Raw genomic sequence first — 144,179 nt, forward strand, 5'->3', positions numbered from 1 at the left:
CTTTACGACTTGTTTTTTTCTACACAGTCGCACTGCACGACTAAGTGGACTACGCCTGTCAGTACCTACTAACCGTCTTGCATACACGCGTCCATATGTGCTTGGAGGAACTAACCAAACTAAAAACATACGACTTGTAATGGCAATAATTACTAATCTGCAATGATTCAAATATTGATGACTGTGGTTCAGTGCACAATCCTCAGTCACCAGTGGAAATATACTGTACTATACTTACACTACTTACAGCCTGCGTAATGGGAGAGAAAAAAGTTTCAGTTCGAAGGCCATACAGTTCAGAGTCGGCATGCCAATCAGGCAAAATCGCCGTGAGTACTGAGGAAATCATCCCACCGACGTTAAATGCCTTGTCCTGCTCCGCTAAGAAGTCCGTAACTATCTGCTGGACATCCTTGTCCGACAGGAATCGTTGGCCTTTCTTAACCGACCGAAGACTTGATAATCGCATGAGCAGAGAGCAAGACTGTGGGGCGTGTGTTCGAGGGTCTCCCACTATACTTGGCATAGCTTCTATGTTACGGAACAAATTACGTCATGGGGAAATATTGTTCTTTGAAACGTAATATGTTCGCTGTCGCTTCCTGACGACCTCGAGGATCTTTCATTATCAATTACATCTCTGAGAGGTGGCAAGTAGTAGGCGTTTGCGACTATGTTGCATACAATCAAGTCCACTGCTCCGTGTGAAATGGCAAAAATATATTTCTTCTCTTAGAGCTTCTCATTGTTAAGTTTTTACTGTTGAAAATCACTATACTATTTTCCTGAGGTAGGTGGTGTAACGTCGCGAGTCAGTAGCATTTATTGCACTACTTTGCAGTACGGCTCGTAGCTTTGGATCCATTGGCGGTGATAGAAACAGCCACATGTATCTTAGCGTGACTCATTCGCACCTGTCGCTAGCCTAGCCGTGCGAAACGGTACCTGTGTCAATTCGAGCGACGGAATATTCAAACCCCTAACAATCTAATTAATCTATATTAAATATTATTCAATTTAGTTAAAAGTCTATACACTGCCCTTTGCTATTAAAAAGAAGATTATGCAAAAATCTTAGCTTTCTAGCTGGCTGGCATACTTTCAGAATTAGAGAAAATTACGTAAAACACCCCAAACCGACACTTGTAAGATTAAAGTCAGTTAGGATTCATAACAGTTTGTCTTTTAGTATCATTCGGAATCATTACTGAAGTTCACAAAATGTTAGGTAAATTTGTTTGAATTTCAGAGCAGATCAGTACTTATTTAAAGTTTTCTTGTGTGAGTAAATGAGAATGAGTGAGAGTGTGTATGTGGGACACACGAAAAAATTCACTATTATCTCATGTTAAACGTTACATAACTATATCGTGGGAAAGTGTTAAGCAAGCAAGTTGCAATGAAAAATGTGATTTCCTGACCGCGCTGATGACGTATGTCCAACGGTACTTGCCAGAATAACCATTTGCAGAGTAATAGTTTTTTAAAGTTATTTCAAGATTAGTTTTCTTTTCGTTTGGTTTTGCTAAGCATTTGATTAATATTTGCATGTTGAAGTGACGTAAATGCATTTGTGAATGTTGATTGGCGTAAGACACTTTTACCGCGAGAAAGAACTCGAAGGATTGTTTTGATTGGCTGGTCATTTTGAACAACCAATCAGAGTTAAACATTTCCCGCTCATTGTCAAGTAATTACAGGTCCTGGAAGGAACGGCAGGGAGTCAGTCGCTGGATAGCTATCGGACGTGCAGGTCATGTTGGACGTGTCCGTCTACATTATGAGTAAAATGAAGAAGTTGCTGGTTTCTCGATTTGGGATTGTATTGCCATGAAAGAAGTTGCACTTACGGATAGATTATGAAAATCTTAGCTTTGTGAAGTGATCTGTTGGAATGATAAACGCATGTGAACTTTCGGCCTTTGTAGAATTCCGCGTGGCATGTTTCATACCCGTTTACGGAATAGTGGGCGAGCAATTTCTGTTAGTAGAAATCCACTGAAAAGGACAGAAAGTGAATCTCATATACTGTAGCAAAGTATTGACTCTATATCGCGTAACAATTAGGGTTGGACTTAAGTACATTTCTGGCTGCCTAGAGTGTGTATTGGGTTCCATGAACTGTGAGCTGAGGACAGTGTTGTTATTCGTTAATTAAATTCGGGCTGATGGCAAGTGCTTGATTTTGAACCTAAAGAAATAAAAGAACTCGCTGCATAATTTTGTCATTTTTCTAAAGAGATGAAGCAATCGCCCTCCACCCGAAAATTGTGTTATGAGATATTACAGGGTAGCTTGCCGCCAGAATTTACGCGGACTTTGCAGACGTAAGTATTGACGGTGTTTTTTCTTCAACGCAGCTTGTGACATCGTCTGAATCGTTCTACGTATGCAGGAAAACGGGCCGATGATCTCACGCCGTACTAAGGTAGGTGGAACTTTTGTAGCGAACAGTACGACGAGAGACAGCGAACAAACACAGAGGACGCATTCCTAACCCACACCGCCGCAGTAGTAGGCAGATGTCGAAAATCAGTTTAGTATAAGACCTGCTGTTTCGGTGAAATCTCGTCTCCCCAGTACCGGCGAAGTCAGTAAAAAGGCGTATTGTATCGCTGGCAAGCATCAGCGAACATTTTATCCCTAACAAAATGTGTGCTCCTCATGACAAATCGAGATATGCATAATTTGCTGCTGTAGTGCGTCGACGTTTGAGAGCGGTCACTTCTAAACCTTATCGGGCAGTGTCGGGTATCTTAATCAGTTATTTAGTTCATTAACCATGTGTGAAAGGTGGAGTCACCGAATGCAACTACAACGATCCCTATGGATGTCGCAGCATCCTCCCCTGTTTCTTAGATCTCATCATATTTGGGTAGTTCTATTGTGTAGTAACGTTCTTACCAACAATCAGATACGTACCAACTATAATCACGTCTGACTTTATTTAAGATTATTACTATAGACTATGTACAAAAAATAAACAAAGTAGCTCAATAATCAACACAACTGTTCTTGACACTGAAAAGCCTGATCCTTGTAATCGGAACCCCTATGGTATCCTTTGGCTGTAATAATAAGTTAAGCAAAAATGTTAATTAGGAAAGTAAACTAATAGCTTTCGGAATTTGTGTTGAAATGACTTTCTATATTAACTCAACAGCCGCACAAATTTACCCATCGACTATGAAAGACGGGCACATAACGAGTCTAATAAATAAACAAACATTACTGCCATCAAGGAACAGATAGATTCCAGTGTTTGAACGTTCCACTAATTGGCAGACTCAGCCTAGCTAGTGGCGGACTGCATTTGGACGTAGCATTATGACTCATAGATTATGAACTGAATACTCATACCCATGAAAGAGCATCGTCCAAAACGCTTCAAATCGATACAATGTGCACGTGAAGATTTAATAATTTAGTATGTGAAAACACCATATAGAAAAAATATAACGGTAAATGCACATTTACTATGCTTGTTGGGATGCTGATACTTTGTAGTCGCGAAAAACATAGGTAAATCAGACAAGAAGGTAACTGCGCAGAAGCACAAAGGAATATGCCAAGGCAAAATTGACAGCGTTAGAAAGCTGGAGTGAGCGGTTTCGTGCTGTACCAGAATAGATTTATTCAAATTAAAACAAACCACTCTTCTTAAACAATCAGAAAATTAGATAAGAACATCATATGCCTCCATAATTTAGCAACATAACTTTTACAAAGTGATACTGGTGGCAGAATTTAATGAAATTATCCCATGCTGCCCCACCAAATCTAACGTTGCACTTACTGAAAGCAATTGGTCTTAGAATGTAATAAACTGATCCAATAAATTAAACAGCACCGCCCATCAGATTCACTGTCACAGTTATTGAAATCAAGTGGTGGGAGGATTTCGTAAACTCATCCAATGAGTTAAACAGTAACTACACACCAGAGTTACTGTTGCGTTTATTGAAATCAGCTGGTGGCAGAATTTAATAAAATTATCCAATGAATTAAACAAGAACTGACCACCAGACAGACAGTTACAGCTTTCAGAATGCAACTGGTGACATAATTACTTAAACAGCAACTGCCCACCAGATTTACTGTTACAAATTACAGTATGCTCGCCCCGGTTACGGGATCCATACGCACACAAAACGAAAAGAGAGAATTACCAGAGACCACGTTTCCAAAACACAGGAAACATAGATGAACAATCTATTTTTGCACCATATACATACGTAGAACAAACCACCTTGAAAGTAAGGGACAGCTTAGCCACACACTGTAGAATAAGTCACAATAATCAAAGTTTAACTATCACGTCACAGAAGTGACTTAAATTGCATACAGCCTTGCCATTTTGACCCACACTTTACCCACCCCGACTTCACCTACGTGGTCCACTGGTACTGTAGGACTAATATGATGCTACTGGTAGGTAAAAATTTCGTAGCCGAGCAGACATAACTGGTTCACCGGCGTTATTGTGCTTCTGGCAAGTTTCCGGATAATTAGGACGGCGACCACAGGTACGGCCAAATCACATAAAAAACTTAACAATCATTAAGCGAAATGCTCACCGCCATTTCTGAGAATCTAAGAGGAAACCAACAGCAGCACCTAATAGGACCAACAGGTCGTAATCTACAGGCAGCCCTTACGATCAATGATCGGAAATGACTGACAGGTAGGAAGCACACTACCAAAGCTGACACCGGGTTGCTTGAGATATTCAACTCCAGAGGACTAGCAACTGTCCAACAATCACGTCGGGAACAAGTATCCCTCCGCAATATATTCACAGGCCAGACAACAACAAACGGCACCTCCTCGGAACCACAGAGTGGCGTTCTAAGCGCAGCTACTGCCCAAGCCTATCCCCACCCGCGAAGACAATGTCCTTGCAGCTCAATACCTACCCGGAAATATCTGAGACCACTGACATCAGCTGTCCTGAAATCGCATGTCACACCATGCGACCTTCCCTCTGCTGGCGAATCCACGGCTCGTTTCATTGCAACAACCAGCGGTGCTGCCAACCTGAGGCAATAATAGAGAGAATTAGAGAATGCGAACAGCAAAGATACTCCGCACGGTACAAAGATTTGTTCGACAGAAACACAATGCGTTCTTTAAACCTTGTGGCAGTAGACTGTGGAAGGAGAAAATTCCGTTCAGTCACTAAAAAGTTTAGAGTTAGCTGATGGGAGACGAATTCCCACGTTGGTGGCTCTTAATTACCATATTGCACGCCTAGTATGCGCATTTATACCAGTATTGATGCTATTGAAATGACTACGTCTATTCTGACTGCGGCTAAACGCTCGTTAATTAGACGTATCTGTAGCTTCCGTACCGCAGGACTAATTATTGGTACGAATTATTAGAACGTGCGTCTGACAGCCCGCTTCGCATTCACTACCCAGAGTACGCGAAATGTTCCATTGAAGTACTGTTTCAGTACCGTGGCATTCAAATTATCACTGTATTAAAAACGATTCGTGTTTCACAATTCGTGTAGTTCGGTATATCTAGGACAGTAGTCTCACTTGTATTTTGAGCACTTTAGTCACTTTCGCGGAAGCTTAGTTAAAAATAATTAGTGTCTCCACTCTCCTCTAAAAGCAAAAATCCAGCGTTACAAATACTTAATATATTTTAAGAAAAGTAATATTTAAAACAGAAACACACGTAGATGAAACTGTACATACAGATTTTATTATTTATATCAAAATCGTGGTGAATAAATAAATTTAAAAAAAAAATCAACAAAAGACGATCAAATGTCTTGTGAATTATTTGTCTAAAAATAAGAAAGAAAAGAAATTAGAGAGAGGTTTCAATCACCTTCGAATGATGCTCTAAATGTTGCACTGCAAATGTGCCGAATGAGAAGGCGTTTTCCTTTTCCCAATATTTGAAGGGGTCCATACTGAAGAAATTTTTGAGACTGACAAGTTGAAAAACTTTTTTACACCTTCAGGCATAGATAATTAAAATATGTCAATCCCACACAACCTCAGACTATATAATCCACCGGTTAAATACCCGCAAATTCTGAATTAAACGTTGAACTTTATATTCTCAACCAGCACCTCGTTTGCGGTACACAAATTCGAGCATGATTCCATAAACATGTTCAACGTTTCCGTAATCTGTTTTATTTCTTATTTTTAGAAAAATCATTTTTCAAAATGTTAGGCAGTTACTTTTCCCTCCTTCAAGTTTAGTTTAGTTTTAGATACTCCATTCGCTTTCCTAGCGCCTGCTGTCCCCGAAATGTTCTAAATCCAGTATTTAACACAAAGGAAGCCTTCTTGACATCAAAGCATCACAGTAATGGAATTTTTTATGCGTAAAATAGCTACGTCTTGAAAACACAAACTTTTTGACAGTTAATTTAATTGCTAGCAGCAACTCCTCAAGAAATATTTCAGTTTTCCCTCAAATCACTAAGTAAGTTTTTCATATCCATCCTGATAACTTCCAGGCAACAAGGTATATTTTAGCGAAACTAGGCATCATGTAGGTCAATTTGACACCCCATTCGTCCATTTTCCACCTTTAGTTTAGGTTTGAAAATTCGGACAAACAGTTTTCCTCAAATGACTAATTACAGTTTTCCTAATTGCCGCAGTTACATTAAAGCAAATAAACCGTTTCCTGTACAAGAGGACTTCATGACGGTCAATTCGGCATCATATTTGCACATTTAAGAGTAGTAAATGTGCAAATGTGATGACGAATTGACCGTCATGACTGTGAAAATTCGGACTCTATATTATGTAACTAATAGGAAGTCTTGTTTTCGCACAGCTCAAAATTTTTGCCAGTAAAAGTTCATGTGAAAATTCTGTTCTCTATTTATTTTATTTATTAAAACTATTTATTTTAGTAACAGAAAGAAATTCACTGAGCATTGAGTGAAATATTTGAGAAACATCTTATTGCTGTGATCTTGAGAGACATGTGTGTCGCAGCATTCCATGCATTCCAGTCTGTGGTGTTCAGGATTCTTCACCTGCTTACAACTACTGCAGCCTAAACCCAATTGAACCTGCTTGGCGTAGTCAAGTCTTCATCTCATTCTCCTATTCTTACGCACCAAATTTGCATCCATAAACAAATTGACAATTCCTTGATGCCTCAAGGTGTCTTCCATCAACCGATCCCTTCATTTACCGAACGTACGCCATAAACTTCTTTTCTCCCCAACCCAATTCAGTAACGCTTCAATCGTTATCCAATCCCTCGAATCTTCGGCATTCTTCTATAGCATCACCCTTCATAAGTCTCTGTTCATTTCGAAACCGCTTATCGTAGACTTCTCAGTCACACATAAATTAACGCATCAGACAAATAAAACTAAATTCCATTTTCCACCCTGGCCGTTATACAGGCAATGTCATTTACGTTACGATCAGTTGATTTCTGTGCTATTCTGTTTTAAATTTCTGCACCTATCGTAGTAATTATACTCTACCACCCTACGTGCGGGTATACAGTTATGCACCTATCTTTTTAATATGTAACCGCTGTCGTAGTAGACAGGAACAAGATCAACGCTCTATACTCCCCAACTACTTAAAATATCATTACTACCTTAGAAGAATACATATGCAAGCATAAAAGCTCATAATACAGGGCTATTCGAAAAGAAGGAACAGTTCTCAGACATTTACTGCAGCGAAACTACAAAAGATAGAAATATAATTCTAACGTTCCCGGAAAGACAAAAGTTCAAATTTTTATGCATTCAATGTAAGAAACATGTGTTACACGGAAATATTATAACGGTGGCTCATTGCCTGCCACACACGAAGCAGCTAGTCTCTCGTTATCGAATTCACAGCTTCAGCAATATGATGTCGTAGGCTTTTGGTGTCAGTCAGTAGACTTTTGGTGTCATTCAGGTAACGTCAGACGTGCTTAGAGAAATTTTCTAAGTACGTTCGACGTTACTCGAATGACACCATTCCAGGACGTTGTATTAAGAGAAGGAACAGAAGACCTGCGACAGGTCGACAAGCTGACCGTGTCCCCTACTTAAGCCTGTGCGGTGGCTGGTGTTCCCTATGTCTGCCGCGCCCACTTCGGCCAGACAGACAGACAGGCTTGACACACGTGCAGTCCAGACACGGCTGATGCAAGTAAGTAGAGCCTACTGTTCTTGCTTAGGTGAATCATAGTGTATTCGTTTTCTTCTCTTTTCGCCTCGTCTTCTTGGTTGTCACTTGGTTGTGTTATTCTTCTCCCTGGTGGCGGCCATACCAAGGCGTTCCCTACTATAGTTGAATTCTTTTATCTTGGCGACTCGCGCGTGCCCGCCCAGACGCGGGAGATTGCTGCGTTGCCAGTTGCAAACGACGCACACGCCAAGAGAAGCAGCGCCATAGTATAGTATAGTTCGCAAACTTACGTTTAGGGGGGGAGTGCGCAGTTTATGAAGTAAAGCCACCACGGCCGCATTAACCCTTTCGCTGCTTCAGAGACGTGCTCCCCGCATTCCGCGCTGTGCGCGATTTTGTCATCACTTCACTGCTCGTCTGTGCTGACACATGGTGTTCCGACTGCATTGACACACTTATTATTCGATTTCACAAAAACTATTTGACCCAAAAGTTTGATTTTTACACATCATATTGACTGATACCTTCCCCCCACAAATGACTTAATTTTGTTTCGATGTTCAACGCAGTTATTGAGCAGCATTAAATGTAGTAAACCATTGTACGAAATTTTGAAGAGTTTGCAGAGGTAAAAGTCCATAGCGTATACTTTCCGTATGGTCGATTTTAGTTGCCACAATGTTGAGAACGAAATGTGGACAGTATACCTAAATTTCATACAAAATTTACTGTATAACAATATCTCATTCAATTTAAGTACCAGATAGGTGTCGTATGTAATATTGAGAAACATTCCGTCTTTCACGACTGTAATAAAAGTTTCATTTGTACCAGAATCATTTCGCTTTTTTCTAAAAAGTTCTGATTAAAACAAAATTGGCGAGGTACACAAAACTGAATTGTGGACGTAATAAAACACAGAAACTAAAATATATTGTCAATGAGATGCAGTGCGCAAAAAATTTGTGTTTGTCACAACGGACAGCAAATACTTGCCAAAACATAGATCATTTGACGAAAACATTGGATATGATGATGTTGGCAAAGAAGGGAAGCAAAGAATTGCGTCAGACAGTCAAGTAGCTCGGCAACGTACGAGCTGAAATTCTGCTGTAACTAATACTTTTAATACATGTATACGAAGACAGTAATTTGTTCTCGAAAGAATGGGAATGTGAGTCTCACAGGAAGCGTGCAAGGGATAAGTCCCTGCAGTCGCGCTATTCATCTGTGTCGTCGGTGGCTCAGATGGATAGAGCGTCTGCCATGTAAGCAGGAGATCCCGGGTTCTGGTCCCAGTCGGGGCACACATTTTCAGCTCTCCACATCGAGGTATATCAACACTTGTCGGAAACTGAGGTTTTCAGTTAGTCATCACTTTTAATACGGTCACAAAGAATATACTTCAATATGAATAGTAAAACAGCGGCTGCAGAAGAGAAGATATTCAAACAAAACAGATAACATTAATATTGTATGTGCGCCTTTTCATTGTTTTTAGTTGCTGTGAAAAGAAATATTGGAGGACAAAATTAGAAAGACCGAAAACTTGTTATGATTATAATGAATAGATAAAGAACTAGAAATTTCAAAGAATTACATTCAAACGAATAAAATTCATGAAGTAAGACACTTCGATATTGTTTTTAAATAAAGAAAATGTTTTGCTCCGAACAAGGTTTGAAGTCGGAACATTTTGCTTAGCAGCCACACACCTTAACCATTATGCTAACGCAGCTCGTTATTTAAGTACACTCCTGGAGGACTCTAAAACATCACACAACATACCGACAAACACTGTTAGTTTAACTATGAAAATTATTCACGTTTTGTCGAAGTACAACAGGAAATAAACAATTACCGCTGCTCTTTATTGCGAAAAAGCGGTTCGTGAGAATGATACAAACACCTTTCCTTGCAATCGCCTGCATTAGGAGGCTTATTGCTTGTTTGGTTTAATTAATTAATAGAATATGAAGCAACTGGTGTAAAGAATGCTTTTCCAAACTTTCTATAAAGAAAATCTGCTGTCAAGACATTGCTATTGTTCAATTGCTTTATTTATGACTGAACGTTTCTAAAACTGAAGCCACTCGTCCGTGCTCTGCGCTGCAGTCGAGCTCTGGCAACGTCGTTCTCTGTTCATTGGCTGACTGTGTGTTGTGCGCAGAACCAACCTAAACTCGGCCGCCGTCGTAAGTGACGCGCACTATAGGTTCACATCCGCCAGGTGCCTTCCCAGCACTATCGGCATGTTAGAAACCTTTCTTATACTGATGGCGGCTGCTCCGGTTTTGTATCATGCCCCTGTCATTCTCTTGGCTTTGTGAGTTCGGTACGCCCTTACAAGGTGCGCTGTCTGCCGAATCAGGCTGCTGTAGGAACTGCATATTCTGTCCTTCCACGCCGCAGCAGTCTCTCGCCTCGGTGGCCGCCATCTGGAGTTCTGTACTGTGTCTGCTCCTAGGATGTGTGGTGCGTCAGGTTTTGGTTGGTTGATATTCCTTCCCTTGTCTGTGAGCGCTACAGTTATCTCCTGAGGCAGTAGTTGCCGCCTCGGGTACCATAAGAGATTCGATCCCGTTAATTGCGCACCATGTTGTATGAGGTTCATTACGTGGGAGGTAAGCAGCTGATGGTTAAAATGCATTTAATAAAATTCTTTACGGCCGTTGAAACTCACCTCACGGAAACATTACTTTTGAAACATATTTTAACATCGAAATACTTCATATTTTCAGGTCAATTTTATGAACAGACTGAGGGAGTGGCGATGGGTAGCCCAAATCAACACACACCGACTTATATCTGCATCTTGACAATTGCCAACATCCGACACAGAAGAACGGGAACTGAGGACACTTGTACACCGAGACAAGACAGTTTCCGAGTCAGACAGATATCGTTTATGGTCTAAAAATCAAATAATATATGTTCATTCTCTGATAGCCACGCTCGAACTACTTATATGGCAGTATTGTCAGTTAGTGTTACGGAAAAAAACCTAATGGTTTCTTTAGATAAGAAGATAAAAGTTTGTATAGAATTTATGGAATTAGTGCAACAAAAGCTGATTCTAAACTGAAAACCAAGAGGAAAACACGGGAAAAGTGTAATATAACGGCATGTTATGTCTACCACATGAAACGTTTATTGCATGTATAAAAGGAAACATGTATTTCAGGCCACTGATGATACTTCCCAAAATAAAAGAAGCGAAACGTGTATGGCAATAAACAAACTGCCTTCTTTTAGTTACATAGACAGTACATACCTCCACGAATTTAGAGCAACTAAGGGAAAGGCGGAAAACAGAAAGAAATGACGAGATTTTATTATTTTGAAAAATTCTGAATCACATTGCTGCGTTTCGAGATCTGAATAAGAGTTATTTTTTTATGAACAGAAATTAGATTGTATTACTAACTCGAGGGAAAGTGCTATTTACATCTACATCTACGTGATTACTCTGCTACTCACAATAAAGTGCCTGGCAGAGGGTTCAATGAAACACCTTCATGCTGTCTCTCTACCGTTTCACTCTTGAACGGCACGTGGGAAAAACGAGCACTTAAATTTTTCCGTGAGAGCCCTGATTTCTCTTATTTTATCGTGATGATCACTTCTCCCTATGTAGGTGGGTGCCAACAGAATGTTTTCGCAATCGGAGGAGAAAACTGGTGATTGAAATTTGATGAGAAGATCCCGTCGCAACAAAAAACGCCTTTGTTTTAATGATTGCCACTCCAATTCACGTATCATGTCTGTGACTCTATCTCCCCTACTTCGCGATAATACAAAACGAGCTGCCCTTCTTTGTACTTTTTCAATGTCTGCCGTCAGTTCCACCTGATGCGGATGTCACACCGCACAGCAGTACTCCAGAACAGGGCGGACAAGCGTAGTGTAAGCAGTCTCTATGTTAGACCTTCTAGAACCTTCTAAGTGTTCTGCCAATGAATCGCAGTCTTTGGTTTGCTCTACCCACAATATTATCTATGTGATCGTTCCAATTTAGGTTATCTGTAATTGTAATCCCTAAATATTTGGTTGAATTTACAGCCCTCAGATTTGTGTGACTTATCGCGTAATCGAAATTTAGATGATTTTAATACTCATGTGAGTAACTTCGCACTTTTCTTTATTCAGAGTGAGTTGCCACTTTTAGCACCATACAGATATCTCATCTAAATCATTTTGCAAGTCATTTTGATCATCTGATGACTTTACAGGACGGTAAATGACAGAATTATCTGCAAACAATCTAAGACGGCTACTCAGATTGTCTCCTATGTCGTTAATATAGATCAGGAACAATAGAGGGCCTATAACACTTCCTTGGGGAACGCCAGATATTATTTCTGTTTTACTGAATGACTTGCCGTCTATTACTACGAACTGTGACCTTTCTGACAGGAAATCACGAATCCAGTCGCACAACTGAGGCGATACTCCGTAGGCACGCAGTTTGATTAGAAGATGCTTGTGAGGAACGGTGTCGAAAGCCTTCTGGAAATCTTAAAATATTGAATCAATTTGACATCCCCTGTCGATGGCACTTATTACTTCATAAGTATAAAGAGCTAGTTGAGTTTCACAAGAACGGTGTTTTTTGAATCCGTGCTGACTATACGTCAATAAATCGTTTTCTTCAAGGTACTTCATAATATTCGAATACAAAAATGGTTCAAATGGCTCTGAGCACTATGGGACTTAACTTCTGAGGTCATCAGTCCCCTAGAACTTAGAACTACTTAAACCGAACTAACCTAAGGACATCACACACATCCATGCCCGAGGCAGGATTCGAACCTGCGACAGTAGCGGTCGCGCGGTTCCAGCGCCTAGAACCGCTCTGCCACCCAGGCCGGCTGTTCAAATACAGTATATGTTCTAAAACCCTACTGCAAATCGACGTTAGTGATATAGGCCTGTAATTCATTGGATTACTCCTACTTCCCTTTTTGGCTATTCGTGTTACTTGAGCAATTTTCCAGTCCTTAAGTACGTATCTTTCTGTGAGCGAGTGGTTGTATATAACTGCTAAATATTGAGCTATTTTATCAGCTTACTCTGAGAGGAACCTGACTGGTATACAATCTGGACCGGAGGCCTTGCCTTTATTAAGTGATTTAAGCTGCTTCGTTACACCGAGGATATCTACTTCTATGTTTCTCAGCTTGGCAGTTGATCTTGATTGGAATTCAGGAATATTTATTTCGTCTTCTTTGGTGAAGGAGTTTCGGAAACATTACCTTACATCGATTTACTTCATATTTTCGGGTCAATTTTATGAACAGACAGGAAGTGGCGATGGGTCGTCCCAAACCAACACACGCCGACTTATATCTACAGGCTGGCAATTGCCAACATCCGGCACAGAAGAACAGGAACTGAGAACATTTGTACACCGAGCCAAGACAGTGGCCGACTCAGACATATAGCATTTATAGACCAAAAATTAAATAATAAATGTTCAGTTTTCTGATAGCCACGCTCAAACTAGCTATGTGGCAGTATTGTCCATTCGTGTGACAACGGATTGTTTCTTTGGACAAGAAGATAAAAGTCTGTATAGAGTTTACGGAATTGGTGCTACAAAAGCTGATTGTAACCTAGAAAACAATAGAAAAACACGACAAAATGAGATATAACAGCATCTTATATCTACCACATGATACGTTTATTGCATGTATAAAAGGAAACATGTATTTCAGGCCACTGATGATACTTCCCAAAATAAAAGATGCGAAACGTGTATGGTAACTGCTTTCATTTAGATGTATAGACGGTTCTCACCACCACGAATTTAGAGCAGCTAAGAGAAAGGTGGAAAACAGAAAAAAATTATTAGATTTTATGATTTTGGAAAATTCTGAATCAGCTTTCTGAATTTCAGGATCTGAAGGTTTTTTTTTTTTTTCCAATCGCTCAAATGGCTCTGAGCACTATGGGACTTAACATCCGAGGTCATCAGTCCCCTAGACTTAGACCTACTTAAACCTAACTAACCTAAGGACATCACAAACATCCATGCTCGAGGCAGGATTCGAACCTGCGACCGTAGCGATCTTGCGGTTCCAGACTGCAGCGCCTTTAACCGCACGGCCACTTCGGCCGGCCAGGACGTAGCGTTCCGAGGCTTGTCTGCTCTGTAAAGTAGGATAGATGGTGATGTGAGGCACCTCTGCACAACGTTGGTGCACGCACAAGTGCTTAGGAGCAAACCGTTCATCTTACGTTGTTGAACAGGGAGCTCCACAGCAGACCGCCTCTACGTATTCTCGTGCAGTGGGCACGGGACCATCGGCATTCGACCGTGGATCACTGAAAACATGTCGGATCTTCGGGTGAATCGCATTTTTGCTACAATAGGTCGATGGTCGTCTCCATAAACGCCACATCGAGATGAACGGTGGCTCGAAACGTACTGTGCATCACGGACGCAGGTTGGTGGGAGCAGTATTATGCATGGGAGACATTCCCCTGCGCTTGCATAGGACCTGTGGTAATAACCTAAGACACGCTGACAGATGCGAACCACCTGCATCCCTTCATGCTTCATGTCTTCCCCAACGGTGATGCCATGTTTCTGCAGCATAACTGTTCGTGTCTCGGAGCCAGAACCGTGCTATAGTGGTTTGAGGAGCATCAGAGAGAACTCATGTTGATGTCTCGGTGACCAAATTCGCCTGACGCAAATTCTGTCTAACCCATCTGGGTTGTTACCCGCCGCCATCACCGCGTAAGCAGTCAGAGGCCCTTTATTGACGAGAATTACATGACCCGTACATAGGCCTCTAATGCCATGTACCTCCACAAACCTATCAACAAAATGCTGCATTCTTGACACGCAGAATGAGTGATGTAATTAGTTCCAGAGACGGACAAACAAACTATTAAGTAGGTGGTCATAATGTTTTGGCTCTTCAGCGTATGCATATGTGGTTAGGCACGATGTCTTGAAAGAAGGCAATGGAACTTGGTATTACAAAACGAGCTTCGTAGGACAAGCTGGGCCACGATATTACGTAAGCTACTATTCCACAGAATCCCTATAAAGAGATCGCGATGTGACCGTCCTGAGGCAACATCACGAGGGCGACTATGGACTCAGAGCAACTTGCAGCTGATGAAGATAATCGAGGCAGACGATGCACAGCACCGCCTAGTAGCAGTTACTAATCGACGCTCCTGTAACGACACTTTCCGCAATAGACAACAAATAGATGCCGTAAGTCAAACTAATAGCGGGAACGTTGATTAGTGTTCTTCATAATGTGCAAGTGAATGTGGTAACATTGTTTAATTTGCTATTTAGGTCAAATTCAATCAACAGATTATTCAAACCGTAACTACCAAGATTAACTGTTAAGTTATGATTTGTAGTTAATTATATGGTGGATGCTAAATTTAATACAGGATTTAGTGAACATAATAATTAAATGTGGAAACTGCGGCATCGACACCAGACTATTCCTTAAGACACCTTAAGAAGGTGTTTGGTGCTAACTAGGAGACACTAGACAACCGCTTGCAAGAAATGAAAAATTGTTCGTCTGCAACTAAAAATAAAATAGGTGAAGCTTTGCAAGGAGTAAGTAATTATCTAGACACAGGTTTCAAATAAGTGAATAATTACGTAGCTGATATAAAGGAGATACTGGAGAGCAGTTAGCAAGAAATGAATTATCGTTCAGCAGCAAGTAAAGATAAGGCGGAGACTGACCTTAAGAATATTACACAATTTAACCAATAATAGTAATGATATAGGCAATAAAAGGATAGCACCTAAATGTTTGTGTGAATCTTACTACCTAATGACAGGTGGAACGGGTGAAAATTTGTGGAAACAACTACGTTTTAAAGGTAACACTAATACAGAAACAGATATGGGAATATTTTAAAGCAGTCTGAGAATACATTTCTCAGTTCTTGGAATGATGAGAGAAAGACTGAATTTGTTATGTCATACTTAGGCAGAGGAGCTAGGAAATGAGGAATGTGTCTGAAGTAGAAGTTAACTAGCTGGAAAAAAAATTGCCGGCTGCTGTGGCCGAGCGGTTCTAGGCTCTTCAGTCTGGAACCGCGCGACCGCTACGGTCGCAGGTTCGAATCCTGCCTCGGTCATGGATGTGTGTGATGTCCCTAGGCTAGTTAGGTTTAAGTAGTTCTAAGTTCTAGGGAGCTGATGACCTCAGAAGTTAAGTCCCATAGTGCTCACAGCCATTTGAACCGCTTTAAAAAAAATTGTAGATTATTTAGAGAAACCTTTCGATCTGAGTGTGAACACAAGTAAGTTGACGTGCAGATGTGGTGGGGAGACAAATGTGATAGGGTGGACAGAATATGAAAGTTTCTTTGAGTGGTATGTAAACGGGACTAAATCGTTAGATGATCCGTAGATGATAAATACCTCATTAAAGTATTAAAAAGCCTACCGCCCGTCTATGCGTGAAAAAGTATGAAAGGAAAGAAGTTACAGAATTTTAATGATTGAATGTTTTCATGCTGAGAAATTCAAGCTCGCCTAAATAATTCTTTATTTACAAACAGCCGGTTTAAACAGACTTTGCTGAAGACCTGAAGATGACATCAAAATCTGTCAAAACCGGTTGTTTGTATATAAAGAAATATTTGTGCGATCTGTGCTTACAAAGATTTTAAAAACTCAATGATGTTGTAAGTCATTGAGCTAGTTCAAAAACAGGGAGACACGCAGTCTCCAAGAAAGCTAGTAAACTTTCGTAGTAGAAAAGGAGGTCTTAAGAGGAGTTCTGCGGTAGTAAATATTGTGAAGTTATGGTTCACTTGGGGAGAAGGGCTCGCAGCAACTCCTCTTGATGAATCTGAGTTTCTAGTGCAGCTCAGTACCAGCAAAAATAACAAAGGTAGTAATGGCACTCACCAGTCGGCAGGGTTATCCCTGCTGTAGATACAGAAGGCAGACGTGATATATTCAATTTTTTTGATTAGAGAAATCCAATACGTGACGCCGAGGTAATAGATAGGGTTATCTCGTCGTTTCCTAAGGACAACCGTATTAGTTATTACCAGGGAAGAAACAAATGGTTGTGTCACAAAGCATTGATTGATTGATTGATTTTAACAGGAGAGCTAAAACAGCTTAGGTCTAACCCGCTACTGCCCGCGCCGAAACTAGGTTTATTGTACGGTATCGCTCCCTGTATATCTGGTAAAGCCAACCGGTGCCCTTAAATAGTGCAACGAGTCCTTCTACCAGTTTTTTGTTAGACACAATTTCTTCAGGTCTAGTTGTCCCGAATATTCTGTATCTTTTACTCTCCAATGCCATGCATTCAAAGATTAGGTGTGATGCAGTTTCTTCACCCTCATCACAGATCCTACATTTAGGGTCCTCTTCCATTATACCCATTGTGTGTAGATGTTTTTTAAGTTCCCATGGCCGGTCATCGGTCCAGTCATGAGTTTGATCTCTAACCTGTTCAATCCCAGGATTACAGAGCTTCTTTTAAAATATGGCTTGGGCATCATTACCTGACCATGTTTGTATTTATGGACCTTGGTCCAATATCCTACGTGCTGTTTCCTAAGCCAGTTCCGTAGTTATAATTTGATCATAGCCTTGGTGCTTATCAAGATAGGTTCCGGTCCAATAAATGGAGTTGTTGTCTTCATCCTAGCCAATCTATCAGCTTGTTCATTGCCACAGATTCCTGAGTGGCCAGGGACCCACACTAGGTACACCCAATTGCGTCCTCCTAGCTCCACCAGAGCCCTGTGGCAATATGCAACAATCTTAGATCTTGTTGCAGGAGCTGCCAGTGATTTCAGGGCATTCTGGCTGTCTGAATAGACGTAGATGCTACGGTCATTGTAGTACCTACTCATATTCTCCTCCACACATGCCCTATCATAGATCAGCTTACCTGCAGTGCCTCCAAGACCCGATACACCCCGTTTGTATAAATAGGGTTCTTGCATTAGGGCCACATCCACTTCCTGTCTCCCCACGCAGTGGCTCAGGGCAGCAGAGGCCCCTTTACTGTGCTGCAGATTAATCTGCAGCACCTCCAGGCTCAGTCTTACTGTCTTACTGTCTTACTGCCATCTTTGAGGTCTTTGAGAACCCTGATGGTGAACTGTGAGAACCCTAAAAACAGTTTCAGGTCCTGCTCCCGCATCGCCTTCAGGGACTTCTCACCAACCTCCACCACCAGGGTTTGTTCTTCCGGAGCAACCTTCTGGTTAATCACTCTCCAGTCTTCTGTCGGGACTTTTGGTATCTGGTCCCCTATTTTCCCGAACAGAGTCTTGGGAGAGACATCCTTAACGATCTTGGGTACCCATAACGATAACTTTGCCGTCATAAGAAGCTCTGCTGCCGTCTTGACCAGCAGCTTCGCATCTTCCCACGGGGATATCATGGAGCCATTGTACTGGGTGCACCCCCTCACAGACAAAAATGAGTGCACCACAATGTAGATAGACCCTCCTGAAGTTGGGACATGGGCCAGCGTCCCCCCCCCCCCCCCCGCACCCAATCTTTTCAAAGAGGGCCATCTGTACTAGTTCCTCCTGCTGCGAGGTAATGGCTACCAATGGATAACCTTCCTGGATAACTGCCATCCTAAAAACCGCGACTGCAGTACTATAGGTCTGTTTCCTTATTTCTTGCCTCGGTTTTTTCTGGACTCGCTTATCCAGGGAGGAGGGAGTCTTTGATTCCTCCCTTATCCGCTTACTACCTGCCTTTGATGTCGTGGGGGTCTGCGTGTCCCCTTCAGCCTGAGACAGATTTTTCCTGGGGTCTTGGGTTCTAGTCCCTTTACTTTCCTCCACTTGTGTTTAGGAAGCCATTCTTTTCCTTCCTTTTCCCTCTGTTCCCTGAGTAGCTTCCTCCTTTGGGCCCCAGACAAACCTTTGATCTTAATCTGGTGTAGCTTCTCGGTTACAGTTCCCACTTCTGGATCAGGTCTAGACCCTGATTCAGTAGTGGAAGTGCCTTCCATCGGTTCAGTCCACGATGTTTGGGTATCTGAGGTCTCAATTTGCCCCTCAGTTTCTTTTTCTTTTCCTGTAGTCGTGTCCATGTTGGTCCCACGAGACTTGGGGATCTAGAAGCTCCACACCACGAATACCCCGCGCAGTGTGAGGCTAATTACTCAGGGAGGTCGCCCGGTATCCCTGAGGCTCCATTTGCGACACATCTTCCCATGTGCCACGCACCCCTCAGCACGGATCACATCACACCTTGGGTTGGGTCAGGAAATAAGGTAGGACTAGGAGTGGACAGGGAAGATGGGACGTTGTGGGACACTCTTAGTCTGATCCCTCGGCTGAGGCCTCTCCGGCAGCAGGTCCTCACCTTCGGCATAGCCCTCAGCTTCCCGCGGATACGCAAGCCTCTCCACCTGCACGGACAGTGCTTCGTCAAGGTGGTGTCCCCCAGAGAGGATCACAAAGCATAGAGGAAACGATTCATTCAATTGTTGGCGTTGGAGAGTAGTGTCAGTTGCTGTAAAGAGAAAGGACAGATACTTATGTTATAAAGTGCAAGAGGACCACTGACAGATTCGGTAATAATACTGTTATCTACAGGTGACAGTAGTAACGGGTGTAAGGAGGAAGAACTGGTATATGAGTCAGTAGAAATAGAGAACCCAGTAATTAGTAAGTTTGTGTTACCGTTATTGGGATAGGATGGTGTTGGTCTTTAAGAAGGGGGAGGACTAACAACTGTGCTAGAATAAATAGATAATATACTAAACGATACGGTTAAACTATCATCTCCCACGGACACCAGAATCGGGTACTCTCTAGGTACAAGTCAGAAAGAACCGCTAGACTTCGCAGAATGTAAAGCTGTTGGTGTGCATGTGTTGTGTAAATAACGATCCTCATCACATAATACTAAAGAGGTAGTTGCTTCATTTACCTTACGTCCGCCTACTGTTACAGCTACTAAAGAATATCATAGGGAAGATAATAAGCACGTCCATATCGTCTTCCTTTTCTTCTTGTACTTGCTGAAACATATCTCGTTAAATATAGACAAAAAAATAATGTTATTAAATCAGGCAGGCAGTTTGCTAGTTAATACAAAAACATCTCAGTCAACCTTTAAGCATGTAGTTGTTTATCAGAGGTTTCATGATAAAGAGCCACAAGGAGTGGCTGCGTTGTTTGAGGCGCTACGTCACGGATTGATCGGCCGCTCCCGCTGGGGGTTCGAGTCGTACCTCGGGCATGGGTGTGTGTGTTCTTCTTAACATAAGTTAGTTTAAGTAGTGTGTAAGTCTAGGGATCGATGACCTCAGCAGTTTGGTTCCTTAGGAATTCGCATACATTTGAAAATTTTGGCAGAGAGAGGGAAACGAATATAAGACAGTACCAAGTATTTCATACAACAGAAAAAAAACAGATGTTGCCAAAGGTCACGCAGCCCATGTCAGAATAAAGATTGGAAGTATCATAAAATATGAGACATCCTATTTTAGATATAAAAGAACAGTATTTACTTAAGTAGCAATTCCATTATGGTAAGAAGAGGAAAAAGAATATAGTAAGGTATCTTGGGTTTCAGAAACCTAAAAGAAAGAGATGCATGACATGGTATCAAGAATTTCAGATCAGAAGAAGAAGAGGGCAGTTAAAATGGTCCCAGGTTTTTAGAAAACATAAGGAAAAACTACCAGCGCCGGTTATGGAGGTAAAGGGAGTTGATGAATCAGGCAGTGTGTAGCACTTGTTGGCTAAGACCATCCTCACAAAGAAGGAATGTAAAGAAGTTGCCTCAACAAGGGTAAACAATAATTCAGAGGCCGGAAAGACTTTAGGGTTTCGCTTGGTGGTGAATACCCTCGTTAATGATGATGCGCATTATGAGTACGTACGATCTCCAACCTAGTCGTGGATTTGCAACAATATAGTTAAGTCAGAATATATGGTTATGTTTGGTTTATTTGTAAGTAACATCGACAGAAAGAAAAATCCTAAGGTACAGATATGCAGAAAAGTGATTTAAATCCTACCCTTTCAGTAAGAGTGTTTGAGATTTAGTGGCTAAATGGAGAAAACGTTTCTCATTCTATTCAGAATTTTCTTAAAGACAGTGTCTGAGTAGTGGTCAAATAAGTGGCCCTAGAGCAATTCTATGTGGTAAATTAATTTTACTATGAACCTGTGTCATAGGTAGATAAATCCGACGAGAGTCATGGGAAGATATATATGTTAGCGATTAAAATAGAAAAACGCAAGCATTAGTTGTCATTAAGGAGAATATATTGAGGTTTATTAACCAAACTGTTACTATAGTTATCCCGCCTAAAGGTAAATTAAGAATTGTCAATGTCACACTCCGTTAGTCCTGCAAAAAGCTAACAGAAATGAAACAACAGAAACACTTTATTTAACACCGATAAGATCATAGGTTTCTTGCAACGATTTTATAGAAACCAAATTGTTTGATTATATTTGTTATGAGGAAAAATCTAGTTTCAGAAGTAAGTAAACTGTATACAACTTACTTCTTTAATAAAGCATGACACATTCAGCAATATACGTTCCTTATTCGTCAAAAGCCTGGTATCCAGTTCGTTATAGAATTGCTTGATACTTTATTATTAGATAGTAATACATGTTTTTGTGAACGGTCGTAGGAAAGCGATTACAAAAGAAACATAAGCGCAGTGATCTGTGTAATTAAAGAAGATATCGTCAAATGTGACAAACCAAAGGCCAAGACGTGTTTGGCAAATTACAGGTTTCTCACGGTTAAAATCTGAGCGTGTAATGAATGTAGATCAGAACGCCAACATAATTATACAAAGGGATAACACTTACAAAATATAATGTAATTCCACTGTGACATAAACACATGTGCTTTAAAAATACCACAAACTAAGTAATTACTCTAATGTAAAGAAAGACAGGTAATAGCAATCTGCTTAACTTAGATACAGTGAAACAACATGGGATGAATTTACCTTTCATATAATTTAAGTTCGTCTCACTGTGTGTACGTAGATATATTTTATCGTTTTTGCTGCAGTTATTCAGAGGGCATGAGATTAAGAGTGTTCGCACTAAGTCCAATAAAAAGAAATAGTACAAAGCTATTGAAGTGCTAGCTGAAATGGTAAAGTTTACAACTTTAAAAAAATGACTAAAATTATAAATAAGAATCAATCGAAGATGAGTAATGTTGTACAGATATACACTCCTGGAAATGGAAAAAAGAACACATTGACACCGGTGTGTCAGACCCACCATACTTGCTCCGGACACTGCGAGAGGGCTGTACAAGCAATGATCACACGCACGGCACAGCGGACACACCAGGAACCGCGGTGTTGGCCGTCGAATGGCGCTAGCTGCGCAGCATTTGTGCACCGCCGCCCTCAGTGTCAGCCAGTTTGCCGTGGCATACGGAGCTCCATCGCAGTCTTTAACACTGGTAGCATGCCGCGACAGCGTGGACGTGAACCGTATGTGCAGTTGACGGACTTTGAGCGAGGGCGTATAGTGGGCATGCGGGAGGCCGGGTGGACGTACCGCCGAATTGCTCAACACGTGGGGCGTGAGGTCTCCACAGTACATCGATGTTGTCGCCAGTGGTCGGCGGAAGGTGCACGTGCCCGTCGACCTGGGACCGGACCGCAGCGACGCACGGATGCACGCCAAGACCGTAGGATCCTACGCAGTGCCGTAGGGGACCGCACCGCCACTTCCCAGCAAATTAGGGACACTGTTGCTCCTGGGGTATCGGCGAGGACCATTCGCAACCGTCTCCATGAAGCTGGGCTACGGTCCCGCACACCGTTAGGCCGTCTTCCGCTCACGCCCCAACATCGTGCAGCCCGCCTCCAGTGGTGTCGCGACAGGCGTGAATGGAGGGACGAATGGAGACGTGTCGTCTTCAGCGATGAGAGTCGCTTCTGCCTTGGTGCCAATGATGGTTGTATGCGTGTTTTGCGCCGTGCACGTGAGCGCCACAATCAGGACTGCATACGACCGAGGCACACAGGGCCAACACCCGGCATCATGGTGTGGGGAGCGATGTCCTACACTGGCCGTACACCACTGGTGATCGTCGAGGGGACACTGAATAGTCCACGGTACATCCAAACCGTCATCGAACCCATCGTTCTACCATTCCTAGACCGGCAAGGGAACTTGCTGTTCCAACAGGAAAATGCACGTCCGCATGTATCCCGTTTCACCCAACGTGCTCTAGAAGGTGTAAGTCAACTACCCTGGCCAGCAAGATTTCCGGATCTGTCCCCCATTGAGCATGTTTGGGACTGGATGAAGCGTCGTCTCACGCGGTCCGCACGTCCAGCACGAACGCTGGTCCAACTGAGGCGCCAGGTGGAAATGGCATGGCAAGCCGTTCCACAGGACTACATCCAGCATCTCTACGATCGTCTCCATGGGAGAATAGCAGCCTGCATTGCTGCGAAAGGTGGATATACACTGTACTAGTGCCGACATTGTGCATGCTCTGTTGCCTGTGTCTATGTGCCTGTGGTTCTGTCAGTGTGATCGTGTGATGTATCTGACCCCAGGAATGTGTCAATAAAGTTTCCCCTTCCTGGGACAATGAATTCACGGTGTTCTTATTTCAATTTCCAGGAGTGTAGTATAAGGTATTGTGTCCTAAACATAATTTAACACACATAAGTCTATGTCCAAGGGGAAATTAAAGCTATTTTCACAATAGTAATATTAGTGTTTAGTATGGATCTAAAATGTATACGGTCGTAAGTCGATGTGTTGAGGGTGGCCTGATGTGGTGTACATGTTGTTTACTGTATCTGTTATCGCAGTAACAACCTGTGCTATGTGTCGATCTCACTTTATTAATTGTAAATATTATGTAACAAAGACAGTGTTTATATTGATGATGTCAATTTTTTAAACTACACATTCGTGTGTGTGAATGCATGGTCTCGCAGCGATATGAATTAATAAAATGTTCTCCATATCAGGTGGTTTAAAATGTCACGAGCTTTCGACTGGGCCCTCCTCGGTCGTTGCCAGGGGGTACATGACTGCCGAGTCGCCGTGGCCTCGCCGTTATATAGCAGCGCTGCTGGCTGTGACGTCACTTGCGATCTCTTCCTTGCAAAATATTCTAATGTTTTCGTGCCGTGTCCGCCGCACCCGCCTCAACATCACGATGGCCGGGTCCCAAGCTGTGCTGAGCTTCAAACAGCCATCCGTGATGATGGTGTTTTCAGATATTTTCATTTCTACTTCTTCTTTTACGATGCTTTCCCAAAATGTCTTCCTCCTCATAATGACAAATGTTTCGTCAAACAGTATTCGGTGTCGATTTCCTAAAGCGCTCTCTCCCATAGCTGATTTTACAGGATCTGTAGACGTGAGCACCTCCCTGTTCCATCCGGCGTTGCTCCCCAGTGCTTACAGTTTTGCCGAAGTAGTAGCAGCCACATTGGCGTGGTATTTTGTACACTCCAGGCGTTCTAAGCCTTAGGTCGCCCTTCACAGGGCTGATTAGCTGTCGAATTTTTGCTGGGGGTCTGAACGTAGATGATATGATGTGTCCCTTCAGGGCCGGCCGCTGTGGCTGAGCGGTTCTAGGCGCTTCAGTGCGGAGCCGCGCTGCTGCAACGGTCGCTAGTCGATTCCTGCCTTGGCCATGGATGTGTGTGATGTCCTTAGGTTAGTTAGGTTTAAGTAGTTCTACGTTCTAGGGAACTGATGACCTCAGATGTTAAGTTCTATAGTGCTTCGAGCCATTTGAACCATTTGTCCCTTCAGGAGCTGGCTAATCTTTCCCGACACTGCTGCAGAAAGGCAAAAACGCACATTTTCTCTTCTCTCCTTCGGTGCTGTTTTTCCTGCATATCTCATCATATATAGCCTGTGACAACTAGACGTGACAATAGCCGTTTTCCCGGAAGACTTTTCGGAGGTGGCTTAGTTCTAGTGGCAGTTTTTCTGTGTCTGAGACGACTTTAGGGTGGTGGACTGGGTTGTCCAGTACGCCACGTTTTTGCGCCAGATGGTGCTGGCTAAGGGCGTGAAGATATCGATCCATTCGTGTAGGTTTCCTCTACACATTGTGGTTGAAGTGTCCGTTGGTTCCTGGCTAGCGAGGACGTTAAGGAAGGGCAATGCGCCATTTATCTCTACTCCCATCGTAAACCCAATGTGGTCGTGAAGGCCGTTCAGGTGTTCTAAGAGTCTCTCAGATTTACACGTCCGTGGGGCCAAGTGGTAAAAGCGTCGTCGCCGTAACGATAAAAGCAACTTGGCGTATATGAAGCCATGTCGAAAGTGACGTCTTCAATTTCTCCATAAAAAGATTGGCTGTGGGTGGAGCTAACACACTTCCCAACCCCACGCCGTCCAACCAGTCGAAATACTGGCCACCATAATTTTATACAACATTGTCGGAGAACAGCGATCTTATTGTGATAAAATTATTTAAAAGAAGTCTTGATCGCAGCCGATGTTAATATCAACTGCAATCAAGACTGCCCTTAAATAACTTTATAAATGAAATATGATGTCCACGTGTGCTTAAACACTCCCACAATTATACCACTGAATAACTAGTATAATTGTGGGTTTCTTTAAACACACGTTGACATCATTGTACTTCGCATATGGCAGCCAGTAGTTTGACCAGTTTGACGGCGTGGTGACGGGAAGTCCATTAGCTCCTCCACAGCCAACGCATTTACGGAGATGTTTGAAGACATCACTTTATACAAGACTCCAGATAAGCCAAGTTGCTTTTATCGTTACGTAGCCGACACTTTAATCACATAGCCCCACGGACGTAAACATCTGGGAGAATAGAGATCGGTATCTGCATGCTCTTAGCTACCACCATCCGGTGCAGAAACGTGGCGTACTAAATACCCTCTTCCACTGTGCTAAGGCCGCTCAGACACTTAAAATCTTTCGCTAGAAATAAACCACCTCCGTAAAGTCTTCTGGGAAAACAGCTACAACCACCACCAGGTATAAGAGGCTATTTCCAGTGAGACACACAGGTATAACACCACCGATGAATGGAAGAAGCAATTTGTGTTTTTGTCTTTCTGTAGCACAGTGTCAGGAAACATTATCCAGCTCCTGGAGAGACGCAACATTTCATCACTGTTTAGGTTGCCACTAAAAATACAGCATCACATCAACCCCGTGGAAGGCAATCTAGGGCTTAGAATGCCTGGTGTTCACAAGATACCATTTCATTATGGCTGCTACTACGTCAGCCAAACAGTACGCACTGTGGAGCAACGTCAGACGGAACACGAGAGGTGCTTGCACCTATGCTGTATTGAAGAATCGAGGCCTACTGCTATTCAGAGAAACATCTGTCATGAGGGCGAAGGGATTTTGGGACAGCGTGATAAAGGAAGCAGTAGAAATAAAAATATATGAAAACACCGTTAATAAGGACGGCGGTTTGCAGCTCAGCACAGCCTGGGACCCAGCCATCATGAGTTTGAAGCCGGAGCATGTGATGCGGGAGGAAAACATTACCACATTCGCCGAGGAGGAGAACACGAGTGGCGTCACAGCTAGCAGTGCAGCTATGGAACGGCGTGGTCACGGATACTCGCCAGTCATTTCCCGCTTCACAACAGCCGAGAAGAGCTCGGTCGAAGCCTCTTGGGATTTAACTACCTGATGCGGCAAAAAGCCTGAGAAGATTTTACAGATGTGTGTATTTGATTACTTTCTTATCTCTCATGGGGGACACAGCAGCTAAGCGTCAGCCGAAGGTATCTGCCAACTTGCCCAGAATGTTGGCGTCGTCGTTGGAGACTTCAGGGTGCCGACGGCTGCGTGCAAGAATATGATGTGGGAAGCTTCCCCCAGATGCCACGACCTATATTATTTAAACAATGCAAACGCGTTTCAAAACCCCAGATATGAAATATCGCTATCCCTTAAGTTCTCTGACAGCTACACTCCTGGAAATGGAAAAAAGAACACATTGACACCGGTGTGTCAGACCCACCATACTTGCTCCGGACACTGCGAGAGGGCTGTACAAGCAATGATCACACGCACGGCACAGCGGACACACCAGGAACCGCGGTGTTGGCCGTCGAATGGCGCTAGCTGCGCAGCATTTGTGCACCGCCGCCCTCAGTGTCAGCCAGTTTGCCGTGGCATACGGAGCTCCATCGCAGTCTTTAACACTGGTAGCATGCCGCGACAGCGTGGACGTGAACCGTATGTGCAGTTGACGGACTTTGAGCGAGGCCGTATAGTGGGCATGCGGGAGGCCGGGTGGACGTACCGCCGAATTGCTCAACACGTGGGGCGTGAGGTCTCCACAGTACATCGATGTTGTCGCCAGTGGTCGGCGGAAGGTGCACGTGCCCGTCGACCTGGGACCGGACCACAGCGACGCACGGATGCACGCCAAGACCGTAGGATCCTACGCAGTCCCGTAGGGGACCGCACCGCCGCTTCCCAGCAAATTAGGGACACTGTTGCTCCTGGGGTATCGGCGAGGACCATTCGCAACCGTCTCCATGAAGCTGGGCTACGGTCCCGCACACCGTTAGGCCGTCTTCCGCTCACGCCCCAACATCGTGCAGCCCGCCTCCAGTGGTGTCGCGACAGGCGTGAATGGAGGGACGAATGGAGACGTGTCGTCTTCAGCGATGAGAGTCGCTTCTGCCTTGGTGCCAATGATGGTCGTATGCGTGTTTGGCGCCGTGCAGGTGAGCGCCACAATCAGGACTGCATACGACCGAGGCACACAGGGCCAACACCCGGCATCATGGTGTGGGGAGCGATGTCCTACACTGGCCGTACACCACTGGTGATCGTCGAGGGGACACTGAATAGTCCACGGTACATCCAAACCGTCATCGAACCCATCGTTCTACCATTCCTAGACCGGCAAGGGAACTTGCTGTTCCAACAGGCCAATGCACGTCCGCATGTATCCCGTGCCACCCAACGTGCTCTAGAAGGTGTAAGTCAACTACCCTGGCCAGCAAGATCTCCGGATCTGTCCCCCATTGAGCATGTTTGGGACTGGATGAAGCGTCGTCTCACGCGGTCTGCACGTCCAGCACGAACGCTGGTCCAACTGAGGCGCCAGGTGGAAATGGCATGGCAAGCCGTTCCACAGGACTACATCCAGCATCTCTACGATCGTCTCCATGGGAGAATAGCAGCCTGCATTGCTGCGAAAGGTGGATATACACTGTACTAGTGCCGACATTGTGCATGCTCTGTTGCCTGTGTCTATGTGCCTGTGGTTCTGTCAGTGTGATCATGTGATGTATCTGACCCCAGGAATGTGTCAATAAAGTTTCCCCTTCCTGGGACAATGAATTCACGGTGTTCTTATTTCAATTTCCAGGAGTGTATATTCACTAACTCATGTACGTAAAATCATTTATGTGGCACTCGTCTGTATTCGTGCTACGAAATAAAACGGATGGTGTCTCTGGTAAAAAAGACAAAATTATTGTGGAAAATATTGAGCCCAGTTTATTAACACTAGGATTTGAAGATGTGAATAAGAATGATTTTTCCCTGAATGAAAATTTAAATGATAGTACGAAATCAAGGGAAAGTACTGTTTAATGTCTGACTTAACAAAATGGGGAAAACTTGTTGTAACAGTGAAGTCTTGAATATTTTCAAAGCTTCGGAAGCTGACAGACGTTATCAATGAAAAGTGTTCAGTTGCGTCGTTAAGGAAGTGACTAAAGTGATTACAAAGATCGCAAATAATAATTTACTAGGCTGGAAAAATTTCCAATACGCCAGCCGCAGGTAGCTACCTAGCTGATCTAGGTGATAACAGTAATAAATAATCGGCATGTATGCCGAAACAAACTAATGGGAATAATCTATAGTTTTGTTCACGTAATTACATTTGGAAGATAATTTTTTCAAGTTCAATACTGGCCATTAAAATTGCTACACCAAGAAGAAATGCAGACGATAACCGGGTATTCATTGAACAAATATATTATACTATAACTGACATGTGATTACATTTTCACGCATTTTGGGTCCATAGTACCCAGAACAACCACCTCTGGCCGTAATAACGGCCTTAATACGCCTGCGCATTGAGTCAAACAGAGCTTGGATGGCGTGTACAGGTACAGCTGCCCATGCAGCTTCAACACGATACCACAGTTCATCAAGAGTAGTGACTGGCGTATTGTGACGAGCCAGTTGCTCGGCCACCATTGACCAGACGTTTTCAATTGGTGAGAGATTTGGAGAATGTGCTGGCCAGGGCAGCAGTCGAATATTTTCTGTATTCAGAAAGGCCCGTACAGGACCTGGAACATGCGGTCGTGCATTATCCTGCTGAAATGTAGGGTTTCGCAGGGATCGAATGAAGGGTAGAGCCACAGGTCGTAACACATCTGAAATATAACGTCCACTGTTCAAAGTGCCGTCAATGCGAACAACAGGTGACCGAGACGTGTAACCAACGGCACCTCATACGATCACGCCGGGTGATACGCCAGTATGGCGATGACAAATACACGCTTCCAATGTGCGTTCACCGCGATGTCGCCAAACACGGATGCGACCATCATGATGCTGTAAACAGAACAACATGACGGTTTTCCATTTGTGCACCCCGGTTCGTCGTTGAGTACACCATCGCAGGCGCTCCTGTCTGTGATGCAGGGTCAAGGGTAACCGCAGCCATGGTCGCCGAGCTGATAGTCCATGCTGCTGAAACGTCATCGAACTGCTCATGCAGATGGTTGTCGTCTTTCAAACGTCCCCATCTCTTGACTCAGGGATCGAGACGTGGCTGCACGATCCGTTTACCCATGCGGATAAGATGCCTGTCATCTTGACTGCTAGTGATACGAGGCCGTTGGGATCCTGCAAGGCGTTCCGCATTACCCTCCTGAACCCATCGATTCCATATTCTGCTAACAGTCATTGTATCTCGACCAACGCGAGCAGCATTGTCGCAATACGATAAACCATAATCGCGATAAGCTACAATCCGACCATTATCAATGTCGGAAACGTGATGGTACGCATTTCTCTCCTTTCATGAGACATCACAACAACGTTTCACCAGGCAACGCCGATCAACTGCTGTTTGTGTATGAGAAATCGGTTGGAAACTTTCCTCATGTCAGCACGTTGTAGGTGTCGCCACCGCCGCCAACCTTGTGTGAATGTTGTGAAAAGTTAATCATTTGCATATCACAGCATCTTCTTCCTGTCGGTTAAATTTCGCGTCTGTAGCAAGTCATCTTCGCGGTGTAACAATTTTAATGACCAGTAGTGTATTAACATCATTCAGTGCCCTCAGTTCTACGACTAAAGCGGAATGAACATGTCTAAATAGTAATCTACATCTACATCTACATCTACATTTATACTCCGCAAGCCACCCAACGGTGTGTGGCGGAGGGCACTTTACGTGCCACTGTCATTACCTCCCTTTTCTGTTCGAGTCGCGTATGGTTCGCGGGAAGAACGACTGTCTGAAAGCCTCCGTGCGCGCTCGAATCTCTCTAATTTTACATTCGTGATCTCCTCGGGAGGTATAAGTAGGGGGAAGCAATATATTCGATACCTCATCCAGAAACGCACCCTCTCGAAACCTACACCGCGAAGCAGAGCGCCTCTCTTGCAGAGTCTGCCACTTGAGTTTGCTAAACATCTCCGTAACGCTATCACGGTTACCAAATAACCCTGTGACGAAACGCGCCGCTCTTCTTTGGATCTTCTCTATCTCCTCCGTCAACCCGATCTGGTACGGATCCCACACTGATGAGCAATACTCAAGTATAGGTCGAACGAGTGTTTTGTAAGCCACCTCCTTTGTTGATGGACTACATTTTCTAAGGACTCTCCGAATGAATCTCAACCTGGTACCCGCCTTACCAACAATTACTTTTATATGATCATTCCACTTCAAATCGTTCCGCACGCATACTCCCAGATATTTTACAGAAGTAACTGCTACCAGTGTTTGTTCCGCTATCATATAATCATACAATAAAGGATCCTTCTTTCTATGTATTCGCAGTACATTACATTTGTCTATGTTAAGGGTCAGTTGACACTCCCTGCACCAAGTGCCTATCCGCTGCAGATCTTCCTGCATTTCGCTACAATTTTCTAATGCTGCCACTTCTCTGTATACTACAGCATCATCCGCGAAAAGCCGCATGGAACTTCCGACACTATCTACTAGGTCATTTATATATATTGTGAAAAGCAATGGTCCGACAACACTCCCCTGTGGCACGCCAGAGGTTACTTTAACGTCTGTAGACGTCTCTCCATTGATAACAACATGCTGTGTTCTGTTTACTAAAAACTCTTCAATCCAGCCACACAGCTGGTCTGATATTCCGTATGCTCTTACTTTGTTTATCAGGCGACAGTGCGGAACTGTATCGAACGCCTTCCGAAAGTCAAGAAAAATAGCATCTACCTGGGAGCCTGTATCTAATATTTTCTGGGTCTCATGAACAAATAAGGCGAGTTGGGTCTCACACGATCGCTGTTTCCGGAATCCATGGTGATTCCTACATAGTAGATTCTGGGTTTCCAAAAACGACATGATACTCGAGCAAAAACATGTTCTAAAATTCTACAACAGATCGACGTCAGAGATATAGGTCTATAGTTTTGCGCATCTGCTCGACGACCCTTCTTGAAGACTGGGACTACCTGTGCTCTTTTCCAATCATTTGGAGCCTGCTGTTCCTCTAGAGACTTGCGGTACACGGCTGTTAGAAGGGGGGCAAGTTCTTTCGCGTACTCTGTGTAGAATCGAATTGGTATCCCGTCAGGTCCAGTGGACTTTCCTCTGTTGAGTGATTACTTATCTTCGGATATACGTGGGTAGTTAGGAGGGATCTCTTGGAAGAAGGTTGTGGAATTTTGTATTGAAAAACCGGCTGCGTAAGGCATACTCGACACGATGAGTACGTAAGCTGCTGTTGTGTAGGATCCCCATAAAAACGGTACCGACCGACCGCTGTGTCATCCTCAGCCCGCAGGCGTCACTGGATGCGGATATGGAGGGGCACGTGGTCAGCACACCGCTCTCCCGGCCGTATGTCAGATTACGAGACTGGAGTCGCTACTTCTCAATCAAGTAGCTCCTCAGTTTGCCTCACAAGAGCAGAGTGCACCCAGCTTGCCAAGAGTGGTCGGCAGACCGGATTGTCACCCATCCAAGTGTAGCTCAGCCCGACAGCGCTTAACTTCGGTGATATGACGGGAACCGGTGTTACCACTGTGGCAAGGCCGTTTGCAAATATCACACATGGTATTGTAAAATTAAATGCAACATACACCATATATCAAATGAAGCAAAATGTCATATGTTATTTTCATATGTCAATAACTAAGAGAAGTATAGATTTCAATGTAATGGTAGTCATATACTTATACGAAAAATCACTAAACCCGAGATTTAAAGCATGTATGAATCAGCAATTTCTTGTCAAGTCCATAAATGCTAGCTAAGGATTCGTAAAGCAGTCTGGTAGTATGATAATAACCGTTATATGGCGGGTAAATTGTCCACTATCTTTCAGTCTTTTGGAGAGTGCTACAGCCTAGTGGCATAGTGGCGAACATGTAAAACTATTAAAAGGAATTTATTGGTTTTGTCAGCAAGTTAAGTGGTGAGAGTTGTGCACACTCGCCAGCAGTGAAAAGTTTTTTGTTTTCTGTACGTCTGATAAAAGATAATGCGGCTCTCCGCAGTCAAGTTTAACTCTTAATTTATGAAAATTATCACAACTATATTATACCTATTTGCAGCTCCTAATACATGTGTCCTATCGCCATGGTGACAGCTCCGGATTAATGTAGAGTTCTGAAAGCAATTGTTCTGCTCTGTTCCCATTGGCTTAGAATGATAACCATTGAGCTGCGACTGTTAAAACGCGCTATCCTACGTTTTCCAGGATTTACCAGTCACAATATACCATTTCAGAATGACCAATTAAAGTAAAAATTAACAAAAAAAAAATCCACTTCCTTAACTAAATAAATTATCCCAGTATTTTTCCTGTTTCACCAGTATCGTAAAGTGTAGAGGTGGCTCATTCGTGAAAGAGTGGACCCAAAGGAATGATTCACAGAAATTAATTGGAAGGACAAGCGAAACAATTTCCAACGACCCTTCACTTAGGTCATTCCACATATAGTCAGAACCGTCGCAGCTGTTCGTCGTTCCCGAAATGGTAGCGGACAGTTACAATTCCCAGTATGGTAATGGACAGTTATCATTCCCAGAACAGTGACAGACAGTTATCTTTCCCCAAACAGTAGTGGGCAGTTACCGTTCCCCAAAACAGTAGCAGCCTGTTCTCATTTTCGAAACAGCTCGGTCTCTTATCATTCCCGAAACAGTAGCGGTCAATTATCGGTCCCAGAACGGTAGCGGCCAGAAACAGTGGTGGACAGTTATCGTTGCCGAAACAGTGACGGCCAGCTATCGTTCCAGAACCAGTTGCGGCCAGCTATCGTTCCCGAAACAGTGGCGGCCAGTTACCACTCCCGAAACAGTGGCGGACAGTTATCATTCCCGAAACAGTAGTAGCCTGTTATCATTCCCGAAACAGCTCGGCCTGTTATCCTCCCCGAAACAGTAGCAGTCAATTATCGGTCCCGAAACGCTAGCGGCCAGAAACAGTGGTGGACAGTTATGATTTGCCGAAACAGTGACGGACAGTTATCGTTCCCGAAACAGTTGCGGCCAGTTATCGTTCCCGAAACACTGGCGGCCAGCTATCGTTCCCGAAACTGTGGCGGCCAGCTAACGTTCCTGAAACAGTGGCAGCCAGTTATCATTGCCGAAACAATGGCGGCCAGTTATCGTTCCCGAAACAGTGGCGGCCAGTTATCGTTCCCGAAACAGTGGCGGCCAGTTACCGTTCCTGAAACAGTGGCAGACAGTTATCGTTCCCAGAACGGTAGCGGCCTGAAACAGTGACGGCCAGTTATCGTTGCTGAAACAGTGGTGGACAATTATCGTTCCCAAAACAGTGGCGGCCAGTTATCGTTCCCGAAACATTGGCGGCCAGTTATCGTTCCCGAAACAGTGGCAGACTGTTATCGTTCCCGAAACAGTAGCGGACAATTATCGTTCCAGGAATGGTAGCAGCCGGCAACAGTGGCGGCCAGTTATCATTGCCGAAACAGTGGTGGACAGTTATCGTTCCCGAAACATTTGCGTACAGTTATCGATCCCAAAGCAGTGGCGGCCAGTTATCGTTCCCGAAACAGTGGCGAACAGTTATCGTTCCCGAAACAGAGGCGCAGAGTTATCGTTCCCGAAACAGTAGCAGCATGTTATTATTCCTGAAACAGCTCGGACTGTTATCCTCCCCAAAACAGTAGCGGTCTATTATCGTTCCCAGAACGTTGGCGGCCTGAAACAGTAGCGGCCAGTTATCGTTGCCGAAACAGTGGTGGACAGTTATCATTCCCGAAACAGTGGCGGACAGTTAGTGATCCCAAAACAGTGGCTGCCACTTATCGTTCCCACAACATTGGCGGCCAATTATCGTTCCCAAAACAGTGGCAGACAGTTATCGTTCCCGAAACAGTAGCAGCATGTTATCAGTCCCGAAACAGCTAGGCCTGTTATCGTTCCCGAAACAGTAGCGGTCAATTACCGTTCCCGGAACGGTAGCGGCCAGAAACAGTGGTGGACAGTTATCGTTCCCGAAACAGTGATGGACAGTTATCGTTCCCAAAACACTGGCGGCCAGTTATCGTTCTCGAAACATTGGCGGCCAGTTTCGTTCCCGAAACAGTGGCACACAGTTATCGTTCCCGAAACAGTAGCTGCATGTTATCATTCATGAAACAGCTAGGTCTGTTATCGTTCCCGAAACAGTAGCAGTCAATAATCGTTCCCAGAACGGTAGCGGCCAGTAACAGTGGTGGACAGTTATCGTTCCCGAAACAGTAGCAGCATGTTATCATTCCTGAGACAGCTCAGACTGATATCCTCCCCGAAAGAGTAGCGGTCAAATATCGTTCCCAGAACGGTAGCAGCCTGAAACACTGGCGGCCAGTTATCGTTGCCGAAACAGTGGCAGACATTTATCGATCCCAAAACAGTGTCGGCCAGTAATCGTTCCCGAAACATTGGCGGCCTGTTATCGTTCCTGAAACAGTGGCAGACAGTTATCGTACCCGAAACAATAGCAGCATGTTATCAGTCCCGAAACAGCTAGGCCTGTTATCGTTCCCGAAACAGTAGCAGCATGTTATCATTCCTGAAACAGCTCGAACAGTTATCGTTCCCGAAACAGTAGCGGTCAATTATCGTTCCCAGAACGGTAGCGGCCAGAAACATTGGCGACCAGTTATCGTTGCCGTTCAGTGGCGGATAGTTATCGTTCCCGAAACAGTGGCGGATATTTATCGTTCCCGAAATAGTAGCAGCCAGTTATCATTCCTGAAACAGCTCGGATTGTTATCGTTCCCGAAACAGTAGCTGACAAGTATTTTTCCCAGAACGGCAGACAGTTATCGTTCCCGAAATAGTAGCAGCCTGTTATCATTCCCGAAACAGCCCAGCCTGTTACCCTCCCTGAAACAGGAGCGGTCAATTATCGTTTCCAGAACAGTAGCAGCCTGAAACAGCGGCGGCCAATTATCGTTGCCGAAACAGTGGTGGACAGTTTTCGTTCCCGAAACAGTGGCAGAAAGTTATCGATCCCAAAGCAGTGGTGGCCAGTTATCGTTCCCGAAACATTGGCAGACAGTTATCGTTCCTGAAACAGTAGCAGCATGTTATCAGTCCCAAAACAGTTAGGCCTGTTATTGTTCCTGAAACAGTAGCGGTCAATTATCATTCCCAGAATGGTAGCGGCCAGAAACAGTGGCGACCAGTTATCGTTGCCGTTCAGTGGCAGACAGTCTATCGTTAACAAAACAGTTGCGGCCAGTTATCGTTCCCTAAACAGTGGCGGCCAGTTATCGTTCCCGAAACAGTGGCGGCAACTTATCGTTCCCGAAACAGTGGCGGCCACTTATCGTTCCCGAAACAGTGGGGGTCACTTATCGTTCCCGAAACAGTGGTGGACAGTTATCGATCCCGAAACAGTGGCGGACAGTTATCGATCCCTAAATAGTAGCAGCCTGTTATCATTCCCGAAACAGCTCAGCCTGTTATCCTCCCCGAAACAGTAGCGGTCAATTATCATTCCCAGAATGGTAGCGGCCAGAAACAGTGGCGACCAGTTATCGTTGCCGTTCAGTGGCAGACAGTTATCGTTAACAAAACAGTGGCGGACAGTTATTGTTCACGAAGAAGTGGCGGCCAGTTATCGTTCCCGAAACAGTGTTGGCCAGTTATTGTTCCCGAAACAGTGGTAGACATTTATCGTTTCGGAAACAGTAGCAGCATGTTATCATTCTCAAAACAGCTAGGCCTGTTATCGTTCCCGAAACAGTAGTGGTTAATTATCGTTCCCAGAACGGTAGTGGCCAGAAACTGTGGTGGACAGTTATCGTTCCCGGAACAGTGGCGTAAAGTTACCGTTCCCAAAACAGTGGCGAACTGTTATCGTTCCCGAAACCGGGGCGCACAGCTACTGTTCCCGAAACAGTAGCATCCTGTTATCATTCGCAAAACAGCTCGGACTGTTTATCATTCACAAAACAGCTCGGACTGTTTATCGTTCCCGAAACAGTAGCGGCCAGTTACCATTTCCGAAACAGTGGCGGACAGTTATCGTTCCCGAAACAGTGGCGGCCATTATCGTTCCCGAAACTGTAGTGGCCAGTTACCATTCACGAAACAGTGGCGGACAGTTATCATTCTTGAAACAGTAGCAGCCAGTTATCATTCCCAAAACTCTAGCAGCCTGTGATCATTCCCGAAAGTAGCTCGGCCTGTTATCGTTCCCGAGACAGTAGCGGTCAATTATCGTTCCCAGAACGGTAGCGGCCAGAAAGAGTGGCGGACAGTTATCGTTAACGAAACAGTGGCGGACAGTTATCGTTCCCAAAAGAGTGGCGGACAGTTGTTGTTTCCAAATCACTGGCATACATTTATTGTCCCCAAAACAGTGGCGGCCAGTTATCGTTCCCGAATCAGTGGCGGTCAATTATCGTTCCTGAAAGAGTGGCGGCCATTTTTCATTTTTGAAACAGTGGCGGCCAGTTGTCCTTCCCGAAACAGTGGCGGCCAATTATCGTTCCCAAAACAGTGGCGGGCTGTTATCGTTCCCGAAACAGTGGCGCACAGTTATTAGTCCCGAAACAGTGGCGGACAGTTATCGTTCCCGAAACAGTGGCGGCCAGTTATCGCTCCCGAAATTGTGGTGGTCAGTTATCGATCCCAAAACAGTGGTGGAAAGTTATCGTTCCCAAAGCAGTGGCGGCCAGTTATCGTTCCCGAACCTGTATTGGACAGTTATCGTGGCCGAATTAGTGGCGGACAGTTATCGTTCCCGAAGGAGTGGCGGCCAGTTATCGTTCCCGAAACTGTGGTGGACAGTTATCGTTCCAGAAACAGTGGCGGTCAGTTCTCGTTCCAGAAACAGTGGCAGCCAGTTATCGTTCCCGGAACAGTGGTGGACAGATATTGTTTTTGAAACAGTGGCGGCCATTTATCGTTCATGAAACAGTGGTGGCCAGTTGTCATTCCTGAAACAGCGATGGCTAGTTATCATTGCCTAAACTGTGGCGGCCAGTTGTCATTCCTGAAACAGTGATGGCTAGTTATCATTGCCTAAACTGTGGCGGCCAGTTATCGTTTGTGGAAGAGTAGTGGCCAGTTAGCTTTCCCAGAATGGTAGTGTACAGTTAGCGTTCCCAGAATTTTCGTCCCCAGAACAGTTGGTCCTTGCTCCCAGAATGGTCAGACCGCATTCCTATATCTGTTATGTCCAGTCCTCATTCCAGGAACGGCCGCAGCCTGTCTTCTTCCCATCTACACCTCGTTATATTTCATGCAATCACAAATTCCATGTTCCTTTTCAACTTTTATATAACTGTATAAAAATTAATTTCTATGCGATTTATTCATTTTTTCACACAGCAGACAAAGAAGTCTATATTTCTTCGTTGTTTTAGTCAACTATAGAAAATATATTTATCAGAAGGCAGTTTTGTTTCTTTGTTATTTTTCGATTTTTTAGGTTTCTTGTTCTTGATTGATAAACTAGTTTTTAAGATAATTTCAAAATATTTCCTTATGATAATGTAAGGTAGTTTACTCAAAAGTTGCAATTTACACATTTCTTCCAAAATTAAAAGAATTGAGGAACAATTAGAATGACATAATGTCGTATTTACTTTTTATCTCAATAATAGTGTTTGGCAAAAAACTTTATTGCTTTCAACTTAATGCCTTAACTTTAATAACACAACTCGTAACTCCATGATTTACTAAGCATATGAAGCAAGTAGGACAATAAAATCAAATTTCCCTTTATACATACGGGGTTATTACAAATGATTGAAGCGATTTCACAGCTCTACAATAATTTTACTATTTGAGATATTTTCACAATGCTTTGCACACACATACAAAAACTCAAAAAGTTTTTTTAGGCATTCACAAATGTTCGATATGTGCCCCTTTAGTTATTCGGCAGACATCAAGCCGATAATCAAGTTCCTCCCACACTTGGCGCAGCATGTCCCCATCAATGAGATCGATAGCATCGTTGATGCGAGCTCGCAGTTCTGGCACGTTTCTTGGTAGAGGAGGTTTAAACACTGAATCTTTCACATAACCCCACAGAAAGAAATCGCATGGGGTTAAGTCGGGAGAGCGTGGAGACCGTGACATGAATTCCTGATCATGATCTCCACCACGACCGATCCATCGGTTTTCCAATCTCCTGTTTAAGAAATGTCGAACATCATGATGGAAGTGCGGTGGAGCACCATCCTGTTGAAAGATGAAGTCGGCGCTGTCGGTCTCCAGTTGTGGCATGAGCCAATTTTCCAGCATGTCCAGATACACGCGTGAAACTTGCCCGCACGCGTTCAACCGTTTCCTCGCTCACTGCTGGCCGACCCGTTGATTTCCCCTTACAGAGGCATCCAGAAGCTTAAAACTGCGCATACCATCGCCGAATGGAGTTAGCTGTTGGTGGATCTTTGTTGAACTTCGTCCTGAAGTGTCGTTGCACTGTTATGACTGGCTGATGTGAGTGCATTTCAAGCACGACATACGCTTTCTCGGCTCCTGTCGCCATTTTGTCTCACTGCGCTCTCGAGCACTCTGGAGACAGAAACCTGAAGTGCGGCTTCAGCCGAACAAAACTTTAGAGTTTTTCTACGTATCTGTAGTGTGTCGTGACCATATGTCAATGAATGGAGCTACAGTGAATTTATGAAATCGCTTCAAACATTTGTAATAGCCCTGTACTTATTATCCTTCAGTGAAGCGTTTTCTTTGTTTTTCGACCTGGAATCTTAAGGGGGTACTCAAACTGGAGAATATAGAGATTCTGTTGTTTGTCCTTCATTAAAAAAAACTGTCGGAAAATTTACAGCGTGTAGTTTAGTAACTAGGTGAAAGCTTTGACAAGCTCATTTATATGTCACTGTAAAGAATCTGTTTTGAGGAACATGTCAGTCAAATCAGATTGATTAAATATATTCTTACTTTCTTAGAAAAGAGAAGTTGAATCCCATTAGTCATAACTTTTGGGATTTTATTAGTTTCTACTTGAATCTTAATGTACCTTCATCTATGGGTTCCGCTTCACTATTCGGTGTAGTGGCTGCTTTAAATTTTGATTCCGAAGATTAAAGCGACAGAACAACGAACAGAAACCATAAATGAAATTTCAGTTTTTGTAAAGCCACACTTGAGTTATCACTATTGACATCCTGATATATACATATGAAGCTCTGAAACAATTCTGAAATCTAATTACGGAAATTTTGCTCCTCAAGCTTCACAGGATCATGCTTCGACATACATAGCGGTAAGGAAATTGCAAATAGAGCATAGTGGTCTGTTCTTGTGATCGTAATTCAGCTTTATCAAGGAACATAAAGTTTTCTAATACATAAATGATTTTTGCCACCCACCTTGCCTGATAGATTCCTTCCCAGTGCGGAAAGGTACTTCATGAGGTGGTTCTTCAAGAAGATAATTCTCAGTCAATTTAGAAGCTATGAATATAATCGTCTCCTATATCGTATGCCTACAAGATGAATACAAGAGATATTTTTCCAAAATGTTTCCAAACAAAACACATGACCCTTTAAAAGGCATCGTATTTTATGTCGTTGTGACAGACTAATGATTTAACAAAAGATTCATTCAGTGCGAGTTTAATGGACAACTTGTTCCTGCCCTTTGTATGGTGAGCTAAACGACCGTAATATGCATAAATTACAATCGTTAAATTAGCAGTGAATGCTTAGTTTCATTTATTTTCAAATACATTTGTATGCAAAACTTGTTTAAGTGCGTTAATACGTAATTGACTGATTTTTTGAGGTTCGTATCCGTTTCACCTCGTCTGTTAGTGGCTGCCTAAGCTCGCTCATATGTTTTCTTTTTCAAATGAGTGATGATTGATTCCATGCATAAACCTTAGGACACTTTTCTACTGCTGACTGATTAAAAAACTGGTTATGTTTTAGATTGTAAATATCTTTAAAACAATGACGTGTACTAATTCACCAAGGATTTCACAAAAATCTCCTGTTTTTTTTTTTTCACCTGTTAAGTTTCAACGATCTTCCAGCATATTTATGTATTTGCTACCTTCGTTGATACCAACCTTCTAATTTTAGTTCGCAGTTTCTCAGCTCCTATGTCGGAAGGCGTTAATTCTCCAAATAAGTCTTCATTTCCCACAGACTAAGACACTTTGATGCGTGGTTAATTTACACACTCGTAAATTGTAAACGAGAAGTATTAATTTTGGTTAGACAGACGATAGTTCACTTCATTACGTCATTTTAGAGTTATCCACACAAATATATATAATTTTCCTGTAAACGAACTGAGAACCAAGACATTGTTCTTGTTACGACTAAAAACTTCCCTCGGAGGGGGATGACGATTGGGATTGTCCGCAATGGGCCGTAAACAGGTTCCACATTTCGTACTTCCATTCTGAACTCTCTCCGACTGGCTTGTGTTCATTGGTCTGTCACATCATCCGACTAACGTATGCATTCTGAGAGCACATTCTACTAAAAATATCGAAGTAAACAACCTGACTACATCGTGTAATCAATTAATTTATTATTCAGAAGTAATACATGTGCATACCTGTTTCTTTCAGGACATTTATCGAAAATCTATATGGCTCATAATTATATAAAAAAGGAACGGCGAATAAACAGTTCCCAAAAAGGAATGATCACCACGGAACTAGTTCGCAAAGATGAATGAGTTTGCCCATCTCAAATAGATTGGCGAATTACGCTTTACAAAATTTCCCTTTAGCCTATGAATCACCCTCGCTGTCCAGATATAATTCTCACCGTACCAAACACACAGTCCATAGACATAAAAATTTTCCTCTGTCATATTACTTCTCAATCCTACCTGCGTTCACAGGAAAACCTAATAATATTGAATCAGCAGCAATTCACAAAAGACATAGTATTCGTAGAACATAATTTTTAGTTTTCTAAATACGTTGTTTTTGCTGCATGGGATTTCATATTCTGTACAATAGCGACATCGTTCTGGCATAGCTGTAACTACTTGGAACTAGCAAGTTTATTCGACAGTAAGAGCAGCTGTCATGCTAAGCACGGGTCCATGCAGAAGGACTACACCACGCGAAGGTCGTAGGAATGTTCGACTGGATCTGACGAATGGATGGATGTCAATAGATCTGGAGATTATAGAGTGTCACCATGAACCGTCGCGAACAGTTTACTGGAAGCTGGATTGAGATCTCGACTTTCCGTAGGTCGTTTACCACTGACTCCATGCTATAGGCAACAGGGACTTGCATGATGTAGAGTCATCAACTGGGGTACTGGTTAGCAACCTATGTCATTCAGCGATGAATACCACATTTGTTTGTGGCCGTTATATCGAAGACGGCCTGGTGAAAGCTCACAGTGAGCATTGATTCTCGAGACCCATACCTCTACAACTCGTGAAAATCATGCCGAGTCGAGCTATTGGATAAGTTGACAGCTTTGGTAAATCTTGCTGGGCAGTTGACTACTGGCCAGTTTACCCATCATTACCAAAGTACCAAATGGCATATTCCAGAAAAACAATTCAAGACCCCACATTGCAGTTCACACCACAGGCGCCTTGGAAAATGCCTGCTCGATCACTTGCGATCTCTTGATTTCTATTGATTTGTCACCCATATGGGATGCGGTGGGAAAACGTATACTTTTACACTAGACTCCAGCCAGTAACATACCTGCACCTCTACAGCGCATGTTTCAGGCAGAGTAAGATATCTCCGAAGGTAACATTCGGAGAAGCCACAAAAAATCAGAAAGTGTATTCGCACCCACAGGGGCGACAACTTGTACTGGTGATGATGGTGGATCTCCGTTTCGAATGAGATTAAAATTTAGTCATCTAATGCCCGTTGTGTGATGACCAACAAATTTAATAAATGTCAGACTGGTGTCCATGGTGTTACACTTTCCAATCCTGTTTCGTCGGGTATTTCAGAAGATATTTTAAGTGTAACTGTAGTAGTAGTAGTTTCATTAAAAAGAGTTTCGTGCAAAACATGTAACCATCCTTCAGAAGGTAAATTGATACGCATGAAACAGTTAATCTTTTGTATTTCTGCATTTTCACCGTGTGTGCAGGTATTGCCAAAGACTGAAACTCATTAATTTTTCACCTCAACAGTTCATCAATCGCATCAGTTCGCTGCTTTTGTAATGGTTTATACCATTCTCTCAGTTGATCAGCTATGCTAAGATCCCCATTACTGTGAAACTTAGAGTTCTAACCAACGTCAGGGACTACTACATACCGTTTAGCACCTATCCACCCTACGCACATCCTACGAGTCACCCTTTTAATCCCCTGTCTCACTCCCACACTCCACGGTAACTTTTTCTCGAGCGAGGCTGTGTTGTTCCAGCAAGAGCTTTTTTTTTTTGTATAGCAGACGCCGAAATGGAAGTCCTCACCAAAGTAACACCAATTGAGAAGCATTTCAAAACTTAAAAAGATGTGATAGAGAAATCATTTAACCATCTCGCTGCTCTTTGTCACGGCTGACCACTGTCTCTATGACACTTGACATCGGGATAGTTTGTAAGGTAAGTATAACTCGTGGAATACAACAGACGCGTGTCTTTCCATAGTTGTTATTGTTGTTGTTGTGAAACAAGTAACTTCTAAGCACTTTCATTTCCATTTCGGCAGAACTGTAGTTTCGAATGGAACTTGTGTCTTTCCTTTTCACATTCTTAGGAATGTTATTACTGCTTTTTCGCCGTTCAAAAGTCTGTATTTGCTCAGTGTAAAAACTAAACTTATTTGTACCACAAAATGTGTGACCTGTCACACCACGGGATCGTAACTTAACCAATCAGTATGTGTCTCGTACGCCCTACATGTCTATATTTTTGTTGATAACGAAACTAAAAATAAAATTAGCCACGATTTTTCCGAAGCGGTTGCGTAAATAGACCAGATAGTGAATTAATGACTTATAAATGGAAGCATTCTTATCAGTCACACTCCGGGGAATAATAAGGCGTTGCTACTGCGCGGGAATGATAGGATAGCCTTAGCTATGAATGTCAAGTGGTACAGAACGTTTCATTTCCTAGGACAATGAGGGACAGCACGATGTTTGAGAAGCAGGCTTCTAATAAAACGCTTAGGTAGCCTCTGTTATAATACCGTCCGAATTTATGAATGAATTAGCGGTAGTTTCGCTTGCTGATTGCTTCATTTAAATGAAAGCCACCTTCATCCCTCGTGTATTCCTAGTCAATGAGTTTGCACAGAGCTATGTCCCCCGCAGAGAACTGAGTCTTTAATGCTCCGTGCTTTCTCTGCTAATGCCAATAACACCGTTTTACAACCACTACAGTGCAGTTTATCGATGCAAAACATAATGCCTAGAAGAGGTTCTTCACATGAAATGGTACGCGAACGTTCTGACGAATCCGAATAGTCTTACAGAATACAAGACGATTTGCGGTAATTGGGTAGTGTCATAAAGTCTCTGAAAAATGAGTCGTAATGGGAAATACTTTGTTGTTGATTTATGAAGAGTGTATTGCGGATTTATTTGATTACAGAAGCTGTTTACAAGTTCTGCACAAGTTGAAGGTTCGAAGCACAACACACTGCTGGATGGCTTATGGCTCCGCAAGGAATTAGCTCTATGAAACACTACAAGTCAGTGAAACAATTGAAAGCCAGTCGTAGCACTATGAGAATACCAACCAGAGCCAAACACCATTCCGAAACCGATTTCACAGTGTAAGTTGTCAACAGGGTGAAAGCTGGCGTGTGTCTGTCCACCATACAGACGGAATACTAGACTAGACGGAATACTGTCGCTGCGTGGGCCACTTTATCCTTCTTCGGAAAAGGAAAAGCTATTCACAAGCCCAGGTTAATCAGAAACGACGTCAAAATAACGTATATGTGTCCAACACTACATTTCGAGTAAGATGAGCGTGGAACTGACATCAACTTTTCCCGTGGGTGACTGGCCTCTCGGAAATCACAGACACTGCTGCAGCTAAATGTTTGCGCTCGCAGCAGTTTAAACTGTCGTCATATGTTCCTGCGTAGCCACACCTCGAAAGCAGCAACAAATTCCGAAATAAAGAGCCAAATATTTGTGACATGCAAGGATTATAAATGCCACCGTCCTACTGCAACCTTGGATGTCGCTACGTATTCGAAGAAAAGGTCAAATATTTGTTGCAAGCAAACGTTCTTGTAAGTCGTTTCAGCTGCCGCTATTTCATCCTTCATTTTATAATCAAACAGAGATCAGGAAATCGAAGAAGCTTATTCTTGAGACTACTCTTTAGTGTCAAAAGTACTGGAAGCAAACGATAGTAACAAGGTACTTGTTTATTTCTTATGTCGCCAATTAAGGTGTCATTAAGGCCATTCTAGATGCTTATAGAGGGTTGCGTGTCACTTACTACTGATGATGAGAAGCGGTGAACAGAAAGGAGCAATCTACTGTCAAGAGCAATGCGTACAACACAATACCTCAATAGTGAAAATGTTATGCCTCTTGGGGGGCAGTCTCAAGGTTAATGCAGTAGTTCAGCACTAAAGTTCTATGTATTACGAATCACCTCTTGAATACTCAGTTAACACATCATACACTACGTAAATATGAGTTGTTTTATTACACCGTTTCACTCGCTAAAGAAGGTAAAACAAATTTATGGAAGACATAAGTTTTTTGGAACATTAAAACGGTTATGTTTATAGATTTTGTGAAACGATGGACGAATGTATGACGCGGTGTACCACCAGCGACCACAAAGCACGGAGTGGCAAACACAAAGGAGGAAGCGTCCTACATTCGTCCATTGCCTCTCCTGGAGTCACAGTATATGTGTAAGCGTCCTGGTGTTCATTACCTATTTCTTTACCCAGCCCGTCATCCATTGTATAGTCTGATGTTGCTTTGGCATTTACTTAGGTTTTACCGCACCTAGCCCGATCTCAGTTTTCTAAAATGTCGTATGGAGCTTCTTTTTTGTTTTCTCATACATACTACTGCGTATAAAAATTATTATTAGCTTAAGTTATTTATTTTTAGTATCACACCTGATGATGGGCATGTAAGAGCCTGAAGCCGCTCGCAGTTAAAGCACTGAAAAATAAAAGGAGCCTTACAACTGAAGCAATATTTTCAACCTCTGCGTAATATTTTAATTTAATGCCCCTAGGCAGGTCCGAAATACCCGTGTGGAGAGGAAAGGAGACAGACCACCAGTGAGTGAGATACTATTTTCTTGATGAACGAGTCCGATGTTACTATTATTAGCTTTCATTGCACCAGTTATTTTTTGAAGTTGTTCTTTCGACGTACACTTTCTCTTAAGTCAATTTGTATGTTGAACTTGACCACAAAATTCTACTTTACGATCGGAAAAGGCTGTTTAGGTACTTATCTCTGCACTTTGTCCTTAATAAGCATTAAATGGCAATGCGAAAACAATATATCTTCAAGAATGGATGAAGCTACATGAACGATCAAATACTCTTTCGTGCAAGGGATTCTGATTGAAGCGAATTAAAAGGGAACGGACCAGCTGCAGTCCACCCACCCCCCTTTTTCCCCTTCAAGAACCACCTCCCAACGCTGCTTGGTGTTTGTGATCATTAACTGGGATTTGGAATTTTTATTATTTGAAAAACTGAAACTTTCAGAATGTTTAAAGAGCTATCTAAATCTGTTATCTGCAGACGGATACAGATGTCAATAACTTTGTAATCGATAAGACATTTCCCAACTTTGCGTAATTGCTTAAGTAAACAATTCAACTCGGGACTCATTACGTGCAATGTACGTAAAGTCAGTATAAATTTGAAAACTAAATAAATCACGGAATAATGTAGATAGAGAGGTACAAATTGACACACATGCTTTTAATGACATAGGGTTTTATTAGAACCAAAATAAAAATACAAACGTTCAAAAAATGTCCGACAGATGGCGCTTCATCTGATCAGAATAGCAATAATTAGCATAACAAAGTAAGACAAAGCAAAGATGATGTTCTTTACAGGAAATGCTCAATATGTCCACCATCATTCCTCCACAATAGCTGTAGTCGAGGAATAATGTTGTGAACAGCACTGTAAAGCATGTCCGGAGCTATGGTGAGGCTTTGGCGTCGGATGTTGTCTTTCAGCATCCCTAGAGATGCCAGTCGATCACGATACACTTGCGACTTCAGATAGCCCCAAACCCAATGATCGCACGGACTGAGGTCTGGGGAACTGGGAGGCCAAGCATGACGAAAGTGGCGGCTGAGCACACGATCATCACCAAACGACGTGCGCAAGAGATCTTTCACCTGTCTAGCAATACTTTGTTCTTTTTTTGGTTCTAATAAAACCCCATGTCATTCCAAGCATGTGGTTCAATTTTTACCTTTCTATATACATTATTCCGTGGTTTATTACGTTTTCAAATTTATACTGACTTTTTGATCACCCGGTATATTTGCTACAGCAGAGCTACAGCAATCGTCAGTCGACGTTATGATAACAACAGACAGACTCTGAAGCCTGATTCTACACTTTCCACTTTCCCGGACGCATTCTGTTATCTCATAGTTGCATCGTTATCTGATGATGACAGACGCACGGAAAGTTTCTTTATTCTTTAGTCATCAGTCTTCTGACTGATTAGATTCGGTCTCTGCTACTAATTCCTCTTCTCTCTCCTGTGCCAACAACTTCATCTGAGAGTAGCGCTTGCAACCTACATCCTCAATTATTTGCTGTATGTATTCCAGTCTCTGCCATTCTCTACAGTTTTTACCCTCTATAGCTCTCTCTAGTACCATGGAAGTCTCAACACATGTGCTATCCTTTTGTCCCTTCTTTTTGCCATTGTTTTCCATATACCTCATTTCTTCTCCGATTCTGCGCAGAATCTCCTCAGTCCTTATCTTATCAATCCATCTAATTTCCAACGTTCGTCTGTAGCACCATATCCCAAATGCTTCGATTCCCTTCTGTCCACATTCCACTAACGTCCACTGATGTGATCCAAACGTATATTCTCAGAAATACATTCCTCAAATTAAGACCTATGTTTGATATTAGAAGACTTCTTTTGGTCAGGAATGCCCTTCTAGCCAGGCTAGTCTGCTTGTCATGCCCTCGTTGCTCCGTATGTCACTATTTTGCTGATTAGATAGTAGAATTCCTTAACTTCATCTACTTCGTGACCATCAATCCTGACGTTAACTTTCACGCCGTTCTCATTTCTGTTACTTCTCATTACTTTCAACTTTCTTCGATTAATTCTCTACCCTTATTCTGTACTCATTATTCTGTTCATTCCATTCAGCAGATCACGCAACTCCTCTGCACTTTCCCAGAGGATAGTAATGTCATCAGTGAATATTATCATTGATATCCTGTCACCTTGAATTTAATTCCACTCCTGAATCTTTCTCTCGTTTCCATCATTGCTTCTTCGATATATAGATCGAACAGTAGAGGCGAGAGCCTGTGAGCCGTGCCGGCTCGTTTTCCAAGCTTTTATACCGTTGCTTGCTGGCGTAATCCGTTTTCCAGTAATGCTACCTGGTGGCGCTTCGGTCTTCTTGTGGTTGGATATTTGGTCAGAGGAAGTAGGAGGCGGGTTGATGACGGACGGAGGGGTCGTGAGAGAGAGGTACGGGTGATGAACGCTGAGCGTGCAATTACGGGACCTGATCGGTGGTCGCTCATCCAAGTGGGTGGCTATTTGTACGGGGCCCTGTTGGTGTGGAGTGTTGGGCTCTACGGTGTTGCGCCCGATTGACTTCCAGGGTTTGCGAGTGAACCTCTGCTGCTGTGGACGTCGAGATCGTTGTGATTTTCCCTGGTAACTACCCGTCGTACCTTATTTTTGGGTAGGGTACTCCTGCTTTTGGATTTTGGGGCCGTTGTCCCGCTACTGGACTTGCTCCCGTTAGGCTGGCTTGCCCACAGTTCTCAGTCAGTCCCTACTCAAACCACTAAAGTCACCCTCCCCCTCTCTGCTGAACTCCCCTCATGCATGATGCATTTAAACTCTTTTTCCTTTTATTGCAATTTGCGAAGCATTTCGATGACCTTGCCATTATTTCTTGGATGTGAAATTAATTTGCTTGGCCGCGCGGAGTGACCGCGCAATTTGAGGCCCCAAGTCACAGATTGCGCGTCCCCTCCCGCCGGAGGTTCGAGTTCTCTCTCGGACATCGCTGTGTGTGTTGCTCTTCGCATAAGTTAGTTTAAGTAGTGTGTAAGCCTAGCGACCGAAGACCTCAGCAGTTTGGTCGCTAAAGGAATTCACACACCTTTGACCATTTTTTTTAATTTTCTTGCAGGATATTCTAGGGCATATATTAGTGACCACTTAGGTCGAATATCGAGCCTACCGTTAAGGTGGGAAGTTCTTGCTTGGTGGACTTGTTCATGATTTGTAACCTTGAGCAGAGTCGTGATAAGCAAATGCCAGCTGCCCCACAATTATCCGGTACATCTCTGTTTTAATTACCTACTCATTATAATACATAGATTTTTGTTAGTGTCTGTGACGGGGTTTGAATTTGGTATTCTTATGTTGGTCCTTGGAAATTTACTTACTTGGTGCTCAGTCGTTCATGAATTATATGACTGTTTCTTTTGCCCTTGGCTTCTTGAGTTGATCGAAGCATGGAAGCCGTTAGCCCGTGGCATGGTATCCAGTCCCTACCAATTCACCGGCCGTGTCTAGGCCACGTCGGCTGTGTATGCGTTTGCGGCGTGGTGTTCTGCCTCCTGTCTTGCGATAGCCACTGATGCGGCGGGGTTTCTCGCTTACGACGTAATCCCTCTATAAGTGAAGTTCTTAAACTTATGGAATTGAGAACTAAGTTTCAATCAAGGTGTTCAAAAATGGTTCAAATGGCTCTGAGCACTATGGGACTTGACATCTATGGTCATCAGTCCCTTAGAACTTAGAACTACTTAAACCCAACTAACCTAAGGACATCACACAACACCGAGTCACCACGAGGCAGAGAAAATCCCTGTCTCCGCCGTGAATCGAACCCGGGAACCCGGGCGTGGGAAGCGAGAACGCTACCGCACGACCACGACGGACTCAATCAAGGTGTCCACTACCTCCTGCCATCCTAGCCAAGTCTTGCCTCCTCCAGCCCAACTTCTTCTTGTATTGCTTCTTGATTTCAAGATCTTTCAACACTTTATTGTGGATTCCTGTAAATTTTAAATGATTGTTATCTTCTGTTCCAAAAATGTTAGTGCCCAAAGGGCGTTCCAGATCTTCGTTTTAATTCTGCATCTGTAAATTTTAAAATACTGTCAAATGCTGAGCTTGTAAAATATTGAACATTGTTACCTTCCTGCCTGAACAGTTACAAAAGCGCCTTCAAGTTATTTTAATTGTAATCCTGAACTTGTAATTTTTTTCCAAACAAGGGCCTCCTTGCTTGCTTAAAATTTACTATCTAATGAGTGGTTTTCAAATTGCTTTGGTAATGCTCTTCCTGTAATAGTAGTAAAGTCAGATTTGTCTATTTGCAATGTTATGGGCGCATAAAGGCTATGTTTTTACGAATGTTAAACTCGTTATTTTTAAAAGATATTACTTGTCCTGAAAAAGAAAAAAAAATTGTAAGTTTTGTCCTTTTGGTTTGCCGTCCTGAAATGAATGTGACATTTAGTTTTAATTTATATGTTATTGATGTTTTAAGAATAGTTGTTAAATGAAGGATTACCAACTATTGTGAAGCAGCAAAGGGCCTTCCGTAAACTCAGCCAGCATCTTCCTACCGCCCGATAAGTTGTCGAATCCTTGGGCATCCACTGAGAGCTCAGGCTACATCCCTGTCTTACACCTTTCGATGCCGACAATGAAAGAGGCTATATGCTTATAAATAATTTTATCATATTCATTGTTGATCTATTGACTTCGATAGCGGATGTGTTTGTGACTTCTTATTGTTCTTGAAACGTTTCTGCTTATGCAGGTCGTTCACAGAGCCTCTTCCAAGTTTCTCTTTTCTCCCACACTCTTTAATTCATCATCTCCTCCCATTGGAATCTTCTTCGTTTCCAATTATCCTTCACCTGATCTCTCCATCTCATTCGTAGCATTGCAATTGGTCTTTGCCCAGATTCTGTCCATTCCAGGTCTCTTCTTGCAAGTCTTTACGGTCCTATTCCTTTAATGTCGCCAAACCATTTAAATAGATTACTCTCCATAGTTTTGTTAAGTGCAGAGGGTAGAATGATTAGAGCGATTAGGTTGTACAGTAATGTAGTTAGTTAAAATGTGAAGGAATCTGGGAGCCAGATGTATGCGCATTACATTCTGTTGCGCAGCTCAGTGGTAGGGTACCGTGATGCAAGTTGGTCCGCCAAAGTGAAGTGACACGAAGGCGGACACTGTCACTGACATGCGGATGACATGACAAGAAGCAGCTCGCTCCATGCCAGGATGTCAACACTGAGGGCAGTAATCGGATTAGTTACACCAGCGGAGCAACACCAAAATATTTCACCGTCCTGCTGTGGAGGAAGAACCCCATACATTAGTGGCAGAAAGCCACGTTTAAAGACTAGCACACAGTTCTCTGGCAGGCTGGCAGCAGGCAGCTTCCAGTAATGGGACCCACCGCCTGGGGTGCTTTGTGGTAACGAACTGTCACCAAGGGACCCTTGACCGCCGACGCCAAACAGCTGCCAACAGGGATGGTCGCTGAGACTGACACTGAACTGTCCCACTATCGCCGCCGCAACACTCCCCCCCCCCCCACCCACCCTCCAGTCGCGATCACAGTCTTTTAACATTTTAGATGTGCATCACTGTTTTACCGTCGTTTACACTGATGGCTCCAAACAGGAGAATGTCCTTGGCTGTTCTGTAGTGTTCCCTGATCATGTTACCCGGATTCGCCTCTCTGATGAATATACCGTTTTCGCAGCGGAGCTCCACGCGATCCTGAAGGCACTGGAGCGGATGAATCGTGTTCGGGGCAATCGATTTCTCCTCTGTTCCGATCCTCTTAGTGCCTTACAATCATTGCAGAATCTGTACCCAACTGAGGAGATGGTCCAGCTGATATATGACCAACTGTACTCGCTCCAACGGCGGGGTAAGGAAGTGTCCTTCTGCTGGGTGCCTGGTCACGTAGGAATATTGGGCAATGAAAAGGCCGATCGGGCTGCCAAGGAGGCCTGCAGAGAGCAGGATGTGGTTCAGTGTTCTATTCCCTTGCAGTCTGTCATTTCTGCACTCCACAAGAAGTCCATGGAGTTGTGGGAGGAAGAATGGTTGGCGGTGACGGCCAATAAACTACGGTTGGTGAAGTCAACAACTCGGCCGTGGCGTTCCTCCAGCCGGTTGCTCAGGCGGGAAGAAGTTATCCTCACGCGTCTCCTGATTGGGCACTGTCCTCTCACACATAGCTTTCTATTATGGCGGGACGATCCCCCGTTTTGTGATGCTTGTGGTGTGCACATCTCTGTCTGCCACATTTTAATAGACTGCATTTTATACCGTGATACAAGAGCAGAAGCACAAGTTGATGGGGATCTGCCCTGTGTTTTATCTAACAATGAGACGTGTGTGTCTAGGGTTTTAAAGTTTTGTGGTGTGTCTAGACTCTGACCTAAACTTTTAGGCTGGAGGTTTCAGTTTATTGCAAAGTGTACGGCTCCTCCCTTTTTTTCCTTGCGGTCAGCCGGCCACTTCCATCTGCTATATTGTTTTAGCTCCCTCTACCACTTTCTTCCTGTGTTGTCCATGTTTTGCTGCTGATGGTATTCTTCGTCCCACTCATCGGTGTGGGTAGGCACATATTTTTCCAAGCTTGTTACCTCTGTTTTCCGTTCTGTTTCATGTTACTGTTCTGAGTATTTTCTTGACACCAGTCACAATCTGTTACTGAGCGGGCGCTGAAGACCTTGCCGTCGTGCGCCCATACAACCCCCTCCATCCATCCATCATCCATCCATCACAACAGAGGCCCACGGCACGTGTTTCCAGCCGCCGTGGTGCGACTCAGCAAGATTGTGGCGCTGCTACAGAGGCAGCAGCAAGTTCCAGTTATGCCACCATAGCTACAGTCACTGAGCAGGCGCACGTGTGAGCATCCGCGGGCCACCTTCGTCGCCGCCGAGAATGTTACAAACGGAAACAAACCTCATTCAGATGCCAACAACCAATGTATTGCAGTTGATCAATAAATGTTGTTACCCAGTCATCAGGAACCATCCGTGAGCACACCACCGCCATCCTTTACCTGCCGGCCGGGGTGGCCGAGCGGTTCTAGGTGCTATAGTCTGGAACCGCGCGACCGCTACGGTCGCAGGTTCGAATCCTGCCTCGGGCGTGGATGTGTGTGATGTCCTTAGGTTAGTTAGGTTTAAGTAGTTCTAAGTTCTAGGGCAGGGCCGGCCAAAAATTCTGCACGCGTGCGGTGCTCTTGCACATGTGCAACTTCCGGGTCACGGCGTGCACGCCGCAGCCGTCAGCGTTCATGTAGTGCATGTTTCTACGCACAGATGTCGCTCCTCTGTTACACACAGTGCGTTATCGACACCTCGTATGTATATCACAACCTGGGTTGTATCTGTAAGATCTGTTGCTTCATCGAGCGCAACAGAGGAAACAACAAAGTATTTAAGGCTTATTTATTAGCTGCCTGTGCACATCGCCGGCCATAGCACTGATTCGTCTTGTCACTGTTTGTTTGGATACACTGATATCTTGAAACCTGCAAACGTACGTGGGACACACAAGTTCCGCAATATCAATCAGACACCCTTTCACAAACTCCCCTTCGTAAAAGGGTTTCCCAGATTGTGCAATTCTTAATGCGATTTTAAAACTTGCTCGCAGTGGAGATTTAGTGTGGTTGTCATTCTGAAAAATTGAAAACAGTACACTGTACAGCGTACAGTAATACAGACATAAATGTAACACAAGAAACTAAGAGTTCAAGAAGTATCAGTTACTTTGATGTACAGTAAAATCAAGTTGATGTGTCTCATCCATTTTCTTAAGGACATTTAATTTTGCTTGCCGTTCTTCACTGTTGAGTATACTATACCCGTCTTTGTGATATGTATTGTAGTGTCTTTCAATTGAAAACTTACGCTGGCCGCCTATTATTCGGCGGCACAGCAAACACTGTGAGTTTTCACCAACGACTACAAAAAAGAATTGCAGTTCCCAGTCATTTTTAAACGACTGAGAACATAGATCTCCCGCCCTGCCATTTCTCAGTACTTCTCTGTTAAGATTACGGTCACCAGGGGTAAACGAGACTGGATATGTTGCGCTCTTGTTTGTACCACTGGGAAGTGGAGCCGCCGCCGTTCATTTAGGACACATGTCTAATAACAGATGTCGCTGTCGCTCGCTGTCGCACACGTGCGCACATGTGCAGCACTTCCGCACGTCTGCACACTGTGCAGCGTTTGGCCGGCCCTGTTCTAGGGGACTGATGACCTCAGAAGTCCCATAGTGCTCAGAGCCATTTGAACCATCCTCTTCCTCGTGCCCATCAGACAACCCACTTTCGAATCCAGCGACGGGTAGTGGAGTCCCATACCCAGGGGCTTAATCTGGATGGTCATTCGTATTGTTTCATTCCTTATCCTATCTGTGTAGTTCATTTACGTCACCGGCACCCACGTATTTGAATTCCCGCTCTGCGAGTCTTGCGGCCGCAAGGTGTCGGAGGTCGTTTCGCAGACTGGACGAGCAACATTGCACACACAGCAGTAGAAGGATTTTTCATGTTGACCAACCAACATTACCATGTTCTTCATATGAGGATGACGGTGTGGCCACATCTAGTTATGCATCGGTCACCAATGGCGAGTGAGCCCGTTTATGAATGCACAGGGCATTTGTTATTGGGAAGGTACAATGTCATGTATCGAGAGAAAGATGTTCTTGGAAGCTTGGAAGCAGTTTTACTGCAAATTTCTGATTTATGGATATTGTAATGATTCAGAAGGTGAATGTATTCCTTTGCACATTTTGTTCAAAAATGTTCAAATGTGTGTGAAATCTTATGGGACTTAACTGCGAAGGTCATTAGTCCTTAAGTTTACACAATACTTAAACTAAATTATCCTAAGGACAAACACACACACCCGTGCCCGAGGGAGGACACGAACCCACGCTTTGTGATTTATGAGCAAGTGAAGTTATAACATTACGAAACCCAATTGGTGATGCCAGTGTTAGTGGCCGATATTTAGTGCTTAGTCTAAGAAAACTTCATTTTTTCGGTAAAGTACATTTTGATGTTTTCGAATATCATCACTGGCTTCGGCACATTGGTACATGAGTTAATTTCTTTTTCGGCTTATTGAATTAATATTTTTATTTTTAATAATTACTTGGTGTAAAACTATTTTGTTTAGTACTAAAAAGTTCATTAGACGTCCATGTCACGGTTGGCCAACCAATAACAGAGTTCTTTGATACCATTTTAATCGTTTTGGTTTGTTACTTTCTTAATTATTAATAAGTAACAGGCTTAACTTGGCCATTACTGTTCGTAGATAACTTGTGTTTAAGCGTGTTTTTCAAGAAAACAAAGAAAAGTTAAATTAAGATCAAAGTGTCCACGCTCCTCACGAGCCCAGTACCAAATTCTTGAAATCGTTAAAGTATCCCTCCTCGTGTTACCTAGGATCTCCGTTGCTTGTATATTGCTCAGATATTTCTTTGTCCAACTCCAAAATTTTGATCTATTGGTCAAAACTGTCGGACAATATGACTTGTATGTCGTAACTTTGCTTTGGCAGGTATTTTGAAATTTATAATTATGTCCGATATAGAATAACACACTTTTTCGAAACTTTGTCGTATTTGTTTACTTTCTTGGTTAATTTACTTCCTAGTTAGTTGAAAGCATCTGTTTCTTTGCATCTACTTATTTGAAACTTACTTCCTACATTATTTGTTTCTTTCATTTTCTCTGCTGATTTTCATTGCCTCACTTTCAATCAAGCTAAGGTTATTATTTAATCATTTATTGCTGAAGCAGATACACGTCTAACGTTTGGTGCTTAGGTACTTTTTATTGTTTATAACAAATATTTTTCCCTTGTCTCCTACGCAAACACTTCAGTGATAGTCAAGGTCTCAATGATAGTTCGGTTTCAGATTCAGACCAAATGTATGTCATCCTATTTGCCGCTACAGTGTCTGGTGATAATAATCAAGTATCAGCAGCGAAGATAAAGTGTCGGAAGCTTAAAAGTTTAAAAGTATAGAAACTTAAAAGAGTAGTTCGTGTTAGCTTCACAATTAAAAACTTCTCAGCTCTGAAATGCCGGCAACTTCCGAGATTATTAATGTCGCTAAGTGATCAGGGCGTGCAGTCGACAGCTTTGCAAGTTCGGAGAGGGGTGGACGGAGGTAGGGAGGAGAGTTTGGACTTTAGGATCCTGCTGGAGCGAGAGGGAGAACCCTGTGGCCAACTCGGTGAATCCGCTGTAGAGGGATAACAATATTGGCTCAGGAGTTGCAAAGCGGCTCATCCGTCCCACCTGTATAACTTCACACTGTGGTAACGTTGCCAGCACGATCTCAGGCGTTACAGTGACGACAGTGGTATATTTCTCATGTGAAGTCAATCGTAATAACTATTTCCAATTGGATACCAACAAAAAAAAGATAATATTTCTGTAGTAGGTACGTTGCGTTATGGAAATATTCAACACAACTTTACCGATATTTGATGCATTGTATTAGTTCACTATTTTAGTCCCGTCTTACTAATTTTCTGTTTTTCGTATTCTCTTTAATAATAAAGAAATAGAAAAGGGGGCAACCGGGAAAGGATGTCGTTATTCTGTCTTATTTCTAAAATTAATTTTCGGTCTGTACCGAAATTTGCGCTGATTTGAAACTCTTGGAACATCTTAGTAGATTAAAACTGTGTGCCAAACCGGCATTCGAACCCTTCCCTTTTGCGAGTAAGCGCTTATCTGAGCTCTCCTTTTTAATGCAATATATCGTCTGACGCAACGAGAAAATTAGTTATACTGACTCACTTTTTCTATGTTCTCAATCAAAAGTTCTTTTTTTAAGGTAAAATGAAAATAATTGACTGTTGCGAATTTTAGATGGTTTCATTTTCAAGTTGAAAGTAAATAACAAACTAAAATATGACTCTTATGACTGTTACATTCTACACTAGTAAAATTCACAGAAATTTATCATATTAAAAATTGTTTATGTCCCTCTTCTTTTTAAATATTATAAACTATGGATCTTGCTGAATACAAGAAATTATGATGTTTTGACAGAATACAATCTCCTGCTTTGTAAACTTATTCTTGATGACTGTAAAAATTTTTGTCTTGTTATACAACCTTAACCTAGGTTAAGTACGTTAAGATGCAGTAAACATAGTTCATAAAAGTACGAACCTTAGTAATAAAAATTAAAGAATAAAACCTTTCAATTACGTTCTTAATGGTCTTAATATCTCGGTTGCAAAGATAGTATGTTCTTCCATTCTTTGCGAAAATGTACCGATAATTTCACAGTGCTACAACTTTCGGATATGTTGAGGATTAAACTGTAGCCTGCAGTTCATCCAGATTGTTAGTTTCAACTTCCTGCAATAACGGTACGTCGTTACAAGCTGCGTGCAAAAATACTGTAAAGGTGTCAGTTTTAGCTTAACTGAAATTCGATTTACTAAAAGTATAAACTGTATTATTTTGGATTGTGAGCATCGTCTGTTCTAGTTCTAAACTGCATCTTTCCAGTTCCAATATTTATACCTGTTCCTGATCTTAAATCACATTGAGGATTTTGGTTGGGATTATGCTACATGCCTCTTTTCCTTCATTTCCAAATGTTTCTCGCTGACTCAACAATCCCCCTCTACGTTCTTTCCCTTTTCCACAGGAAACTGGTGTTTGACACAGAAGATCTCTTGAAAATTAGACATCTTTATGTCTTAAGTTTCACTTTCCGCGTGGGCCCAACTTGAAGATAGTGAGGAGTCAGTATTTACATCACTTTGTCCCTCTTCGGCATCCCTCTTCGGCACTGCTTGCAGAAATTTTCCTCATAGATTCTACCGTCGAAATTGAATTGTCTTTGGTATAATGGAAGACTCAGCTTTTTCTGTGAAAAACTGTTCCGATGTTTCAGACACTGAGTCCGCAGATTGTGTACTTGAAGTCTCAGCTGTGTCCGTGTGTAATTGTTCCGTTGTTTCAGATGATGAGCCCGCAAACAGTTTCGCTGGATGTGTCATCGATCGCCTTTCAAGGCGTGTCTCCAGAGCCTTGGCCATCACATGATCCGACTTCCATCACGGACATCTCTGAACTCTGTTGGAAACTGACAAACTGCGATTGCAATGTAGCTTTTACAGTCAGGTTATTTAACGTTCGTTGCCTCAACACTGCTAGTATCAGCCGTGCCGTCATTTCAGCTACACTGTTAGTAATGAACCGTGTGTTTACCTTCAAAATCTTTTCTTAAAGAATTTTCTTTATTTACTAGCGATTCATCAAGAACATTAACACATTTAATCACACTATATGAGCGCGGAAGTTGTTGCCAGTGGTTAATTGATCAAAACAAATTTCTTTCAACAAATGGAAATTTTTTCCTAAAAACCCTTTCATTTTCTTAACGAATTTAAAAATTTTAATCAGAAAGCACCCTCTAAATATCAAGAAACAAATTATTCAGATGCAGAAATAACAATTTTTTTGACAGTATGAGCTTTCAGGCTGAGAACCTTGCCGCTCCCTTTTAACACGGCCGCTGTCCTGACCGCTCACAACAACCTCTGAAACACTACAATGGTGCAAATCTGGAACACACCAGATTACATTAATCTAAAAATTTTAACAACTCACACAAACACATAAACTATGCACCCCACAGAAGGGATGGAAATGGTACAAAACACTCACATCAAAAAGAATTACATGCCACTGAATGTGCAACGTGTTTTTAAAAGAAAACTCTTGCGGTAGAAGGGTGGCAACCTTATATATTAAAATGACCATTTACATAGAAACCCATGAAATGCAGCCATACATAAAATATACAAACATGCTCTACATTATACATGATAGGCAAGATAAAAACATATTTCAGGAATTCGGCCTTTACACCTTAAGGAATAAATTCGTTAACACCGATTCCAACAAACATGACAGAGGCAGCTATTAACCCGTAGCAGATTGGCAGGGGGATTACTGAACAACCCGGACCGCAGATTGCTCTAACCCGCCCCTACTCCACAAGGGAAAAACGGACCACCCAATTCTCAAATAACCGCCTTCCTGCGGGTGGGCAAACAGAGAAGAATGGTGGGACGACCCCAAAAAGAAGCGGCTGGTGACCTTACCAAGAAAACAAGTAGAATTTAACAAGCAAATGAAACAACATATCTCCAATCAGCTAACTTCTAATAAACTGCGATATCTGGCGAAGACCTGGCGCAGCACCCCCAACGCTCTCCCGAACCGCTGCCAACCGCTTCAAACGGACGCAGGAAGACGCGCCGATGTCCCGTCTCACGGCGTCGCAGCTCACACCGGCCAACCCGATGTCGTGTTTTGATGTTTTGACTCCTTTTGCTCTCGTGTCGACCGCGAAGCCACTACCCCTTTCTATACGGCGCGGCCCACTGGACTCACGTGGCGACCTCAAATGCGCCGACGCTCAAGGCGGACAATTCATGTTGTGTCTCAGTGCGCGACCGACCAACCGATCGATCCAACCGCCAATAACCGTTGCCCAAGGAACTCGAGCAGACTGGCGGCCTAACGTGCAGACTCAGATGCAGGAACTCGGCCCCGACCGGGCGACCACTAGTTGAGTTCTGTTACCGGCTGAGTGGCAAGACTCTCATTTTCAGGCTTTAAAGTTTGATCCAAACGACAGACATACTAACACTCCGACGACAGAGAGACATTAACTGCCGTACACATGCGAACGAGAGACAGACCAGCAACGGGTGACGCTAAACTGACCCAGCCTCACTCCGATTGACCAACCTCCACTGGCGATCTTATAGCACCCCTTAAATGCACGTGAACAGCCAACCTTTCCCCTTTTCCACCAGAGGAAGACACCAAAGCTGTGATTGCCACGGCGGCGCCACTGCCAGAAACGGAGGGCGACTGCTTCACACTACGCGCTGCGGCGCTCTCTTCAAAAAGCAAATTTTACCACGGTTCGACCTTCTCCCCTCAAACTAGAACAGGCGCCCGAACTTAGAGACTTCACCTGGCTCAAATGGACTCGATATTTTCTACCGGTCTCATCGTGTCTGACGAACAGGTTAACCGGCCCCAACAAACCGAGCACCGTGCATGGACCTATAAAGAGGGGTGTGAACTTCCCTACTCGGCCTCCCATCATTCCTAGACCCTGAACATTCTTAATATAGACTTGATCATCCGATCTTCCCTGATAAGGACGCCTATTACGGTTGTACCACACGGTTTGACGACCATGGGTAGCCGCTATATTGCGACGAGCCGAATTCCAGTTCTTCCTAATTAACCCCAGGGATACCCGCTCAGGAAGTAGTCTTGGATGCGCCATAAGGTTGAGACAAAGGCGAAATGATAGGATAGGCCAATAAGAGAGAGGCCGGAGTAGTCTTCAATGCCTCATGAACCGCAGTGTTGAACGCAAAATTAATCCAGGGCAAGTTAGTATCCCACTTACTTGGTTTAACTTGATGGTAAATTATTAAAGCGGATTTTAAGTTGCGATTCACACGTTCAGCAAAAGACCCCTGATGGTAATACGGTGTTGTGTTTATCTTCTTGACGCCATTACCGAACCAAAAGGCCTTAAACGTATCTGACACAAAAGCAGGGGCATTATCACTGACCAAGCTCTTAGGAGGCCCAAAGATCGAAAAGATGTTAGTAAGGCGAGAAATAGTTACGTTGGTAGTACAACTTCTACTGGGAATAAGCCAAGTAAAACGAGAAAAGGCATCAATTACTACCAAAATATACATATTCCCTCTACTGGAACGTGGCAACGGACCACATAATCGATATAAAGACGATCCATAGGATAATTTTCACGTTCCGAAGACAATATTCCTTGCTGTAGGGTATTTCTAGGTATTGCGGCCCGGCACAAATGACAACCGGATACTAATTTCTTAACGTCACGCTCAGGACGAGGCCAGTTCACATACTGCTTAGTTTTCTGAATCGTTTTATATGTGCCTAAGTGACCTCCCACCGAAAAGCAATAATAATACTGGAATATTGACTGGATTAATATTTGTGGCAGACAAATTCGGATGTGGCGCTCTCGACTCACTGCCTTACGCAGAATACCTTTCCTCAAGCTGTAACCTTCAACTATCTCACCCGACCTAATCCGCTGTTTGATGGAACCCAGTTCAACATCCTGTTCCTGTTTTTCGTCGGGATTACTAAACAGTTGGAGTACTTCCCCCAAAACCAAAAGCTGACCCTGAAGTGGACCCTGGTGGTGCTCCTCTGAAGAATCGGATGCCGGATCAAACATCCGGCTGAGGGCATCAGCGACCAAAGTTCTCGGAACCCTTGACATGCCTAACCTTAAATTTAAAGGCTGAGATTCTCACGGCTCATCGTGTGATCCGACCGGTCTTTCGTGGCCTAGCCAAGACCCAGCTCAAGGCTTGATTATCAGTCTCCAGCAACAAAGGTTTGTGCTCCAGGTAAAACCGGAATTTTTCTAATGCAAATAGGACCGCCAAGGCCTCACATTCGTAGACTGAGTATTTTGCCTCAGCATCATTCAAACGGCTCGAGACATAGGCCACAGGTTGCCGCTGACCTTGCCATTCTCGTAATAAGACGGCTGACACACCCGCAGTCGACGCGTCCGTCTGAACTATAAGGCTTATCAAAATCAGGTACCCCAAGCACCGGTGGTTTAGCAATGGCACTTTTGACCTGTTCGAAGGCCGCCTGATGGGTGGGACCCCAAGTAAATCTTACTCCATTTTTAAAGAGCTGAATCAAAGGAGCAGCTAAGGTCGCAAAATTCGGAACGAACCTCCTGAAATAATTTGCCATACCAATAAACTTAGCGACTCCCCTCTTATCAGTAGGAGGTGGGAGTGCGCGCAAGGCTTTAGTGCGCTCTTTATCGATCCGAACCTGATCGTCTGAGACAATATGGCCTTGAAAGGAAATCTGTGGCCTGGCAAGGGTACCCTTCGAGAGTTTAACAGTTAAACCAGCCTGCTGAAGCTTAATAAATACTTAATGTAAATGACTCAAATGTTCTTCAAAAGATTTAATATATATCACAAGGTCATGCAAATAGTTGCAAACAAAACGCAATTTAAATCCATCCAGTATACTATCTAATAATTGAGTCAACACAGCAGCTCCGGTAGCCAGCCCAAATGGTACTCGGTTCAATTCGAATAGATTCCAATCGGTGAAAAACGCTGTAGCATGTGTACACTGCTCGGTCAACGGAATCTGATAATAAGCTTCATTTAAGTCAAGAACGGTGAACCAAGACGCACCTGAACACCAAGTAAAAGAATTTTGTAAATCAGGCAACGGAACTGACTCCAACACCACCTTCTCCTTCAAAGGACGGTAATCGACCACCGCCCTGAAATCGCTACCCTGATCCTTCGGTACCAAGAATATCGGGGAGGCATACGGAGAAGTCGAGGGACGAATAACCCCTTGATCTAACATCTTCTATGCCTTTTACCGCAACACTTTCATCTTAGGTGGTGAGAGACGATATGGGGACTGCCTAACTAGAATATTGTCAGTCAATCAATTATGATTTTCTAGTTTATTCGTTACTCCAAGTTTATCGCAAAATCAGTTAGGAAAAGCCTCCAGTAACTGATGGACCTGTTGAACCTGACTCGGGGAAAGATGATCAAGATTGACATTATTGAGAGTAGTGACCGACAAGGAAGAGGGCATGGATGACACTGCCACTCGACATTCACAAAATCCGAACTTCTGACTTGGCGTAAATTTTAAAAAATTCTTACGCCCTGAATAATCCAGAACACGATGAGTTTTAGAAATGAAGTCACAACCCAGCACCATATTTACCAGCAGGTTAGCGACGATAGCAAAGTTCATTGGCCAGGAGAACCGCCCTACCGAGACACTACCCTTAACCCACCCCGCCAGAGGCAACACCTGACCATTGGCCATACTACGTCTCCGAAGCGGGATCTTTTCAGGTTTGAGCCTGGTGAGACTGCCAAATTCCAGAATCCAAGTCTCATTAAGCAAGGAGTAAGTGCTACCCGTATCCAACAAGGCGCAGAGGGGTTCCTGATTCAAGCTGAGACAAACGTAAGGTCGACAGAACCGGGAATCAGCAGCTACGGTACGCCCCTCTCTACACAATAAGTTACTCCTGCAAACGTGCCGCCTGCCCTTATGTCACTTACTACTTCTTGCCCCACGTAAAACCGGGCAACTCCTAACCAATTGCGTACTAGCCCCCACATGGAAAACAATTCCTGTGTACGCCTTGATAATTACTACTTGGCCGATCTCTCTCCACTCCAAAATTTTCCCTCGCTTGTCTCAACACACTCACATTCCTATGGTCCTCGCTTAACTTTAGCGCAGATGCAGAAGTAACAAGAACAGAAAGTTCTTCCTAGGTCTTCGGAGGTGACATGAAAATAAAATTTATTTTGACAGCAGCCGCCATCCCTTCCAAAACTACTGCAATTAATTGTTCTTCTGATAAATCACCTAGAAAGGCCTGCGAAGCTACCCTTACCCTTTCCACATACGTTGACAGATATTCACTAGCGGCCTGTACCTTCCAAATATACTGATATTCTAGATGTTTCCTAAAGCCCTCTGTAAGTCTCTCAGCAATAATGAGTTGCCTAAGTTGTCGTAACGAGAACCCCTCCGAAAGGGATCTAAAAATTAATTCGTTACACTTCCCCTTGGCTAACGAGTATAGCAAAGCTAACAGGGTGGAGTGAGATATTTGAAAAGCACAGGAATGCTGCTCAAAATAAACCAGTGACCACAGGATTTCCTGTATCTTCGCCAACGATTCTACACGTAATTCTCCTACATCGTTTAACAGAAGTGCAATCGGATTACGTAACTTTGCGAAAAACCCCGAGTTAGACTCAATTCTGCGGTTTAGGCTATTTACTTCGCTTCCTGTCCATGCCGGATCAACTTGGACGTGCCCACTAGATTCTTCGGAGCTAGAGTCTAACCCGGTTAACCTAATCTGCAACGCAGCCACCTTTCGCTGCAACTCAGCCACTTCCTTACGATCAGCCTCGTTTACAGCAAGTTGTTCTAAATTAGAGACCCGGTTAAACACGTGCACCAACTGTGCGCGTATTCTAGCTAATTGCTTACGACTCAGTTGATCAACACAAAACCAGTCTAAATGTTGTTGGAACTCGCCGAACTCTGCTGCCGCCGCTGCCCTGGCTGTCGGAAACGAACCAATAACATCCGGTGAAATTTGGACGGGATTAAGCAAGGTATCCTTTAAATCCGCAAGCACCTCAGGAACAGTGCCTTGTTTGTTTATATTACAAATGCCAAACTAATATAAAATTTGATTTTTGCGTAGCAGGCCGAACCCTGGACATTCCCTGGCCGCCTTGACAACCTGAAACATGCAACTAAACAGTCACTTGGCCAAAGCGAAATATTACTAAATTATAAAATAAGTACAACTATAATTCTACCAGTTACCCAAAGAGTAGTAGCAAGAACACTAACCATGCTCTGCTACCAGTAATGAACCGCAGATTTACATTCAAAATCTTTTCTTAAAGCTTTTATTTTATTTACTAGCGATTCATCAAGAACATTAACACATTTATCCATTCTATATGAGCGTGAAAGTAGTTGCCAGTAGTTAACTGATGGAAACAAATTTCTTTCAACAAATGGAAATTTTATTCCTATAAACCCTTTCCCTTTTTTTAACAAATTAAAAAATTTCAATCAGAAAGTAGCCTCTAAATATCAAGAAACAATTTATTCAGAGGCAGCAATAACAATTTTTTTGTAAGTATTAGCTTTCGGGCTGAGAACCTTGCCGCTCCCTTTTAACACGGCCGTAGTCACGACCGCTCACAACAACGTCTGAAACACTACACTGGTGCAAATCTGCAACACACCAGATTACTTTAAACAAAAATTTTAACAACTCACACAAACACATAAACTATGCACCCCGTAGGAAGGATGGAAACGGTAGAAAACACTCACATTACAAAAAATTACTTGCCACCGAAAGTGCAACTTGTTCTTAAAAGGAAACTCTTACGGTGGAAGGGTGGCAACCTTATATACTAAAATGACCATTTAAATAAAACACCATGAAATGCAGTCTTACATAAAATATACAAACATGCTCTACATTACACATATACCGCCTCTCAAGATGATAGGCAAGATAAAACCATTTTTCAGGAATTCGGCCTTTACACCTTAAGCAATAAATTCATTAACACCGAATCCGACAAACATGACAGAGGCAGCTATTAACGCATGGGAGATTGTCAGGGGTTCAAATGGTTCAAATAGCTCTGAGCACTATGGGACTTAACTGCTGAGGTCATCAGTCCCCAGGAACTTAGAACTACTTAAACCAAACTAACCTAAGGACATCACAAACATCCATGCCCGAGCCTGGATTCGAACCTGCGACCGTAGCAGTCGCGCGCTTCCAGACTGTAGCGCCTAGAACCGCTCAGCCACCCCGGCCGGCTCGATTGATAGGGGGATTACTGAACAACGCGAACCGCACATTGCTGTAACCCACTCCTACTCCACAAGGGAAAAACGTACCACCCAATTCGTAAATAACCACCTTCCCGCGGGTGGGCCAATGGAGAAGAATGGTGGGAGGACCCCAAAATAAAGCGGCTGGTGACCTCACCAAGAAAACAAGTAGAATTTAACAAGTAAATGAAACAACATATCTACAATCAGTTAACTTCTAATAAACTGCGATTTCTGGCGAAGACCTGGCTCAGCACCCCCAACCCTCTCCCGAACCACTGCCAGCCGCTTCAACGGACGCAGGGAGACGCACCCATCTCCCGTCTCACGGCGTCGCACCTCACACCGGCCAGCCCGATGTCGTGTTTTGATGTTTTGACTCCTGTTGCTCTCATGTCGACCGCGAAGCCACTACCCCTTTCTATACGGCGCGGCCCACTGGACTCATGTGGCGACCTCAAATGCGCCGACGCTCAAGGCGGACAAGTCATGTTGTGTCTCAGTGCGCGACCGACCAACCGATCGATCCAACCTCCAATGACCGTTGCCCAAGCAACTCAAGAAGACTGGCGGCCTAACGCGCAGACTCAGATGCAGGAACTCGGCCCCGACCGGGCGACCACTAGCTGAGTTCTGTTACTGGCTGAGTGTCAAGACTCGCATTTTCTGGCTTTAAAGTTTGATCCAAACGACAGACATACTAGCACTCCGGCGACAGACAGACACTAACTGCCGCACAAATGCGAACGAGAGACAGACAAGCAACGGGTGACACGAGACTGGCCCAGCCTCACTCCGACTGACCACCCGCCACTGGCGAGCTTATAGCGCCCCTTATATGCACGGGAACAGGCAACCTTTCCCGTTTTCCACCAGAGGGGGACGCCAAAGCTGCGATTGCCACAGCGGCGCCACCACCAGAAACGGAGGGCGACTGCGGCGCTGCGGCGTGCTCTTCAAAACAGCAAATTTTACCACGGCTCAACTATTGGCCTCACCTTGAAAGTTCCGTAATGGATCTATATTCCCCGGTGATAAATCGCTGTCTTTCCACATAGGTCCAAAGACGGAAATGCATGTTCACTTAAAATGTGTGAATCGTGACTACCCTGGTGACGTTTATTGTTTACAGTCAGAGGATCGCTAACAGTAACTGAATTATTTACATCTGTTAGGAAAGCGTTTGCTACCGGTTCTCGACTTACTCCTGGTACGTGGTCCAAAATAAAGGGTTATGTTCACTTACGTTGAGTACAAGACGACATTTTCGTCTGAGGACGTCCTGTTATATGTAGTTTATTACATGTGAAGCATGATAGTAGGTGCCCATGTATGTAATGAATGCTTTATAGCCCTCAAAATTCATCATGAATCGGATCGGATTTTTGACAGTATAAAGGGGTGAGAAATGAAAAAGTCACAAAGACTTTTTGGTTAGATATTAAGCCCAGTGACCATCTACTGAATGAAATTATTCAAACAACTTTTTGTTTAACACGTACAGTAAAAAGAAATTCTAAATGAGCATCACAGCCTCACAAAGAAGGTCCTGGAAGGAAACATTTTCAGTAAAAGAAATAAAGAGGCAGGCCCATCGATTGTGTCAAAAATGATTAGTGGCATTAACTGCGATGATACACTGATGTGACATATGTCATTTGTAACTCCTATCAGGTAAGACCTGCTTTTTCCCAGGAATTTGAATTGGATGAAGTCAACAAGTCGTTCGAAGTACCCTTTAGAAATACTGGGCCATGCTGACTAAAGCCGTCCATCATAGCGAAAGTGCTGTCACTGCAGAATTTTATGCATGATCTGATCTCTCGATTATGTCCTACAAATGTTCGACGGGATTCACGTCAGGCTTTGTTGGTGGCCTAATCATTGTTCAGATTGTTCTTGAAAGCAATAGCGAAAATTTGTGGCTCAGTGACATAGTGCATTGTCAGCTATAAAACTTCCATCGTTGTTTGGTAACATGAAGTCCATTAATGTCTGCAAATGGTCTCCTAGTAGCCGAACACAACCTCAGAATCCAGTAAATTCCATATAAATACAGCCCATACCAATTTGGAGTCACCATCAGCTTGGACACTGCCTTGTTGTTAACTTGGGTCCATGGCTTCGTGAGGTCTGTACCACACTCGAATCCTACCATCAGCTCATATGAACCGTAATCGAAACCCAACTGACCACGTCACGATATTACAGTCATGTATGGTCCAACCGATGTGGTCATGAATCCAGAAGAGGTGCTGCAGGTGATGCCTTGCTGTTATCAGTGGCAGTCGTGTCGGTCGTTTGATGCCAAAGCCCACTGTCTCCAAATTTCGCCACACTGTCCTAACGGATACATTCGTCTTACGTCCCACATTGATTCCTGCAGTTATTCCATGCAGTGCTGCTTATCTGTTAGCACTGATAACCCTATGCAAACGCCTCTGCTCTCGGTCTTAAGGCCATCGGCCACTGAAATTTGGTATCCACGGCACACTCTTGACACTGTGGATCTCGGGATATTGAATCCGCTAATCATTTCCAAACTGGAATGTCCCGCATTCAAAGTCTATTAATTCCCATCCCGTGGACATAACCACCTGAGTATAAATGACAGCTCGGGAAATGCAGTGACCTTTTTATTCTTTGTATAAGCGACACGGCCGCCTTCTGTATACGTGCATATCGCTATCCCATAACTTGTCACCTCAGTGTATAATAGCTGCTTGTTTATAACTATTCTACGTACATGTAGAGACTGCTAGGGAAGAGACAGAACCTGACTGCAGAGAGAAAACCTGGTTGGACAGGTTGTGGAGCAGGAGGGAGCAGTGAAAGCATGTTACTTGTCTTACACTGTTTGTGTATGTACAATGATGAGCCAAAACAATATGACCACTCACTTAACAGCTTGTTTGAGCACCTTTGGAACGCAATACATCAGTAGTCTATGCGGTTTGTATTCGACAAGTCTTTGCTAATATCTGGGGAGCAATGTTTGAGAAGCTGTACTGTTGTGGCGAGCCCACCATGATACACCAACCGCCGACCGTCTGCGAGCCGCAGCATTTAAACTCCCGCGACCCCGCACTACCACCAACCGATCTTCGGACCACAACAATAAGTTGGCCAGCTGGCCGTGAGTGGGTGACAGTAGCGGCCACACCAAGCCAACAATCGACGCTCGCAGCAGCCAGCTGCGTGTGCCGATAGGACTACTACCAACAAGGAAACCAGCCAATAAGAAAGTTCTAATCACCCATGAGGTCAATATTTAAGATCGCGCTCAGACCGCTGCTGCCACCCGTCCAACGCTCACCGTCTCTGACTTTGGCCTTCGACGTCGCGCTTCTGGGGACGGGTCTTGCTCAGTACGACTCTTTCGGACTTGGAGAAGTATTCAGTGGTGACTGTTGAGCGTAAACAAGTTCTATATCCCATGGCGGACACAGACGTCAACTCAGAACCGAGGCAGGATATATTACGTGCCTAGGTAGTGGGTTTGCTTGTTTCTTGTTCCAATTATTGTTTCAGGTTCCTGTTAGGAACTGATAAATCTTGTTCTTTGAACCTGGAAATTTCAAAACGATGTTAACCTTTTGCTGATCATGCAGAAGAATTTTGTTTCCTTTAAAGATTCATGCATCAGATCAATTTTGTTCAAAGACCTTTCACATTGCATGTTAATAAACGTATTAAGTGACAGTGCTGCCTGTTCTCAGTTTTTGGGAGACTTTTCGTTGGTGACGAGGTAAAAGCCGGTGACAGATGAGTCTTGTTCCGGGAAGCAGTCGTCTGTTGCTCTGTTTTCCATGGCAAATGCAGCAGAAACCGAGGACCTCACGCCCCCAATTCTTATCCTTTTCCAGCAGATGCAGCAAACCAGCGAGATGCTGGTGGCATGGCTGCAGGCCATCAGTCAGTTCGCCCCTCTTGTCTCAGGCCACCTCATTCAGATCGACTCATCAGTGCACAACATCTTTCAGATGCCCTTCAGCCAGACGATTTAGCCCTGGAACTGCAACATCGCTCGGCTCAATCGTTCCTGCCTCTGATGACGCTTGATAGGGAGCCCGGTGCCTTTCTATTAGATAACGTTATCCCGTTGGTGTTTCAGCTCAGCAAGCAACTTCATTCCAAAAAAGAGTCAGATGCCCTCTCATACGCCTCCTTGAAGGCTAGCCTCGCCGAATACACTGACTCTCAGATCCACGTCACTGCAAGCCGTGACAGGTTTCCTAGCTAGCCTCAGAAACCTACTAGGAATGGATCGCTTGTGTTCAAGACCCCTCCTAGGACTGTAAGTTTTTTTGTTCCACGGTCTGTGTCACTGTAGATTTTCTTTTTCCATCGGTCAGTGCGGTCAGTTGTATGCTTTCTGTCACGTAATGGATACTGTGCCAGTCTATGTGCCTGACCAAGACCCTTTCCTGGACGCATAGCTCCCCATCAACAGGACCCATGGACAAATTCTCCACTCTTCAGTGGCTTTCGAATACTCAGGCTTTTAATCCGAGGACCGCGTTCTTCGTCTTCCACACTTATCATTCCCTCTTGGCTATTTTACATGTTGTAAACTACGTGACTCTCTGTAGCTTACCCCTACTTCCCTCAGAATTTCGAACATCGTGCACCATTTGACATTGTCGGACGCTTTCTTCAGGTCGACAAATCCTATGAAAATGTCAAGATTTTTCTTTAGTCGTGCTTCCATTATCTACCGCGACGTCAGAATTGCCCCTCTCCAGCATTTACCTTTCCTAAAGCCAAACTGATCTTCATCTACCACATCCTCAATTTTCTTTTCCATTCTTCTGTATATTATTCTTGTCAGCAACTTGGATGCATTAGTTACTAAGCTAATTGTGCGATAAGTCTCGCACTTGTCAGTTCTCGCAGTCTTCGGAACTGTGCGCAAGATATTTTCCCGAAAGTTAGATGCTATATAGCCAGTCTCATACATTCTAAACACAAGTTGAATAGTCATTCTGTTACCACTTCCGCAAATTCTCATGAAATGTTATCTACCCCTTCTGCCTTATTTCATCTTAAGTTTTCCAAAGCTCTTTTATATTCTCATTCTAATACTGAATCCCTTATCTCTTCTACACCGACCTCACATCAGACATATTTTCCCTTCATAGGGGCCTTTAATTTACTCTTTCCACCTATCCGCCCTCTCTCCTCTTCATTTCTTGTGCGATTGCCCTGTTTAGAGATTCCATTTCTGTTCAACTGTACTGCCTACTAAAGTATTCATATCGCAGTATTTGTAGCCTTAAAGAACTTCAGGCATATCTCGTCATTCCTTAGTACTTTCGTCCCTCCCTCCCCCCCCCCCCCCCTCCTCCTGCCTTCTTTGCGTGTTGATGTTGATTCTTCCTGAATAATCCTTTGAAGTTCAACCCTTCTTCACACTACATGCTGATATCACTCTCTATCTGCTCCTGGGTACGCCCCACAATCCAATATTTGGTTTCGGAATCTCTGTTTGACCATGATGCAATCTAAATGAAATATTCCTGTATCTCCCGGCCTTTTCCAAGTATACCTCCACCTTTTCTGTGTCTTGAGCAGAGTATTCGCTACTATTACCTGAAGTTTATTACAGAACACATGTATTTTTCCCTCTCTCATTCATAGTACCAAACCCATATCCTACTGTTACCCTTTCTTCTATTCCTTCCCATACAAACGTATTCCAGTCTCCGATGACTATTACATTTTCATTTTCCTTTACGCACTGCGCTACCCGTTAAGTATCCTCGTATGCTTTCTCTATCACTTCATTTTCAGCTTGCGACGTTGCCATGTTTAGCTGAAGTATCATTGTCTATGTTTGCTGTCGATTCTGTTGAAACCAACCCTATTGCTGAACTGTTCACAGTAACACACTCTCTACCCTACCTTCCTGTTCATAACGAATCCTACACCCGTTATGCCATTTTCTGTTGCTGTTGACATTACCCTATCCTCATCCGACCAGACTTCCTGGTCTTCTTTCCATTTCATTTCAGTGAACCCCACCTTACTTAGATTGAGCCTTTACATTTTCCTCTTCAGATGTTCTACCTTCCCTATCACGGTCAAATTTCTGACATTGCACGCCCAAGCTCGTAGAATGTTATCCTTTCGTTGCTTATTCAATCTGTTTCTCATGGTCGGCTCTGCCTTGGCAGTTCCCTCCCGGAGATCAGAATGGGAAACTAGTCCGGAACCTTTAGCATCATCATGACACGTTTTTTTTTTTCAATTACAGGCCACATGTACTGTGAATAAACATTACGTGTCTTTAATATAGTGTTTTCCGTAGTCTTCTGCATCCTGATACAGTTGATCATGGCTGATTCTTCTGCTTTAAGGACAGTTTCCCACCTCAAGGGCAAGAGAGTGCCCTGAACCTCTGTCCGATCCTCTCCGCTCTTTAACAAGGCCGTTGGCAGAACTAGAGTGACTTCTTATGCCCCATGTCTTCGGCCCCCAGTACAGATTATTACTCAAAATTTTATCGTTGGTGGGATTTGAACCCGGGACGGAGAGCGATTTGATAACTGATCCAAGACGCTACCCACACAATAGCGAAAAAATACACATAGCTATAGCTTACGAAGTTTTTGTTATGCGCCAGCTACATCGACAAGACCTGTCAATAACCGTGTTGTTGCACCGCGATACGTTGGTCTCCCTCGGTCGAACAGAGCTTCGACGACCAGCGAAGACGTGCCTGGAGATATCCCAGGCAGTGGTTTAATATCAGCCTGACGGTCGTCCGCCAGGATGTCTTAAAACATTTCTCCACTGGAGCCCAGTACCCACTGCTCCCCTTTTCCTAGTAGTTGCTACCATGGAAAATATTCACCATAGCAGTTATTGTAGGAGAGAAAACCTTTACCAATACACATCTAATAGTCAACCATAGTGTGCATTAGGACGTATGTAAAGACTACCGGATTTATACATAGCCTGTAATTTTTTATTTTATTCTTTTTTTGTTTTATTATTATTATTATTGTTATAATTATCTCATTTTACCTTAGGACATTTTTTGCGTTTAACCATTTACAATGGACTAAAGGAAAGCAATCACATATAATTGACGTCTGAAATATAAAAAAGCGTAGATAAGGTGAAAGGTTAAGGCCACTGAAATGAAGTGAATATATGCCTCTCTTAATATAGATTTCAGTCGTCAGCAGCGTCTTGTCGATTGCCACTTACTATTTCTGTTTATCGTTTTTATATAATTACGATGTACATTAATATTCCCTTTTTATAAAAGTCTCATATATTTTTATGTTTTGTACAATTTTAAAGCAATCCATGTTAACGTGATTCCTTTTATGTGCATACATACAAAATGATTTTTATGTAGATCTGTATAAATTATCACATCAGTAGCCCTCCTGTTATAATAAGAATCTGTATAACGTTAGAACTTCAGTCTGCGCTGAGTCATATTTATTTTTATACAACCTGTCTACATTACTCTAATAATTACATTATGGCAATTGTAATTTTAACTGTTTTTTGTATTCATTTTAAATATCTTAACTATACATTACCTACTATACTGCTCAAAATTTTATTACATTATGTTGGCACGGCCTGGCACTTTTTTCACCTGTGGGCCGTGATAGTCAACATCGGTCAGTCTCTACAAGATCAGTTCACGGGAAGTCTGACTGTCGCTGTCACCACACAGCACCGCTGTTTTCTAAGTCACTTTGAATGCACAACAACTGTGTTTGTCTCTACCCACTATATACTAGTGTTGCAGTTACGAGTTCGAAGATGCGCCTTAATGTAATGTTTCTCATGTAACCTTGACGGCATTGTCGTTCATGAAGTATATCAGCTTACGTTATGATACTTCTATGTCGATTGCATCATTTTTGTCAGCTGCTGTATATATTTTGCAGTTGACATTCCATTGCGTTGTTAACAGCAGTTGACAAAGTGTCCTCATATCTTACAGACTCGTTTTTATATTCTCGTATTTACTGTACAATAATTTTGTGAAAATCTTTAGTGTGTACTATTAATGTTGAATGCAATTCCTTTTTTGTACCCCACGATTTAAATAGCTTGCAGAGATTAAGATGACCGGAAACGGTCGAAACTAGTTATGTGTTATCCATTTGCCATCTTTCATTGCACAAACTGGTCACTGGCTCTACACTGACAATGTCACTAGCTATATACATTTCATTTGTAGGTTAATTGCAAAGTCGCTTTATTTACCTATATAACAGTATGAAAATAGTTTTCCAGCTTATTGTGAAGGCATATATATATATATATTACATGTTCTACAGTCTTTTTTGCTTATTAAAACGTTAAAGTTGTCTGTAATCTCTCACAAATGTTTCTCTTCTGTTTACGTGACAGTGGGACTCCTTCTGTAACCAAATGACTACCTGTAAATAGGGTTATACTTGTAAACGTACGTTGAGTAATAAGCTGGTATGAAGATAGCACATGGATTTTATCGTTTAGTTTACAAAATGTCATACAATTCCAAGCACCACAAAAATAAAAATTAACCCAAATTATAGATCATATAATGTACAGGGTGACTCGAAATTATTCATCTGATTTAAGAGGGCTACATGAATGTAGATAGAACTCTGGCGTGAAACGCGTTTATTGCTGTATTATCGTCATCGATATTCTACTTGAGTACAGAAGGAGCGTACGAAAAAGCTAGATGTACCACGGAGATTCCAGCCCTCAACTACACGAACCGACGAAAGGCACCAGAGCAGACTTCTATTTTCGGTATTTAAGTTAAAATTCATCAGAAGTTTCTTTCCCCATTCGCACAGGAAAAACACCCTGTATATTTATGCAGATTCTCCACAAGCCACTGTGATGCTCGTGGCGCAAGGTACTTCATACAACGGCTAGATATTATCTTTTGTGTTCTACTCGTAAATGAAGCTATGGAAAAATTAAGCAGTCCCCACAATTGTAGGTACAGTAAAATAAAAGTTCCACAAAAATGATACAAAAACATAATGTGACTTTAGCTTGTAGCGTGGCTTTTAGTTTCTCTCTGACGAGACAGTACCGAGACTCGACAGGCGCTCTCCCGCAATTCTGCGACGTATGGCGAACAACCAGAAACAGTGCTGGATTGCGGGGAACAGAGCACTGAAGCCCAGAATTAGTGTGGGCACAGCTTACGAGAGTCTCCTTACAGCAGCGTATCTGCGTTGCAAATGAGCGTCGCCAGGCAGACCACGAAAGCACTTCACTGCACAGACGGCTGCGCGTAGTCCCCAACCCCCCCCTTCACTCCCCCCCCCCTCCGAATCGACCACCCTTCCACCTCGCACAATCTCTCTCTCACCCACCCGCTCGCCCGACCCACTAATCTGCACCCATGTTGCACCTCATGACATGCACTCTGCTCATGGCTGCCGTGAATATTGATAATGTGGAGGTGGCCACGAAAAATCTCCGCTTGTCTTAACTCGTTGCCCAGCTGTTTCCTCACCCCCTTGTCCTCCGTGCCATCAATTGTTCTTGGGATACGCAAAGTGAGGCCCTTTCCCCGCAATTCGTTCGTATTGTTTTCAGTCGTTAATTATGTATAAGAATATCTACTCTACAGCCGCGGTTCTGCTTCCATCTGTCAGGGTCATGTTGACTAACGAGCATTTTCTTTTGTTTTTGTTTTCTTTAAGTCATCATTCTTCTGACTGATTTTGTGCAGCCCACCAAAAATTCCTCTCTTGTTGCAGCCTTCAGCTCAGAAAGCACTTGCTACATACGTCCTTAATTATGTGCTGGGTATGTTCCAATTTCTGTCTTCCTCTGCAGTTTTTACCCTACACGGCTCTGTCTAGTACCAAAGAAGCTATTGCCGATGTCTTATCAGATGCCCTAACATCATTTCCCTTCTTCTGGTCAATGTTTTCCATACACGCTTATCTTTCTCTCTCTAAACGTCCCCATTCGGAAAACCTCTTTATTCGTTAGCAGTCAACCTAATTTTCTACATTCTTCTGTGAAACTAAATCTCAAATGCTTCTATTCGCTTTTATTCCTGTATTCCAATAGTTCATGTCTCACTGTCATACACTGCTGTGCACGTAACGTACATTCTCAGAAATTTCTTCCTCAAATTAAGACCTATCTTTTTCTGGTGCTAGTCTGCTTTTTGTGTCCTCCTTGCTCCATCTGTCATGGGTTTTTTGCTGCCTAAGTAGTAAAATTCCTTTATTTCATCTACTTCTTGATCCTCTGATTATGATGTTAAGTTTTCCGCAGTTCTCATTACTTTCAACTTTCTTCACATTGCTCTCAATACATTTTCTGTATTCATTAGGCTGTTCACTCCATTCAGCAGATCATGTAATTCTTCTTCACTTTCATTGAGCATAGCAATGTCGTCAGTGATTCTTACACTGATATTTTTCACCTCGAATTTTAATTCCACTCTTGAAATTTTCTCCGATGTATAGACTTAACAGCAGGTGCGAAAGTCTACAACCTTTCCTTACACCCTTTTCAATCCGGGGAACTTTGATCTTGGCCTTCTACTGTTATTACTCCCTCCTAGTTCTTCTAAATATTGAATATTACACGTCATTTCGTATAGGTAACCTCAATTTCTTTTATTTTGAACTTCTTACACTACTTTTTCCAGATCGATGAAACCTATGAAAGTATCCCGATTTTTCTGCAGTCTTGCTTCCGTTATCAACCGAAACGCCATTAGTATCATTTTTGTGCATGAACTTAATTGTTTCGCAAATATTATTCTCTTAAACTAATTCTAGCCCATTATTAATGAAAGGTACGCAACAAATAATATCTACCTATTGAACGAATAATAAAAGCGTACAAGTCCCAATCTTCTTCGGTGTTGTTAAACGGAGGAAATGCGTGTCTTTACTTTCCTAAACAAAACTAATCGCCAGCTAACAGATCTCCAGTTTTATTTTCCATTCTTCTGTATATTACACTACTGGCCACTAAAATTGCTACACCACGAAGATGACGTGCTACAGACGCGAAATTTAACCGACAGGAAGAAGATGCTGTGATGTGCAAGTGATTAGCCTTTCAGAGCATTCACACAAGGTTGGCGCCGGCGGCGACACCTACAACGCGCTGACATGAGGAAAGTTTACAACCAATTTCTCATACACGAACAGCAGTTGACCAGCGTTGCCTGGTGAAACGTTGTTGTGATGCCTCGTGTAAGGAGAAGAAATGCGCACGATTCCGACTTTGATAAAGGTCGGATTGTAGCCTATCGTGATTGCGGTTTATCGTATCGCGACATTGCTGCTCGCATTGGTCGAGATCCAATGACTGTTAGCAGAATATGGAATCGGTGGGTTCAGGAGGGTAATACGGAACGCCGTGCTCGATCCCAACGGCCTCGTATCACTAGCAGTCGAGATGACAGGCATCTTATCCGCATGGCTATAACGGATCGTGCAGCCACGTCTCGATCCCTGAGTCAACAGATGGGGGCGTTTGCAAGACAACAACCACCTGCACGAACAGTTCGGCGACGTTTGCAGCAGCATGGACTATCAGCTCGGAGACCACGGCTGCGGTTACCCTTGACGCTGCATCACAGACAGGAGCGCCTTCGATGGTGTACTCAACGGCGAACCTGGGTGCACGAATGGGAAAACCTCATTTTTTCGGATGAATCCAGGTTCCTTTTACAGCATAATGATGGTCACATCCGTGTTTGGCGACATCGCGGTGAACGCACATTGGAAGTGTGTATTCGTCAACGCCGTACTGGCGTATCACCCGGCGTGATGTTATGGGGTGCCATTGGTTACACGTCTCGGTCACCTCTTGTTCACAGTCCACTTTGAACACTGGACGTTACATTTCAGATGTGTTACGACCCGTGGCTCTACCCTTCATTCGATCCCTGCAAAACCCCACATTTCGGCAGGATCATACACAACCGCATGTTGCAGGTCCTTTATGGGTCTTTCTTGATACAGAAAATGTTCGACTGCTGCCATGGCCAGCACATTCTCCAGATCTCCCACCAACTGAAAACGTCTGGTTAATGGTGGCCGAGCAACTGGCTCGTCACAATGCGACAGTCACTACTCTTTATGAACTGTGGTTTCGTGTTGAAGCTGCATGGGCAGCTGTACCTGTAAGCGCCATCCAAGCTCTGTTTGACTCAATGCCCAGGCGTATCAAGGCCGTTATTACGGCCAGAGGTGGTTGTTCTGGGTACTGATTTCTCAGGATCTATGCACCCAAATTGCGTGAAAATGTAATCACATTTCAATTCTAGTATAATGTATTGGTCCAACGAATACCCGTTTATCATCTGCATTTCGTCTTGGTGTAAATGCTTTAATGGCCAGCAGTGTATTTTTATCGGTATCCTAGATTGTGCAACAATTCTCTCACTAGAGAGATACTGATAATGTTTCTCCGAAAGTCTAACGGTACATCGTCAGTCTCAAACATTCTACACACCCAGGTGAATAACAGTTTGTTGCCACTTCTCCAATAATTTTAGAAATTCTGATGGGATGTTATGTACCCATTCTGTCTTATTTGATTTTAAGTCTTCCGAAGCGCTTCTAAATTATGCTTCTAATACTGGATTGTACATTTCTTCCATATCTGTTCCTGTTTCTTCTTATTCACATCATCAGGTAAGTCCTCCCCTCATAGAAGCTCTCAGTGTACCCTTACCACCTGTCCCCTCTCTCCTCTGCATTTAACAGTGGAAGTCCCATTTCACTCGTAATGTTTCAGCCCTTGTTTTTAATTTCACCAAAGGTTTTTTTGCGTTTTCTGTATGCTGAGTCGGTCCTTTCGACATTCGTATCATTTTCTGTGTTCACTAATTTTTTCCGTAAATTTTATTCTCTCATACGGATTCTGGCCCATCATCTATGCAAGATATTCAGTAGCACGACAGCTAATAATGTCTAGATATTGAAAGAATAATAAAAGCATATCTCTGACTGCCAACAGTGAGCTATAGAAAAGCCGTCCTTGGTACAGGGTGGCAGAATAAAGCTGGGCCAGGAAATACTTTCTGTACATTAAGACAAGCAAACTAACTTACATTCCTCTAGGTTTAGATGATGTCTGATTCCCTGTATCAAGATGTATTAAATATTTTCCAGACCAGTATTATTTAACGATAGTGCAGTGTCTCTGTTGCTATTGCGGCGACTACGACCGTTATGAAATAGGTGACATGCGTTCGCAGTTGCAAATACGATCACCCTTCAGCTGTATAACGAAATAGCGACTATGAAAATTTGTGCTGGAGCGGGACTGGAACCCGGACTTCCAACTTAACGCGAGTGGCCCCTTAACCACTTTGGCTATCGGTGAACGACTTACTTCCAAAACCAAACTTCCATATTTCGTCGTTTCTGCTTCATAATCTGTACTCGTACACCCATTATGTAATTCCTATAACAAAACAGACACTGCAATATCATATTTAGCCCCTGATACTGGGCACTGACTTTGAATCCAGCCCTGTATGGGTATTAGATACTGTGCGTATGAGTACAGGTTGTCATGACGTAATGACTACATGTGGAAATTTGGTTCTGGCCATGAGTTGTCCACGGATAGCCGAAGCACTTATGGAGACCGCTCGCGTAAAGAGGAAAATCCAGGTTATAGACACAGTCTGGCACAAATTTTCATTGTCGTCATTCCTTCATACAGCTGATGGTAGTTTATATTCACAACTGTGAATGTATTTCGCGTACGGTGTTATTTTGTCCGTTGTATTATATCCTTGCAGTAGAAGAAGTTGCAGCAGTTTGTTGGGAGGATGTCAGTCGGTGCTGATGCTACAGCATGAACCGCATTCAATGCCCACTTGCCACGACATCGTCTGATGTTCGGCGCAAAGATTTGGCGCAAAGACTCCGTTCTTGTTGCCCATGGGCGTTTTCCAGTCATTGTGCCCTTTTCCCTTGTCTCATAGCGGACGCAACCGTACATTCCGCTGCTGATAATGGGTTTAAGGAGACCAAACATCTAAAATCATCAGTCTGCTATTCACACCCATGATGAAATCAAAGAAACACATCTGTCTCTATCTAAATTCTGTGTGCAAGTGTGAGGAAGAGGTTCCTTTCTGTTTGCATAGTGAGTATTTGAGTCAGCATGTAGGTACCAGCTTGGTATTCATCTAATGGGATTTGAAAAATCTGGTATTCCCGCCCAACGAGTTCGAAAGTCCGCCAGAACGCATAGACCTAGACGATAGCCGCTAGGCAGCGCTCCTAACACACACATCGAAAAAAGTTTTGCATCACTCATTTCCGAGAGTTCCGGAACCTGTAAAAAAAAATTGGAATAGAGATCAACATAAACATCAATCCTCCGTTTTAATTGCTCATAAAAACCACACATTGCATGTTGTGCCACCATATAGCAAGACAATCAGAGGTGGTGGTCCAGATTGTTGTACATACCGGTACCTCTGATACCCAACTGCACGTCCTGTTGCATTGATGCATGCCTTTATTCGTCGTGGCATACTATCCACAAGTTCATCGAGGCACTGTTGGCCCAGATTGTCCCACTCCTCAAATGAGATTCGGCGTAGTCCTCTCAGAGTGGTTGCTGGGTCATTGCGTCCGTAAACAGCCCTTTTCAATCTATCACCGAGATGTCCGATAGGATTCATGTCTGGAGAACATGCTGGCCGCTCTAGTCGAGCGATGTCGTTATTCTGAAGGAAGTCATTCACAAGATGTGCGCGATGGGGAAGTGAATTGTCATCCCTGAACACGAATCCCTCGCTAATATGCTGCCGATACGGTTGCATTATCAGTCAGGGGATGGCATTCACGTATCGTACAGCCGTTACGCCGACTTCGATGACCACCAGAGTCGTACACCGACCCCACATAATGCCACCCCAAAACAGCAGGGAACCTCCACCTTGCTGCACTCGCTGGACAGTGTGTCTAAGTCGATCAGCATGACCAGGTTGCCTCCAAACACGTCTCCGACGATTTTCTGGTTGATGGAAACCTGAGCGATCCATTCGGCATGCTATTGGGCCCATCTGTACTGCGCTGCATGGTGTCATGGTTGCAAAGATGGATCTCGCCATGGACGTCGGGAGTGAAGTTGTGCATCATGCAGTCTATTGCGCACACTTTGGGTCATAACACGACGTCCTGTGGCTGCACGAAAAGCATTATTCTACATGGTGACTTTGCTGTCAAGATTCTTCCTAGCCATAATCCGTAGGTAGCGGTCACCCACTGCAGTAGTAGCCCTTTGCCGGCCTGAGCGAGGCATCTCATCGACAGTTCCTATCTCTCTGTATCTCCTCCATGTCCGAACAACATAGTTTTGGTTCACTCTGAGACGCCTGGACACTTCCCTTGTTGAGAGCCCTTCCTGGCACAAAGTAACAATGCGGACGTGATCGAACCGCGGTATTAACCGTCTAGGCATGGTTGAACTTCAGGCAACACGAGCTGTGTACTTCCTTCCTGGTGGAACTGATCGGCTGTAGGATCCCTTCCGTCTAATAGGCACTGCTCATGCATGGATGTTTACATCTTTGGGTGGGTTTAGTGACATCTCTGAACAGCCAAATGGACTGTGTCTGTAATATAATATCCATAGTCAACGTCTATCTTCAGAAGTTCTTGAAACTGAGGTGATGCAAAACTTTTTTGAAGTGTGTATCTGCGAGCGCTGCTGTCGCCGCCTCAGTATTACATCTACATCTATATCTCCTTTTATACTCCGCAAGCCACTCAACGGTGTGTGGCGGAGGGCACTTTACGTGCCACTGTCATTACCTCCCTTTCCTCTTCCAGTCGCCACTCCTACTGGCTAAAGGGGGTCCACGCCACACACGCCAGCCTATTCGTGCCCACGGCCGCGCTATAACGCCAGCAGAGGAGTGGCACAGACCTGTCATGTTCTAACTATGTTCTAGTATTTTGTACATAGCTGTGCTTTGTTCCTGATATTGCTACGTCTACGTTCTCGATTTGGTTTACTCTCCGGACTTGTCATTCTGTCGTGTTGTCTTCGCTGTTCGTCCATAACAGTTGTCTTTCTGCGTTTTACGGTGACTCACGCCGTCGGCCTGTCGACCTGTATCTCTTGGTCACGTCCAATTACGGTGACCTTAATTGACGACGAGGAAGAAAAATTAACAATGTCTTAGGGACGCGCAACTCGTTCAATTTATGGATCAGTCCCATACCAATAGCTGCTCATACAGAAGCAACTGCAACAGCAGTTCTAACAGCAGTTGCGGCAGTAAACTGATGTATTAAGTAAGGAAATTCAGCTTTTGTCAGACCGCTTACAGGTTTTGGGTCCACAACCCATTGAAGCTGTGATCGCTTTCTAGGCGGAGTCCCTCCCATCCCTGTTTCCGCCTTTTAACGACAGCAAAGAAGATTGGGACACGTATTTGTAGTGGCTCAAACAGCACTTCGCCGCTTTTTGAGTTTGTCATGACGCTTTCAGTGATTGCTCTCCCTTTCCTGGGTTTCCTCAGGGACATATTTCTTACTAAAGCAGTTGGTTCCACTCTAAAATCTGTTTTTCAGCGGACCCTAATCCGTAATAATGGCTTTTGAACAGTTCTGCAACGCCAATGGCATCAAACCCCGTTTAGAATGTGGCTTCACCGATCCTCCAATGGCGAAATAGGGCAGATGGTGTGAACGTCTGGATAACAAATTTTGAAAGCAATGAGCGCATCCACACTGCAGCAGCACTCGCAGTGTTCCTGGGCAGCTAAATGATAACCCCTGCCCACGACCCAAGCCTGACAGAGCTCCTGCATGGCTGACAGCCGTGTACTGTTTTCCACTTCTTGACTCCACTCGGAATCCCAGCTCGGACACACTGGCAATGCCCTCCCTGGGACTGTTCATATGGAACAAAACTTTGATGGATGCTGGCTACAGAGGTGGCCACTCATGGGCGGCGCCTTATGGTGGTTGGTATTTCGAGAGGTGTGGAGCACTGATACACCAGCCAACTCCACTCCAGCCTACTGACTATAATACCATCAGTGGTTTAGTAACAGCTAAAATGCCCAAACTCGCAAGTCCCTCAGCCACACAGGTATAATTAGCATTCCTGGGCACCATAGGTGGCTCCTATGGATGTGGGTATGGAGGCTGAGACATCACTGAGCCATCCCTAGCTGGTGGGCACCTCAGATGGGTCGCCAGTTGCGTCACTTCTGGGACACTTCAGCCCTTATGTGCCCATTTCGAGGGGGGGGGGGGGAAATCTGGTGTCCCAGTCCGAAGAGTTTGAAAGCCTGCCAGAATCCATGGACCTAGACAACAACCACTAGGCAGAGCTCCTAATATTTTCAAGCACTGCTGTCACTGCTAGGTCCAGGCCTTGCCTTACGCGCCAGCATATTGGTGCCTGCGGCCTCAATATAAAGCTAGCAGCACAGGAGCCTGGACCTGTCGTGTTCCAACTATGCTCTCTTATTCATTGTACTTTTTGTTGCTTGGTTCCTGATACTGCTATGTCAAGGCTCTTCATCGCTTACTATCGGGCCTTGTCATTCTGCAATGTTGTCCTCACTGTTCGTCCATTCCTGTTGTCGTCTTTCGTGTTTACGGCGGCTCACCAACGACGTCCTCAGCTGGTCGACCAATGTCTCCTGGTCGATTCCAGTTAAACCGCCTAAAATCCATATCCAGTCTCCTGCACACCTACCGCCAACGTTAAGGCTGATAGAGCCTGGCCAGCGCATCTACCTACTCTGGAAGCGCGTGTTGTAACGTGCACCTGTTTCCAGAAGTGTAGGCAATCATTGTACTTCGATGAGGTCAGAACTACTTCTGGACTGACAAGTCAGCAGGAACAAAAGAAGGTGTGAGGTAGAGTTCTAGCGTCTTGCACAGCTGAACCGTGTGCAGCTCATGTTCATGCTGTTTACTGCTTGACATCTTGTCTTTGCGGTACTGCAGTCCCGTTTCTTATTCGATTTACTGGCGTCACTATGTTTCTGGCTTGCCTGCCCGTGAGTGGCAGCAGCAGCGTTTATCGATAAGAGCGCTGTTGTACTAGCTTTGGAACAACCGCTAGTATTTCCGGGTCGTCATGTGTCGGGAGTTCAGTAAGGATGGAGCAGCAGTGAGATCCGGACAGCCATGACTCGCCCGACCGTTGCCGACACACATGACACATGACTTGAGTGGGGACGACCTTGGTCTCATCGGTCGTGTATTTGGTCGCCGACCGCTTCTGGGTTTTCCGTGTATGTGGACTTGTGATTCGTCCTTGTTGTTCCACAGTCACTGGTTTTAGTATTGTTTGAGTTGTTTGTGGAAGTATTTTCGTGGAACCGTGTGTAACTTGTGTGGTTTTGACTGAGCAGCTATTTTAATGCTGTCTGCTAGCTGCATGTAGTCAGTCGGTTGGGACAGAGCAGCGAGGAAGTCTCTGTGGCATGAGGTCAGGCCGGGATCACTGGCGGTGTGCACGCAGTGTCCGATCGTGAGGCGCTAGCTGCAAGAGTGACAAAGTTCGTTACTCACCGAACCTGGACGATGAAGTCATCAGTTAACCTTTATGAAACCTCAACTATTGTGACATCTGTTTGTTCATTTGTGGGTTGTTGCTCTCTGGGCCATTTGGGCTAGCAGCAATGTATGATGTGTTGGAGTCAGCGAAATCTTGCAGCCGTCTTCCTATATTGTGATTAATTATTAAATTGACTGTTACTTGCCAGTGATGTGCACGAACGGTATTTTCTGCCCTGTGGCCGTTAACACCCCAGTTACCTGCCCTGGTCGTTAGCATAGTTTTCTGGCACTGTTCCTTACCTCGTCGTGTTGATGCTGTACAGCACGGCGTGTGGTTCGACAGTCTTTTAAGTTGTTTGGTTCATATATTGCTTAGAGTGGTTATTGTTCCTTTGGCTGTTTTTAGACATAGTGCTGTTCGTATCCTCGTCCTCGGCAGATATTTTCCATCGTTGTGCCGTAGGTCGGACGGAAGGGAATTGGTTAAATTGTTGGTCGGTCCTTGGGCCATCCCTAGTTTGGGTTTCCATCTGATTATTTAACTTCAACTTTTGGCTGCCTGGTTCAGCTCACCTTACCTTTGAGCTACCTTCTCAGGCAGACCCTTGGAACACTTCTGAGCACCACTTGTTGTCTTTGTTTTAGATTGTGGTTTTCATTTGAGTTTGAAGTATTGTGTGAGGCCTTGGGCCGTGTATTAATTCAGTTCTTTTTAAATTTTACATAAAGGCCTTCAGCCATGTTAAATTAAAATTTTGAAGATTGATTTTATTTTAAAAAAAGAAAAAAAAATTCCTTAAAATTTGTTCTATCTGAAATTATTTATAATCCAGGCCCTAAGCCGTTAGTTGTTCGATGTGTTACGTGTGGCCTTCAGCCGAGGATTTACGTGAACCCCTTTTAATAAGGCCTTCAGCCCTGTGTATTTTTAAAAAATATTTTGTAAGAAAGAATGGGTTTATTTTAAATTGTTTGTCTCATTGTTCAGGCCTTCAGCCGTTGTTTCAAATTTGTTTGTGTCGTTCAGCCATGCAATAAGTTAATATTTCTTTATTTAGGCATTTGGCTGTTCTGTTGTAAGTTTAAAAGGAAATTTCTTGGTTAGAATAAATTGTTTATTAACGTGTTTTAATTATAGTTGTCCTTCAGACATGTAGTGTAGGCCTTGAGCTGTTAATTGTTTTCAATTGCATGTTTTTTTAAATCTTTACCTTCTATTTTTAATTGGTTTTGATTTCTAAGCCACACCTTCAGCTGTTCTTGTTTTTGGTGTGCTTTTGGGTCTTCAGCCCAGAAAGCTTCTCAAGTTTTCTTTAACTAGGCTTTCAGCCGTATTATCTAATTGCGATCTTTCAAAGCAATGTGTAAATAAGTGGTTCTTAGAAAAATAAAGTTGTGTGTGTGATTGTGCAACTCACAGTAACTGTTTACGGCCCCATTCACAATCGTAGCCTTATCCTGTGCACTCTCTGAGTACCTACCAACCAGGGTTCAACAGCGCACATTACATTTTATTCATCTCGCTCAAACGCGGCAACAACTTGATTAACGAAGAACCAATGGCTTCTCTGGAGTCAGTGTCTTCTGGAGAGCGTAAATTACTTTTTCATTTTAGTCTTATTTGCAGCAGAAATTTCAAAGATGATATTCGGAAACGTTAAGAACATGCTTTCTCTACCCCGACATGCAGGAAACCTTTTAATACAATACGCAAATGAAATGTTAAAAATATATTATACTTTCATTTGCTCCAAACCAGAACTCTGATAGTGATCTCTTACACGAGATAATTTGAGTTAAATGTGAAGCTCGATACTGAGCCCTTAAGCAGAGGTCTCAGCGGTCGCCGATTTGGTCCCGCTACGAGTAACGGAGTTCTAGGGTTATAGCTAATCTGTTATTATGTTTGTGATCAAATTTTTTACGTATCTGTAACATATAATGAATTATGTCTCTTAGTCGAAGTGAAGAAATCCGTCTTACAGTTTTGCTAGAAAGAAAAGAGTTATTCATAATACACTACCACCTGTGTTGGAACAATTATAATCCAAACGGAAAGATTTCTTTTGCACTATTAAGATTATTTGGATGAATATACTGACACGGCCTTCGTATCATAATCAAACCTTACAAAAATATAATTTTTCTCTAGAGGTAATTGAATCGCACACACCAATCATTCAGGTTAATCCGTTTGTGCATATCCTTTTCTGTGACGACGGTGGAAAACACTGCTCACGTATGCTTGAAGTGATCCTGTCACTGTCGTTATTTAATGCTGTGATAACTTTATACAACAGTTTTTTAAACTAGCTTCATTCTGCCATACTCATTCCATGCTGCGATGTGTGTGGTTAACGGCTTGCTGACAAAGTGAACTATAATTCTGACCCGTATCAAACCAGATGAGCAGAAATGGCAATTAGGAGGTGGCAGCCTGATGACTGTATGCCAGTATGTTTCGGCCTATTCGTCGACTACCTACATTGAGAAACGTGATTTATGTAGAGATATTAGACCCATATTTTCAGAATTTATCAGTTACTTAGACGTTTCGAGGCTGGACCAATCACCTCATTTCGTTCAGCTGTGGTAGGTGTCTTGTCGATAACAACAGAAAATTTAGGAGCATTGTCAAGAACAATTTTTGACTGTGCAAGCACGTAAAGTGTAACCATTTCTCTCGACTGTTCTCATACAACAATCCCCTGGTCAAGACATAGCGTCATTCATGTCCTCTGAATAATATATGGCGAATATCCTTTCTGACATTGTTAAATATCCTACAACACATGACAAACTACACTTATGCTCATAAATTAAAGATAATGCTGATACATGGTGAAACAACGCTCTGGTGGGTGGTTTGCGGTTGTAAATGACCTCGGGGTATGATCATGCGGTGCATCTGATCAGCGCTTGTCGCACGATGGCGCTGGCAGCCGCCCACATACGCAGAGGTGTGTTGGTGCATGTCAGAGTACGGTGCATCGAGTAAGTGTACAGACATTTTCAGACGTGTTAATGGTGACTGTGTGTTGAAAATGGTTCAAAGAACACATATTGATGACGTTATTAGGGGTAGAATACTAGGGCGACTGGAGGCTGGTCAAACACAGCAGGTCGTAGCACGGACCCTCCGTGTGCCACAATGTGTGCTCTCAAGATTATGGCAATGATTCCAGCAGACAGGAAACGTGTCCAGGCGCTATAGTACGGTACGTCCACAGTGAACAACACCACAAGAAGACCGATATCTCACCATCAGTGCCCGCAGACGGCCACGGAGTACTGCAGGTAGCTTTGCTCGGGACCTTACCACAGCCACTGGAACAGTTGTCTCCAGACACACATTCTACAGACGACTGAACAGAAATGGCTTATTTGCCTGGAGACCTGCAAGGTGTATTCCACTGACCCCTGTTCACAGGAGATCCCGTAAAGCCTGGTGTCAAGAACACAGTACATGGTCATTGGAACCGTGGTCCCAGGTTATGTTCACGGACGAGTCCAGGTATAGTGTGAACAGTGATCCTCGCCGGGTTTTCATCTGGCGTGAACCGGGAACCAGATACCAACCCCTTAATGTCCTTGAAAGGGACCTGTATGGAGGTCATGGTTTGATGGTGTCTGGTGGTATTGAGATTGGTGCACGTACACCCCTGCATGTCTTTGACACAGGAATTTTAACAGGTCAGGTGTATCGGGACGTCATTTTGCACCAGTTATTCTGCCTTTTCAGGGGTGCAGTGGGTCCCACCCCCCTCCTGATGGATGATAACGCACGGCCCCACCGAGCTGCCATCGTGGAGGAGTACTTTGAAACAGAATATATCAGCCGAATTGAATGGCTTGCCTGTTTTCCAGACCTAAACCCCATCGCGCACGTCTGGGATGCTCTTGGTCGAAGTATCGCTGCACGTCTTCAGAGCCCTAGGACAATTCAGGAGCTCCGACAGGCACTGGTCCAAGAATGGGACGCTATGCCCGGCAGCTGCTGGACCACCTGATCCAGAGCATGCCAACCCGTTGTGCGGCCTATGTACGTGTGCATGGTGATCATATTCCATATTGCTGTCGGGGTACATGCTCAGGAAACTGTGGCGTTTTATAGAACATGTGTTCCGGGACGGTTTTCTCTACCTTACGACCAATACCGTGGACTTACAGATCTGTATCGTGTGTGTTCCCTGTGTTCCGTTGCTATTAGTGCCAGTTTTGTGTAGTGCCACGTTGTGTGGCACCACAGTCTGCAATGATCCTTAATTTATGAGCATGACTGTACAATAACAACGTATAAAATACTGACATTGAAACTGTTAGAAAATAAAGTAAAATAGCATGCAACGAACGACCCAACAGTATCTGCAATACTAGGGATGATAAATCATGAAAGAACTACTTTAAATAAATTATTCCTGGGAAAGAATTGTTTACAGCTCCTCGCTTCCCCTATCTACTGGAAGCTGGATTGTGCATGAACGAATTTTCTCTTCCTTGGTACTGAGTACATCCTTTCTTCCAGGTCCTAAGCTTTCGAACTCCTAACTGTGAATTGTGTGAACTGCATCTGACAGGAAGACTGAAACTATTCCATTAGTTCACTTAGTTCAGCTCACCCTCCTGTTCAAAACTATGCTAACTGCATCTGACTGAAAGACCTAAACCATTCCGATAGTGGATATAGTTCCATTCAGGCTCTAGTTCTGAACTGATCAGATGACCAAAACTGTTCCATTATCTCTCCTAATTCAGTCCAGGCTCCACTTCCCGACTGTGCGAACTGCATCTCATGGGGAGACCGAAACCGTTCCGTTAGTTCACTTCAGGCTCCAGTTCTGAGCTGTGCGAACTGTGTTTGATGCCTAGACTGAAACCATTTCAGACAACAAATCTGAACTGTGCAAACTTCGTCAGTTCAGAAGACTGAAACTGTTTCGCTAGTTCACTTACCTTAGTTCAGGTTCCAGTATCTGTATCAAAATACACTGACAGCAAAAAAATCGCAACACCAAGAACGAGTTGTATGGTATAAACGGAAGTTGGTAGGCGTGATTCTACATCTGCACGAATCGTATGTAAGTGGCGCCAGCAGCGCTGCTATGAGGATGCAAATTAGATTTGCTTTAAATACCTTCGACAGCGGCCGTGAGTTGATGTTATTCAAGAATGCCTTTAAGCCTACAAAGCTCCCATATCAACACCTCACTGAGTTTCAATGAGGTCATGTAGTAGGACTAAGAGAAGCTGGATGTTCCTTCCGTGGTATTGTTGGAAGATTCGCCAGGAATTCAGCCATAGTTCATAATTCTATAGGTTGACTCTTACACAAAAGATTACAGCAACCAGCCATTTTTAAAAATGCTATTTATTTCTTTTATTGTTAAGCGATTTTCGGCTTACAAGGCCACCTTCAGACTTGCTATTTATTTATTTAAACAGCGCCATTATCAGTTTCGAACCGACAGATTCATCTTCAGGTGGCTAGTTCACGTTTTACATTACATTTCGTGTTTTGTTTGCCCACCTGACGAAACTTCTTTCCAGTGGCGATGAAATACTACCAAAACAAGATGTGAGACAACGTCTTTTTAATTGTGATTGTGCATCACGACGATTTTAAGTGATGTCAACGAATTATTATTATTAAATGGAACATGTTTCGGTTACTTACAATGAAGAATCCGCGCCATTACGTTCCAGTGCAGCAGTGATCACAATAATGTATGGTCGCAGGATGTGTGGGCTCCTGACCAAAAGGAAGGACCATCATGTTTGGCGTATGGCTCTGGATCATCGCACAGCATCTGCAGCAGCAGTATGAGCTGCAATTGGTACCACGGTGACATAGCGAACTCTTACAAATCGGTTACTTCAAGCACAGGTCCGAGCCAGACACCCTGTGATAGGCATACACTGACCCCAAACCAAAGCCATTTGCAACTTCAGTGGCGTCAAGCGAGAGGTCATTGGAGGGCAAGTTGGAGATTTGCTGTGTTTTCTGATGAAAGCTGGTTTTGCGTTGGTGCCATGTGTTGGTTAGGAGTAGGCTAGTTGAGGGCCCGGAGACAACCTGTCTGCGTGCTAGACATGTAAGGGCCGCGCGGTTAGAGGCCGGAGGTTCGAGTCCTCCCTGGGGCATGGGTGTCTGTGTTGTCTTTAGCGTAAGTTAGTTTAAGTAGTGTGTAACTCTACGGATGGATGACCTCAGCAGTTTGGTCCCATAGGAATTCACACACATTTGAACATTTTGAAGACACACTGGACCTACACCTGGAGCTATGGTCTGGGATGCATTTTCGTATGAGTGTGTTACCACTCTTATAGTTATCCCACGCACCTTGACTGAAGATTTGTATACCAGCCTGGTGATTCGACCTATAGGCTACCATACCAGGGGCTGTTTTCGAACATTATAAGCTCGCCTACTTACCGCTATTGTAACCCAACATCCTCCTCAGAAATTCGACATGTTGCCTTTAGCCGCTCGATCACGAAATATGTTACCAGTCGAGCGCATATGGGATATCATCGGAATACAACTCCAGCGACGACCACTAACAGCACTAACGATCCCTGTATTGACCAACCATGCGCAGTAGGCATGGAGCAGCATCCCATTAAGTAACAATTGGCACCTATACAACACTGTATAACACAATGCATGAAAATTTGCATGCTTTCATTCCACACAATGGTGATTTTTTTTTTCTTTTTTGAGGCATCAGTCTCCTGACAGGTGCCAAACTCTTCATCTCAGAGTAGAATTTGCAGCCTACGTCCTCAATTATCTACTGGATGTATTCCAATATCTGTCTCTCTTTACAGTTTTTGCTCTCTAAAACTCTCTCTGGTACTATGGAAGTCATTCCCTGATGTGTTAACAAATGTCCCGTCATCCTGTCCCCACTCCTTGTCAGGGTTTTCCAAATATTCCTTTCCTCTCCGATTCTGTGCAGAACCTCCTCATTTCTTACGTTCTAAGTCCTTCCAGTTTTCATCATTCGTCTGTAGTACCATGTCACAAATTCTCCGATTCTTTTCTGTTCCGGTTTCCACACAGTCCATCTTTCGACTACCATACGATGCTATGCTCCAAACGTACATTCTCAGAAATTTTTAATTAAGGCCTATCTTTGATACTAATAGACTTCTCTTCGCCAGTAATACCATCTGGCCTCTGCCAGTATGCTTTTGATGACCTCTGAAACACCTCCGTTATGTCCTTTATTGGGTGTTTTGTAATTTACCGAAGCCGCCAAACAGTTAATTGTTATGATTATATGACCGTCTGCTGTGGTTTCAGGGGTATTTCAACCGAGTGCGGCTGTTCTGAGACTGAATAGTGGAATGATTGAAAGTTTGTCTATTATTAAGGACCATAAAGGTTGCGATGTACAAACTGATATATATTTTCTACTAACACACAAATTCTGAGGCAGTTGCAAGCTTCGCCTTACACGTCTAATAACAGTTATATCTGTTATTGGTTGCTGATTTTCAGTACCTCGTCACACGCAATGCTGATGGTTAACATTCACAACAATCCTCACTGCAATCCATGGTTGTTGCTGGCCGACGCGGTTGAGCGATACACGTAATCCGGCACTTGTCACTTTCTGTTTCATATCACTCGCGAATCGGTATTAGTGAGGGTCAACCCCACGACTCGTCATACTCCGGTGAATTTTACCATTTACAACTCACTCGACCACCATTCTTGCCCGTCTCTCCTGCACTACTCCTCACTCGACACTCTACAGTACTACTCCTCACTCAACAGTAGTCTCATTGCCTCCTGCAGCACTTGACAATCGACTTCTGTCTACTGTCGACCTGGGCGTCGGATACTAGCATCTATGTTCGTGTGATCACGGATCCCTTACACCTCCTTTCTCCGTCCATCATTGGTTATTTTGCTGCCTAGGTAGCAGAACTCCTTAGCTTCATCTATGACCATCTTATCTGATGTTAAGTTCCTCGCTCAACTCGTTTCTAATACTTCTCATTACTTTCGTCTTTCTTCGATTTCCTCTCAGTCCATTTTCTGTACTCGTTATACTGTTGATTCCATTCAGCAAATCTTGTAATTCTTCTCCACTTTCAATCAGGATACAAACCTGATCAGCCAATCGCATCATTGGCATCCTTTCACCTTGAATTTTAATTCCGCTCCTGAACCTTTCTTCGTTTCCATCATTGTTTCTTTAATGTACAGATTTAACTGTAAGGGCCAGATTACATCCCTGTCTTACACACGTGTTAATCCGAGCACTTCGTTCTTGGTCGTTCAATCTTATTATTCCTTCTTGGCTCTTGTACAAATTATATATTACCCGTCTGTCTCCATAGCCTTCCCCTATTTTTCTCAGGTTTTCGAACACCTTATACAATTTTATGTTGTTGAATGCTTTTTCCGGGTCGACATATTGTATGAATGTGTCTTGATTTTTCTTTAGTCTTTCTTCCAATATCAATCGTCGCTTCAGACTTGCGCACCTGTCAGCTCTAGCAGTCTTTGGAACGGTTTGGATATTTTTCCGAAAGCCAGACTGTATGTCGCCAGATTTATGCATTCTACACTCCAACGTGAATAGTCGTTTTGTTGCCACTTCCCCGAATGATTTTAGATATTCTGATGGAATGTTATCTATCCCTTCTGCCTTATTTGATTGTAAGTCCTCTCAAGCTCTCTTAAATTCTGATAATAATACTAAATCCCCTATCTCTTCTAAATCGACGGCTGTTTCTTTTTCTTTCATATCAGACAGATATTTCTCCTCTTAAACCCCTTTAGTGTACTTTGCCACACATCCTCTGTCTCCTCTGCATTTAACAGTGCAATTCCCATTACACTCTTAATGTTGTCACCCTTGCTTTTAAATTCACAGATGGTTGTTTTGACTTTCCTGTATACTGAGTCAGTCCTTCCAACAATAGTTTCTTTTTGGATTTCTCCACATTTTTCGTGCAGCTACACTGTGTGATCAAAGGTATCCGGACACCTGGCTTAAAATAACTTACAAGTTCGTAGCGCCCTCCATTGGTACTGCTTGAATTCAATATGGTGTTGGCCCACCCTTAGCCTTCATGACAGCTTCCAATCTCGCAGGCATACGTTCAATCAGGTGCTGGAAGGTGGGGAATGGCAGCCCATTATTCAGGGAGTGTTGTACAGAGGAGAGGCTTTGAACGAAGTCGCCGTTCCAAAACATCACAAAGGTGTTCTATAGGATTCAGGTCAGGACTCTGTGCAGGCCAGTCCATTACAGAGACATTATTGTCGTGTAACCACTCTCCCACAAGCCGTGTATTATGGTGCTCGATCGTGTTCAGAGTTGCAATCGCCATCCCTGAGTTGCTCTTCAACAGTGGGAAGCAAGAAGGTGCTTAAAAAGTCAGTGTAGACCTGTGCTGTGGTAGTGCCATGCAAAGCAACAAGGGGTGCAAGCCCCTGCATGAGAAACACGATCACACCATAATACCACCGCCTCCGAATTTTACTGTTGGCACTTCACACGGTGACAGATGACGTCCACCAGGCATTCGCCATACCCATACCCTGCCATCGGATAGTAACATTGTGTACCGTGATTCGTCACTCCACACATCGTTTTTCTACTGCTGAATCGTCCAATGTTTACGCTCCTTACACCAAGCGAGAGGTCGTTTGGCATTTACCGGCGTGATGTGTGGCTTATGAGCAGCCGCTCGACCATGAAATCCACGTTTTCTCATCTTCAGTCTAACTGTCGTAGTACGTGCAGTGGATGCTGATACAGTTTGAAATTCCTGTGTGATGGTCTGCGGTTGCATTAATGTATGATCTTGTAATGGTAATCACTGAAACATATTACCTAGACAAATGTATTCCCGAAATTTCATAACTCTACATTAATTATTTTTGTGTTGTGATTTCTTTTCCGTCAATGTATTTCTTTCCTGTCTTAAGAATTTTTGCTAATTGTTAAATAAGGTTTGGTTTTTATTATTTCCAGGCCTTATCACAAAAAAGTAACTAGGAAGCACATAAACACTCTTGGTGACAAAGAGAATTATTTAATCATTAGTGCTTCCTCCTACTTCTTAAGTTACCAAGTTATGACTTGGGTTAAAACTGAAACCGCTCAGCCCTTTCTGACATAAAGAGTGCACGAAAGATTATCATAGAAACATGCGGACTGGTTCGTTCCTAAATGTCATTCAACGTTTGTAGGCAACAAAATTATAAAATTTTGCTTTCTAATTTGTTAGTTCGTATCTCTAAGTTCTTTATTGGTACCTTGACTTTAAAAATGAACTATGTAGTTCATTCGAACTAGTTCCTCGAAATAGTTCAATAAGAAGAACAATCTCAAAAGGAATAGATCCATCCCATTTCTATGCAATACTTTGCAAGCGGGAAATGTTGTTGTGGTGGGGTGAAGGTTTGGCCACGTTAAATGGTTGGTGTGGCTACACCTCTCACGGATTGGCTGACCGAGTGGCGTTCCTATATCGTGAGGCTCATCCCACTACTTCCTTTGTATCTGCTGACCATAAAGTAATTTTAAAGGGATTATGGTAGGGGAAAGAAGCTGCGCTGTAACACAGAACTGATGTTTCGATTAGCATCTGAATAGCACATTACAAAAGCTGTTAAAAATGAAATACTGCAGATTGAAACGTTTTGGTAGTGCCTCTTGGTGCATAGCACATCGTGCTTGCTGTGAATTTTTGTGGGCACTGAATAACAAACGGAATGAAAACATAATAGGTTTACCATCATCTATATAATTTATTCTTTATTTTCTGCCGGGCTCGGCCTTAGTGACCGTCTTCATATAAAGATATGAAGCTGTACGTTAAGTGGATCTACAATTTAACTTTACATTGGATAAATTGAAAACCATAATAGCTATAAAATATTTACAGAACCACACATAACAGGCCTCGATTTTGAAAACGGCAGAAAATTGACTTCAGTACGATTCAACAGAACGATCATTGTGGTAGTAACACGAGTGCTCGCTATGTTTAATAAGAGTGAAATCAATTTTGTGCTGCTATCGATATTATGATCTGCTATGTGCTGTTTCAAAAACATTTTGTGACTGTCATTGTTTTCAATTTATCCACGGGAAAGTTGCGTTGAATATCGTTCGAACGTACAGCTTTTTTTCGCCCTGTGAAGATGATCGCTACTACCGAAACTATTAGAAAATAATGAATAAATGGTATAACTGACGGTAAACATACAGTTTTTCAAATACCTCACAACTATATTGAGTCATGTCATTAAACTGTTAAATAAATGTTTGTAATCCTAAATATTAGCGACCTTACATTATAATTTTTGCCACCGTATTTGGTAGATATCAGGACGAGCAGCGTGGGACCACACGGCTCATTGTACAATAGTGGGGCTTGTTATTTCCAATAAGTTACCACTACCATTTGCTGTGACTGAACTGTAGCGAAGGCTATCAACAGCGGGGAAGACAAGTTGCCTCAGTGAGCTTGTACATCCTCTACATATCTCCATACTAATAAAATCCAATCAGTTAAACGACGTTCACAAAAATTAGCCTTTGTTATAACCAATAGATTATTTTTTAAGTTTTCTATGAAGAATCAGTTTACTTTGCCATATGGTTTAACGCAGATTAAAGGACTCATTTCAGGTAAATCGCCTAATAGTTCGAATACGGTGACCATTAATTGTTGTAATCACTTCGCACGATTTGTGTTATTTCAGATCGTAGACGTAAAAAGCGGTTCCTACAATTTAGAAAGTTCTACATTTGGATACACTATTAGTTCAGAATTCAACTATTCTCAAAAGAAATAGACTTCTAAAGACAATACTGACAGTAACACAAATGAGGAGTAGCATCTCTCATTTTGGCCAAGTTTTTGCCAAGTGTGTCAAAATAAATACACATAATTATTTTTATGAGCTGCAGAATTATCCGCTAGATTCTTCCAAGTTCGAACCGCTATCTCAAAAGAAATTTAGTCAAAGTTCGCGAAAGTAAGCGACTCGTCCTCCGCGCATAGTGAAATGGTTCTTCTTAGTAGTGCTACCAAGTCTATACTGCCTCTAAGTTCATTTCTTTTTCATTTTTCTTGTGGGAGATGGGTGGTAACATCAGGGTGTCTAGCACGTGTCCACGTAGATTTGAATCTGATCGACTTGGAAACGTGCTTCCAAAAGTGGGCCGTGTATACATTACATTACCCACATCAGTTAATAAAGGCCTGCTGACGATTTCACGAAATTTGTAATTTTTTGTTACACAGAATTATTCCAAGTACAAAAATACTAATGCGAAGCTTCCGGCACACTATCATTCAGACTGTTGTGATAACCGTACAAAAAAAGCAGTATTTGCGGCTGTCAGTTAACGAAAATTTTACCATATTACTGCATGAGATATTGCACTCTAACGTGAAAGTAAGCTGTTTCAAGTTTATTTATTTAATTATTTTGGTGTCTGTGGGAAGAAACTGCCGTGTTACGAAGTAGGCTGTAAGGAGACGTACAATGGGGGTGCTAAGGATCCTATATTACCAACGACGGAGGCCCCGATTCGGCGGGAAGAGGGACACAATAGGGTACCAGAGTGTTGCTTACCTATTTGTTTTCCTCCGTTCCAGCGACATTTAACACACAGGCGAAATTTCACAACTATCAACTCTTGAGAGAGTATCACACGGGCTGCTCTTAACCGTGGGATGCTACACCGGTGAGAAATTCGTGAGCTCTTAAATACTGAAATTCATACGCAAAGAGAGCGACCTAAATTAATAATTAAAGAAAGAAATGACGAAACTTATAATTAAGGAAATGATAAATATGTCTCACGTTTAACATTTAAATTAACTGTAAGAATTTTACAAAGGAAGGAGCCCTCGCTGGTGGTGATTGATTTGATGGTCGTCCATTGGCTTATTTCGAAACTGAACAGCGACGTCAATAGGAACGCCAGCGTACTCAAAAAACATGAGCCAGTACGTATCCCTGAGACCAACCTTCAGACACTTCCGATGTGCCTCAAGAGAGGCGTTACTTGTTCTACACTCCTGGAAATGGAAAAAAGAACACATTGACACCGGTGTGTCAGACCCACCATACTTGCTCCGGACACTGCGAGAGGGCTGTACAAGCAATGATCACACGCACGGCACAGCGGACACACCAGGAACCGCGGTGTTGGTCGTCGAATGGCGCTAGCTGCGCAGCATTTGTGCACCGCCGCCGTCAGTGTCAGCCAGTTTTCCGTGGCATACGGAGCTCCATCGCGGTCTTTAACACTGCTAGCATGCCGCGACAGCGTGGACGTGAACCGTATGTGCAGTTGACGGACTTTGAGCGAGGGCGTATAGTGGGCATGCGGGAGGCCGGGTGGACGTACCGCCGAATTGCTCAACACGTGGGGCGTGAGGTCTCCACAGTACCTCGATGTTGTCGCCAGTGGTCGGCGGAAGGTGCACGTGCCCGTCGACCTGGGACCGGACCGCAGCGACGCACGGATCCACGCCAAGACCGTAGGATCCTACGCAGTGCCGTAGGGGACCGCACCGCCACTTCCCAGCAAATTAGGGACACTGTTGCTCCTGGGGTATCGGCGAGGACCATTCGCAACCGTCTCCATGAAGCTGGGCTACGGTCCCGCACACCGTTAGGCCATCTTCCGCTCACGCCCCAACATCGTGCAGCCCGCCTCCAGTGGTGTCGCGACAGGCGTGAATGGAGGGACGAATGGAGACGTGTCGTCTTCAGCGATGAGAGTCGCTTCTGCCTTGGTGCCAATGATGGTCGTATGCGTGTTTGGCGCCGTGCAGGTGAGCGCCACAATCAGGACTGCATACGACCGAGGCACACAGGGCCAACACCCGGCATCATGGTGTGGGGAGCGATCTCCTACACTGGCCGTACACCACTGGTGATCGTCGAGGGGACACTGAATAGTGCACGGTACATCCAAACCGTCATCGAACCCATCGTTCTACCATTCCTAGACCGGCAAGGGAACTTGCTGTTCCAACAGGACAATGCACGTCCGCATGTATCCCGTGCCACCCAACGTGCTCTAGAAGGTGTAAGTCAACTACCCTGGCCAGCAAGATCTCCGGATCTGTCCCCCATTGAGCATGTTTGGGACTGGATGAAGCGTCGTCTCACGCGGTCTGCACGTCCAGCACGAACACTGGTCCAACTGAGGCGCCAGGTGGAAATGGCATGGCAAGCCGTTCCACAGGACTACATCCAGCATCTCTACGATCGTCTCCATGGGAGAATAGCAGCCTGCATTGCTGCGAAAGATGGATATACACTGTACTAGTGCCGACATTGTGCATGCTCTGTTGCCTGTGTCTATGTGCCTGTGGTTCTGTCAGTGTGATCATGTGATGTATCTGACCCCAGGAATGTGTCAATAAAGTTTCCCCTTCCTGGGACAATGAATTCACGGTGTTCTTATTTCAATTTCCAGGAGTGTATATGCACTGATAAGCCAAAACATCTTGACCACTGCTCATCCGCGACGTTAGATGTCGACTGGCGGTGTTGCGGGTACGTGACGCTGTAACAAAAGTACGTAAGCAGAGCCGATACGGACGGGGGATTATCCTAGAGAAAATATGGGCTCCAAATGAGAAAATCCATTGAGATATGCTACTTTGACAATGGGTAGATCGTTATTACACAGAGCCTGTGAACGAGTAAAAAACAGCTAGTCAAATGTTCACGTGCTACTGTCGTGAGCATATACGGAAAGAGGTAGGTCAGTGAAACTACCGCTAGACGTTAAATGACTGGACCTCCAAAACTCTTTACAGAGCGAGGGGTTCAGTGGCTTGTCTGCCACGTAAAGTAGGATAGATGATGATGTGTGGCATCTCTGCCGAAAAAAGCACAGTGATGGTGCACGCACAAGTGTTTCGGAGCACCCCGTTCATCTTAAATTGTTGAACATGGAGCTCTGCAGCAGACCATCCCTACGTGTCCACGTGTTGACCCAACGACATCATCAATTACTACTAGAGTGGGCACGGTACCATCTGGATTTTATAGCCTATCAGTTGAAACGTGTCGGCTGTTCGGGTGAAACGCGTCTTTGTTGCGCTAGGTCGTTGGTTGTTCCCACAAACGCCGTCGTCGAGGTGAAAGGCGGCTGGTGTGAATAGTATTATACTATATGAGGTATTCTCCTGAAGTTGCATGGGACCTGTGGTGCCGGCTGGAGTGGCCGAGCGGTTCTAGGCGCTACAGTCTGGAACTGCGCGACCGCTACGGTCGCAGGTTCGAAACCTGCTTCGGGCATGCATGTGCGCGTTGTTCTTAGGTTAGTTAGGTTTAAGTAGTTATACGTTCTATGGGACTGATGACCTCAGATGTTAAGTCCCATAGTGCTCAGAGCCATTTGAACCAAACTCTGTCCCAGTCCCACCGTTTACTATTGTTTATACTCTGCTGGAGTATTTCGGAAACGAATCCGCGTTTGATGTCCTGTTTCCATTAGGTTAGTTCACGGTCTCAACTATCAAAAATTCCTCTCATAGGCATAAAGGTAGCATTGATTATCGTTTAAGGCGACTGGTGTTACCGTTACAACCTGTCAAACGCCTGAATAACCACTTTCTGCAGCGCAGACGAGTGGGAGATGTGCAGAAGGAGAGTCAATGAGGTCCTGGAAGGTGATGACAGAGATGTGGAGCCATGTAGACTCCATTACCGCTGCCAACTACGCTAGGTTTCTCTGATGAGGGTCGATGGCACCAACAGCCCGATCGAGGTAGTTAAAGATTCTCCAGTTCGGGAGTCTAGTGGCGAGGAGAGACGGTAAAATCATGCTCGCGCTCGTCCAACAACGCACATACATTGTGAGTTGTATGACATGTTGCATTGTCCTGCTGGCAGAAGTCATCGTGCCAAGGTAACACACACTACATGGTCCCCAAGGATAGATACATACTTGTGTTGATACAGTATGCCCTCCTAAATGACGAGACTGCCAAGCAAATACTACGAAAATATTACCCATACCATACCTCCTTCTCCGGCCTGCAGCCTCTGCCTTCAGAGGTTCCACGGCGTACACGCCAAAGGTCATGTGTCAGAAGGAGCGTAAAACATGATTGATTGGAAAAGACCTGAGCCGTGGCGGGACCGGCACCAGTAGTATCTCTGACGTTACGACCGATTTCCTAGTACAGAAGTTTGTCTTGGGGGCTTGGGCAGGCTCGGGGATATAAACAAGTGCTGACCGAAAGTAAGAGGAACAACACTTTGAGAACGGAAGGCGGCGGTTCGCGAATCGGCGATTGGCTGGCGATCAGAAGCGAAGACGGCGTGCCTGAGGCCGGGCGGAGGTTATCACGTGGTTATACTGGAGGCGGCAGGAGTTGGCCGGCGCTGTTCGTTCTCCGGCAACCTCGTGAGCTGTGGAAGTGCCCGCTTCCTTGGAGGGACACGCTGTTAAGGTCTCGCGAAGTGATGGTCTCACATCTTCGAAAAATCGCTCCAGCATCAAGACACCTAATTAAGTACTCTAATTACTAAGAGCGCTTAGTTAACTGTGATTGTGATCGCTTTTGGTATAGTAAGACTTTGCCGGGTGGGTGATGTTATGTGTGTTCGATTTCATTTGACGCCCATTATTAAGCGTGTGCTCTGCTTCCGCATAATACTGATGTATTTGCAGAATGTTTGTTCATTAGCTATTATTAGCAAGTGTTTCATTTGCTTACGATATCGGTTAATCCATGCCAATATGTCCTCTGCGGGCAATCTGAGTTTTTATTTCTAAAGTTACCGTGTTGAGCTTTGCAGGCTCACTTAAGGTGGCCAATATGTGTGTCATTAAGCTCTAGTGAGTGTCGGTTCTCGAGAGCTAGTTCATTTCCCACTCTTAGCGTTTGTTTATCAGGTACTGTTTCACTCAAAGAAAGCACTTGCGAATGAAATTAGTTGATTTTATAGTGTTAATTTACTGGTCAATCGTGAATGTTAAAGTTAAGAAAAGTTTTTTTTGGGCTCCTGTTGTCGGGAATGGCCTGTGTTTCAGTGAGCTGAGGCAGCGGGCAACCGAAGCGCAGAGCTTCCCTTTAGATCACAAGTTTGGCTTACGGGCGGTGGACTTCGCCTGTGTCTTCCTCTTCGGTAGCGTTCGGTGGCCTACTCGATGTGGGGTTGCAAACGGAGCCACGTCTTGGTTCGAAGTTAAGTATTACTTTACTCAGGCGGCCCCAGCGTTCGTGGTTAAACTTCGGCCTTACAAGTTTGGTCCTTACTTCTGTTGTTACACATTTATGACTGTACAAAGTTGTAACTTTCTATGTCCTGAAAACCCATCTTTTTTTTTTTGTCCACCGTTATTTTACGTGTTATGTTAAAGTATTGGAATTGAAAGGGTCTTAAATAACGTGTCTTAACTAGAGTTGTTTTGTTAATGTTATGGTCTGATTCAGCCTTAGTGGCTTCTGTCAATTTTTATATGAGATCTTTGCTAATGGTTTATTAGTTTATTAATGATTTTATGCAATGAGAGAGTTTTGAGCCGTGGCGGACTGGTGCCAGCACCAGGTACGCTCGTTATATCGCTGCGATCGATTTTGGAGGATATAAGTGATCTTTGGGTATCGTCTGGCTTTCTTCTGGGTTGGCGGGTTTCAAGGGTCGGCCGTCAGCTTTCGAAAAAAAATAAAAGAAAAAAAATAAAAAAGAAACATTGAGAGACTTGAGACGCCTCCGGAGAAAGGAGTGTCGACTGCGACCGGGTGTGCCCTATCAGTGTGATATGCCGCGGAGTTGTATTGGTCAGCAAGTCTGTGTTTTGGGACAGGTCGGAGATCCAAGTTTCGTGATTTCTATCAAGGGAAAGGTCCCTGAAGTAAAGTGGTGAAGCTGCATTAGCCACTGAGTTGTGCTGTGTGCAAACATCAAGTAAGTTGGCCGTTAGTGTATTTGACTGAGCGACGTGTTATGGGGCGTTTTACTCCCTATGACCTAGATGATTGTGGAACTTACACAGTCGTTAATCGAAAAGTATGCGGGTTAGCTCCGTGTAAGCTGGTTAAATATTGGCTGCGCAGTGAAGTCTTAGTTATAACTGTACTGGTTGTTCTCCAATTGATCATTAAGGGTATTAAGTGATTGAAAACTGCACCTAAGTAATATTCCTATTATCGGTGAACCATCCTTAAATGGTTTCATTTTAAAGGTCAGTAATTGCTGTGGACGGAACATTTTGCAGATTGGTGCACGTATGTCTGGTGCAAGGATTCCGCCCTGTATTTTTGTGTGTGTTTCAGAGAGTGGCAATTGTCCTGTGTTTGTCAAAAGCTGCTGTAAGTGCCAACGCCTTGGCGGGGAGTGAGGTGTAACGCGCAGCCTAGGTCTTGCTGTGTTCATGCAACCCTGCCACGGCTGGACTGCTTTTGGCGAAGACCCCTTACCAAAAGTTTAGTATATCTTTCCTTTCCGCCAAGGTGGGTAAAGCGCGTTTTGTAATTTGATTGTGATGTTCTGATGTTTAAAGAAATGTTTTTTTGGGTTACACAAAGATAGACCTGCAACTAAGTAAACGTTAGCAAATAGATTGTCATGTAATTTTGGGCTAATTGCAGTGATCTGTCCCTGTAGTAATAGACAGTCCAGTAATCTGGGTTTGTTTCATGGCAATCTTTCTTGCTTCTGTTAAATATCCACCTTCTAGTGAACAGTGGTTAACCACGTGAGTTTTAAGTGTTGTTTGGGCCGTGTTGGGCCGTGTAGTAATAAAATGCAATTAAGTGGCTGGCCCACTCTGATAGGAACTGTACTGTCAGTTGTAAGCTTTTGTTAAGTGTGGCGAAGCCACGGCAATATTGTGTTTGCTAGTTGTTTCTTAACTGATTTCATATGCATTTTATGGTTAGACTAGTTGGGTTCCGATAACTGTCTTGTTTCAATAGCAACTTATACTGAGTAATTGCTGTACTGAAGATTGTGGAGAATTATCTGAAGGAACCTTATGTTAATAAATTAAGTATGTGTAAATCAATGTATGGCTACCAGCCATGATTCGCCATCCCGTTTCGCGTCCTGATAATAGTTGTAGTATGGATTGCGCAAGTTCGTATTAAAGGGACCACTTACCAAGTTTCTTAAATATTTTGCCTGAGTGGCGTTTGTCAATGTTTATGGGAGATCGTTGGCTAATGATTTATTAATTTGCTTAGGATTTTATGTAATGAGTTTTTCGTAAATAATCTTGTCTGAGTGGCGTCTGTCAATTTTCATGTGAAACTGTTTTTGGTAGTTAATAAACACATTGGAATTTAAATGTTCACTTTGTTGGGTCAGCCCTTCCACTGCCTGTAGATTTAAAGTTTAAACAAAGCAGGTGTTAAGTAAAACGTTCCAAGGCCAATTTTTGCCAACCACTGGACATCCAGCTGTGGTACTCGCGTGCAAATCCCAGCCACCGTCTCCGATGAACAGCCATTAGAACGGGTGTATGAACCAGGAGTCTGCTGCAGAGGCCGATATGTAGAAGCGTTCGCTGAACGGTTGATCTCGAGGAGACACCATTAGCACCCTTTTGGAACATTTGGGTGATCAATTGCTCTACAGTTGCACGTACACAAATGCGCTGTCGTCATTTACCCATGTTATCCATGGCATGAGGTGCAAAACAGTTGCCTCGGCACCGGCTTTGGAGAAAGCCATTTTGCCATTTTAAGCGTGGGTGGAACGCAAACAGTTTACAAACTTAGCCGTTCCGGAAACACGTCAACCCATGACCTGAAACCCAATGAGGACGCCCTTTTCGACGTAAGATAATCTCTCCGTTTCCGCAGTACGGCAACGACTGCATTCCTTCTCCGCGTCCCTCAGAAACTGATAGTGCTGTCACCTGCAGTCTGTGTGTGTTTACTGCAAGTTGAGATCGAATATGATCTGTGGTCACGTTGGTATAATTGGACCGTGTGTACTTACTGTAATTAAATGTGCAGTAATCTTAATGTAATAAACGTATTTCATCTAAGTATTAATAAGAGAACATTTACTAACGATAATTTTTCGTTTTATGGATTTTACTGGCAAACGAAGCGATAATCATATTTACTGTGTAACAGACGAAGCAGCACGTCGGCTATCGGAAGCTGAAATAGCTGTGACGTTCCTGTTGTGTCCTCGCCAACGGACGCAACCGGAGCTGGTGTACTGAGATAGTCTCCGACTGGTGCCACGGGGCGCTTTGAAGTTCGCTGCCAACCCCAAGTGGGGCCCAATTAGCGACCTCCGCGCCGCCGCCAATGAGATGGACTTCCGCGCTGCGATAAACAGCGGCCGCAGGCAGCAGCGCACAGTTCATGTTCAGCGTTGGTGTACGACAGATCTAGTAGGAAGTTCCAGGGTTGCTGTTTGTAGTGGAGATCAGCCTGCGGGACTTAGTCTACAGGTTGAGTCGCCTATAACCTCTGCGTATGGACAAGGATTCACTACAGTGATTGACAGTGTGGCGCCCGGACTCCTTGACAGGTCACTGCTTATTTGTATCTATCCGCAAGCACATTCAACGAGTTGATGTACAACTGTAGTTAAGTATTGCAGAGCAAGCGTATATTTGTGTCTCGCTAATTGGTTTGCTCTCTCACAGCTCCTCCACCCACCACGAGGCATCTAAACCTAATACGACGTGCGAGCCGTCCTACCCAAACAACCGGTACACACTAGTTCCCATCTGTAGCCACTTGCCGTTTTCCTGTTCATCTCCATAAGACGTAGCTACACGTGGCAAAATGTGTTTTCACGACCTTTTAAGCAATGTTCTTTTATCTGTTTGATGCGTTATTGAGTGTAATTAACAAACACGTGATATTGAGCAACTACCCATCATTTCCAGGCGAGACTTCAGCTTTCACCTTACAGCTGCAAGCTTGGAACATTTTCCAGTGAACCCAGAGTCCATTAATTGCAACGGCGGCTCACTTCTACACCGACTACGAGACATGTAAACATACATCTCCTTACACTGATAAGCAAAAAACATTATGACCACCTGATCAGTAGAGCGTTGTTCCACCCTTGGAACCTTGGGCAATACAGCAGCGATTCTGAGAAGCGTTTGGGCAATGAAAACTTTCTTTTTTAAAGACGAGTTACCCCAGAACATTATCCCATATGACACTGTTGAATGAAAGTACTTGAAATGTGTCAAGTTACTAATTTGTCTCTCTGCAAGATCTCCAATGATTCCAAGTGCAAATATGGCTTAACTAAGTTGTTTTAGGAGATCCAAAGTGTGCTTTTTCCTGTTTAAATTCTCTTCACGACGGACACCTAATAATTTTGAAGTTTCCATCATATTTATTATATGCCCAACGTATGTTTACTCACTAGTGTAGTACCCCTAGATGTGCTGAAATGAATACGTTGTGTCTTTTTAAAATTGAGGGTGTGACCATTCGCAGAAAACAAGTCAACGATAATTTAACAGCATTGTCAATAAAAGTTTTCTGGGTTTGTGACGGATTTGTCAATACATAAAATCACCGACATTTCGGTCCCTGTTGCATGTGACCTCTTTCAGGGTCACTTGCAACAGGGACTGAAGCGTCGATAGTTTTATATATTCACAATGCGGTCACAATCCCAGAAATTTTTTTTATTGAATGTGATAACGGCCACGGAAGCCTACTTTTATATTTAACAACATTGTTTACCATTTGTTCCGTTTGCCTGTGGATGCTTGGATTAATTACAATACTAACGTCATTTGGGAAAGAACTAATTCTGCTTGTTGTATATTAGACGGAATATCCTTCACGTGTATGAGGAGCGATAGTGGACCTAATATTGAACCTTGAGGAAACCCATACGTGGTTTCTCCCCAGACTTACGACCACGGACTACATTCGTGGAGTTACTAAGCACGTCTCTTTCTTAGGTATGACTTCATCCATTGGTTTGGTTATAACATCAGCTACATAAAACATCAGTCTCTGTAGGAGAATACTGTGTTTCACAGAGTCAAATGCCTTAGATAGCCACAAAAAATACCAACCGGATCCATGTTATTATTTAACACTTGTAAATTTAGGTGAGTGGATATGTAAATGGCATTCTGAGTGTAACAACTGTTCTGAAACCGAAATTGTGACTTCCTCAGGACATTATTGTTGCTGAGGATGAATGCCGAAAATTAGGTGGACTGATAAGCTATGCAATGACGAGGTTTTCCGCAGGACCGGCGAGGAAAGGAATGTATGGAGAACACCGACAGAATGAAGGCACAGAATGGTAAGACATTACCTAACAGCTTCCGTGGTACTAGAGGGAGCTGTAGAGCGTAAGAACTGTTGAGGAAGACACATGTCGGAATACTTCCAGCACATAACTGTGGATGTAGGTTGCGAGTACTACTCTGATACAAAGCGGTTGGCACAGGAAAGGAATTCATGGCGGGCCGCATCAACCAGTCAGAAGACTGATGACTCAAATAACATGAGATGCTATTCTAGAACCACCACGTTCTCAAAAATTTTGTAAAATGTCAGCAGTGGAACTGGTAGATAGTTATTAACATCTGTCCTTTTACAATTCTTAAATAGGTGTTTGACACGGCATATTTCAGTCCCTCTGGGAAAATGCAATGAGTTAGTGATGCATTGCGTATTCCAGATATAATTGGGTTTATTATATGGTAACAGATCTTTAGAACTCTATTGGAAAGACCATCAGAACCAGTCAAGCTAGCTTTTATTTTTGAGAGGGGTAATTTTCTTAATTTCAGAAGAGGAACTTGGTGATACATTTTCTTTTCTCTTGAACTGTTCGTCCCACAAAGCACTGAAGCATGGTTCTGGCCTTGTGACACGGATAATTAACCTGCTGTAAGATAAAATCGACGTTGAGGAAGTCTTCAAGAATAAAGGATGCAAGTTTTCCACAATAACGATCACGTTAGCCACCTCTGTCATGCTGTAGTTATTTACTACCACAGATCACATGGAACCTTTTTTTTAATGCACGTCACTCCTTAACACGACCGGTCCATGTCCATGACGCTGTAAATGTTTCGAGGATCGATTCACCTGAACCATGTCGCATCCATACACTATCATCGAGCTTGTGTACAGGAAACACCCGCCATTCATTCGACCAGGCAACAGATTTCCGCTAATCCACAATACAATATCCCGTATCCACTTTAACTGACGATGTTCTTGGATGCCTGTAATTTAAGTCTTCTGCGAAGCCCCATTTTCACCAATTAGTCCAGATCGGTGTGCTCCGATGCCCTTGTACCTGCAAGAGCATTGTACTCTGCTGTCAAATTTGCCACAGATTGTCGCCTATTATGCTTTACAGAGGAAGAAACAGCGTAATGTTGATCATATTCCCTTAATGCTTTGGACACTTCTTCATTCCCCTATGCATAAGTTAAGATCAATGTAAAATATGAAAAGAATGAAATACAAATGAATTAACAAACAAAAATCCTTACTGAATACATATTGTCCGGCACAAACAATTTTCGGCCGGCCGGCATAGGCCAATCTCAGATCTTAAAATACATACTGTGGTTCAATTCCAACACAGCGGACACCACGCTGCTTTCCGCAGTGGCTGGACTGAACATAGGGTTATATTTCATCATCTCAGAGTCAGTATTGGTTACATCTGCCTTTATTAACAAAGTAACTATTCCTTGGTTTCTCAGGTTATCAAATGATACAGCTTTTGTTGACTGACCACAGCACGTACACTCTTTGACATAAAACTAGACCGGCGGCCGGCCGCTTCAGAGACTAAGTCCGCGCCGGTCGCGACATGGGACAAAAAAACTGGCCAACTCGCTAATTCTCTAAGTCCGGTTATCTGCACAATCTGGCAACACTGTAGACTGCGGCACTTCCTGGAGGAAAACTTGTCCCAAGATAGAGAGACTCTAGGCTCATTAAGCCTGTGGTCTAGCGGTAGCGTGCGTTGTTTCTGTTCATAATGTCAGTGGATCGAGAGCAGCTGGCATAAAATATTTTTATAGCCTCTTCTGTCTGAATGCTGAAGACGTGAATGTAATGGTAGCGCAGATTCAATCTATTTCGCTTTGTGACACACCGATATCAAAATTTTATCTAGTAACGATTTTGCGGCAGATTTCCTGCAGACTGTCCTCTGGACGCCGTATGCGGCAAAGCTCCGAGATCCATTTGCTGGCTACTGGCAGCGGCCGTGGCGACAGCAGCGGCGCTGCACTCCCCCGTTCTTTATCGAAAGCGCCTGCTACCGCTCATCGCTTTTGATGATTTAAAACGCTTTATTATTAAATGTTGCTCCACAGAACATTTCTACAATTTCCATTCACGCTCAAAAGCAACGGAGACAGACGCCCTGATTAGTAGGCGGGTAATCGGCAAGAGCTGAGTATGGCCCGAAATTAATTTTATAGACTGGGACGAAATTAAACCACCTCACTACATTCGATGAATTTATAAATGCTTCATACCTCGTTTCTTTTCCTTTCAAACTTAATTATTTGTGCAACTTTTGGTCAATGATTGGATGTTTTCGTCAAGCCAGAGTGAGCGTCTGTGGTGTAAAGTGTATTACAGTTCTTGTTTCATTCCTTATGGTAAGTCTATGCGATAAACTGTGTGAATACCTTGCAATGCTTGCTCTGTAGCAGTGCAGGCACACTGCACATTTGGAGTTCCATGTATGGGTTCATGAAGTATTTATTGTTGATCGGAAGTGATAGTTAAGGTCATCAGATTTAAACCAGAAAAATTTGTCGTTTTGAAGGTTTCAGAGAACGGAAAGGAATTGCTAACGCCGGTTTAGAAAACGTCTACAGTTAAACGCTATTGCAAAAATTTAGAAGATGGGAACTATATTAATGAACATTTGCACTTCATAAACAACCTTCCGACATTTTAGACCTATATGACGAACAAAGCTCTTAGTTATATCGTTGACAGTCGGTTTGAATCTTTTCAGGACCTATTTTACAGTGAAGCACCTTGGAATTTGCAAAGCAGAAATCCATGATATTAACTTAATTTACTAAGTCGAAATCGGACGAAGATTGATGTTTAAAGGCATTCTTCAGATTTCGCATAAGAAATTTTTACTAGCAGTTTGCAACTTGAAATACGGCAAATGTTATCCCGGCTGACGCCCACAGTTGAAATACGGCAATGACACAAGTTGAAAAATATGATCACTATTTTTTCTTATTTACTTAAATTTGCCATATTTCGTGACAGTACCTTTTCCATTAAACGTTTATACGGCGATATAGTCTTGGCTTCAGTTGTCTGAGAATGATTCCACAATGCGTCTTTGTTGGTTGCAGAATTGACGTGGTTCAACGTGTTTCATTTTGGTGTTTCAAATACTGTTTCTTCAAATGTAATTTCTTCCTTTTAGTTAATACAAAAAATAATAGAAGCATACTTCAAATTGTTCTTCCGACAACATCATGGTCAACACACACCAAGAGTTATCTGCCGACTTACTACAGTCAAAGATGACTCCAACGTCAAAGATGTTTTACACCACACACAATCTTCCAGTTGTAATCAGTCTCTCTGCTAATCTTCGATACATTTTCTAATAGTAATCAATATGCTTTTACTCTCAAAAACAGAAGTGAATTAACATATAATAAGACAAATTATAATAAATCCTGACAAAAATATAAGAAAACATTTAAATTCGGTATCAACAAATACGGTAAAAAAAAATAACATCTCCCAGATCCATTACAACTGCTCCCCAGGGCTTTTGTTGTTATGGACATATACAACAAAATCCCGACCACACTCAGTAATGGATCTGTATTACACAATTAGTACATTAATGATGCAGTCTGATAACCTCTTCCAAATTTGGACTCTTTGAATCTGTGGACTAGTTACTGGCTGTTGTTGCAATGTTACTTCCCCATCAATCTCATACACAAAAATTCAAGTAAAGAAATTATTTGACATGACAAATATACATGGTATAAATCATAAATGAGAAATATTCTAACTTACAGCATACAGATTGAAAATAATAGAAAGGCAAAACTCATTTCCTAGATTAAGATTTAAATTTTTTTTTATAAATATTAATGTTAGTTTCATTATTCTTACATATTGTACAGTAAAAATGATACTGGACATATATAGTGTAATGTGTTTTTCTCTATATTTGCCTTTTATATATATATATTTTTTTTAACTTCTGACTTTTTTTTATTTTTTATATTTTTTTAGTCATGTTTTGTTTTTGTTTTTTGTATATTTTTCTTTTGCTTATGATTTTCTTTTTTAATTTTTTTTACTCATGTTTTTTTTATATTTTTTTTCTTTTTTTTCCATATGATTTTCTTCTTTTAGTACAGCTAAAGATACATCAGTACTATCCAATTTTTTTTTTTTTTTTTTTTTGCAATCATTTATGTACACTTGCCTCTCTACTACAATATTACTACAAATCACATTCTTGTGAAGAGTACTTTTGCTCCCCACAACATCAGTATAAACAACAATAAACTGCTCATATATCATGAGGCTTTATCTAAAATTGGTTTTGAAACTTATACCTTTGCATGCATGTCCTCACATGCATGCCTTCACCCACAGGGAAGACTTAGCTTCCAAAAATTAGAAAAATTCAGAAATGCTCACTATGGAGACTTTTTTTTGTAAAAAAAGTAAAAATAAATCTTTCTCTCATTTTTTGTTACAACAGTGTTTTTTCATCAGTTTCAATTAACATGTGACTTCAAATTATTAATTTATACATGCAAATATACATACTTGGTTGTACAGGCAGTTTTGTTCTAACAAGCATATTCCAGTGGAGGACTTTTGTTTTAGATGATAATAGGTTATTTAAATTCTGAAATTATGATTTCTGTTTATACAGTTTTAAAGAGACAACATTCCTGAGACCAAATAATTTCTTTGACTTAGGATACACCAAACGATAAGCATTAAGGTGTGGATTTTCTATGACTTCAAAAGGCCCAATATAGATATCAAAGAATTTTTTAATTTCTGAAGTTAACATTTTTGATTTTTCATGAGATTTGACCAGAACAAGATCCTCAATTTTAAAAGTGGTTAATCTTACCCTATTGTTATGTCTTTTATTCCTCTTTTCCCCTTGTTTCCTCATAGTTTCCCTGACAATATCTTCTCTCTCTTGCATAGTTAAAGGTGTACATTTAGGAAATTCAATAAGTTCTGATATAAGATTTGGAGGTCTAATATTAAACATAATCTCATACGGTGAAAATCCTGTGGAACTATGTTGTAGGCTATTCATAATATCTTCAAAATTTCGAATGTGCTCAAACCAGGTTGGATGTTTATGGCTGCAATAGGTTCTACAAAGTCTCCCAATTTCCCTCATATATCTTTCTGCCAGACTCTGATCACTTATATGTTTTCGGTAATAACCGCATAACCCAAAGAACGACTTTAATTGTTTTTTAGTCTTAGGAATAGGAATTTCTGAAATTGCTTTAATTTTTTCTGGATCTGACAAAATTCCCTTGTCTGTGACAACATGACCCAAAAATTTTAATTCAGAAACTGCAAATTTACATTTCTCTAATTTCAGTGTCATCCCCCCTTTTCTAAGTTTTTCACAAACTGACTTCAAAATCAAAAAATGTTCCTCCCAATTTTGTCCTGTAACCAAAATGTCATCCACATAAATTATCAGTTTAGATGCAAGTTCTTGCCCCAGTACATGATCCAAAGCTCTAATAAATTCAGAAACAGAAGAATTTAACCCAAATGGCACAACGCAATATTGGTAACTCTTACCATTGTACAAGAAAGCAGTATATTTCCTAGAATTAACCGAAAGTGGTACCTGATGAAAACCCGAAGTTAGATCCAAACTTGACATATATTTTATATTTGTAAATTTATAGAGTAACTCATCAATGTTTTCGGGATGGTCTGTCTGTCTGAACAAAATTTTGTTTAAGTGTCTAGAGTCCAAAACCAATCTTACTCCACCATCTTTTTTCGAAACTACTACTAGAGGATTATTATATGCACTGATACTCCTTTCTATTATATTACATCCTTCCATCTTTTTCAGCTCTTTCTCAACAGCAGGTCTTTTTGATATTGCAATACTGTATGGTTTTATGAAAAATGGTTCATGAGATTTTACCTGAAGCTCACACTGATAACCCTTTACCCTACCAGGTATGTCACTGAAAACATCACTGTATTCCCACAACAGATTTTCTAACTGTTGTTTTTGCTCCCCAGATAAATTTTGTGTTTCTGAAATTTTCAAATTTACTAAATTCCCAAATTCAACTTCATCAGTATCAAATCTATGAGTTTCAATATTCTCCAATCTATTTTCTTTTAGTAAATTGATACTGTCAAAATTTCCATTACTCTGATCACCAAGTGTGTTCACAAAATTTGTCTGAATGTATTCCCTTTCACTAGTTTCTATCAAAAGTTTTCTTCCAACCCAATCAAATGCTGTATTTACTTTTACTATCCAATTCATACCCAAAAGAAAATCCTCATTAAATTCCTGAATTACAAAACATCCATGTGTGAACAACTTGCCTTCAATTAAAAATGTCACTAAAGCCTGGCTTTTTACCAATTTACTGCTCTTCCCAGTAGCACCTTTTATCTTTACCCCAACAACTGGCATTTCAACAAAATCTTTCCCCACCTTCAATTTCTTGATTAACCTTTCAGATATTCCCGAGATCTCACTTCCTGTATCAATTAAACATTTACCAATCCATGACCCAATTTGAACTTTTATATAAGGACTGCAAAATTGATCACTTTTCTCAGAACCTGTATCCTCATGTAATAAATCACTTTCAATTTCCCCAAACCTATACTTATCAGAATCATATGGTATATCATTACATGTATTATTTGTCACAGTTATAAAATTTGCACAAGACACAAAATTGTCATTAGTACTCTCTATTATCTCAAATAGCCAAGAATTTTCATCCAAATCACATTGTATACTATTGAAGTACTTATCCTTCAGCTTTTCAAAAATAAAATATCTCATCTTTTTCCACCACTCAGGACATACAGTTTCACATACATTAATAAGCATCTTTCTAAAGTTCTTGTCAAAAGAAATAGTTTCACTGTTCATCCATATATTCATAAGAAATGTGTGTGTATCATTAGTACCTGAAAAAGTTTCACTTAGGTTAGAAGTTATACATGTGTCATCGTTATGTGTGTAGTCAGATTCTTTACCAACAACATCTAAATTCACACTTTTACATACATCCATCTTGTGAGCTTTATTCATCCTGGTAACATCCCTGGGAATTTCTATAATATTCTCACTATTTAATCCATTTTCAACCATGTGTATACCCAACTCCCTATTTAAACTAATGAAATACCTTTCCACAACATCATCATCAATACCATTACCATCATTATCAACTTTATCAACAACATCATTATCATTATACATATTCAAGTCATACACATTCAAATTATCCCCCAATATATTATTTCCCCTTTCTAAAGGTACCAGATCCCTTTCACCAATATTTTCATTCTCACAGCATGCATTCTCTCTTTCATTCACACACATCTCTGAACTACTACAAATTACATCATCTGACAAAGTGTTGTTCTTTTCTGTCCAAGTGTAAAACTCTGTTAAATTAAATGAATCACAATTACTTTTATCTACTGTATGTTCTTGTGTACTGAAAATTTTATCTTTATCAATATTATTTTCCTCTTGAAATTTCTTCAATAAGTAACAACTAATGACCTCATGTGATAGCTTAGGTTTGGAACTGTCATGTTTGGGTTTATGATAGTCACATCCATTGGTCCTTTCATCATGCTCACCTTCTGCCTCAACCTTGCGGACCTTCAAGGGGGCGTCTACTCGTTTTTTGTTTCCTGAATTACAACTTGTTCCTGTTTGAACTGCTGATTGTGGTTCTGCCAATGCCTCTGATCCACATTTCTGTTCCCATTCCTTTGCCAAACATTACCCGATTGTCGATAGTTTCTATTGTACTGATCTCTATCAAAATTTCTGTGATTTTGATCCCTAAAGTGTTCTCTACTTTGTTGATTATTACCGCGAAAATCATGTTCTTGTTTTGGATAAAAATTATGGTCCTTCTTCTGAAAATTGTTATATCCCCCTGAATTTTGACTAACACCATGATAATTGTTTTGTTCCCTTTTTTGAAAGTTATCATTTCCCCAATTTTGACCGTTACCTTTCTGAGTAAACCCACTGTGTGTTGTTGTTATTACCCTATCCAACTTTTCAATATAATTGAGAAACTGCTCTACATACTATCAGGACATTGAACTAAATTCAACTGCATTGCTGATGGCAATCTTCTCTTTAAGGTATCAATTTTGATCAAGTCATCCAAAGGTTTTGTTAAATGAATAAGTTTTTGAAGTTCACTTTTGCAAAATTGTTTCATGCTCCCATCTGATTCTCTATAGTTTCTCCCATTCAAAAATTCACTTTTGATTCTAGTTTGTTTAAGATCATCCCAAAAATTTTCCAGAAATTTTGATTCAAATTCTGAAAATGTCATCCCCATAGTTACAATCTGGTTTGCCCAAGTCAAAGCTTCCCCTTCCAAGAATTTTTTCACAAATTTAATTTTTATTTCATCTGGTGAGTGAGGTAAAAAGCAATCCTTACAATACTGCATAAAATCAACGGGATGTAAGGGTCCATCTACCGAAAAGTGCTTCACTGGAATATTAGATACAAGATTACATGTGTTGAAATTGTAATTTTTGCTTTGAAATTCAATGTTAAAACTTTCAATTTTTTCGCTAAGTTCTTTGACAGATTTTTTGTTTTCTAAATCATTGCATTCTACTTTTTCTTCTAAAGTAACCAAACGATTGTCAGTTTTTTGTTCTACATTTTTTACTAAAACTTTTGTATTCTCATCCAAATTTTTAATTTCCCCTTTAATGTCATTAAAATCAATTAAATTTATTTCCCTATCTGCCAGTAACTCATTTTTTACAGTATTAATTTCACCGCTCAATTTAGCATCAATTTCATTTACTTTTGCTTCCACAGATCCAATTTTTTCCTCAGCATTGTCAACTCTGTTCGAAAGATCACCCACTTGGGTATTGGCTGCTTGCACTTGCAACAAAATGTTATCAATTTTTTCATCCCAGTAAGTCTTATTGTCGTCAAGTGTTTGTTTAATTTCTTTCGTAAAATTTACAAGAAAACTTTTTAAATCAAACTTATCGGTTCTTTCACTTTCATTTGACCTGTCCTGATGTTCGAAGTCTATTAAATTACTACTTTCTACTTTAGGTACAATACTATCGAAAAAATCATAAGTCATTGTGAAGAACAAAAATTTATACACAACAATACAGAACAAGATAAAAAGATTGTTTTTAACAAAATACGATGGTTTCGTGACTTATCTGGAACACTCTTCTACTGTTGCAAAACCACGTTTTTCATCCATGTGATTGTTGACCAAAATTCTTGAAATATTTTCTTCTGTCGAAAATTATATTTTTTGCCGAAACATTTCTTCTCCAAAACTTTTACTTCCCGATGAACACAAACACTGTAACACACATTCTGAAGAAACTGGTATTAACACACAAAAATTTTCTTCCTCGTAGCACTGTTGAAAATCTCGTGAACACGATATCCCGGCTGCTGAGCCCCCAGTTGAAATACGGCAAATGTTATCCCGGCTGACGCCCACAGTTGAAATACGGCAATGACACAAGTTGAAAAATATGATCACTATTTTTTCTTATTTACTTAAATTTGCCATATTTCGTGACAGTACCTTTTCCATTAAACGTTTATACGGCGATATAGTCTTGGCTTCAGTTGTCTGAGAATGATTCCACAATGCGTCTTTGTTGGTTGCAGAATTGACGTGGTTCAACGTGTTTCATTTTGGTGTTTCAAATACTGTTTCTTCAAATGTAATTTCTTCCTTTTAGTTAATACAAAAAATAATAGAAGCATACTTCAAATTGTTCTTCCGACAACATCATGGTCAACACACACCAAGAGTTATCTGCCGACTTACTACAGTCAAAGATGACTCCAACGTCAAAGATGTTTTACACCACACACAATCTTCCAGTTGTAATCAGTCTCTCTGCTAATCTTCGATACATTTTCTAATAGTAATCAATATGCTTTTACTCTCAAAAACAGAAGTGAATTAACATATAATAAGACAAATTATAATAAATCCTGACAAAAATATAAGAAAACATTTAAATTCGGTATCAACAAATACGGTAAAAAAAAATAACATCTCCCAGATCCATTACAAACTCCATTAATTAAAATGGAAAATAAAAGGTTGTAGTCAGCGGCTTCTACCGTGATTCGAACTTATAGTACAAGCACTGCAACGCACAAGGGAACCTCTGAGCTACGACACACTGGCGGCCAGAGGCGGACTATAGTCACTGCGATGTTGCCTGAGCCTCAAAACGCAACCTTAAACACACAAACAGAGGAGGTGGAGATTACTGTTTTAACGTCCCGTCGACAACGATGTCATTAGAGACGGAGCACAAGCTCGGATTAGGGAAGGATGGGGAAGGAAATCGGCCGTGCCCTTCCTAAGGAACCATCCCGGCATTTGCCTGAAGCGATTTAGGGAAATCATTGAAAACCTAAATCAGGATGGCCGGGCGCGGGATTGCACCGTCGTCCTCCCGAATGCACACACAAACAGGTGTTACTTATGTGAAGAACGCCGTTCTTGGAGTCCAGAAATTAAATATACTTTCTAATTGTGTCATCTTGCAGTGGATTATATCGTACGAGTCTTCGATGTGGAAAACGAATTTCAAGTGAATTTAGTGAGGTAACGCCGACCTACACCGGGAAGTAAATGCACTATCAGAGTGTTGACAAATACTTGCTACGACGCTGCCATTTCTCGGCTCTCTGACGAGGCAGCTCTTCAGCGAAATGCTTGCCGTGATTCTCCGATACGGTTCTTCAGAGTGGAGACGCGCGCGCACGTTTGGTTTTTATGCGGCGTTCTCCCCTGATGGTTTCTGACGTCGCCTTGTGGGCTATGTATACATATGAGACATTCAATTATCATTAATCCACAATGATACAAGTTTCAGCTTCCGGCGTGGAAGAAGGCTGTTGACGCCGACATTATATCATTTCAACGTAGGGAAAGCAAAACGGATCATTCAATGTTTCTCATTCAACATAAAGCATGTGAGATAAATTTCCGTAACGTTCACAATCATCTAAAAATGCAAACGATGTAAAAATACACCGGAAGCTTATTCGAATTGAATATAATGTAAGATACCAAACGCTTTGCACCTCGATGTCGAATTTGTCCACTTGCAATCGTTTGCAACATGCACATAGAATGTCATGATTACCACGAGAATGAAGAAATATGTTGGTAAGGATGGAAGCAAGAAGAGACGCAGTCAACAAATATTCTATTCCTCATGGCATTCATTTCATTTGACACGTAAGAAGAGGTAAAGCGGGAATTTACTTTCGTTAACACGAAAGATACGCCGCACATATTGATAACGGAAGTCTGCGTCTTCATACGTTTCCTCCTTGAAATCTGTATGCTCTATTATATACTAAGTAGCCCGATCATTGTTTCAGTAATGTTACCCTCTTGTTTGACCCCGTAACGATGAACAGATTCCAAATGCATGTCTCTGCGTGAAAGTAGCTGTTCGAACCCTTCCTGGGTTGTTTTTTGTGTTTTATTGCTTCGAATTCCTGAAGCAGACCACTGTGCCTTCCCCCCTCGTGGGTTAGGTCTCAAAACTAAACCGCTTTGTATCCAATGGCATAATTTATTCATACAGCATCAGCATAAGACTCTTGCGAGTGAGAGAATGACAGTAACAATCGTAACAAGAACAAGCAAATAATGAATGATGTTTATTCCAACGCGGAACGAGAATGGCTTTAAATATAAAAATCTATATCTATATCCATATCTATTGATCTTTGAGTTGGCACAATGCAAATATATTCTAAGCATTTAGTTACTGAATTTAGTTCTGGATGTTTGCAGAGAAAAGGAAAAGTCGGTGCTTCTCGCTAGTGTAATATAATGTGAACCAGCAACTACCCTTTCCTTAGAACACGACTCAAGCAGGTCCTCGAGTAGGCACTGCTGCATTCTGTTCCCTGACATTGCTCTGATGACGGCTAATGCAGATAGTTCCGATTATGAAATACAAAACGTATTGCAGGTTAGTTCCTAGGATAGTAACATTAAATTTGCGTTGTAGACGGCACATGAACGTGACGACTATCCATATTACTCATCAATATAAAAATACAATATTTTGGGAATTTAGCAGGATTACTCAAAATGAATTCTGAAATTGGGTGACTGACCGCACAGGTGTTAAACGTCGTCAAGAGTATTCCATGTCCTAATCGCATTAGGAATATGAAGATCGTATTCGACAGCTCGCAGCTTTCACATTGCTATCTCCACCCTACTCCAGACAGCTCTCGGTGGAGTTGCACTACGTTGCCGATGTTATGGAAGGCCTTCCAACCGACAACAGACCACATATTGAAAAATACAAGCGAATTCTCTTGCAGCGTTAGCTTATTGTAACTAATCTAAAAATTATTGGAGAGGAACATTGTCCTATTCAAAAAAAGTAAGTCCGCAGCTCGTGGTCGTGCGGTAGCGTTCTCGCTTCCCACGCCCGGGTTCCCGGGTTCGATTCCCGGCGGGGTCAGGGATTTTCTCTGCCTCGTGATGACTGGGTGTTGTCTGATGTCCTTAGGTTAGTTAGGTTTAAGTAGTTCTAAGTTCTAGGGGACTGATGACCACAGCTGTTAAGTCCCATAGTGCTCAGAGCCATTTGAACCATTTGAACTCATCTATAATATCAAGTGTACTATGAAAATGATTATATATAATGGATTATAAGGTAATGCATTGATACCAGATGGTGGGGGCCGGCCGATGTGGCCGTGCGGTTCTAGGCGCTTCAGTCTGGAACCGCGTGACCGCTACGGTCGCAGGTTCGAATCCTGCCTCGGGCATGGATGTGTGTGATGTCCTTAGGTTAGTTAGGTTTAAGTAGTTCTAAGTTCTAGGGGACTGATGACCTTAGAAGTTAAGTCCCATAGTGCTCAGAGCCATTTGAACCATTTGAACTATTTAACACAAAATGACATTAAAAATTTAAGTTATTCACGAGCAGCTAGTTGAGTATATGTATGAACATTAAATGACACGACGAACCGTCTTGTTCTGCATATGGATTCAAACCCAGCTCATGCAGACTAAGCAAAGATTTCGTGACTGACGGAAACTAACAGTCATTCCTGATTAGGCATACAGAGAGTGATATACCTCGATTTTAGACAGTATCAGTTAGCAAATATCAACTTAAAATTGCATAACGCAAACATTTTTAACAGCGTGAATTCCTACCCAGCATCTATTGTCCCTGTTAACGAACTACGAGAGATGTTAAATATTGCTTCTTCACAAGTAACTTACTTGAAATGCCGTGAGGTAAAGCTGTGTGTTGGACACGGATTCGAACCCGGAACCTAATCGGATTGCTATCGAAGCACAGTCAAATGTGACATATCGGAATTTCGCGGCAGTAACTAGATGTTTTAACTGAAAAGACGAGACGAAACATTAATTTTTTCCTTCCCAGGACTCCAACCCGGCACCTATCGCTGTTATATTCTAGAGAAAACTAACGTTAAATATGGGTTTGTTGCACCAGCAGTGACATGTGAGCATGTTTGAACTGAAATAATATGACGAAGAGTTCAGCGCTCACTGGGAATAGAGCCCCACACATATCGTTGTTGACTACACACAAAGACGTCAGCTACCGAATTTTTCTCCACCAGCTGCTCAGAATAGCATCTTGAACTTACAGTCATCTCGCAAATAGTTCTGTGTCTCGCTGGGAGTTAAAAACGTCGGATATCGTTAGTGTTGACAGCGAATGAAAATACATTAAAAATCAAAATTATTATCCACCAGCAGATAGGTGTTCTCATGCTAGAGCTTGATAATACATAATTAAATCTTTAGTGCCGGGCCAGGATTCGATCCCATTCACGCATAATATGTGAAGGTGTTGAGGAATCTGCAGTTTTGAACAAACAACAAATTGTAGCCGAGCTGTATTGCCACGAAGGGATCAAATTCCGCGTTAAGGGCGGTCTGAGTTGCATTCCCAGTTCAGAACCAATTTTATCGACATACAGAAGCTCAAATAAAAGATGGAATAAGTGTCCTGTGACCATACATAGCGTTCGTGTCGTCACTTGAAATAAATAACTAGTATAAGAAAGGTTACTGGTGATAGAGTTCCTACATGTCGCCACTCCAGACTTTATTGTGGTTCAACCGACCGTCTACTTGGTAAAGAAGGAATATCATCTTTAATGTGAATTTTCAGACCACGCAGCCATTATATCTCCTTCACTTGGTGTAGCCAGGAGAGAATTGAATCTGTCTCTCCCTATCTAAAATCATTGACAGAAGTGGGAATAGAACCCAGACCATAGGTATAACAACCTACCATCCGTCCAACAGACCACGAAATCATCTTCTCTGCGAGTCATTTTTCTATCGTAACGCAGTTGCGCCACACTGGATGAGAATTCTGACACACAGGCTCCCTGTAGTAATTTGCAGCATGTTCAGTAAATTCATTTACTTGGTTGACCGAATCACCATGAGCTAGCTGCCTCGGCTACCCAGTGCAGACATTCGACTATTTTGTAATCACAGAAATAAAATCACGTTACTGCCACCTACACACAACTGCCAACATTGTAGGATGCAGACGTTTAAATAGGAAGTGTTCCTTTCCACTTGAGCTATTCTATTGCGCTATCTGTTACTAGAAAACGTCGTTCAGTCCAAAAGAAAAGCTGTAACTGTTTGTCTCTCAGAAGTCAAGACCTGGCCATATGCATAATCTCACAGTGCTGTGGAATCCAAAAGTTCTGGAGGAATAGTTGCCGAGCTCTGGAGCTGTTGTAGCTACTTGTCAGCTTGTAGCATAGATAAGATGTCGCGAGTTCGAATACATTCAGTGCTACATTTTTTAAAGCGCAATTCTGCTCTCTGCTGAAGTTATCAATCTAATGGAACTTTGAACATAATTCCCTTCACTTCTCAACCCAAAGTAGTCGCATGTGGAAAAAGGACTAACTACTGTGACATTTTGTTCTATTCAGGTTTAATAGACAGCAGGCAGCAGATGCATCTCGAAGATGTGCAGGGAGAGCGCATCGTGCCATAATATGTCACAAAAGTATTTTCTACATTAGCCGTCGTATTTTATTCTTCTTCAAACTTTGATTGACAGCTTTAACTCAGAACAAATTTTCTACATGCATGTAATCAATAAACTGCATGTGCATTGTCAGACTGTCATAGGTAACATCAGAGAATTCGCATATATCGTTGATGATTAATTTCTCTCTCATGTTTACTATTGTTTTAACAACACTAAAGGAAACCTTACGAAAATTGTGCACTGTATTATAAGAAATGAAATAAAACTAACCATGATAACCTTACGACGAAAGTATCTGTACACAAGCATGCCTCTATCGACACGAATTAGTAAAATACTACTCACTTAGATTTTGATTGGGTCTGTGTTTAATTGGTATGCTGTGTCATACTCAAGAGGTATGCAAATGTGGCATTTCATAAATATAGTTACGTATTCCTAGAAACCCAAAATTCGCTTGTCAGCAGCGGAAAGAGGCGTTACCTGTTGTGCAGCATTGTAAGTTTTTCAACATTGCACTATGAGCTGAAAGCATTTTCTTGCGATTTCCTTATTGATGTCTGATCTGACTGCTTGTAGCTCTTTCACAGAAAGGATAAAAACGTTTCAGTCGGTGAGACTGGAACTGCGAACCGTAACAGACGCTGTTTCACAGGTCACCACGTTACCACAGAGCTGGCGAGGAGGTATGGGTTTCAGCTTCCTATTACGACGGCAATAGTAACTAGAACTCGTAAACCGCTATTTAAAGGTCGAGATTAGTTGCGATTTCCACCTGCAACGACTTTCCTGGGCTGAAAACCGTAAATTTTCAATCTTTTGTTACCCTTCAAGCTATAATAACTCAGATTATTCAATGGAAATGACAGGTAAAATCAAGTGAACTTTGAGGCTTAATTCCGTGCACACCAGGAAGTAACTCGTCGATCACAGAGTTGCCAAACATACGTTGCCTTGTTGCCAAATCTCAGTTACAATACCAGCAGGAAGAAGACGAACCGATGTGATCCTACAGCGGTCTGGGAAGTGACCATAGCTGGTGTCTCCAAGTCGCGGCTCCTACGGCCTGGAATACGTAATGCGTCTGATTCGCTTTCTGTAACTAGGTTTAGGGACTGGAGCGTAGTTACTAATAATACCGAGAACTTGACTGCAAACTGAGCATCATAAATCAGTAACTCTCATTGTTGTTTTTATATTTCTTTCGTAAGTGCACTCAAAACTAAGAAAGTCATTCACAGGCGTTTTCGTGCCTCGCCGATAGTCGAGCACAACATACAAATAAAAATAAAAAAGAATGTGTGTGTGTGTGTGTGTGTGTGTGTGTGTGTGAGAGAGAGAGAGAGAGAGAGAGAGAGAGAGAGAAATAAAAAGCAATGAGAGAGAGTGTAAAACATTGTTGTAAACAAATTGAATCATGGTATTTCAAGAAATCTTTCATTAAAATGACACGTTTCACATCATTACGAAATGTATTCATGATCTATGGAACAAGAGTTAATCTAATGTAATCTAATCTAATCTAATCACATCATATTGATGATTAGTCATGAAGAGTCATGAATTACCGAAATTTTTGCCAATACCAGTAACCAAATCTAAACTTGAAAATAAAAGACGACAATTTTTGTAATAAACCGTGACTCCTATCAAGACCCTTTCATCCCTGTTATCTAACCACGAAAGATGTCTGATATACCTCCATTCTGAAGTAACAAAGTGTGCATGCATTTAAAGATGAAGTGCATGATGTGAAGTTCTGTGACGGAGATACGAACCCAACACGTAATCCGATTGTTAACTAAGAAAAATCAAATGTTACGTATCGGTTTTTCTTACGAGCCGCTAGGTGTCTGAATCTAAAATAAGGATACAAACTTTTGTGCCTAAGCGACAATCGAACTGCACACCTACCGTGCATCCACGAATATAGCTTAAGTATCAGTTTGTTACTCATGAACAGTAAGATGTGTGCGTGTTTGACCAGAAATAACGACACCTGTTGCGATTGTTGGCAACACATGAACAGACATTGAAATTGCGCGTTAATTTTCACTAGCAGGTGGGTGTGCATTTGATAAAGCTAGAAATGAAATTATGAATATTTTTGTACTGGATCAGGTTTCAGACCCACATACTTACCTTTGGAGGAGACCTAGAGAAGATTGCAGTCTTGGGAAAAGGAACGAAATGACTGAACTATACTGTTCCGAGAGATTCAGATCCTCGAAAGAGGAGATACGAATTCGAATCACAGTCCAGCACCAAGTTTTTAAACGTCTCTAGTTCAATCAAGTACAAGTAAAATAAGAGCCTGTCCCTTTAAATGGCTATCGGTTCATCAAATAAAATAAAATTTTCTAATGTAAGTAAGCTTACTGGCGACTGTATTTCTTTTTACCATGACTCCGCTGTGTCATTTCCCAACGTAAACCGGCTCTGCCCAGTTGGTAATGAAGGAACGTGATGTTTAATGCGGATTCTGGATTATAACGTCTTTCTCTTGAGGTTACCAGAGGTAAAATAAATCGGTTTGTGCCTCTTAAAAGTAAATGCCTGAACCCACGCATTGCACCTGTGATAGCTCGTTCCACCAGACCATTGTGGCCACATTACCCAGCCCCAGGAGTGTGCTGTAACGGATGATGTGCTTAGCTTACAAAATTAGTCACGGTGGAAAAAATGCGAGTCTATTAAATGGTCAAGTAGAAGCAAGCTTCTGACGCAGAGATTATGCTATTCTCATGTCAGCAGGATGTAAAGACTCTTCTAGGCATCATAGGCTGGATGTGAAGCCATTTTGATTTTTCACAAATTCAGCAAATTTCTTAGTTCGAGAAAATCCACTGTGAAGTGTGAAGTTGCCGGATAATTCGATTATTACTGTTATTATTACTATCATTTTATTCATACCGCTGATGGAACACGACCGTAGTCTTGAGGTAAAACGCGAGACCAGCTAATATGACGTCTGGCGACCGAAAGCACATATCGACAAAATTTTTATCGCCCCTTTCCTCTCGGTGCTGAAGCTATTAATGTAATTCAAGCGAATCTACAATATCATATTAGCTGGTCTCGCGATTATTATCCGGCAACTTCACACTTCACAGTGGATTTTCTCGAACTAAGAAATTTGCTGAATTTGTGAAAAATCAAAATGGCTTCACATCCAGCCTATGATGCCTAGAAGAGTCTTTACATCCTGCTGACATGAGAATAGCATAATCTCTGCGTCAGAAGCTTGCTTCTACTTGACCATTTAATAGACTCGCATTTTTTCCACCGTGACTAATTTTGTAAGCTAAGCACATCATCCGTTACAGCACACTCCTGGGGCTGGGTAATGTGGCCACAATGGTCTGGTGGAACGAGCTATCACAGGTGCAATGCGTGGGTTCAGGCATTTACTTTTAAGAGGCACAAACCGATTTATTTTACCTCTGGTAACCTCAAGAGAAAGACGTTATAATCCAGAATCCGCATTAAACATCACGTTCCTTCATTACCAACTGGGCAGAGCCGGTTTACGTTGGGAAATGACACAGCGGAGTCATGGTAAAAAGAAATACAGTCGCCAGTAAGCTTACTTACATTAGAAAATTTTATTTTATTTGATGAACCGATAGCCATTTAAAGGGACAGGCTCTTATTTTACTTGTACTTGATTGAACTAGAGACGTTTAAAAACTTGGTGCTGGACTGTGATTCGAATTCGTATCTCCTCTTTCGAGGATCTGAATCTCTCGGAACAGTATAGTTCAGTCATTTCGTTCCTTTTCCCAAGACTGCAATCTTCTCTAGGTCTCCTCCAAAGGTAAGTATGTGGGTCTGAAACCTGATCCAGTACAAAAATATTCATAATTTCATTTCTAGCTTTATCAAATGCACACCCACCTGCTAGTGAAAATTAACGCGCAATTTCAATGTCTGTTCATGTGTTGCCAACAATCGCAACAGGTGTCGTTATTTCTGGTCAAACACGCACACATCTTACTGTTCATGAGTAACAAACTGATACTTAAGCTATATTCGTGGATGCACGGTAGGTGTGCAGTTCGATTGTCGCTTAGGCACAAAAGTTTGTATCCTTATTTTAGATTCAGACACCTAGCGGCTCGTAAGAAAAACCGATACGTAACATTTGATTTTTCTTAGTTAACAATCGGATTACGTGTTGGGTTCGTATCTCCGTCACAGAACTTCACATCATGCACTTCATCTTTAAATGCATGCACACTTTGTTACTTCAGAATGGAGGTATATCAGACATCTTTCGTGGTTAGATAACAGGGATGAAAGGGTCTTGATAGGAGTCACGGTTTATTACAAAAATTGTCGTCTTTTATTTTCAAGTTTAGATTTGGTTACTGGTATTGGCAAAAATTTCGGTAATTCATGACTCTTCATGGCTAATCATCAATATGATGTGATTAGATTAGATTAGATTACATTAGATTAACTCTTGTTCCATAGATCATGAATACATTTCGTAATGATGTGAAACGTGTCATTTTAATGAAAGATTTCTTTAAATACCATGATTCAATTTGTTTACAACAATGTTTTACACTCTCTCTCATTGCTTTTTATTTCTCTCTCTCTCTCTCTCTCTCTCTCTCTCACACACACACACACACACACACACACACACACACACACATTCTTTTTTATTTTTATTTGTATGTTGTGCTCGACTATCGGCGAGGCACGAAAACGCCTGTGAATGACTTTCTTAGTTTTGAGTGCACTTACGAAAGAAATATAAAAACAACAATGAGAGTTACTGATTTATGATGCTCAGTTTGCAGTCAAGTTCTCGGTATTATTAGTAACTACGCTCCAGTCCCTAAACCTAGTTACAGAAAGCGAATCAGACGCATTACGTATTCCAGGCCGTAGGAGCCGCGACTTGGAGACACCAGCTATGGTCACTTCCCAGACCGCTGTAGGATCACATCGGTTCGTCTTCTTCCTGCTGGTACTGTAACTGAGATTTGGCAACAAGGCAACGTATGTTTGGCAACTCTGTGATCGACGAGTTACTTCCTGGTGTGCACGGAATTAAGCCTCAAAGTTCACTTGATTTTACCTGTCATTTCCATTGAATAATCTGAGTTATTATAGCTTGAAGGGTAACAAAAGATTGAAAATTTACGGTTTTCAGCCCAGGAAAGTCGTTGCAGGTGGAAATCGCAACTAATCTCGACCTTTAAATAGCGGTTTACGAGTTCTAGTTACTATTGCCGTCGTAATAGGAAACTGAAACCCATGCCTCCTCGCCAGCTCTGTGGTAACGTGGTGACCTGTGAAACAGCGTCTGTTACGGTTCGCAGTTCCAGTCTCACCGACTGAAACGTTTTTATCCCTTCTGTGAAAGAGCTACAAGCAGTCAGATCAGACATCAATAAGGAAATCGCAAGAAAATGCTTTCAGCTCATAGTGCAATGTTGAAAAACTTACAATGCTGCACAACAGGTAACGCCTCTTTCCGCTGCTGACAAGCGAATTTTGGGTTTCTAGGAATACGTAACTATATTTATGAAATGCCACATTTGCATACCTCTTGAGTATGACACAGCATACCAATTAAACACAGACCCAATCAAAATCTAAGTGAGTAGTATTTTACTAATTCGTGTCGATAGAGGCATGCTTGTGTACAGATACTTTCGTCGTAAGGTTATCATGGTTAGTTTTATTTCATTTCTTATAATACAGTGCACAATTTTCGTAAGGTTTCCTTTAGTGTTGTTAAAACAATAGTAAACATGAGAGAGAAATTAATCATCAACGATATATGCGAATTCTCTGATGTTACCTATGACAGTCTGACAATGCACATGCAGTTTATTGATTACATGCATGTAGAAAATTTGTTCTGAGTTAAAGCTGTCAATCAAAGTTTGAAGAAGAATAAAATACGACGGCTAATGTAGAAAATACTTTTGTGACATATTATGGCACGATGCGCTCTCCCTGCACATCTTCGAGATGCATCTGCTGCCTGCTGTCTATTAAACCTGAATAGAACAAAATGTCACAGTAGTTAGTCCTTTTTCCACATGCGACTACTTTGGGTTGAGAAGTGAAGGGAATTATGTTCAAAGTTCCATTAGATTGATAACTTCAGCAGAGAGCAGAATTGCGCTTTAAAAAATGTAGCACTGAATGTATTCGAACTCGCGACATCTTATCTATGCTACAAGCTGACAAGTAGCTACAACAGCTCCAGAGCTCGGCAACTATTCCTCCAGAACTTTTGGATTCCACAGCACTGTGAGATTATGCATATGGCCAGGTCTTGACTTCTGAGAGACAAACAGTTACAGCTTTTCTTTTGGACTGAACGACGTTTTCTAGTAACAGATAGCGCAATAGAATAGCTCAAGTGGAAAGGAACACTTCCTATTTAAACGTCTGCATCCTACAATGTTGGCAGTTGTGTGTAGGTGGCAGTAACGTGATTTTATTTCTGTGATTACAAAATAGTCGAATGTCTGCACTGGGTAGCCGAGGCAGCTAGCTCATGGTGATTCGGTCAACCAAGTAAATGAATTTACTGAACATGCTGCAAATTACTACAGGGAGCCTGTGTGTCAGAATTCTCATCCAGTGTGGCGCAACTGCGTTACGATAGAAAAATGACTCGCAGAGAAGATGATTTCGTGGTCTGTTGGACGGATGGTAGGTTGTTATACCTATGGTCTGGGTTCTATTCCCACTTCTGTCAATGATTTTAGATAGGGAGAGACAGATTCAATTCTCTCCTGGCTACACCAAGTGAAGGAGATATAATGGCTGCGTGGTCTGAAAATTCACATTAAAGATGATATTCCTTCTTTACCAAGTAGACGGTCGGTTGAACCACAATAAAGTCTGGAGTGGCGACATGTAGGAACTCTATCACCAGTAACCTTTCTTATACTAGTTATTTATTTCAAGTGACGACACGAACGCTATGTATGGTCACAGGACACTTATTCCATCTTTTATTTGAGCTTCTGTATGTCGATAAAATTGGTTCTGAACTGGGAATGCAACTCAGACCGCCCTTAACGCGGAATTTGATCCCTTCGTGGCAATACAGCTCGGCTACAATTTGTTGTTTGTTCAAAACTGCAGATTCCTCAACACCTTCACATATTATGCGTGAATGGGATCGAATCCTGGCCCGGCACTAAAGATTTAATTATGTATTATCAAGCTCTAGCATGAGAACACCTATCTGCTGGTGGATAATAATTTTGATTTTTAATGTATTTTCATTCGCTGTCAACACTAACGATATCCGACGTTTTTAACTCCCAGCGAGACACAGAACTATTTGCGAGATGACTGTAAGTTCAAGATGCTATTCTGAGCAGCTGGTGGAGAAAAATTCGGTAGCTGACGTCTTTGTGTGTAGTCAACAACGATATGTGTGGGGCTCTATTCCCAGTGAGCGCTGAACTCTTCGTCATATTATTTCAGTTCAAACATGCTCACATGTCACTGCTGGTGCAACAAACCCATATTTAACGTTAGTTTTCTCTAGAATATAACAGCGATAGGTGCCGGGTTGGAGTCCTGGGAAGGAAAAAATTAATGTTTCGTCTCGTCTTTTCAGTTAAAACATCTAGTTACTGCCGCGAAATTCCGATATGTCACATTTGACTGTGCTTCGATAGCAATCCGATTAGGTTCCGGGTTCGAATCCGTGTCCAACACACAGCTTTACCTCACGGCATTTCAAGTAAGTTACTTGTGAAGAAGCAATATTTAACATCTCTCGTAGTTCGTTAACAGGGACAATAGATGCTGGGTAGGAATTCACGCTGTTAAAAATGTTTGCGTTATGCAATTTTAAGTTGATATTTGCTAACTGATACTGTCTAAAATCGAGGTATATCACTCTCTGTATGCCTAATCAGGAATGACTGTTAGTTTCCGTCAGTCACGAAATCTTTGCTTAGTCTGCATGAGCTGGGTTTGAATCCATATGCAGAACAAGACGGTTCGTCGTGTCATTTAATGTTCATACATATACTCAACTAGCTGCTCGTGAATAACTTAAATTTTTAATGTCATTTTGTGTTAAATAGTTCAAATGGTTCAAATGGCTCTGAGCACTATGGGACTTAACTTCTAAGGTCATCAGTCCCCTAGAACTTAGAACTACTTAAACCTAACTAACCTAAGGACATCACACACATCCATGCCCGAGGCAGGATTCGAACCTGCGACCGTAGCGGTCACGCGGTTCCAGACTGAAGCGCCTAGAACCGCACGGCCACATCGGCCGGCCCCCACCATCTGGTATCAATGCATTACCTTATAATCCATTATATATAATCATTTTCATAGTACACTTGATATTATAGATGAGTTCAAATGGTTCAAATGGCTCTGAGCACTATGGGACTTAACAGCTGTGGTCATCAGTCCCCTAGAACTTAGAACTACTTAAACCTAACTAACCTAAGGACATCAGACAACACCCAGTCATCACGAGGCAGAGAAAATCCCTGACCCCGCCGGGAATCGAACCCGGGAACCCGGGCGTGGGAAGCGAGAACGCTACCGCACGACCACGAGCTGCGGACTTACTTTTTTTGAATAGGACAATGTTCCTCTCCAATAATTTTTAGATTAGTTACAATAAGCTAACGCTGCAAGAGAATTCGCTTGTATTTTTCAATATGTGGTCTGTTGTCGGTTGGAAGGCCTTCCATAACATCGGCAACGTAGTGCAACTCCACCGAGAGCTGTCTGGAGTAGGGTGGAGATAGCAATGTGAAAGCTGCGAGCTGTCGAATACGATCTTCATATTCCTAATGCGATTAGGACATGGAATACTCTTGACGACGTTTAACACCTGTGCGGTCAGTCACCCAATTTCAGAATTCATTTTGAGTAATCCTGCTAAATTCCCAAAATATTGTATTTTTATATTGATGAGTAATATGGATAGTCGTCACGTTCATGTGCCGTCTACAACGCAAATTTAATGTTACTATCCTAGGAACTAACCTGCAATACGTTTTGTATTTCATAATCGGAACTATCTGCATTAGCCGTCATCAGAGCAATGTCAGGGAACAGAATGCAGCAGTGCCTACTCGAGGACCTGCTTGAGTCGTGTTCTAAGGAAAGGGTAGTTGCTGGTTCACATTATATTACACTAGCGAGAAGCACCGACTTTTCCTTTTCTCTGCAAACATCCAGAACTAAATTCAGTAACTAAATGCTTAGAATATATTTGCATTGTGCCAACTCAAAGATCAATAGATATGGATATAGATATAGATTTTTATATTTAAAGCCATTCTCGTTCCGCGTTGGAATAAACATCATTCATTATTTGCTTGTTCTTGTTACGATTGTTACTGTCATTCTCTCACTCGCAAGAGTCTTATGCTGATGCTGTATGAATAAATTATGCCATTGGATACAAAGCGGTTTAGTTTTGAGACCTAACCCACGAGGGGGGAAGGCACAGTGGTCTGCTTCAGGAATTCGAAGCAATAAAACACAAAAAACAACCCAGGAAGGGTTCGAACAGCTACTTTCACGCAGAGACATGCATTTGGAATCTGTTCATCGTTACGGGGTCAAACAAGAGGGTAACATTACTGAAACAATGATCGGGCTACTTAGTATATAATAGAGCATACAGATTTCAAGGAGGAAACGTATGAAGACGCAGACTTCCGTTATCAATATGTGCGGCGTATCTTTCGTGTTAACGAAAGTAAATTCCCGCTTTACCTCTTCTTACGTGTCAAATGAAATGAATGCCATGAGGAATAGAATATTTGTTGACTGCGTCTCTTCTTGCTTCCATCCTTACCAACATATTTCTTCATTCTCGTGGTAATCATGACATTCTATGTGCATGTTGCAAACGATTGCAAGTGGACAAATTCGACATCGAGGTGCAAAGCGTTTGGTATCTTACATTATATTCAATTCGAATAAGCTTCCGGTGTATTTTTACATCGTTTGCATTTTTAGATGATTGTGAACGTTACGGAAATTTATCTCACATGCTTTATGTTGAATGAGAAACATTGAATGATCCGTTTTGCTTTCCCTACGTTGAAATGATATAATGTCGGCGTCAACAGCCTTCTTCCACGCCGGAAGTTGAAACTTGTATCATTCTGGATTAATGATAATTGAATGTCTCATATGTATACATAGCCCACAAGGCGACGTCAGAAACCATCAGGGGAGAACGCCGCATAAAAACCAAACGTGCGCGCGCGTCTCCACTCTGAAGAACCGTATCGGAGAATCACGGCAAGCATTTCGCTGAAGAGCTGCCTCGTCAGAGAGCCGAGAAATGGCAGCGTCGTAGCAAGTATTTGTCAACACTCTGATAGTGCATTTACTTCCGGGTGTAGGTCGGCGTTACCTCGTTAAATTCAATTGAAATTCGTTTTCCACATCGAAGACTCGTACGATATAATCCACTGCAAGATGACACAATTAGAAAGTATATTTAATTTCTGGACTCCAAGAACGGCGTTCTTCACATAAGTAACACCTGTTTGTGTGTGCATTCGGGAGGACGACGGTGCAATCCCGCACCCGGCCATCCTGATTTAGGTTTTCAATGATTTCCCTAAATCGCTTCAGGCAAAAGCCGAGATGGTTCCTTAGGAAGGGCACGGCCGATTTCCTTCCCCATCCTTCCCTAATCCGAGCTTGTGCTCCGTCTCTAATGACATCGTTGTCGACGGGACGTTAAAACAGTAATCTCCACCTCCTCTGTTTGTGTGTTTAAGGTTGCGTTTTGAGGCTCAGGCAACATCGCAGTGACTATAGTCCGCCTCTGGCCGCCAGTGTGTCGTTAGCTCAGAGGTTCCCTTGTGCGTTGCAGTGCTTGTACTATAAGTTCGAATCACGGTAGAAGCCGCTGACTACAACCTTTTATTTTCCATTTTAATTAATGGAGTTGCAAACTGCTAGTAAAAATTTCTTATGCGAAATCTGAAGAATTCCTTTAAACATCAATCTTCGTCCGATTTCGACTTAGTAAATTAAGTTAATATCATGGATTTCTGCTTTGCAAATTCCAAGGTGCTTCACTGTAAAATAGGTCCTGAAAAGATTCAAACCGACTGTCAACGATATAACTAAGAGCTTTGTTCGTCATATAGGTCTAAAATGTCGGAAGGTTGTTTATGAAGTGCACATGTTCATTAATATAGTTCCCATCTTCTAAATTTTTGCAATAGCATTTAACTGTAGACGTTTTCTAAACCGGCGTTAGCAATTCCTTTCCGTTCTCTGAAACCTTCAAAACGACAAATTTTTCTGGTTTAAATCTGATGACCTTAACTATCACTTCCGATCAACAATAAATACTTCATGAACCCATACATGGAACTCCAAATGTGCAGTGTGCCTGCACTGCTACAGAGCAAGCATTGCAAGGTATTCACACAGTTTATCGCATAGACTTACCATAAGGAATGAAACAAGAACTGTAATACACTTTACACCACAGACGCTCACTCTGGCTTGACGAAAACATCCAATCATTGACCAAAAGTTGCACAAATAATTAAGTTTGAAAGGAAAAGAAACGAGGTATGAAGCATTTATAAATTCATCGAATGTAGTGAGGTGGTTTAATTTCGTCCCAGTCTATAAAATTAATTTCGGGCCATACTCAGCTCTTGCCGATTACCCGCCTACTAATCAGGGCGTCTGTCTCCGTTGCTTTTGAGCGTGAATGGAAATTGTAGAAATGTTCTGTGGAGCAACATTTAATAATAAAGCGTTTTAAATCATCAAAAGCGATGAGCGGTAGCAGGCGCTTTCGATAAAGAACGGGGGAGTGCAGCGCCGCTGCTGTCGCCACGGCCGCTGCCAGTAGCCAGCAAATGGATCTCGGAGCTTTGCCGCATACGGCGTCCAGAGGACAGTCTGCAGGAAATCTGCCGCAAAATCGTTACTAGATAAAATTTTGATATCGGTGTGTCACAAAGCGAAATAGATTGAATCTGCGCTACCATTACATTCACGTCTTCAGCATTCAGACAGAAGAGGCTATAAAAATATTTTATGCCAGCTGCTCTCGATCCACTGACATTATGAACAGAAACAACGCACGCTACCGCTAGACCACAGGCTTAATGAGCCTAGAGTCTCTCTATCTTGGGACAAGTTTTCCTCCAGGAAGTGCCGCAGTCTACAGTGTTGCCAGATTGTGCAGATAACCGGACTTAGAGAATTAGCGAGTTGGCCAGTTTTTTTGTCCCATGTCGCGATCGGCGCGGACTTAGCCTCTGAAGCGGCCGGCCGCCGGTCGAGTTTTATGTCAAAGAGTGTACATTATCATACGAGGAAGGTAGATGGCGATCGAAACACGACATTTCGTTTGAAATCTGTGTAATTGGAAGATAGTCGAGAACTGTCATTTCATTCAAAATCTGTGTAACTGTGAGGGCCCGTAAATTATTTTCAGACCAGTCAACGACAGTGGTTTCCAGATCGATTAAAATGTTGCTCGTTCCAGCACTCCCAGATGTTTCAACCTGTTGTAGTCATCATCACTCCAACGACTGGTTTGATGTACCTCTCCGCGCCAGGTCATCCTATACAGGACACTTCATCTCAGGAAAACTACCGAAACATGGATCCATTTTGCCCTGCTTACTGTACTCCGTACTTGATCTGTCTCTATAATTTTTCCTCCAATCAAATTTGTCTTCATTACCAAATTGGTTCCTCAAGATTCGCGCTATAAATTGATCTCATCCTTTAGTGAAAGTATGCCATAAATTTGTTTTCTCGCCGATTTGATTTAACATCTCTTTATTAGTTACCAGATCTATCGATCTAATTCCCAGATTCCTTCATTAGCACCTCATTTCAAAAGATTTTGTTCTCTTCTTGTCTGAACTATTTATCGTCCTCGTTCACTTTCGTACAAGGCTACTCTCCTGACAGATTTCTTCGTAGAAGACTTATTTACACTTAAATAAATATATGGTAAAAAAATTTCCATTGTATAAACCCTTCTCCTGCTGTAGCGCATTTTCAGTTTGTATCGCCTCTATTTCGGTCATTGTCATATCAGTACATTTCTGCTCAAACAGATAAACTTATATAATATTTTTTGTGACTCATTTCCTATTTTCCTCTTGCCGGCTGGTGTGGCCGAGCGATTCTAGACGCTACAGTCTGGAAATACGAGACCGCTACGGTCGCAGGTTCGAATCCTGCCTTGGGCATGGATGTGTATGATCTCCTTATGTTAGTTAGGTTTAAGTAGTTCTAGGTGACTGATTACCTCAGATGTTAAGTAACATAGTGCTCAGAGCCATTTGAACCTAATTCCTTCAGAATCACAGATTTACTTCGAGTATATTCCATTAATTTTGTTTTACTTCTATTGGAGTTCATTTTATAACCTCTTACCAAATCACTATACATCCCGTTCAGCTGATCTTCGCAGTATTTTACCATTTCTGACAGACTACATTTTCTTTGTGTACTGAAAAATAATGGAATGTGTCGGAACAGACTATGGACTTCAACCTACTGTCATGTAACATAAAAATAAGAAGTTCGCCCCTTTAAGTGGAGAGGAATTCGATGTTTTTTGTTTTAATCATGAGTCTTATCAGAGGTTTCATGCGGCCCGCCACGAATTTCTCTCCTGTGCCAGCGTCTTCATCCGAGAGTACTAGCAACCAACATCACCCATCATTTGCTGGATAGATTCCAGTCTCTGTCTTCCTCTACAGTTACTAGCCTCTACAGTTCCCCCTAGTACCATGGAAATTATTCCCTGATGTCTTAACAGATGTGCTATCACTCAGCCCCTTCTTCTTGTCAGTGTTTTCCACATATTCCTTTCCTCTCCAATTCTGCGAAGAACCTCCTCATTCCTCTCTCTTTCAATGCACCTAATTTTCTATATTCCTCTGTATCACCACGTCACAAATGCTTAGATTCTCTTCTGTCCCAGTTTTTGCACGGTCCGTTTTTCACTACCAAACAATGCTGTGCTCCAAACGTACATTTCAGGAACTTTCTTCCTCAAATAATGGCCGACGTTTGACGCTAATAGACATCTCTTGGCCACGAATGCCGTTTTTGCCTGTGCTAGTCTGCTTTGAATGTCCTTCCTGGTACGTCCGTCATTGGTTATTTTGCTGCCTAGGTAGTAGTATAATTCCTTAACTTCATCTATTCGTGACCGTCAATCCTGATGTTAAGTTTCTCGCTGTTCTCATTCCTGCTAACTCTCATTACCTTCGTTTTTCTTCGATCTACTCCCATTCCATCTCCATTACTTATTACACTCATTCCGTTCAGAACAGCATGTGGTTAGCGAATAGTCCATTGATATCCTTTCACCTCGAATTTTAGTTCCAGTGCTAAACTTCCTTTCATTCACATCATTGCTTCTTCGATGTATAGTTTGAACAATAGGGGCGAAAGACTACATCCGTGGCTAATTCCTTTTTTAATCTGAGCACTTCGTTGTTGGTCTATTCCTATTATTATTCCTTCTTGGCTCTTTCTTGTATATTACCCATCTCTGCCTACAGCGTACCCCTATCTAACACATCCTCAATTCTCCTTTCCATTCTTCTATGTACTACTCTTGTCCGAAACTTAAATGCATCAACTGTTAAGCTGATTGTGCGATAATTCTAGCGCTTGACAGCTCCTGCAGTCTTCGGAATTGTGTGGATCATATTTTTCTGAAAGATTGATGGTATATCGCCAGATTCATACATTCTGCACGTCAACGTGAATAGTCCTTTTATGGCCACTTTCCCCAATGATTTTAGAAATTCTGGTGGAACGTTTTCTATCCCTTCTGCCTTATTTGATCGTGTATCTTTCAAAGCTCATTTAAATTCTGATACTAGTACTGGAACCCCTATCTCTTCTAAATCTATGCCTTCCATCACATCACATAAATCTGCCTCCTCATAGAGACCTTCAATGCACTCTTTCCATCTAACCACTCTATCCTCTGCATTCAACAGTGGAATTCCCGTTTCACTCTTAATGTTACCACCCTTGCTTTTAATGTCCCCGAAGGTTCTTTTGATATCGGGAATTACCTGGATAAGGGAAATGATGTGCAAGGACTAGACCACTTTAACTGACATCATTATTGTTGAACAACAACATTTTTTTTACTGTTTCTTTGATATGCCGTCCCCTCTGTAAAACAGGTACAAAAGTTGAAGTTAACTTGCTGTTACGGGCGTTCAAAATAGTGGTAAGACGGCCGTTAAGTCACCTTAATAACAACCTCAAACAAATTGAAGGAATGAGACCTTAAAAATATTGGCTTTCTTAAAAATATTTAAATTAAGCAATTTTAAATAAACCAGCCAGTTGAAATAATTAAAACAGTGCTACACAAATTTCATCAGGGGAATTAAAGTCCAAGACATTGGGCGGAACCCCCCCCCCCCCCAAAAGATAAATATTAACAAAGATAACAGAGGTATTACCCTCCTGGAGATCCAAATGGGGGACTATTGCGGAATATTTTGCCAATGAAGACATCATTACGACACTTCTTCAATTACATGCCCTATGGATACACGTTATGTGTCTTTAAAGCAGTGCTTTCCATTGCCTTCTGCATCTTCATGCCGTTGATCATTGCTGATTCTTCTGGTTTTAGGGGCAGTTTTTCTCCCTATGGGAAAGAGAGTGTCCTGAACCCCCTGTCCGCTCCTCTGCCCTCTTTGAGGGTGCAGTTGAAGGTGACTTCCTATGCCGGAAGTCTTCGGCCGCCAATGCTGAATTTTGTTCGAAATTTAAGCAGTGGCAGAATTCGAACCCGAGACCGAGGGCATATTGATTAGCGATCAAAGACGCTACCCTTAGTCCGGAGGGTACACTTGGTCTTTTTCGATAGGTAACGTCACTGCTGAGAACTATAATTTAAAACCTCTACTGGTATTCAACATTTAGCAGCGTAGTTGTCTTAACGCACGGGCGTTAGACAAAAAAATTGAAACATCAAAAACACAGTACATTACCATGCCTAATACTGTATAGGAAACCGTTGTCATTCATAGCAGGTTCCAGTTGGAATGGCAAATAAAGGTCTTGTATGGCTTTCAATGTAATCTTATACCATTCTTCCTGCAAAATAGTGGTAAGTTCAGGCAATGATGTTGAGGGTGGCTAGCGATCATGACCTCCCTCTCTCGGTCTAGAAAAAAAGCCCCAACATTATTTAGATCTGGTGACTGTTGTTAGCAGGGGTGCATTGCTTCACGGAATGGACCTGATTAGCCAAAATGGTCTCATAATCCTTGGCAGGGTAGCCATGGGGCCCTTGGAATACCTTAATGTGCGTGCCTCAGTCGTCATCAAACCCCGCCACGGTTCACTCTTCGGACCTAAACTCGTCCGGGGGTTGGAGACTCATCTGACCAAATGACTTTCTCCGATTGCTCAATTGTCCTGATTTTGAGGCTTCTGCAGGACATTTTCCTGTTACAGACATTTGCATAACGGATGATTGCCTTTGGAATTCCGACTCGCATTCCCTCCTTATGGACCTCCATTCGTCTTGTTCTCGTGCTGAGAGGGTACGCGAGTGTGGAATTCAGTTCTACAGTGCCTCTTGCAGCTGTCGTTGTCTTATTTTTCGTCTCAGTTCTAGTCAATGACCATTTGTCACGATCACATACACTTTCGTCCGCGACCTGCCTCGAGATGACTGGGTGTTTGTGTTGTCCTCATCATTTCATCATCATCCAGGAAAGTGGCGAAATTGGACTGAGCAAAGGTTGGGAAATTGTACGGGCGCTGATAACCGCGCAGTTGAGCGCCCCACAAACCAAACATCATCATCATCATCACTTTCGTCCGCTTTGTGACTTAGATGATGTTTTTCCGCTTTCCCTGTAACTGTTACAGATACTCGATATGGTGTCTTTTGAAACGCCAAACACTTTGGCGTCCTTGGTTACAAGAGTGCGCACCTCACGAGCGCCAACAATTTTCCCACATTCCAATTCATTTACTTTCGACATAATGTGCTCACAAGTACATAGAACACTGTTATCGCCACCAATGACACTTTCAATATATTAAAGGTATTGCACGTGTGCCATTCGTGGTCAAATACAGCGACATAACTTGCAAGCTGCGCTAATATCGGTAATTATGTTCCAGCAAGCATTTTTTGCCGTGTTCACACATTTTCGTCCAACGACATTAATTCCTACATAATAATTTGGCGGAAGCACAGAATTTGCTCCAACTGTCTCCATATCAAAGTAATTATCAATGAAACATAAAATTTTCCACACTGCCGCTTGCTTCTAGTCATCCGTGTAAAAGTTCTGCCGACAGTTCCTGAAACTCTGAACTCCGCTGAATCAGCACCACTCCACGTTCCCAGTCTCTCAGTACAGGACTCATCCGCGAACCGACTGGCATGCGAGTGGGCAAAGTTTGACTCGGCTAACGAAGCCGGCGTTCCCACCGACCAAGTTTCTGCCGCGCGTGGGGCGCTGCACTGCTGCTTCCGTTAATGATAACCAGTTGATCTCTCCACAACGGAGCCCGCCCGCGGGAGCACAAAGGGCCGCATTTCGCTTTCCTCGCCTTTGTGGTGCTATCAAAAGAGCCAAAGCGATACAGCTTCTAACAAAATTTTGCAGCGAAAGGTAAAGTGAAAAAGAGATATTTTAAAGTGATGTACGATTTTATTTTATCCACCAATATCAGGATCTTCTTAAAAACTGCTTCCAAGTCACTGTTTATATGAGCTTCCAAATTCTTTATAGCCTGTGACAGAATTACAATGTAATCGACAAACTATAAAGTTTTTTTTATCAGATATGGTCATATTTTGAGATAACATATAAAATGGAGTAATAATTTTGTGTTGTGTCCCTAGTGATTTTGAAATATAAGTTTTAAATGTCGACTGCTGTAAAAATTATATATATTACAACAAAATCCTAAATATTTTTTATCAAGTGAAAAAATTGTGAGAATGAAGACTGATTCTTGTTGTATTTTGATACTTTCATCGGAAAAATTCTATATAAGAATTATAACATAACTGTAACCAAAATGAATCAGCAGTCGTCATTTATGGTATATATGTACCCAAAGAGGAAAAAATTAATCAATGTTCTAATTTTCATTTATAAATTGACCCATTTTAGTCGATGTGAGTCTGTTTCTCATCGCAATGGATGTTGGGCTAGCTTCTGAAAATATTGGTTCACAAGGCACTCATGTTGCTGTGGAACATAACGCTTTTAGAACCGCAAAGTTTTGAACATGGCTACTTGGTTCAGTGACCGTTTATTAATTAAAATTGAAACAAATGAGCCCTCGGTCACAATTTTTTAGTCACATTAACCAGGTTTTTAAGAGTGCCTTCATCAGAATTTATACATTTAAAGTGGTCTATAACATAATTACAATTTTATGGCAAGAAAGAGCTTTTTATATAAAAAATGCAAGCACAGACTAACAATACAAGACAGAGACAGGTTGCTACCTGTGGCTGTACAGTGTAACACCCCAAATATGGAAGCCCTAATGAAAGCGCTTTGGTAGTAAAAGAAATAGTAAAATTGGTTATTCTGACCTTGATGGCAGCTACTGACAACAAACTTAACACTATTGTAAGTTTGACTAACAGGGACACTACGTAGCTAATAACGTTTATTATAAAGAAAGGACTAAATGAAAGACTATCAGATGATACGAAGCCTGAAACTTTAAATAAGTAATTCAAAATATATTCTTAACGAAGGTTAACGCCCAGACCATAAAGAGATCAGTGATAACATTTACCCGAGCCGTACCGAGCTGTAAGTCTGCTGCGACTACAGTGTAACATTCCAATGGAGATGTTAATTCAGTCTCTCTTGTAGACGTCGCAATAGTAGTAAGCCCATTGAATGCTACTGGATTGTTTCAAACCGATCTGAAGTTCTAAAAGTTTTCCAGTATCGACTTGACTTACTAGTCAGAATTTCGAACTAAAGTAAAATAACATTTACTGTTTAGCCAGACAACGGAGAAGTTATTATATGTGAAAGAAAAGTAAATCGTGTGATACCTGATTAACGGTGCGACTTAGCCTTCGTGATCTGTGATGTTACTAACATCAAAGGACACAGCAATACACCACCCTCGACAGAAACTCCGTTATTGGCCTTGAGTAGGCAACAGCTACACGCGCTCACGAAAACTTACAGTTACGTCGTGTTGTCGGAAGCTGTAGTCAATGTCAGAATCGCTGGTGCAAATAGATTCAAGATCCTGAATGACAGATCGGTGTGTTTTCAGTGCAGATTTAAATAATTACGAAGTTCAATAAACTCGAATATAACCTTAATGCTTCGTGTCGGCTACGTCATTTAATGGAAATTTACTGTGTAATTGTGAAATTAACTGTTTCTTGAGAGAACGCAGAAATTAAAGGTGATTTAGTGATTCTATTAACAGTGAACAGCAAGTTTACATCGAAATACGACGCTTTCTGTACGTTGTCAGAAGAGTATTTTATCTCTGCAATTACGTCGTATTAGTTGTTGAATTAATACCGTAGCGAAGCCGTGATGACGCTATATAAATTAATAAATCAACATCTTCGCAAAACTATGATATGGCATCGGATTGAGTGATGGGCTTTATAATTCAAGGTATCCTATTATCTGTGTTTGAACACTCAATCGCAAACTGGGCATAAGAATAACAGTTATCAAGTTCGCGTAAGCTTGTCAGCCTGTCGCGAACACGCGAAGCATATGTGGTTAATTGTTTCAGATCAAGGGAGTTGTTACGGTACCAAGTGGTGCAGTCGCTGTGGGTTCGAAGTGAAGAAGACCGACAGACTTCGAACACCAGTGCTGCAGTTTTAAACAAGGGCTGCTTACACAATCTGTCGAGCTGTTCCTTCGATAGGCTGATATCAGATATAACTAATCAACTAAGAGAGGAGTTTGTTTTCAACAGCTACAGATGGAGTCGTCGCTATCGACGGATACTGTTCCAGGTCAACCAGACTGGGACAACCATCACCATCGAGCCGACACAAATAAAACACCACAACAGGTATGAGCAGCCCTTAGAGGCTCGCCTTCACTCATTCCTTTTAAATATTTTGTGACTGAAGCCTTTCTGGCCTGTTATTTATTTTATGCATTGACATGTAAGTACTGTCTCTGTCTTGTATTGTTAATCAGTACTTACACTTTTTCATATAAAAAAATTTTCTTACCATGAATTTGTAATTATGTTATAGACCACTTCAAATGACTAAATTCTGATGAAGGCACACTTAGAAGTGTTGAAACCCGGTTGATAAGACTAAAAGCTTGTGAGCGACGGCTCATTTGTTTCAATTTTACTTTTAGAACCAAGCGTTGGCCACAGTAATCTTCTTTTATCCATTAGTTTAAGGGATCGTTGTTTCTGGGTCAATATCCCTCTGCTAAATACACTCCTGGAAATTGAAATAAGAACACCGTGAATTCTTTGTCCCAGGAAGGGGAAACTTTATTGACACATTCCTGGGGTCAGATACATCACATGATCACACTGACAGAACCACAGGCACATAGACACAGGCAACAGAGCATGCACAATGTCGGCACTAGTACAGTGTATATCCACCTTTCGCAGCAATGCAGGCTGCTATTCTCCCATGGAGACGATCGTAGAGATGCTGGATGTAGTCCTGTGGAACGGCTTGCCATGCCATTTCCACCTGGAGCCTCAGTTGGACCAGCGTTCGTGATGGACGTGCAGACCGCGTGAGACGACGCTTCATCCAGTCCCAAACATGCTCAATGGGGTACAGATCCGGAGATCTTGCTGGCCAGGGTAGTTGACTTACACCTTCTAGAGCACGTTGGGTGGCACGGGATACATGCGGACGTGCACTGTCCTATTGGAACAGCAAGTTCCCTTGCCGGTCTAGGAATGGTAGAACGATGGGTTCGATGACGGTTTGGATGTACCGTGCACTATTCAGTGTCCCCTCGACGATCACCAGTGGTGTACGGCCAGTGTAGGAGATCGCTCCCCACACCATGATGCCGGGTGTTGGCCCTGTGTGCCTCGGTCGTATGCAGTCCTGATTGTGGCGCTCACCTGCACGGCGCCAAACACGCATACGACCATCATTGGCACCAAGGCAGAAGCGACTCTCATCGCTGAAGACGACACGTCTCCATTCGTCCCTCCATTCACGCCTGTCGCGACACCACTGGAGGCGGGCTGCACGATGTTGGAGCGTGAGCGGAAGACGGCCTAACGGTGCGCGGGACCGTAGCCCAGCTTCATGGAGACGGTTGCGAATGGTCCTCGCCGATACCCCAGGAGCAACAGTGTCCCTAATTTGCTGGGAAGTGGCGGTGCGGTCCCCTACGGCACTGCGTAGGATCCTACGGTCTTGGCGTGCATCCGTGCGTCGCTGCGGTCCGGTCCCAGGTCGACGGGCACGTGCACCTTCCGCCGACCACTGGCGACAACATCGATGTACTGTGGAGACCTCACGCCCCACGTGTTGAGCAATTCGGCGGTACGTCCACCCGGCCTCCCGCATGCCCACTATACGCCCTCGCTCAAAGTCCGTCAACTGCACATACGGTTCACGTCCACGCTGTCGCGGCATGCTACCAGTGTTAAAGACTGCGATGGAGCTCCGTATGCCACGGGAAACTGGCTGACACTGACGGCGGCGGTGCACAAATGCTGCGCAGCTAGCGCCATTCGACGGCCAACACCGCGGTTCCTGGTGTGTCCGCTGTGCTGTGCGTGTGATCATTGCTTGTACAGCCCTCTCGCAGTGTCCGGAGCAAGTATGGTGGGTCTGACACACCGGTGTCAATGTGTTCTTTTTTCCATTTCCAGGAGTGTATTTATGCAGTTCGATAATTGCTTCATTTTTCGGGTCGTGACTGCTTGAAGCTAACTAATAGTTTTATCGAACTCCTCCCAGATTGAAGAAGTCTCATGCTTTACTGTGGTAACTGATTGGGAAATGAGCTATGTTTTTCCTTGTTGAACAACCAACGCTTTCATTTCTGCAATGGCCTTCACACAGCACTCCTTAAATGCTCTGTCGTTTGAAAATCCTTGCCTTTTTAATTGGGGGTGCAGTAACGTTCCCGACTAATCAATTCGTTACTGGAGGTAACCCCAAACCGCTCTGATAATCCTTTAAGCAAATTATCAACCAATGACTCTATTTCTTGAAGATCTTCTTTATTTTTGTCTTTAAAAGATTACGTGTTCTTCTATTAATCTTGGCCAGATCTTCATTTTTGAAAGTGAGACAGTTTTCTCTGAGAACGCCGCTTTGGTTACCTCATCGAAAATTTTCAAAATTTTTAAAGCCTGTAGATTAATCTTCCAAGCTGTGTATTTAAGATGATAGATTTTCCACCTAAACTAACGTGACAAGAAATTATGGTATCTTTATTTTAAAACAAATCCTTGGAACTTTTCGTAAGTAGAGTTTCATCAGGTTGGTACATCTTGTTTCAGTCTCAGATGTTCTTTTCTTTTTAAATTTTCTTGCGTTGCAGCAAGTTTTCTTAAAGTAAAGGGTCTCTGCTTAAAAAAACATAACAACCCCGTTAACCTGATCAACTATTTTCCGTATGGACTTCTGAACTGTGTGTTGCACAGTGATGTTTAAAGAAAGTACAAAGTGTGGGATATGTAGAACTTTCACAAGTATGGCAGTTAAATTCCAGTTTGACTCATTTTCTGATATTATGGAAGCGATTTTAAAATTGATATTATATTTGGCAATAACAGACTTTGCCCGGCCTGAGATGTTTTCTGCAGTGTGTCTATCCT

The sequence above is a fragment of the Schistocerca cancellata genome, chromosome 2 (assembly GCF_023864275.1).
Source record: "Schistocerca cancellata isolate TAMUIC-IGC-003103 chromosome 2, iqSchCanc2.1, whole genome shotgun sequence".
Lineage (NCBI taxonomy): Eukaryota > Metazoa > Arthropoda > Insecta > Orthoptera > Acrididae > Schistocerca > Schistocerca cancellata.